The following is a 121896-nucleotide window of genomic DNA, read 5'->3' on the forward strand; positions in this document are numbered from 1 at the left end:
ATGTCCTGCCTCCGAAGAGATAGGACCTGACACCCATGGAAGCAAACCAGAAAGGTAAAAAAAAAATGTATGTAGCCTAACGGTGCGCGCGCGGATGTGCGAGACAGGATGTTCTAAAGTCATACTATTAGTTCGAGTATTTTGATGAGGGAGTACGAGACAGCAGTTGATGTGAAAGTTTGATGATATATGATGAGCACGACAGCAGGTGATAAGCAGTTCAGTTAGTAGTCCATTGATGGATGACGAGCACGACAGCTGTTGAGTTGTGAGTCCGTTGATGTGTGCCGAATATGACACGAAAGAGGCCAGCTTGTATAATTGCAAGCTGTGTGACGTGCAGCCATTGCATGTCGAAAGTGGAGCAAATAGCGGCACTAGTTTGGTTGACGTCGCGGTGTGCTTCTGACGTGGAGAAGGCTTGAAACATCGCGGTGTGCTTCTGACGCAGAGAAGGCTTGAATGATGAACATGGGGTGCTGTGGTGCCATGTTGAAGTGGTCTCACCAGTGAGCTTGTCGTGTCATCATCGTGGTGCTGTATTGAAGTCCCTTGAAGTCGCGCATCAAGTCTCGCAGCAACCGTGTTGATGGGCGCGTCTGAAATAAAATTGATACAAAGTAGCGCCCGCTAGAATGTAACACATAAGCAGTATTAGGACACATTACAAAAAAAAATGGCGATACATGCAGGCACACAAGTTGTTAAATTTACAAGGAATGAGGTGGTCATGGCGGCAAATGCCGGCTGATGATAGGTAGGAAACTAGACATGAAACTATGAGAGTCGTAGTATAGGTACTGAGTAGGCTCAGCACTCATTAAAAAAAAAGCGACAAACACGAGCAGAAAAAGAATTGTTGCAATGACGTAGCATGACATGGTCATGGCGGCAAATGCCGGCTGAGATAGGATACATTAAAAAAAACTAGCGACAAAAGTTGTTGTAATTAAGTAGCATGACAGTGTCATGGCGGCAAACGCCGGCTGATGAAAGGTCACTTTAAAAAAATAGCGACAAATATGAGTACAAAAAGTGGTTGCAACGTCACGTGACTGTAGTTAAACGAGTGACTAAAGAATGGATGAATGGATGCAGTTTTGACGTCTTGCCCAGGACGGTAAATTGCTGTAGAATTCAGTCGTTAGGCATATAGTTGAGTTTGTTGTGGCATAGTAAACACAGAAAGTACATGACGTTGTCATGGCGTAAGCTTAGATAGGCCTAGGGGAAGGTGAGGTAAGTTGAGCCAGTGGGTAAGTTGAGCCACCTCCCGTAACTCGAAAAATAAAAATCGCATCAACTTTCTACTGCCACCTGCCTGACCGTTTATCTTATATAGAGCTGTTCTGTAAAGATTATAGGTCTTTGTCTTGTAGAAAGACAAAAAAACTACTTTTAGTGATTTTGGGAAGTTTTTTGAACTTTTTGAAAAAAAAGATTTTTTGAGTTGTACAAAATGTCTGTGGCATTCACCAGTATTGATATGTCTAACAGTAATCACTAATGTTAGCTTATTCAGAAACTATTAAAGTGAGGTTGCTAGCTCATATATGACTGGAGAAATTCCCGTTTAACTTTTAATGGCGGCCTTGAGGTAAGTTGAGCCAGTGATGTACAGGTAAGTTGAGCCGGTGGCTCAACTTACCTCACTTCAGCTGCCAGTGTTAAGTGATGATATATGTACTCATTAAATGGATAACAAAGTGTATTTTACTCTTTAATAGTCTAAATCGCTGGAAAAATAATTTGTCCATTGGTCTATTGAAGTTTAAATTTATTTGTAGTGTAACCTGCAGCCTACTAGCAACATGCAAGGGAGAACCCGACTTGTGCATTACATTGGTAAAATCAAATGCTTCAATGAAGATGGAGAAATTGAGGCCAACTTTTTAAGAAAAGTACCTTTTTAAGAAAAGCCAGAAAGGAACAGTTGTCCTTTGTCTTTAAAGCAGACGCTGAGTGTGCTTTTCTTAAAGAGGATGTCGTTAAAGCTTCCTCAAGCGACCACTTGGAGAAACTTTCTGCCGTTAGCAGAAATTCCGGTTTCCATGCTCTCTTGATCAGTGGCATATGGAATAAGTTTAGATCTGACAGACAACGGAAATTGATTTAGAAAATTCACATTGGGAGGTTTATTTAATCAGGATTGTGCCGTATTAATTCATCGTTTTATTTTCTGTTCTGCAGCTCAGTTAACACGATCTGCTAGTACTGCATTGATTCAACGTCTGTTGACGTTTAATCAACAAAAAAGTGGCAGATTTGTCGGCAAGGAAGTGCGCAAATTCATAGTCGAACAGTCACAACAAAATAAATTTATCTTTTCACATGTTGTTCTTTCTTCCTGGTAACAGCTATGTATTAACTGCTACCCAACCTGTCTTCTTTCTAACTTTCGACTCCAGTTTCCACATGTGTTGAGTGAAGATTACTGGATCAATTGTGAAGTGGAATAGTCACTGCACACCTGTAGCGTAGCCAGGAATTTTGAAAGGGGGGGGGTATGACGACCCAGCAGCGGGGGGTGTGGGGGGCCTCCCCCAGAAAAATAATTTGGTGCATTCTGAGAGCATTTTCAACAAAAATGTGGCTATGAATATTCCTGTAAAATGGTGCGGTCCGGTGGCATAGCAAAAGGATAAGATCATGTTTTCTTCGGCATTTTTCGGAAATAAAGCTAAGTCTCTATGTTTTCTTGTTGTTAATTCCTGGCTGAGATGTTTGAATGTTTGGTATTGGCAAAACTCGCTCTTTTAATGCAGTTTTGTTTAAAATTAGGCAATTTTTTTCAGACTGAAAGCATCATTCTCAATATCGTGACGTCACAAGCGTGCCAAAGGGGGGGAGTTTAACCCCCAAACTCCCCCCTCCCCTTGGCTACGCCACTGCTGCACACTCTAATACGTCCGTCCGATAGATTTATCACATCGTAAAAGGCCGAACCACGTTTTCGCCAAGCAGCGAAAACACAAGTTAGTGAATAAAGAAAAAATAATGAGAGATTGTCGCTCAAGCATGACAGTGCATTGCAATGATGACGTCACCATTGCGTCACAGTCCATGTTACAATTCGGGACAAATATCTGGGCAATAATTTCGTGAATAACATTTTATATGTAGGCTAGGCTACCATCGCTACAGCTTTTATTATTGAACTTAAACGAGTGGCTCAACTTACCTCACACCCCGGCTCAACTTACCACGTGGGGTAGGTAAGTTGAGCCAAAATGACGCAATATTTAAAACATGCCTTTTTTCAATATTCTAATGAGTTATGAAAAAAAATTTTTTGTTAAATTAAGGCCAAAGCATCAACCATTATGCTGCCACTTTCACTTTTATTGTAAACCAAGCGGTTTTCTTAGTAGAAGCGTTTAAGTAAAAAGTGGCTCAACTTACCTCATCCTCCCCTACTTAGGCAAAATAGAATATAAAACAGCAACACGAGTTGCGGCAAGATGATGGTAAGTATAACACAAGGTGGCAGTAGGCTTAAGTAAAAGAATGTACAAAGTGACGTGAGCACAGAAAGTACATGACGTTGTCATGGCGTAAGCTTAGATAGGCCTGCTTAGGCAAAATAAAATACAAAACAGCAACACGAGTTGCGGCAAGATGACGTTAAGTATAACACAAGGTGGCAGTAGGCTTAAGTAAAAGAGTGTACAAAGTGACGTGAGCGCAGAGAGACATCAAGACGTGTTATAAACGTTGCAGTTGTTAGGAAATCGATGCATAATGAGTATGGCTGGCAATTACCTGTAGGCTACCGTACTAGTTACTTGCGACAAGTTAAAAAAAAATTTTATGCAGTGGATTCTATAGCAACTACAAGGATTAGGTACCATGGAATAGAAGTTATAAATGGTTAAAAATGATTAATATAGGCTGCAGTAGGCTGCTAGATGATTAGAAATATTTTTAAAAAAAATTTTTGTTTGCATGCAGTGGTTTCTGTTGCAACCATGAGGATAAGGTACCTTGAGAATAGAAGTTAGAAACTATGCATTTTGACTACAGTAGGAGATAATTACAGAAAGTTGAAAAATGTAGCATGCAGTGGTTTCTATGGCAACCACAAGGATAAGGTATCGTAGGAATAGAAGTTAGAAACTATGCATGTAGACTACAGTAGGAGATAATTACAGAAAGTTAAAAAAAATTGCAAAAACGTGGTACATTACCAGGTGGCGTTGATGTCTTTATTGCAGGTTGTGAGTTCAGAAAATTTACTCGGAGGCACCATTGTAACATTACTGGGGTGGCTGGTTGAATGCTTCTGACTAAGGGTGGCTGACAACGACACTAGATTGTTGGTATCAGGAAGTACATCTTGTACGGATTCAGAAAGCAATTTTAATATCTATCGTAAATATATTCTCCATCTTTGGACCGTTCTGCTGGGTGTTTCTACCAAATGCCCACCTATTGGTGCACACCCCTGGAAAGGCAACTCAATACTGAATCCGATGCATGTAAAATTTAAGTGGCATATATTGCGGATTATAGTTTTATTTGAGTTTTATTGGAGAGGTGTCAAATATGCAAAAATTGCATTATTCTCTTGATTATCGTCAATATATCCTCCATCTTTGGACCGTTCTGCTGGGAGTTCCTACCAAATGCCCACCTATTGGTGCACACCCCTGGAAAGGTAATTTAATAAAGAATCCGATGCATGTAAAATTTAAGTGGCATATGTTGCGAAATATAGATTTTTTTGAGGTTTATTGGAGAGCTCTCAATTATGCAAAAATTGCATTCTTCTTTTGATTATCGTCAATATATTCTCCATCTTTGGACCGTTCGGCTAAGAGTTCCTAACAATTGCCCACCTATTGATGCACACCCCTGGAAAGGTAATTCAATAGCCTACTGCATCCGATGCATGTAAAATTTAAGTGGCATATGTTGCGGATTATAGTTTTATTTGAAGATGTTTGGAGAAGTGTCAATTATGCAAAAATTGTATTATTTTAATGTCTATCGTAAATATATTCTCCATCTTTGAACCGTTCTGCTGGGAGTTCCTACGAAATGCCCATCTATTGGTGCACACCCCTGGAAAGGTAATTCAATACTGAATCTAATGCATGTACAATTTAAGTGGCATATGTTGCGGATTATAGTTTTATTTGAGGTTTATTAGAGAGGTGTCAATTATGCAAAAATTGCATTATTCTCTTGATTATCGTCAATATATTCTCCATCTTTTGACCGTTCTGCTGGGTGTTCCTACCAAATGCCCACCTATTGATGCACACTGCTGGGAAGGTAATTCAATACTGAATCCGATGCATGTAAAATTTAAGTGGCATATGTTGCGGATTATAGTTTTATTCGAAGATGTTTGGAGAGGTGTCAATTATGCAAAAATCGTATTATTTTAGTGTCTCGCAAATATATTCTCCATCTTTAAACAGTTCTGCTGAGAGTTTCCACCAAATGCCCACCTATTAGTGCACACCCCTGGAAAGGTAATTCAATACTGAATCTGATGCATGTACAATTTAAGTGGCATGTGTTGCGGATTATAATTTTATTTGAGATTTGTCGAAAGTAGCTCGGGTCGCATTGTATACCTCGCACTTATTCACGGATGAATTGTTTAGGCGGAAAGCGGAAAGTTTTTTCTGCTAGAATGAAGGTGGTGCAAATGGCAATGCATTATTGCTTTTATTCCAAGATTGCAAAAAATTCAATGTTGAGGACAGGAATAAGAGTAAAATTGAGGAAATTTATTATGTACCATGCCATTACAACGCTACCTTGTTAATCAAAATTTAATAACCGAGCATTAGTAGGATTCAAAGTTGACAGAATTGAACTTGCAATATGTCTTGCTAGTCTTGCCTAACAATTTTGAAAAAATAAACCAGTGATTAATTATGGTAGTTCTCTTGGCAGAGCAATGTGTTTAGGCTATATATTTACCGGAAGTGGCTATTTTTCCACACTTGATGCCATGATTACAATCAGGTGTTACCAGAGTTAGGATTAAAGATAGGAAGGGTTAGAGTTAGAAATAAGGTTAGGGTTTTGATCTTTGCCCAGGACTAAAAAAAGTTCCAAAATACAAGTTTTTGTTTTCAACAGCTTTAAACTTTTCTCAAATTACGGCAGATTTCCTTATCTGGCAACACTATTGAGGCTATTATTACACTATAGGCTATAGTGTAAATATAGCCACAGCCATATTTACCAACTGGTGTATTTAAATGTAGATGTAAATACTTGTAGTGTTGTTCTATGGTATAAAATTTTAAGCGAGTTAAAATGTTGTGCATATACCGGTAATTACGGTACTATATACATCCTGGAAATGAGACGTAAAGCAGGAAGAAAAAGGCAGTGGCTATTTGACCGGCGCCGGTCTTTGAATCTGAAACACTATTTGACCGGTCATGACGTCACGATATAGGCATTTTTTTCTTTTTCTCTTTCAAAGCAAACGACGACAAGAGTGCCTATATAAGTTCTAAATTCGGCAGTTATGTTCAACTGATTCTGTGGCTCGTAGGATACGAATCGGTCTGGTCCTCCAAAGGGAATGAGTTCGATACTAAGCGGAAGCGTTTTTTTTTTAATTTTTAACTAAATTTTGACCCGAAGTGACTCAATCGTTAGGCCTCTGCATTTTTGTGGTTAATTTTTAATTTGAGTAACCTACAGCCCAATTTTTTATGTCTTTTCAAATATGAGTAATAAAGTTAGAGTTTTTTATGACCTTGTTTGCCGAACGACACAAAAATGTAATGACAAACGGAAAATTATGACGAACGGAAAATTACCCAGAGAAATTCTCAAATTCCAGAAAATTAAAAACTTTAACTTTATTACTTGATTTTATTTTTCAATTTTCTTGAATTTAAGAATTTCTCTGGATAATTTTTCGTTTGTCATAAGAGGATGTGACCGTGTTTGCCGAACGGCGCAAAAATGTAATGCGTTGTTCGGCAAACACGGTCACATGTTCTTATGACGAACGAAAAATTACCCAGAGAAATTCTCAAATTCCAGAAAATTAAAAACTCTTAACTTTAATTACGGTACTCATAGTTGAAAAGACATAAAAAATTGGGCTGTAGGCTACTCAAATTAAAAATTAACCACACAAATGCAACAGCCTAACGATTGGGTCAATTCGGGTCAAAATTTAGTTAAAAATTAAAAATAAAAGAACGCTTCCGCGTAGTATCGAACTTATTCCCTCTGGAGCACCAGCCGGAGACTTATCCTACGCGCCATCGAATCAGTTGAACATAACTGCCGAATTTAGAACTTATATAGGCACTCTTCTCGTCTTTTCCTATGAAAGAGAAAAAGAAAAAAATGCCTATATAGTGACGTCATGACCGGTCAAATAGTGTTTCAGATTCAAAGACCGGCGCCGGTCAAATAGCCACTGCCGAAGAAGAACTGTAACCATATCCCATGAGCTTAGGGTTCCTTCATCACTTGAGCATGAAGCTTGTCCTTTGTTTGGCTCTTCAATATCAAACAGAAGCTAAATTCCTAGCAGCAAATTTTGTTATTTTTTTGTATCATCAAAATTTTAAAAATGCACCTGCCCTGGCCGACTTAGGGGTCAATCTCAATAGAATTCAATCAGGAGTTGGCAGCTTCCATTCCAATATGCACAAGTGGAGTTTGGCTCCCACATCGGTCTAGGAATTCAGCGCAACAGAACAAACTGCTGATCATATCATTCTTGAATGTCCCATTTACAAGGCGCCAAATACAATGCATGACATAGCATAACTGGACAAAGCTATACTCCTTTGGATTTTCATCACCTGCTCTGAAATCTGAGCAATCCTGTTCTACGTAAAAGAATGCCTCAGACATCTAAACTCCTTCATTTTTCTGGCAACCAAGCATGACCTACCAGAGCTTCTTACCGGCAACAAGTTGATCTAGAGTAAATTCCTTTTTTTCAGCAAATCAATGTCCAGGCTATTACAGCTCGAATGATTTGTGAAGATTTTCAAAAAGATAAAATATCCTGTCTATTTTCAGATTTTTGTTTTACTTTATTGTGCAGCTCAAAACTGTCTACAGAATGTTTAACACGCTAGCAAGATCCTTACGCAATCAGATGATGAGGACACATTTTTCCTCTGTGATTACATGTCATAGTTATCAGTATTCCACAATACTAGCAGGTAATGTTGAAGTACAACATGTTGTAATCTTCGATTTAAAACATCAGTGTGCTACTATATTGTCTGATATAATTTTTTCAACAAACCAGACAATAAGCATGGCCCTGTTGGCAATAGCTCTGTAAGTTATCTGTCTGACTTTGTGAATAGAAAAATCAAGTAACGATTAAACTCTTTTGTAGGTGTTTGAGCAACTAATTCAAAGACAGCTCTCTATTCGGTGGCACTTAGTATATATATACTTGAATAATTTACAAGCAACACCACTTTTATAACAAATAAAAACTTTACTCTTTTAATCTCACTGACTGGGTTTGCATCCATAGTTCAATTCCACTACAAGTAGACTAGCCTACCGCCACAACTGCCAGGATTAAGTTTTAAAAGAAGTTCTCTCAGTCTGAAGAAAAAGGTTCTCATGATTTATGTCAAACTGTATGGAAGTGAAAAGTACTTGATATGAAATTCTTATTAATACTACAAAAAGTGCTCAATGCTAAGCTGAGCAAATTACATCAAATATAGTTATTATTTTCTAAAACCTCTACTATAGCCTGTTTCACCCCTTCAACCTGTTGCATATTTATCAGGCTCTTCTGACCCCCCCTTTTGGGGTGAAACAGTTTGTAGAGACTTTAGAAACTAATAAGTATATATATTTGATGAAATTCTCACTTTATATGTTCATGATTGGGTTTTCATGCGCAATCATCAATTTTTGTTATGTTCATAATTGCCAAGTTGCTTTTGAAATGCCTAATTTTACGCAATTTTTTTCCATTTTTATTTACGAATTTATGTCATTCTGGTTTTTTGTTGCTTATCATTGAATTGGTTTCAGATAAATCTTTCAGGCCTGTCAATGTGTCAAATACCTCACATTATATGAATAAGTTTCATATAACTTCAACTAGGAATTATTCGGATAAAGAACTTATAGCCACATCATTTAATGTTCAAACTGAAGATGACTTCAAATCTCGAGTTCTTGGTGCCAAGATACCAATCATAGTGGATTTCCATGCTGAGTATTTTTCTCTTTATATTTATTGTTTATTTTTTTTTGAATATGCAAAACTAAAGTTATTTGAAATTAAACATTTTAGAGTAGACTAGATACTATTGCTCTCAATTAGGATTTAACAAGAAAAACTTTCACAAAAGTATAGCTTTTAAGCTTTGTTTGTAATTGCTGAGAATCCGTTTCAACATAATAACTTTGTTATGATTTGCGAAACAGCATTTGAATTATGCTTATTAATAGCATAGCCGCTTTTATGGTGATGATAGGTCTGCACTTCTCTCGACATATCTCTGTATCACGCTAATACTGTACCTGTATACCATGAATAATTGAATATTAATCCTGTAAATGCATTCGCAGGTGGTGTGGACCGTGTAAGCAATTAGGCCCCAGGTTGGAGAAAGCAGTAGACGCTCATTCCGGGGATGTTATGTTGGCTAAAGTAGACATTGACGATTTTGGGGATCTTGCGATGAAATACAAAGTTAGTTCAATTTCTATTTTAATAATATTAAAATATTTTTCTTACAAAGTTTAATTGCTTTTGTTTTGGGCTGCTTACTCGATGACTGATGTGGCCTTTCGCTGATTCCTGTTTATGGAATCTAGTTTATCATGGTGCTATTTTATTTGCGTTGTTTACAAAGGGTCATAAAAATAATTAACGTTACAAGAGATCCAATTCAAAAACTGGCAAAAAGGCGAATGTGGCCTATGGAACCATGTTCACAGTTCTCATAAAGGATTTAAAGATGAGCCCATTCAAACACATGAAGAAACAGTTGCTAAATGCCAATATATATACCATTGGGAAACGGCTCTCCAGAGACAGAATTATGCTCTCACGCATTGAAGGAGTAGGCACGCTGCCAAACCTTGTGTTCAGCCATAGGCGTAGCCAGGGGGGGCGAACGGGGCCATGGCCCCCCAAATTTTCAAAGTTTGGATTCCGAAGTTGAACCCTTTGTTGAAAATATAATATAATTTGTATAAATTTATATTGTTTTCCAAGACATCTGGCTATTAACACGCCCCAGGACTTGTTTTAGACACACAGAAAGACACCAATAAATTTTGCAAATCGTAAATCGCGCAAAGTTTACGCGATTTAAGCTTCTTTTAACTAATCTGTGGAAGCAATTTCAGAATCGCTTACTCTGTAGGGTTTTTGTGTCACAGCTGAGTTTTTTGTGTTCTCTAATTTTAGCCGCAGTTTTTGCCCGTTTGTGTGTAGATAAGAGCTACTTTTAATACGTTAATAGCTGTTTATCTGCTAATTAGTTTCATACAAATATTACCCTGAAAGTGTTTCCAGAAAGAGTTATAATCCATTATTTAAGTGTAATTTTGCAAAAAATTTTCGGGGGAGCATGCCCCCGGACCCCCCTAGAATACGCGTGCCTTCGGCACGCTCTAACCCCCACCAGCTTTATTGCTTCCCTTGCTTAACCCACCAGGATACGCCACTGCACATCAGGTGGCGATGTCTTAAATCAAACATTTTGTCGTTCTCTTCAATTCATCAAATATTTGGCCCCCCCAAAAAATTTTTTTCTGGCTACGCCACTGTGTTCAGCGATGAGAAAAAACTTGATGTATTGTCCAGCATCTTTTAACCATCAAAATGATCATGTTTGGTCAATAAATGGTGACGTGGAACCACGGGTAGTCACTCGGAGACAAGGGGCGGCATCAGTGATGGTGTGGGCCGCAGTCAACGAATCAGGAAGGAGTCCATTGATTTTTGTGGACCAAGGAGTGAAATTGAACCAAGAAAACTACTGAAATGATATTCTTGAGGGTTCATTGTTGACTTGAGCAAAGAAACACTTCAAAAACGTAATTGGTCATTCCAACAAGATTCTGCCCCTTCACATGGAGCTAAGAGAACGCAAAACTGGCTTTCAGCCAATGTGCCTTTTTTCATTTCCAAGGGAGAATGGTTTCCTTCATCCCCAGACCTGAACCCCCTCCTAGACTTTGGCATCTGGTCTTACCTGGAGAACAAGGTTTCGACTAAACACTACCAAAGTTTGGAAGCTCCGAAGACCAATCTGGAAAAAGAATGGACCTAAATATCTGAGTTATTCATGACTCTTGCAGGTCCTTTTCTCCGACTTGTTATCGACGCAAATGGCGGACACATTGAGTAAAACTTGTTTTTCCTAAATATTTATTTATTTGACAATATTATATGTTTATTACTCAAATATTGTCTACCATTTGTTTAATAACAGTTGTTTGAAGTTGTAACGTTATTTAGGCTTCTGATGACCCTGTACAAGTTTACATCCACTGTACTATTCTCACAACAGACGGAATAAAAGTTTTCTCTCTTCCCGGAACAAATACAGCAAAATAAAATAAAAACTTGTGCATTGTGCAAGATTTGCTGTATGTATCATGAAATAAAGTAGCAGTGTCGTATTTTCACGTCACTGGCTTTCTTGCTCCGAGCGACTGTGCATAAGTTTGTTACGAAATTACCTGAACATCATCATGTGTAACCGATGCACGTGTTTCCTACTTCACAGATCATGGCGGTACCCACTGTGTTATTGTTCAAGAACGGGAAGGCCGTTGATTCCTTCCAAGGCAGTGTTGATGACGATGAACTGAAAGCTTTTGTGGAGAGATCTTTAAATTGAGTTGGTCACTTCAAACAAACGATTGCGTAGCTACCGAGTCCACTCTCGCACGACATACTGTAGTGAAGCCGAGCATGAGATGATCAACTGAACTTGTGGTTTCATTCACCCTCTTTGGGAAAGAATTAAACTCAAAACTCTTCTAGGTGTTCTGTGTGAATACCGTGTTTCTGCTGATTTTTCAGCTCAGTGAAAGTAAATTTATAGTACCGGTAAAGGCAATAATTGGAATTTAAGTTTCAAATCATTTTTGCCAACTGATAAGTTCAAAATACAGTATTCCACCGAGCAAGTCATGCCGGAACGTCGTTTGCACAGTCAGGAATCAGGATCATTCTCTAAAAGGGCCTACATATAATTCATGAGGTTAAAACGAGCGAGGAGCACGTCTTTTAGTACCAGACACGTATAAGCGCATGCCTGTTACGTGTAATGTTACCGTTATAGGTTTGTTAATAAAATTAACCATGCCGTCGCAATCACCACTAACGCAATAAAATTCACTCAATTTGTTAAAAAAAAGTGTGTAACACCAAAGTGAACGCGTGCGTCTAAAAGCTTGAGATGCAGGAGCGTACAAGATTCAAATTATCTATTGAGCAAGTCGTGCTGCGGTGTCTTGATCATTCTCAAAATATTACTCCCTTGTGCGTTGTGAGCTTGAAACGAGTGAGCGCGATGTCTGCTACGTGCAAAGTGACTAAAATACCAACGTGAATGCGTCCAAAAGTCGAAGACCTAGAAGCGTACGAGATCCAACACCCGCTTCAAACCAGCAGTGGAATGATCACGAAATCTTTTTTCTCGTACAAAATATAATTATTAATTATATAATAACGTTCTATACATATCACTATCAGTGATGATACAAACAATACGAACAAACGGCTCAACATGTGATGAAGTAATTTAAACTGTAGTCTTTCAGGGCTGCAGTCATGTGCCACAAGAAAGAAGTTAATTTTGAACCACCGGCTTACGACTGAGCCAAATCGATTAAAAGTAGGTCGGATCAAACGAGATTTTGAGATGCACTTGACTCCATAATCAAATGCATTTCAGATTTGCCATCGGGTGTAGTAGGCTGTAGTATCATAGAATTCCATTGAAGTTCAGCTAAAGCTGTTGACGTGGTAGAATACATACACACGGGGGGTGGCTAACAAGCCTAGTTGACTGTAGTCGATATTGCAGATATCACGAACAAAAAGCGAAAACATTGGTTGGGTTGAAAGCTTTATTGTTTCAGCCAAACGGTTTAAATTTTACCTCAATTAAGGCCAAGATGAAGGGAAACCTATGGAAATAAAGAAGGCAATCTTGGCAGCTCCATTAAACCAAACCAGGGATATCTAGAGAAGGGGATATGAAAGCTCGCAGCGATTGCCTTATTCTCGTGACACTACCAGGGCGGTAGTTTGTAGTGCAGCTGGTACACTCAGCTACAGAAGCAGTTAGCAATTGCTACGTAGAGCATACTTAAAGAATACTTGTTTACAAAGACAGTTGGAAAGTTACCAGTAAGCTGTTTTTTTTTTAACAAAGCTTTTGCAGTAGGCTAAAATGTAAAACAAGTATATGGGTAGTTGAATTAACAAGCAACCATGAGCATGCTGCAAATATCCAGGCCTGATGCTAATAGCGCAATGCAAGTTATCATAACAAGATTTAGTAAACTACTATCGGTGCCAATTGTCATTTTACGAGAAACACAGATTATTTACGAAACATTAAAGCCCTTCTATTGTCAGACGTAATAAAAGCCTTCGTATCACCTTCTTTAGATATCCCTGAACCAAACTTATTTATGTTGAAATTTCAAGCCAACTAATATAGCAATAAGGTGAAATCTTTTTTCTTCAAATATGTACTTTCTTTCATGTGTGATGTTTTCCACTAGTTCAGGCCCTCAGGGGAATCTTTAGGCTAAACGTGTTACACGTTGTTTTTTTTGCAGTTGGTCAACCCAACTTTGATTTTAGTGGGTGCCGCAACTTTTTGGGTCACGTGATCACCCCCAAATCGGGGATTTCCCCAGAAATCACGTTTCAGCTCTTTTACGGCATTTTTGTGCAATTACATATTTGATTTTTGCATATTTTTACTTAAAAAGCACACACAAATAAGTGAGACAAAACAAACACAAAATAATTTGACTGATGTCGTCATTGTGACGTCATCAATGTTGTTTTTGATTTTTTAACCGATTTTTGTCGTTTGCTGTTGGTTTTAGTTGGAGTACCGGTTACTAGAACCATTTCACAATTCCCAAAAGTAGTTTCGTCATGACTGCATCTTTTATGACGTCATCATTACATTATTAAGACTAGACAAATTGAAATTCAGGAACCAAATGTAAGTTTATTCCGAAAAAAGCGATCAACTACTATCATTATAAGTTTTGCAAATGCTCAAAATTTTGAATTTGCAAGCAATAACAATAATACCAGTACAGTATGACGCAATAATGACGTCATCAAGGGTATAACCAGAAAAGCAACTACCAGGGGTGAATTTTCCTTTTAGCCATGCCACTTCAAAATTTAAAATAATATGTAATTATGATCTACAAATCAAATGAATAGGCCTACACATTTACACAACAACAGATTGGGCAATGTCTGAATCTGAACACTGTCAATTCAAGATGAAAAAATTAGCGGTTTTCTTCCTCTTTCGTGATCACTCGAGGAAATCTCAGACATGTCCAATGTTTGATTGCTAAGAGCTGTATCTAACGATGTAACAACAATCGTAGACAAGTTTGGATCGACTGAAGTTATCACAGCTTGTTGAACCAGTTGATATAACGCAATTTTGTTGCTGTCATTTTTCAAAAACTCAGACCAGTTGAGAGGAAGACGAGTAGGCCTATTACTTGTGACAGCCACGTAACATCCAGATTCTCGCCTGCTTTTTGCAGAAGATTTGATGTTATTTTTCAGATATACATCGTAGACTATGTCAACACGATTGTACTTTGCTGCCTTGCCAGTAACGTAAGGGATAACGATTTAAAAAATGTATTCTTCAAATGTTTTCACATTAGGCTACAAAAAAAATCACAAAACAAAGTTATGACGTCATTCATGATGCAATGCTGACGTCAGGCGCGAATCTAAGAGTTTTTTTCGGGGGGGGCCAGAAAATTTGAAAATCAATTAAAAAGAAAGAAAAAGCCTAAACAGATATGAACAATGATACTACGACATATACGATATGCTAGAAAATAGACATTAAAACAACCATTTTCATCAATTGTGATGCCGAGGGACTAATATCAGCTGTTTAGAAGCATATCAAACCATTTGATGCGGAAACATACAATTTTTCACAAAATTTCGGGGGGGGGGGCGGGCCCCCCCCCCATAAATCCGCGCCTGGCTGACGTCATATTTGAAGAGGGAATTATTTTAGCATTGGTAACTTTTTGTAACTAAAAAAGTAACACCAACAACAAACAAGCGATTACAATAAGAAAAAAAATTTAATGTTATGACGTCACAATGACGTCATTAATAACATAATTTTGGGTGATTTTTATCTCGTGTATTTTGTAGTGGCAGTCAGTCCAAATAAAAAAAAATAACGTATCAAATTGCATAGAAATGCCGTGAAAGAGCTCAAAATTGATTTGGGGAAAATCCCCAATTTGGGAGTATCACCGTGGCCCAAAAAGTTGCGGCACCCACTAAAATTGAAGTTAGATTCATCAACTACCAAAAAATGCAAAAAACCAACGTGTAACACGTTTAGCCTAAAGATGCTCATTTTTGCCCCTAAGGGCCTGCACTACACATTAAATCTGCTGATATATTGCATTTGTAGAATGCATGTTCGAGATCTTGTCTTCAAGGAATCTTCACTCTGCTGGAAGTGCTTCTTTAGCGCGTTTTTTCTCCTTTCTCTCACTTTTGTTCTTTTTCTCTTTTGAAGAACTTCCATGACTGGAAGCTTCTCCATCGACGTCATTGTGACGTGATAATGATGGAAGAAGTGGAGGCAGTTTGGATGGAGACGGCATCGAAAGCTTCGGCCTGCGTAACAAAAACTGATATCAGCAAAACGCGAACACTGCAAGTAATCTGGCTTTGACGCAGATTAGTCTACAGTTGTTGTTAGTCGGACCGTCTTCAAAAATACTTGAAGAGTTGATTAGCGGCCACAAAACTTGGTACAGAAATTAGTCTACAGCACTAGCCTACATTAGACTAAAAGTCTACATGTCAGGAACAGAAAAGTTCCATTTAAAGTCTTTCGTACCAATAGGCTAACACTAGAAAGAAAAATAAGAGTTATGTCTGCTACAGCATTTTGGAATGGGTTTTGAAGCAATAGCAACGTTCATTTAAAATCAAAACTTACCCTGATAAGGCGTCGAGTTTATGGGGTGATGGGGATACAGGGTTATCCTTGGCCGTAACCGGATTGACGCTCCCTTGTGGTTGATCTATTACTTCAGACAACGGTGGAGTTGCCTCAGAAACAGAAGGATTCACTGTAAAACATTGACATAACATACAACCTCTACTTACGATGAAATACAACTCTGCACGTGTTTACCACCTTTGAAGCATTGCATGCGGTACTGTGGTAGGCTATGAAACCAAATAACCTGTTAAAAACTGAAAGTACTGGGGTGCTTGTCTTAATTATCAAATATAATTTCTTGCTACTAACAACCTAGCCCAGTTACGATGCTCCAAGCATGAACAGAATAATAAATGCCGATAAATTGGCTAATAAGTAATAAAATCTATGAGAACCAGACCGAAAGAATACCTTATAGTCCAGTCGCTGAATGATTTGACCCGGAGAAAAATAATACCAAGCTGAAATTTTGTCAGGAGGTTCGATTGGTGATGTGGAGTCACCAAAAAAAAAGCCCCATGAATCCCCCTTGGGAATAGTGAGTTTTGGCCATTTTTCCATAATGGCCGCAGCCCCCATAGGCCAAAAATTCGAAATCGTCTAAAATTGATGATTTATACCTCATTCGAAAGATAATTTCATACTGAATCACTTTCACAAAAGAACTATGGTCAAAAAATACACACGTTTGAAGTTATTAGCCATTAAATGCGGACTATAAGGTAGATTCCACCATTAGGCTTTTGCCTGATGGATTTTTGTGAGGAGTGACAAGCAATGAATTACTCCATGGTTAAACCAGAGCTTACGAAAAAGTGTACAATTTCCCATCCGAAGTTACTCCTCAAACTGATTTTGGATAACTCAATATATAAACAACAACATCTAAAACTTCTTGCAGAGCTTAATCCTGGCAGTGTCGCATACTTGTGGAGGCTTTGAACCGCTGACGCAGGCCTGGTCACCGAGATTGACAGAGTGAAGTTTCCGATTGTTGAAGTCTTGTTGCCAGGGAATTATTCCATCCATTAAATGCCGCTGAATGGAGAGCAGTCCTTAACGTACGTTGCTCAAGCGCACACCCGAGAGTCGAACCAGCGCCGCTTGATCTTGAAGCTTCTTCGTTCCAGCCGTTGGATAAGTCTGTTTACGGTCCAATAAATCTCTTTGAACTACATAAAACTCAACAAAAGGTCATAAACGTGGTCAAGCTATAATGAAATGGTGTTATTTGGATGCCGTAGCAATATCTTTATTATTTTATCTGCACATTGAGTTACGAGCGACTCTTGGAACAATTGTAAACCTGTTTTCATACATTGATATTACTACTTTGAATATAAACTAAGGCTTGGAAAAGAAACGTGGTTTAATTTGTGTTTTCAAACATAATAAATGATGGCTCAACTAACCCTTACCGTGGTGTTAGTTGAGCCATTTGACTACTAGTTTTTAAACACCTATGGACCCGGTTGTCGTCGTTCGATAAGGCTTGTAGCCTACTTCCTACAAATATTGTTTAATATACGCAGAAGGTAAAGCACTGTGAATAAAGAAATAAAATCAACTCATATAAAAAAAATTGCAAAAAGTGGCTCAACTAACCCAACCTTCCCCTACAGAATTGACTGACGCCACTTCCGGGCGCCACTTCAACATTTGGACACTTTTTACTAGCAGTTTGTCGAATATGCTCATTTGACTTTGTAGAAGCGTATTTATATCCATCAAAGATAACATTCCATCAAAGATTTCCACCGCTGAGTAGGCTACTGCGCACCGGTCTGGTGTCGTAGTTCTCACACCCACCAGATTGATACCGCCATCAACGACGCATTGCGTACTGTGACTGGATGCCTGCGTCCCACTCCGACGGACTGCCTACCCATCCTAGCAGGCATCCAACCCGCTGAGCTACGCCGTAAAGGAACCACGATTTCTCTCTCTCGCCGCGCTCTGGACCCCGACCATCTCCTCCATGCAACATTCAAGCGACAACCACTTATAAAGTAGCGGCTGAAATTAAGACGCCCCTTTGTGCCTGCCGCAAAACAACTACTTAAGAACGCAGAAGAACTTGGTTTAAGTGCGGCACACTGGACGAACCACATATAGAACACGGAGTGGCAAAATCACACCTCCACGCTCCGTGACTTCATTCCCGACGCCGATTCCCGACGCCGATCCCCGCCTACCAGGGATGTCCCTCGCAAGGTTTGCGTGGACCAGGCTTAACCGCCTGCAAACTGGCGTCGGCCGCTTTCGTTCGGGCATGCACAAGTGGGGCCTAGTTCCTTCATCAGAATGCGAGTGTGGTGCCACGGAACAGACCGCAGACCATGTCATCTACCACTGCCTAACTCACCGCCTCCACATGGTGCGCATGGTCTGAGGGTCTTGGACGACGAGACTGCTGAGTGGCTGATGATTTCCTGCCCTCCAATCTTGCCTGAAAAAATCGCTCATACGCCATCATCATCAAAGATAGCATGAGCAGAACCATAGTGTCTTCTAACATAAGATACATAGAGTTGAGCCAATTCAGCGAATGTTGAGTCTTTCAACCATCTGACTCTGTGAAGTAGGGCACCTCCATCAACAACATAGCCTACAATGAATTTTTATCAATCTGGTCATTACCAACAGCTTCTGTATCATTCATTAGTGTTGTTCTCAAAGCAGCTTTGATTACTAAGTCCATCCTTGAACAGTGAAGGAGGATATGGTGTCATTTCGAATGAAAAGTACTTCTCAACATCGTCTTCACATTCTGCAATAGCGGTCAGTCTTGTAAAAAGAATGATTAGATGACATTTACGTGTTCTTTATCTATCTTTACAACATTTCCAAGTACCTCAAGTGGTTTAATGCAGGTTTTGCGTTGAATAGTTGCAGTTGCTAAATTTTGACCATCCAATGTTTTTTGAATGATTGCTCCTATTTCCTCTGATCTCTCACAATTAACCAAATCTTCTCCAGATATAGAAACCCAGTCGGATGTCAAGGATTGTAGATGCTCATCAGCAAAAGTAAACGGATTGCGTTGTTCAAGCCAATCTCTAAACATTACATAATCATCATAGTCGCGCTTGCGTCTGGGGTCGCCCATATCTCTGTGCTGTTCGCTTGACTTTATATCTAATGCGGAAAGCACCAGGCTAAAGCCTAATGGTGGATTCTGCCTTATAGTCCGCATTTAATGGTTAATAACTTCAAACGTGTGTATTTTTTGACCATAGTTCTTTTGTGAAAGTGATTCAGTATGAAATTATCTTTCGAATGATGTATAAAACATCAATTTTAGACGATTTCGAATTTTTGGCCTATGGGGGCTGCGGCCATTATGGAAAAATGGCCAAAACTCACTATTCCCAAGGGGGATTCATGGGGCTTTTTTTTTGGTGACTCCACATCACCAATAGAACCACCTGGCAAAGTTTCAGCTTGGTATTATTTTTCTCCGGGTTTGACCATTTTTTTAAGTTCAACGACTGGACTATTAAGATCGCAAGTGAATGTGAAGTTTCAGGAAATGTTACAACTTTTGAAGCTCTCTTGAAAAAATCTCTTTATGCCTTTGTTCAACGTTGCTATATATCTTGCAATTCCCTACTTATAGCTTTAATGTCCTCTGACACTTTGTACAAATCGAAATCTTTTAAACAATACAATGACATGCTCCACATCTTTTTGATTTTTTGTTCTTTGTGATTTACTCTTTGCTTTCAGATTCTGTCAAGTTTTACTGAACTGATCGCAGTCCATTGTATTTGACAATGTTTGTACTGAATTGTCTTCAGGCTACTTTTACACCGCTGCTGTTTGTGTTAAACTGTATTGCATTTATTTTTTGTGTATCTTTTTTTGGTTTGTAAATTCAAATATGGACATTCTTGTCAGATGCAAATAAATAATAAAGTGTATCTTTCAGGATTGTTGGGTTGTAGATGTATGAAAAATAATATTGAGTCACAAATTACTGTAGCCTGCAATAGCCTTCTTGCCGACTTTAGTTAACCACAGTCAATTCATAATGGTCACGCCTCAGCGCACAATCTTCCACGTACCTTTATCTTTTGTTGACTTTTTGTTACGCTTGGAAGCCTTTTCACGTTCCACCACCACCTTATGGCCAACGTTGAGGGCAGCTGATAACTTTTTACAAGTTTCGCTGAGCTGAAAAAAATATGTTAAAATGGCTTTTTGCAACATCTCCCTAACCCTAGGCCTTTTTGTTCCGGGCACAATAACGACGAAAAACAAAATATGATTTTCCAAAACTGATTGAATAGGCTAGCCCCTACGAAACGCACCAGAATTTTATAAACACTACGGATTTTAACAGAACCAACCTCTTTGTCGGTTTCTGCTAGTTTCTCTTCAGGATAAATGTTGTAAAAGTTTGTGAGCATACTGGCAGCCCGTTGATAGTGAGAATGATTGCTTAAAAATATCAAAAAGTTCACCACAGTGTAGGGGTCCGATCTGAAAAATACGAAACGATGTTTGAGGTCTAATACGTTTGGTCAGTTCTACTGTCGGCTGTGAAATGAATCCTGGACTACATGCCCGCAGGTAGAAAAGAAGATTAACAGAGCTGAAAATTGGTTCATACGGAGAATGATGGGAATTAACTGGATTGATAAGATCACCAATGACGAAGTGTGAAAACGCTCTGGTTGTACCCCTGGCGTCCTCATTAGAACTGTTAAGGCTAATGACATTCATCGGCACGTCCATCGTAAATGTGGAATTGAGCACTGGTAATGATGGGGCGGCTTCCTGGTCAGAAGCATCGGGTTTGAAAATTTATAAGAATTTTTTAACATGGACAAACCAGGATTTTGTCAATTAAACAAGAATAATGGATGATCAATCGTTGCAGAAAATCACGGTAGCCGACGCCTCATTCAGGCATGGCCGATGATGATGACAGTGCTGTTTTTATCAGGGTTTCTAACAGAAAAATAGTATAAACAATTCCAATGCAAACAAGCAGTCCACACTGTCATGTATAGGGATGGGTAAAAACGGTTTTTAGTCGTCGTTTTGTAATCGTTTTTTTTACATTTTTTTACGATGTCCAATCGTTTCACATATTTTTCGAGTTATTATGACGAGTAAGTGTTCTTTAAAGTCTAATTGGTGAATCTGCTGACAAATGACTTTTAAAATGATGTATGCAATTTCAGTGAAATAGCCTAATCCGATAAAATATCATCAAAAAAGAACATCTGTTAAGGGATACATCTTTTCCTCTGAATTAACGCATTGAAATATTGAAACTGCATTGAAATATTTCTCAGCAACGGAGTATGCTGCAAATATGTCTGCGACTAGTTGGCTATTTGAGGCTAAAATACCTATCTTTAGTTATTTCAGGTAGTTGTGCAATTACATAATATACATGTACAATTCACCCATTGCACGGTGATTAACAATTTCCCACTTACGAGTCGAGTAGCATGGCCTGCTCATAAGCCTTCTCAGCGTTTTCATCTTGGCCAAGATGAGACAATGCAACTGCAATAAAACGCAAGTCTTTTTCAGAATGAAACCCAGGTTAAGCATTGATACATACGGTACTGTAGCAGCAGCACAAGACCATATAGTGCCAGTAGAGGCAACAAACTTTAGATTTTATAAAAACATGTTAAATATTTAGACTATGTGACATGATGCAAAACATGCAAAATGTAACTTCGAGGATACATTTCCTCCAAAAACATAACTACGCTATTATGGAAATTGAAAACATCTTTTTTAACTCTCACCAGCCAGTAGAGCAAACAAAGGTCCATGCTGTGGCTTTAGGCTGATGGCCGTGCTGGCGAACTGGAATGCACTGGCGTACTGCTCAGTGGTGAGATGGAGCAGACTAAGGTTGTACAGAATCTTCCAGTCAAAAGGTGAATGGTAGTGCGCTCGCTTCAGACAACTGATTGCCTGCAAACATTTACTTTTGAGTGGCTTGCTTTTGAAGAAGGATATACGATGCAGCGATTAATATGTCAAAGTGAAAGCGTGAGGTAGAATGCTGTTATAGCACATCCTGCTGAAGGCTATCACAAATGTCAAGCAGAAAAACGTGAACACGAAATTGGTATCAACAACTTGATTTGACTACTCAAAAAAAAATTAGGAAACTTACCGGTACTATTTTCTTCTTTCCATAATAACACATTCCAATGTTATTCCAGACAGATGCACTTTCCGGGACACACTGAGCTGCGACTCGGTATTTGTTCAAGGCAACGTCATAATCCCCATGTTTCTGCATCAGCGAGCTAACAGCAAGGATAGCCTGCGTACCAAGTTGCGTAACGTTATAAAATGATTAAAGATAGAAAGTAGTGAAATATAATAATGATTTTTAGTTAAAACTACGCAATGCACGAAACTCGAATAACCTATACTAAAGAATTACAGTCAATACAACAACGAAAAACCCAATATGGCCTACCGATTTGTTGCAACTAAGGCCTATGGTTGTCGATGACGATACTCTACAGCATAATATAGAATTTGCCAAAAGTGACATCTGAAGGTTCCTTTGGAAAAGTGTCTATAGCGAAATGTCACCACGACCGCATTATACCGCAGTTTGCGTTGACGGTGAAAAAAGATCTAATTCTTACTTACTCTGTAATCTTCTGGTTGAAAACTGAGAACTTGGCCAAGATATTCAAACGCTCTATGAAAATTATTCTTTTGTAGATAGAGAAGCCCCAAGGACGTCAATAGATCCGTGTTTTCTGGAGCAAAATCCACCCCTGTGTTGACACAAGACAGTAGTCATTTGAAAGCAAAGCAAGAAATTTCAAAATTTTGCCACATCTCAGATGATAACATCTGTCATTTTTACATTGATTCAACGCCTGCAGAAGTTGAATCAATGTGAAAATGACGGATTTTTCTGTTTGAAATACTACAAGCACCTTTTTTTAAAATGTCCATAGCTTTGTCGATATCATCCGTCTCTTGGTACAACTTAGACAAGGCCATGTACGTCACAATGTGTTTATTCTTGGCCAGGGCTTCCCTGTAGTTTTCTACAGCCTGAAACAGAAAGTATGTATTTGCAGATGCTGAAAAAGTGTTTGCGATTTTGAAATATGATCACACAAACTTTAAGACACTTGGTCAACCGAAGTAAAAACTGCAGAGCTTTACAATGCAGAAAAGAAAATAATATATATTATATAGGTTTAGTTTTGCATTTTGAACTCATTAGTTTTACATTTTGTTTTTTACCCAGAATTAAAAAGGCTCAGTAGTACAAATTTACAGAGTAAGACGGAGATTTAAGAGCAAATTAAACGTCGGACCACTTTGGGACACATTTTCTGCAGTTTCCATAAACAGAAATGACTGGAAAAGTTGCTGTACAATGGCCCTCATGCCTATGTCAGGTAGGCGTAGTTGGACTTCAAAAATACAATTACCTAGTTAGTGGAAACATTCTTTACCTTATCATACTGCTTCAAGAATTGGTAACATACACCGAGGCAGTGAGAGATATCCCAATCTTTTTCACTGAGATCAGCTGCTTGGTTGTAACACTCTATTGCACTTTTGTGTTTTCCAATCAAAACTCTGCAGAAAAAAACGCGACTAAGAAGTGATATTCAAACGCAAGCAAATATCGCAATGCTACTTTGCAAAACCTATGTGCTGAAGAAACAATGGCATTTTTTTCAACCAGGAAATAATTGTAATTATATTTCTTTTTGCGCAAAATTACTTACAGATTTCGCGCAATCTGTTTCAAATTATCAGGATTTCTGGGATTGAGCAAGTGACAAGCTTGGAACAATTCCAACGATTGCTGAATTTCACCATCACTTCTCAATATCATCGCCTGCAATAAAAGTACATGCTCAATAGTTTGAATGAAGTAAGCTTAAAGCTAAACACTTACAGCAAAGAAAAAATTAGTTGTCATCAAAATAAAACATATATACATGGTAATTTGAAAAGTTGCTTTGTGGTACAGAACTTGAAAACAACGAGGAGAAGGTTTGTTATTGCTCAAAGCTGCAGTTACTGATTTGTGGTGAACTTCAACATAAAGAGAAGAATTTTATAACTATATGGAAATTCGGTCGGACTAAACACTGCAGTAAGACATGCCAACACAGTTCTACCAGTATAATGAGATATAAATGGTATTGACATACCTGAATATAAACTGCATATTCACACTGCCCTTTTGATTCCTTCAGTTGTTCTTTAATGAGATTCTAAAAAGTAAATCACAAAAAGCTAAGTTGCTTTCTCTTCATTACATGCAAACAAAGATGATGGTATCTGCAATGCAAAAACAACACACAAACATCCAACGATATACAAAGCATCCATCATAATTATAAAGTATGTAGAAATTATTAGCATAGTGTTCTGTAGCAAAGAAATCTGTTAATCTCTACATAAACTTTCAATTTATAAAATATACCTCACATGATGAAAGAATCAGCAAAATAAACTAAACTGATTTTTAATTCCAAATTACGTTTAATTGACGTTAAATTACATGTTACAAAAAAAAGTTTTTGTTTCCAACAGCTTTAAACTTTTCTCAAATTAGGGCAGAATTCCTTATCTGGCAACGCTATTGACTATTGAGGCTATTTTTACACTATATAGTGTATTTTTACACTATATTGTGTAAATATAGCCACAGCCAGTGATAAAACAACGTTTTTTATATGGTCCAGCATTTCATTAATGTGACAGGAAATAAAACATTGGCACAAAAAAATTGTTCAATTGTTCAAATGATTTGCTAGCCATCAGACATAGTGTATGAAATCAAGCAAATTTATTGTTTTTTTTTCTGAATTTTCTGGCTATTTTGCAACCGTGGCACTTGTTTTATTCAGTATCAACTATAGATAGCACTTGTTACCTTGCAAGCATCATATTCTTTTCGAATAAAATGTTGATGGATCAACCAGTTTCTTCTTTCAATTGTTGGCAAAGGAGGGGCTGAAAATTTCAATACACATTGAAGTCATTTTCTTTCTAATAATTTTCAAGCACTCATTTGATAATATCTAAATGTTTGGCTTCCCTGCCTTTTTTAAATCACGTTCTAGATTAGAGATTTATCAAATGCCATTATAGAGGTATAGAATAGAGGTTCTGCAAATGCCATCACTTTCCAGCTAGTGCAGAACGGCCCTACAATACAAAGGACCACAAGGCATCCTTGCCTTGTTGCAGAGGAAATGTCTGCCCTGTGGCGAGTGGAAACACCACCAGATGAAACAATTTAATTTGTTTCAAAATTCAAATTAACACGTACTTTAAAGGGTAGACGTTAATATCTTAAAATTGGTTCAAATATTTTTTTCACAGATGAAACAATATCCGAATATTTCACCCCAGAGGAGTTCACCACGGCTCTTTGCCTGATAAAACCATAAGATCTGCCCTGATCTTGTGCTCCATGCTGGCCTAGCCATCAAGCCCTGGCTACGTAGATTCCATTCTTCTGCTTGCACCACCTCACAATCCCAAAAATCTGGAGAAGAGCTTTAGCAGTTGCGATCCCTAAGCCTCACAAGCCACCAGAGGAGCCACAAAACTATCATCCGATACCTTTCTTCTGTGTCCCCTCTAAAATCCTTGAATGGGCTAATCTATGCCCACGCCAATCCAATCATCAACCTGCTCCTCCTATAGGAGCAAAATGGCGTCTCACAGGGATCACTTCTGGCTCCATTTCTCAACATATGACATGATATCTCACATTACGACGAGAGATTTTTCATATATATAACTAAGAAATCATCAGCAAGAAAATCGTGTAGTAAATATTCAACTAGGAAAGGGCTCAAGTTGTCAACGTCCTAGTGGTGAGTTCTGGTAATTGATTCTTGCAATCAAGCAAATGACAACAAATCGAGACAGCAATTGAGCTCTATGCAACTCCATCATGTACAGAGTGATGCCAACTCAGAGCATGTGCCCTGCATGTCAAATAACTGTTCAGAATGGGCAACTTCAGGTGTTGTACAAGAAAGCATCACCTAGCTGCAGCTGAATGTGAACGGCTTGACTAAGTCTTAGATCGGCATCTTACAACAAATAGTGAAGGCCAACCAAGCAACTAAGAAAACTCAAAAGAATAGTACATCAACTACATCATTACATTTGCATAAGGGTATGCAAATTCTATTTTAAGTAAATACCTTTTTTTCCACTTATTTTAATTTTAGGGACATGTGGTATTGCTGTTGGAATTATAGTTGAAGAGGAAGACGGTGTTCCACCACTTCTTGTCTCTGACAGAGTAAGAGCTTCATCCATTTAATAAAATTTAAACTATTCTCTTTTATGTCGAATAGAGTTGAATCAACAATCACCTAACAGAATTTACAACTTAAATAAAGACAGAAACACTCCACAGCACATAAATTTGATGTTAAGAATGTCCTGCAATTGTATACATAGGCGTCGAAATAGGGTGGGCAGGGTGGGCGACGCCCACCCTGCCGTGAAACGAGGGTGGGCAAAATATGTTTCGCCCACCCTGTTTTCATGCCACTTATGAAGTGTTCGTTACAATTATTTCCGTTTTTCTTAAACGCTGGACTATCCAACCAACTGCAGCGCAACTTCTTGTTTTACGGTATGTCTCTCGCTAGGTATCCGACAGAACAAAGCAATTCCGTAACAACGCTGCGTAGAAAAACGGCGGTACGCACTGCATTGTTGTTGCTACGGCAACTGCCACAGCTGGCAATTCTTGGTGAGAGAAAGCCACGTTTGATCTTTTCTCCAAATTTGCGTCGGCAATTTGATCTTTTCTCCGAATGGTCTCACTTTCGTTACGTCACAATCAAACTTCAGTTCCCGGTCAGCGTAAGGGAATGTGCATATGACATCATAATGAACATGACAATAAAATAACCGATACAAACTAAAGACGTACTAAAAACAATCGCTTTTACAAATGCGGCAAATCCGAAGGCGCCACTTTAAAGATAACAGGTCACGAGTCACGCGCTTTTTAGGTCGCAAAGGAAAACATAAAAGAAGTTTGTTTAGTTTAGCAGCGCTCATAAGATCGCAAGATGCAAGAAAGAAAACATCCAACCTATTAAAGCTTAATTGCTGCAGCGACGCTAAACGCAGTCTTTGTGAGAAAGACTAACCACACTTTTCGAAATTAGCGTCGGCAATTGCCGAGGTGATTGTAAGGACAACAAGATTACAAGAAAAAACTAATTTTCTTAGACTACACCAGACTAGAATGTTGCTTCAATCTTACGATTGCTGGATGTTTTATTTGGGTTACTTCCTACTTCGCCGGCGCTTAGACACGTGCCCAGCTGGGAGAATCTTTTATAAAAATATCACCCTATAATTCAGGCCTCGAAACTGAAGGCGGCCATCGCCGCGATTAACCTACAAAAACCGACATTTTGTCCGCCGGGTCTCGCCCTTCCGTCGGCCGCATTTGTCCGCCATGAAGTTCCGAGAAAATTTTACACAAGCGGCCTTGTAAATAAAGTAGTAGTACTTTGCCACTTATAATAACAAAGGACTAGAAAAGAGGTAAAGCACTCGATAAATCACAATACACCCTGTATATGCTTGAATTGTTAACATTATTGAGTGATCAAGCAGCTGATGTCTGACAATAAGCAGGATGCAAGTGACATCACAATACACTTTATTGATGCGATAAATTCAGTCTTTAAAATTAGCGTCGGCAAATGGGGGTCCACGTCTTTTAGGCGCTGACAGTTAGGCGCTGGTCTAATAGGCGCGCACACTGTGGCGTCTGGATATTTAGGTGCGGAGCACTGTGGCGCCCGTTCATTTAGGTGCTATTCCTAGTAAAGTCTGTAGATTGTATCAGCTTGGCAGGTAGGGGCGTAGGGCAATGCTTTTCACACAAAATATTATATTGAACAGGAAAATATATTGTTTTGTTAATGCGTGTGCGTTGTTGGTCATGGCTTCAGTGAGTGAAGTTGCTTAAACTGGCAATGCTTTTTCACACAAAATGTTATATTACACAGAAAAATATATGGGTGAAGCTGCTTGAACCGGAAATGCTTTTCACACAAAATGTTATATTGAACAGAAAAATATGTTATGGCTTCCGTGAGTGAAGCTGCTTAAACCGGCAATGATTTTCACATAAAATGTTATATTGAACAGAAAAATATGTTGTTTTTTTTAATGCGCGTGTTCAGCATTTATTTGTTGTTAGTCCAGGTTTGCGCCGGCGAAAGCTTTATCAATAAATTATTCAAGTTTCCGAAAATGTATGAGATTGAGTTCACTTTTAGTTAAGTCAAATAATAACTAAACATCAGTAAAAAATGTACCGTAGGCTGTATTCAAGCGGGTGGTAGGCTTGAGTGAAGAGTAACTTAGTTTTCCGTCAAAACCCGGACTAGGTTTAATAACGAGCAAAGTCTCACCATTATGCTTGCAACTTGTAGCCAAGGTGTAGCCTATATGCCCTGTAGAAATGTATTCACGTGAACAGTAGTAGAGCGTTTCACGCGTTCTCGTCACATGGCCCATCCATCCCGAACAGAAGTAATTTATATTTAATCTAAATTACCAGACATTTTTCACACAAATCTGTTGTATTTACGCGGTAAAACATGTCATGTGATCAACGTAGACGCACAATCTTGACATCAAATGAAATCATACATCTTCAGCTATCCGAAGATGCAAAGCTTTGCAATAAAATCTAAAACATTCTATGTACAACTAGCAACTTCCCAAAAAGTATTTTTTCTAATTTCTAAAAAAATTAAAAATTGGCAGAAAAGTGTACTTCATTATAATTTTTACTACCCAAGCATGATACAATAATATGAAAATATATGTAGTTTAATCGAATGCCGAAACAATTCTGCACATGAGAAAAATTTTACTTCGTTTCTGCGCGCAATGCTTTAGGAGGTACAGCAGAATGATTATGGAGAAATTTGGAAAATTTTAAGCAAAAAGTTTACGTAATTTAGCCTACAGTCTTTTTGATCGAGAAATCCACTGTGTCCCCATCTTTAAGAAGTCCTCATCTGATAACTGCACCGCCAAAATATTTTTATTAATTAGCCAAAAAAGGACAGGCAAAGACTATGGATCTGCCATCATTTACATTATTTTTTTGCTTGAAATAGGCTACCTTTTAACCTTGGACGTAGGGATACTTCCTTGGTCATCATGGCAAAAATCCCAAGACGTGTGTATAATTCAATATTTTATTGATAAAGCTTTCACCAAAGCAAACCTGGACTAACAACAAATAAAACAATAATAAATCAATAAAACAACAATATATTTTTCTGTTCAATGTAACATTTTGTGTGAAAAGCATTGTCGGTTTTAGCAGCTTCACTCACTGAAGCCATGATATAATTTTCTGGCAAGCTGATACAATCTACAGACTTTACTAGGAATAGCACCTAAATGACCGGGCGCCACAGTGCTCCGCACCTAAATATCCAGACGCCACAGTGTGCGCGCCTATTAGACCAGCGCCTAACTGTCAGCGCCTAAAAGACTTGCTTCCGCAAATGGCGCATTAGCGTCGGCAATAAAAATGCCGAGGCCACACGAGCGCTTGTAACGTTAGGGTTAAACATTCCTCCCAGTCGTTATGGCACAGCATAGATTTGTTCCCTAGTCAACACCCTGATTGATCTTTATGAAAAAGAAAGAGGCCTGTGGAGTGGTATCAAAGCCCGAAAGCCGCAAAACGTGGACACTTCATTGCGAACGGCAAAGACGGTATAGATTTACAGCCAAGCGATGAGCCTCTTGATGTGTCTGATTCCAGTGATGACGCGACAACCTCGTGCTCCGATACAGCATCTGATGATTCCGATTCTGACAGCTAGTTCTTTATCAAACAGACTTTGTGTTGTTCGCAGTATCCCAATTGTGCCGAAATTATGTTAGTGTATACGTAAATCGAGGCAATCTTCTCGCAGGGAGCTATTAATTTGTTACCTGTAGGCTACCTGGTTGAACAATTGACATTATTTTATGATAATTCAACGTTGCTAGATGTCGAATTAATGTAAAACAAACGTAACTTTCTTATTGTAACATTGTTGTTACGCAATATAACCGAGCGGAAAAATTAAATCGATTTGTGCTGACTCGAACGTTGAATCAACCCAAAATTAACTTACTTTTCCCCGTGAGTTATTTAACGTGAATTCCTGCAACAGCGTGCCACGTGCGTATCTTATAGCTCGCTTTATCGCTACTTTTGGCATTATTACATCACAACAAATCAAACAGTGCGGTCGTGATAGACTACTCTAGTATATTTTTCGCTTCTGCCGAAGTAAAAATGTGCTAATTGCGAAGACTGTATGTTGATGCGTGTCGAAGTTCCGATGGCCGCCGAACAGCTTGCTTCAGTCGGACACGTTTGGCCGCCGGAAAAAAAAAAGTTGTTTCAAGGCCTGCTATTTGTATTGATTTAACTCCAGTAGACGTCAAATTATTGTAAGCATCTACTCCTTGTTGCGCCTCGCTTTCCGATATATCGCCCAACTGATAGAGCATCTGATGATACCGATTCTGACTAGTTCATCAAACAGACTTTGTGTTGCTCGCAGTGTCCTAATTGTGCCGAAACTATGTTGGCTTATAAGCTTACGTAAATCGAGGCAATCTTCTCGCAGGGAGCTATTAATATGTTACATGTACCTGGTTGAGTAATTAACGTTATTTTATGATAATTCAACATCGCTAGATGTCAAATTAATCTAAAACAAACGTAAATTTCTTATTGGGCATTGTTGTTACGCAATATAACCCGCCGGAAAAACTAAATCGATTTGTGCTGACTCGAACGTTGAATCAACCCAAAATTAACTTACTTTCCCCTCCCGGTGAGTTTTTCAACGTGAATTACCGTAACAGCGTGCGTATCGCGTTGCTCGCTTTATCACTACTTTTGGTATTATTACATCACAACAAATCAAACAATGCGTTCGTAATAGACTGCTCTAGTATATTTTTCGCTTCTCGTTTTACATGTTTTAGTACAATCTTTTCCTAATAAATATTCACAGTAATTGCCGAGGCAATTTCAAATTTTGCCGTTTGGCCTCGGCAACGTTTTTGCCGAAGTAAAAATATGCTAATTTCGAAGACTGAACCATTGCGAATATGCAAACACACATTCAATGAAATCTGTTTGAAAACTCTCGCCCACCCAGAATTCCTCTCTTCTAAGAAAAAATCGACGCCTATGATTGTATATGTATAAAGAATTCTAATTGTTAATATAAAAATCAGACTATTAATATACAGTATTTTCTCACAGATACATTAAAACTTTGAACAGTAAAAAAAAAACATCATAACCACAAAAAACTCCATTGGTTGACAAATGTGAAATCACTTTTACATTTTAAAGGCTTCCTTTAGAGGTTTGACCTAAACACTTGCCTCTTATGTTATATACGCTTGAGTCAGTATAGTTTATATACAACATAAGATAAACAGTGCATGATTAGCAATTTACCACTTACTAACAAAAAGTATGGAAAGCTAGCTCTTCCAATAATAAAGGGCAAAATATCTACGATCAGAATACGCATAATACAAATATACTGTAACATCACTGATGACACTTAAAATGTTAAACCAGCTGTCTAACAAGTCATTTTGACCAGATCTGACAGTCAATAATGCATGCATTTAAGGTTTTGCCATTTACATGCTGCTTCAATGAAGTCGATTATGGTATGGTAAATGGCCATAAAAGCTCAAAGTTATGGTAAATATCTTTAGATGAATATAAAAGTTGATTCTCATGCCCTATCATTCACTTGAGCTAAATTTTCAACCACCACATAATCCTGGGCAAGTCAAAAGAATAAAGTTGTTTTCAGCACCAAAATATAAACTAAAAAGTTTATAGGTCAAAATAAAGTCAAAATTTACAATAAAGTCAAAATTTGTCAAACTATGGCTTTTGACAAACTTTTTATGTTTCTTGAGAGTAATTTTTGTCAAAATCCTCGTAGGACGTAGAAGCATTGTAAATCAGGAACTGCGACACAATTAAACCATATTAACCTATAAAAGCAGGAAATATGTCTTAATGCCCACTTGGATCAGCAGTAACTTTTATCGCAAATTGTTTATTCATTGTTACGCATTTAATTAATTATTATAATACACTTCCTCTTCACAAATATGGTCTTTTCGAAGATCAACAGTTTGAATTTTATTAATAGCTTACTGACATTCTGTAATACAAAAATGCCTAAGCAAGTTAAATCGTCTTCAGCAAATGTTAGACAGATTTGTCGAAATTTTCTTGATGAATTTAATGCAACTCTCGAGAGTGATTTAAAAAAGGTGCATTTTTTGCAAGTTATAGTGAAGTGCGATAAAAAGTATTTTGTTGAAAGCCACAGGTTAAGTAAATGTCCTCAAGCTGGATTGGAGCGACAATCAAGGCAAACTTTTATTGAACACGTTTGAGTCTAAAATCAACAAAATATTATGTTTGTGCAACTGGTATATATAAAAATTCAAGGAAGAACTGTGGCCTCTACAAATAAGCAAAATAAAGTCAAAATTTGATAAAAATAAAGTAAAAAAAATTTTTTTTAGGTCAAAATAAAAATGGCCCTAGTTATTAAAGATAGCTTAAGTCCACCATGATACCTCAATCACTTAAGTGTAGCTTTACAACCAAGAAACTGCAAGATCCATCAAACTTCAACCTGAGTGATTGGGTTTGCATCTGAAAGTCAATGCCTCTACAAGTCTATTTAAAACCTATGCAAAACTGCAGGGATTGAATTCTCAAAAAAAAATTTTGTTAGTCTAAAACAGCGTTTCTCAAAGTGGGCAAAATCGCCCCCCCTGGAGGCGATTTCGAGCGCCATGGGGGGCGAAAAAATCAAAGGGGGCGATTGGGGGGCAAAAATACTCGAAGGGGGCAAATTTATCAAACCACCAATGACAGTCCAACGCGTAAACCATTCACTGCAAATAGATGAATCCACCTTGATTAACAATGTATCGCTGCTGCTTGGATATGTGCGTTTTGTTCATAATATGAGAACAAGAAGAAATGATTTTTGCGCTCAGACTGTCTACAGATATTCGGGCATCAAGCATATTTAATGCAGTGAAAAATTTCTACAAAGAGAAGGGGATTCCACTGAAGAATATTCTACAATGCGCAACTGATGGTGCTCCGCAATGGTTGGAAAGCATCGAGGGTTCATTGCGCCAAAGAAAAGAGAAGTTCCTTGACTTACTGCAATACATTGTGTAATTCACCGTCAGCATTTGGTTGCCCGTAATCTTAGTCCTGAACTGCATGAGTCACTGAATATTGTGATAAAATGCGTCAACAACATAAAAGCGCATGCTCTTAACGACAGATTATTTCATTCACTTGTTGCCAAAATGATGAAGAATTTGAACGTTTTTTTTATTACATAGGCCTACCGCGCAAAGATGGCTTTCAAAAGGTGCTTGTTTGAGCCGCTTTTATGCCCTTTTTGTTTCAGCTATCGAAATCCTATCAAGCACTGACGCGACATTAGCTGAAGTTGTGATACTCTTAAAGAATGACATCGCATTTTTGGCACACATTTTCAATGCCATAAACAAAGTAAACAAAAAACTTCAGAGAGAAGTGACAACTCTCATCAAGTGCAAAAGCGTGATTACCTCATTCAATGCAAAGCTATCTTTGTTCAAATAAAATTTGGGTAGAAATGTCTCCGCAGTTTCCCAATTTGAGCGAGAATGTTATTACAGAAGAACAACGTCAAAAATACTGCTCACATTTAGACATGCTTCTTAAAGACATGAAACTTCGCTATGCAGATCTCGTGGACCTCCATGTTCCAGACTGGATGGTACAACCATATTCTATCGAACCCACAGACATAAAAGTGGAATTTCAAGAGCAGTTCATTGGTATGCAAACAGATGATGAGTCAAGAGTGAAATTCAGAAATGATCGATGCGATTTGTTTTGGTGCCAGATTGCTGGCAAATATGAGCTTTTCTGGAAAGAAGCTAGAATGTGGATGTTGTCGTTTCCTACCTCATATATGGTTGAAAAGGGGTTTTCGGCTGTGACATTGATGCTTTCAAAGTAAAGAAATCGCTTGCTAGTTCATAAACGGGGTGATCTTCGACTCTATCTTATGAAGATGTCGCCAAACATTTCAAAACTTTGTAAAAGTCGCCCAGCTCATCCATCCCATTGAACATTATCATGTTACTGTCAAGTTCGTTGATTAAATTCCCAAAACTAAATTTGTCTGTCACTCGATTATCAATGTTTATTTTACTTGACAGAATTAGGGGGGCGAAATTTTATTTCAATAACGAAAAAGGGGGCAATGGACTAAAAAAGTTTGAGAAACACTGGTCTAAAAGTTAAGATTTTTGTAACCAAGCAATCAGAAGCCTACATGGGCATTGGCGTAATTTTTTAAAAAAATTTGACGAACTTAGGGGTGCTCTAAGTTATCTTATGAAAATTGTCAATATAGGCTAATCAATTGAAAACCTGACCGATGGAAAATGTTAAAACAAATGACTCAATCTAATAGTAAATTCAACCATGTTTAGCCTACGTCATGAAACGTCGAATCAACATAAAAGAAGATAATTTTGTCGTATGTGTAATCGAATAGACTGCAGCGGTATGTCAAACGATCAGATAGAAATGAAAACAAGTATTAGGCTACATGCGAGGTGAAAGTGATCTTACATTGAATATTGAAATATATTCGACTTTAATTGCTTTAATTTGTTCACGTCTGCCTTATAATGCGGCTTGCTATAAATTAATCACATCCAAATTTGTTTCTGCGGGTCGTTGTCTTGGAAACAAACTCCGTGACAAGTTCTTCCATGTTTAATTTCTCCGCCAATTCGCGATGACTACCTATAACGGCCAAATTGTTCAGTCGTTATTGCGTTTGAGTGCTGCGAAGGTAGGTCTTCAAGCGTCGTAATAACGAAAAGGAACGTTCGGCTTCACAGGAAGAAGTCGGCATAACAATGTAAGTTACCAAAGCTCAGGGTTGATCTCTAAGTGGTCTAAACTAATTTTGACCACTAAGCGGTTTAAACCTGGTTTTAACCGGTGAAAACTAGGTTTAAACCGGTCAAAACCCAGAAAAACATTTTTATTATATGTAGTGAATGGTCGGCTACCTGGGCTATGGGCTATTTAGGAAATATATATATATAAAAGCAGTTGTGAGTTGTGACCATTTTGATATGCAGGCCTCGAAATAGCTGGCGGCCATGGCCGCCTGAACTTTCATTAATGGCTGCCAATACCGACCTGTCAGGCAGCCACAGATGGCTGCCTGTAAAGTTCATACGAAAGATTATATTTATCTTGAATTTTTCTCTTGTTTCAGCGCCGCCAAAAACAAGACATCAAACAGCGCTAAGACTACTACCTTAAATTACATGTCGTGCTACGTCTTATGTGCTACGCAACGGGAGGGCAAATGTTGCGCAAATTTTATGGCAAATGTTTTTCATAAAAAAAAATTTGTTGGAATAAATTCTTGTACTTCAGTTGGCTGTGCAAATGGTTCATCGTTCTACCAAGCATTTTTTGGTTTATCAGAAACTTATCTTTAGAATTTGAATTTTCTCATTAATTAAAATAACCAACTGATTGAAATATCAAAAATAAACGGAGAAATTGAATATTTTTTGTTCCAAATCCAGCATTTAGGTTATTGTTGATCAAAACAAAATATAGTTGAACATCATTACTAAACATGGAGGGTAATATTTGTAATTCAATTGAAAAGCAACTTGATTCATACACTAAAGGGGTTTTGACCAGTAATAGGTGGTCAAAACTGCCCGGTTTAAACCAGGTTTTAACCGGTTTTAACCGGGCGGTTTAAACCGCCCCAATTTAAACCGATTAACCCTGCCAAAGCTGCATATATACTTGGCATTATATCGACCATTGACGGCTGTGCAATGAATTTCTGACGTAGCGTATTCACTGTCACAACATCACCGTCACGTTTGCAACAAGCGAACCACTGTTTGCGTTCACGCAGCAAATCCTTGCGTTCTCAGTCACCATCATAAAATTTGCTTACTTTCGTAACATCGGCTTCTTTCATTATGGGATTCTCTAGCAGCTCTCGTAGCAAGTCTGCCATTCGGTATGATGAAGAGGGGAAACGGCTAACGATTGCATCTGACGCCGTTTGCAGAATGTTTTTTCAGACGTTTGAGTAGAAAACAGCAATTTTCTTCAAGCCAGACAAATTGTTTTCTCTCAAACGGCACTTCTTGACGCAGTGCGCGTGTTTGTGCTTAATTGTTACGCAATAGTACAATCATGTCTACCTTTGATATGTGTGGCGCTGCGTGCCACACACAAATGTAAAACACTGAAAATATTGCGCTTTGGTGAAACGACTTTCAAGAAAGAAAAAAAAAACGTTATTTAGCAATGCAAATTTCCATTTGAATCGGTGTATTTTGTATGCAAACCAGGGCCCAGGGGTGCTCTCTCATTTATGTTGTTACCTCAGATTGTTATTTTGGGGTGCTTAAGCACCCTTTGCACCCCTGAAATGACGCCTATGTACATGGGGCACCATTACAAAGCAGAAACATGGAAAATTCCCTGGGGAAAGTGATGTATTGTCCACAGAAGGGAAGAATCAATGCTGATGTAGAAAAAGCAGAAATACAATGTAGCTATTGTAGAAAAGGCAGAAATCCGGTCTCAACATCTCTATTGTACAAATGTACAACATAGAAATGAAGCCATGTTGAAAAAAACTAAACATTGTTTTATGGCTGCATAGATTCATTCAGGCTACACTTCTCTATAGTTTTGAATCATGGGCATAACCAGGATTTTATGTTTAAGACAACAAAAACCGTACGGTACCTTCCTTCTTCGTATTTTCTGATTGATCTTTTGCCCCAATTAATCATCTTGAATTGCCTGATAGTTACCATACTTAACCCAGCTTCATTGGCATTCATTATACAATATAGCCTAGACACCAAGATTGGATTTCTGCCTTTTCTACATTGGCATTAATTCTTTACTTCTGCGGACAATGTGCCAATTTAGGCTGGGGAAATTTCCACATTTCTGCCTTGTAGTGGTGCCCAAGCATCTGAAAATACTTGACGTTTCATCATCATCATAAGCAGTAAAGTAGCCTATTAATATTAAAAATTAATTACAAGATTTGAATCTTTACGTTGGGACTGACAAAGCGTTGATACAATGATAGATTATTCCTAACCCAAGAGCTGAACCAGAGTCGTGTGATCTTGAGTCGGGTCAATTACCACTGAGGTATGGTAACATTAAAAAAGTAAATTAGCAAACTGCAATTGAGCTTAACTTAACATAGGCTAAATTAATTTTTTGTTTTCAGTAAGGTACGGTAGGTTACCTAAGCTAGGGGTCCGCAAATACTTGTTGGCGCGACCCAAAAAACAATTGTTCTAAAGCTTCACGACCTAGACTATTCGGAAGCATACAATTTTGAACAAAATACTTTGCAATTTAATATCAATTTCAATACGGTTGTCTCCGCATATTAAGCTCACATCTAGACCAGACAATTTTGAGCTTATTAAGCAAGGGACGATTCTCTGCCACTCCTATACTTTCAGCAATTCCGCAATGGACAAAATTGGGCTTAATAAGCGGGTGGACCTATAAACCGCGGGCTTAATAAGCGGGGACTAGGCTACTACTATTGAAAGTTTTTTTTTTGTAGGCTACAAAATTGTATGAAAGTTATCACATTACAGAGTATAGGATTGTCTTTATTTTTGCCAAACAAGTTATATTGATAGCCTAGTAAGTTTAAACTGTTTTGCAACCTTCAGTGGATGGTCTCGCGACCCAAATTTGGGTCGCAACCCACTATTTGCGGACCCCTGACCTAAGCTACCCAGGCTGTAGCAGACAACTGTAAAACAAATAAGTCTTATACTCTTAGCTTTAGTTGCAGGGTACTGTATTGTTTGCACCCAACCTTGTAATACTAGCCTATCGATTTGAAAAAAAACAAGAGCAAAATAAACACAGCAGCCAATCCAGCATTCAAGAAAAGCAATAAAACTATAAGTGAACTTGTGAGTGCTTGAATATAGAGATACAGTGGAGTGGAATAATTCCAACCACTGAAATTAGAACGCTAAAAATTGAAGAAACTGTAATTTCTGTAAATGTTTTTGAGTGCCTGGAGACGCCGCATGTGGTGTATTGTGATATATTTAAAAAGGGTCAATTTTTTTTGCTTTTGCAAAAATAGAAAACATAGCTTTATTACTGTATGATTATACGTATAATTGACATTGTTTTTGATCTAATATCAGTCGATCAATCAATTGTATATTAGTTTCAAATAAAAGCGTTTAATGCAGCAACAAAAATATTAAAGCTTTGGTAGAGAGTTTGCTTTGTTGAACCATAGAGAAATAAAACATAGTAACTTTAGCGGGTTTAGCATACTTTATTTCACACAAAATAGAACATAATTAAATAAAATAAACTCAAACGTTTTCGACACGTACGTGTGTCCTCATCAGGAATTAAATCTGCAATACATAAAATGAAAATCGTAAGATAAATTTGACTATGCACTGTAACTGTAACGACACTCTGGACTGAAAGCACAAACTGAACAAATGATACGACAATGATTGCGAGTAAATTATGCGGTGGGAAACAGATCACGTGAGGTGTAAACTACAGGCATTGGACAAAACAATTAGAACACACACAAAAGGAATGATGAGCCACAGGCGAATAACTGCCGGTTGAGAGATGGATTGTTACGTTTGATTCTTAAGGCTTCCATGATCTTAGTCTGAAAATCAGATCTGCCTCGAGAAATGATTTTAAATTGGTCGATCGAGACATTGTCAGTGCACGTTTTACAAGAGCCGATGTGCTCTTTAATTGCACTTTTAGTTGTTAGGTTTGGGTTTAAGTGCTCCTCGGCCCTTGTCAACAAATGTCTAGTTGACATACCAATGTATGTCTGGTTTGCGTCACGCAAACAACTAAATTTATACACAACATTTGAAGAAAGAGCAAAGGGGGTAGGCGACTTCAATTGAAAATATTGGTGCACTTAAAATGTTTTATACACAGAATGAATGTCACATGAAAATTTCTTTTTTATAAGTTTAGCTAGGTTTTTCGCAAAAATTGTTGAATCTTTTCCTAGGTAGGGTATATTAATGAAATAACTAAAATCTACTTCTTCAGGCGTGTCTTTTGGTTCATCAGCCATGAAGGTGTTTAAGACTTTATTGAAAAAGTGAAAAGGGTATCCATTTAAACCCAAACCTAACAACTAAAAGTGCAATTAAAGAGCACATCGCCTCTTGTAAAACGTGCACTGACAATGTCTCGATCGACCAATTTAAAATCATCTCTCGAGGCAGATCTGATTTTCAGACTAAGATCATGGAAGCCTTAAGAATCAAACGTAACAATCCATCTCTCAACCGGCAGTTATTCGCCTGTGGCTCATCATTCCTTTTGTGTGTGTTCTAATTGTTTTGTCCAATGCCTGTAGTTTACACCTCACGTGATCTGTTTCCCACCGCATAATTTACTCGCAATCATTCTCGTATCATTTGTTCAGTGACAGTTTGTGCTTTCAGTCCAGAGTGTCGTTACAGTTACAGTGCATAGTCAAATTTATCTTACGATTTTCATTTTATGTATTGCAGATTTAATTCCTGATGAGGACACACGTACATGTCGAAAACGTTTGAGTTTATTTTATTTACTTATGTTCTATTTTGTGTGAAATAAAGTATGCTAAATCCGCTAAAGTTACTATGTTTTATTTCTCTATGGTTCAACAAAAATATTAACTGCAAAAACTGGCAAAAAAGCCTAAGGGGATACCCCTGCTTAAATCTTAAAATGTATTGGAATAAAACAATATTCTAGTTGAATACCAAATTTTTAAAGATCCCGTTGCTGGTGGAGCAGACTTTTAAAGTTTTTTAGAGCGATTCAACTACATCTACTTATCAGTTTATTTTGTAGGCCATAAATCACAATTGTAGACTTTGAATATTAGTTTTTACTATACGGTACTCTTTTACAGAAAAAGCCTTACCAGTCTATTTCACCGTTGATGAGATGCACTGAAGGTTCTTATTCTAACGGAACTCAAATAGGTCTAAACTCGATTGACTGACTGGAATCATTGTTGGGGGTTGGAAATGGCATTCAGTATTTGGAGCACAGAATAGAAAGTGTTAAACTATTTTTTGTGGCCAAGCAAGCAAAAATTAAAAAATTAAACTAGACATTAGTAAAACAGACAAGTATTTCAAGTAGGGACGGTATATTACGGGACGCGCAACTCCGTTGTTCCTTCAATATTAGAAGGGTCAATTGCCAATTTGACATTTTTTTACGCTTTGCTGCAGGCTTGATTTCAACTAAAAACCTTAAATTACTTTAAAACCAACTTAACTCTTCTTATATAACCCATAAAAAGTAAAATATTTTGTAAATTAGAAAAAAACGTAACCCTTCTAGTGTTGCGGATAAGCCAAAAGCGGATGAAGTTTCGCATCCCTAATTTCAAGCCATCCCTACTGTTTCAAGTGGATGGTTCACGTGGGTCGATTTAGCCTAGTCAGGAGCCTAGTCATCCAGTTTCTCTTTAAAAAAAAAAACGCCGAAGTCGGCTTATAAAAAACAAAAGTTTCTAAACTTTAAGCTGGCAAAAAATGTAAATTTCGTTATCAACTGCAGTAGCCTAGTTCCGATGTTGCAGCAAGAGCGATAAATTATGACACTGAAAAATTGGTTGTACCGGTACTTTATTTATGCATTAAGGTAGCCTACAACTACAATGATTCTCCATCAGTGCGTCGCTATGCTCTGGTTCGTCATTTAAAATTTCAAAGGGCTTCGTACGAATGTTCAGTTTCCGCACGGATGGCTCAGTTGGTTAGCGCGTGACTTCGTGAACTACGAAACTTCAAGATCAAGCAGCGCTATGGTTCGACTTTCAGGGTGTGCGCTTGAGCAACGCATTCTAAGGACTGCTCTCCATTCAGCGGCACCTAATGGATGGAACAATTCCCCGGCAACAACACTTCAACAATCGAAAAAATTTACTTTGTCAACCTCAGTAAACACTAAACGACCCTGCGTCAAGTATGCGAAACTACCAGAAATAACCTATCAAGGTTTAGTCAGTCCGAGAATAAAGATTCAAAAGCCCAAACCCTTACCCAACCCTAGTTGAAAAAAAATTTGCATAAATTTTCCAACATAACATAAATTATAACTTATATAACATAACTTAGGCAATGTCATCAATCGCCATAAGTGCGTCGCAACTCGCAAGTAGCCTACAGCAATTCTTGTGTGTCCCTTCGAAACTTATGAAATATTTGTTTCCATTCGGAGACGCGATAGAGCTATCAAAACTTCATATAAACTTTTTTAGGAGTCCGCAACCTCTTCGAAGGCACTAAAAAGGGTCCGCTAAAACAAAAAGTTTGAGAACCACTGCACTAATAGCTGTGATACTTCAAATTGTGATGAAAAAAGTTGACGTCAGATTAGGGGAACCAATAGCCTACCAGGACAAAACTGAATTTTCCACTATTCACTGCTGGTCACAGCGGTAAACCATAATTTCTTCGTGGGAAAATTGTAACTTAAAGTTCCCGGATCCTTTCGTCTGCATATAATGACCGAAGAAACACACACTTGAACTTCTTTTCAAAAAGTGTATTTCTGTAAAAATTAGCCCACGGCTACCGAAAACGAGGGGGTGCAACGCGTACACCACTGAAAACTGTCACTACAGAACAGATTACTTGGATAAAAGACGGAACCTTTGTCCAGCTAGCAAGCACTAAGCCAACAGTTAAATGTGCGGCCAACTTTCAAACAATCATTTTACGAATGACCAGAATAGATAGCAATATCTCAAATTCACGTATGCAGTACTGTGACGCAATAATGAAAGACAATTATGAAGTCATTCCAACAGGTGTTTAAAGCTGATGTAATATTTCCTGTTTAAACAGGCCCAAACAGGTCTGACAGGTTTGACACAATTCTTATGAACGCTGGTGCAATTTTGGCACATTTTCTAGCAACTTCCATGACGTAATATTCAGTAGACTTGAACGGTTTTATATGACGTTTGATTTGTACAGAGATTGGCCGTAACAACTGCGAATGCTGTAAAGATTAATATTTTAGCTAGCCTACATAAGAAGCAGGTGCGTATGCTTGGTTTCTTTTCGTTCACTTCATTCTTTTGAAAGTTTTTTCAAAATTTGATTCTTTCCTTTTTTTGCAATCGAATATTTAAAAATGGCAAATTTAAATACAAAGACTAAATTTTTTGTTCACTTAACCATCCTTTAGCCTGAATTTCGTAGAATTCCGAAGACTTAGATTTTTTATTTTGTTAACATATGAAGTTTGGCCAACTAAGGTTATATTTGATCAAATATCTGACCAACAATTAGCCTCCTTACACAACGTCACAAAACAATTATTTCGCATATACCACTTTGTAAGCTTAATTTCATAAAATATTTTACAAATTAAATATTTATTAGTTGGCGAAGAAACGCACAGCTTCAACCGTAATAGCCTACGTTGAAGCATCGTTTCAACATATTGAGATGCAAATTTGATTAAAATAAAATATAGTAAACGTTTCTACCTAGATAAAGTAAATGATAAAGTTGAGTATAATAGCAAATATTCATTTGTCATCACTTACTCTTGTGTACACAGGATTATTCTACGCAACAATGGTAAGATGATTGAGTACAAGCGCGGCATTGAATCAGTCAGTGGTGGGAGTTCTGTCACCTTCGCTTTGCCAACTAGGTTTTGAGGCAAAGAATAATATCTAGCTAGCAAAATAGGTTTTTGTATATCGATTCAACATCTGTATACGTTGAGTCATTGTAGCATCAAACGTGTGGCAACATCACAATTGACCAAGACTCGTGTGAAGAACTTTAGAAAATTGTTGTTATTACAACCGACAACAGCCCGCCTGATGGCACCACAATATAGTTGCCACAGAGACAGTTTTAGACTTCACTCAAATTTGCAAAAGAAGGTTGAATTTATTAAGTAGTTCAAACTACAATAAAAAGGATCAAAGATTAAAAAATGTTAATGATGACGATAATTTTTCTTGCCTTTCTTTTTCAAACGGTTTTCTAGCAAAAGTTCGGACATGTTTTTCATTTTCATTCGATGCTTTTTTATTCCCACTATGACCAATACTTGAAACGCCAGGGAAAGTTCGTGCTTTTGATGGATAAAGGGGGCGACTTGCTTCAAATAGGGAATAATCTCTAGCAGAAAATGTAGCTTGTGGTAAGAGCTGCAGTGATGTGCTTGAAATCAGATGCTAGTGAGGAGGCCATTTTGAACTACAAATAACTATCAGTTTGAATTAGCTTTGCAGTCGGCTAAACACTGAAAGAAGAAAAGATGATGTCTGATTGATTGATGATAAACGGAAGTAAGCGATGGTGTAATCAAGTGCAAAATGGTGTAAGCAAGTGCAATGTAAAGGCAAGCAGATCAGAAAGAAAAATTGCTGTAGCATGAATGTTCATTTGCGCTAACTTAGAAATGTTTTTGGCAGGAGAACTAAAAAAATCACCACGGGCTAAGCAAAGTTCTTTTTCTCAAAGTGACAAAATTTTAAGTTGCTGTACTGCACTAACTTCTATAGCTTGGTGAGGCATTCTTCATGCAACGTAGATCTGTCAAATTCTACGGCGCAAGCTTCGAAAAGAACTTACTCAGTTTACGAGCCAACGCAAGGTTGATTAACTATTATTTTGCTGACTATTCAGCTTGCCTGTAATTGCTTTGTTGAACTGTTGGTGATCCCAGCAACAGTTTCAAAAACTAAAATAAAACCACAGGCATTGATTGGGTTTTATTTTAGAACCTACAACCACTAAGTTTTTGGCCGGAAGATGTCGCTTACAAGGGTTCGTTATTAACGAAACGTTAGTGGTGTCTTGGGCGAGAACATTGCACTGCAATTTTTGAATCCATATGCTATCGCACGCAAAATACACTTTCCAAAATTAGAACTCATGAAATTTTGAAGGGGAATTAACAGGGCCGTTGAGAAATTAATTTGGGCCCGGTACCAATGAGATCCTTGGGCCCCAAATCAAGTGATTTATAAGAAAAACGCAGAGTAGATGTGGTTTCTTCATGCGTGATTTCTTCATGTTCCCAGGCCCCATGAAAAGGCTTAGGACTTCTAAAATTATCCCGGGAGCCGGGACCAGGTCCAAAAGTACCTCTTGGACTCCCCTGTCAACACTACTGGTCAGTAACGTTTCTTTTCTCTTAAACGTGGCATTGATGAATTATTAGAAAGTGTAGATACGTGAAACATGAAATGTAAAATTAACATTCTACATTCAATATCGTTGTCAAAATGTCATACGCTTTGAAAACTAGAAGCCTTTCTGATGCACAAAAGACTACTTTCCCAAAAGTGACGCTCCCACGTTTCAGGTTGCTATTGTAGCTTTTTTGTGTGTAACTTGTATTGTGTCATAATTAAACAAACCTTTTGCATTTTCTGCTTTAACATCAAGCAATCCTTATTACACAATAATGTTTAATAGACAATTCGCTAACGCTAACCGGCCCCCGATCTGGTGCATTGCATATAAAGTTTTTGTATTTAAACCGGTGCCGGTTACAAAACGTGAAATTTCGGTTACAACTTAGAATATTTCGGATTTTATTATTACTCTGTGTGGCTTATAGGCATTTGTCGGCCATTTTATCTTGTGAATAAGTGAATGCTTAAACATTATATTAAAAGCATTATAAATTTGATTATATTCCAGGTATAATCAAAAGTAAGCTATTCAGATCAAGCTACGGTGCAGCGAATGATACAATCAAACTATCGTACATCATTTTTGAGTCTAAGACGAGAGTAAACTTTTTTTAGATTAATTTTGATAATAACTTGCATTTGATTGTTTTTGCAGCAATGAAGATTTTTTAAGCGATCTGCCTATCTCTACGTTCAATCAAACACTTCCAAACGTAAACTCCAAGTTCAGTCTAAATGACCAAATCAAGCAGAGGTCAAAGTCAATTCATGGAATTCCGGAAGCATCTCGAGGTAGCCTTGTCGTTATGGGATAGTCTTCAAAAGATAAAAATAAAAAACAAATGTTAAATCAAAAATTGTTAGGGACAAAATATTTTTGACGTAAAGTTGGTTTCGTTTCGCCTTTCGTTAAAAAAAGCTTAATTTTGACGTTTCAATGAAATTCATAGATTTTACTTCTATTTTGTTTCGAAAAACTTTTCTTGAAAATTGCTTATTTGTCATTTTACGTCGTTTCAATGTCTGACAACGTTATAAACAAAGCAACTCTAGTTGGTTTAAAGTTGAAGGTGCTATTCTATTGACGAATAGCAACATAAAGGCATAAGGAATATGAAAGCGAGCTTTTAATCAACATTGGAGATGTGCTCAAAAGCTGAAATAATAGCTTTGACCTTTAAGTGTTGATAATTTTCAAATCTTTAAAAAATGTTTTAAGTTGTATGGCCACTTATTCTGTGTAAACTATCAGGGATTTAAAACTGAATAGGCTAATTAAGGGATCAAGATCACAACAAACAATTCGGAATCGGAATTTCTCTGTGTCTCAACCCTAAAAACAACTTAATTATTTGTCTATTGACCAACCATTAGATTAATTAGAAACTTTCACTGACTTGTAATATTTTTTCTTAAAAAGGAATAATTTTTTCTGCAAAAGGATCTAGCCTAGTTATTTAATTTAGAGTGATGTCAGACACAGACGGAATTGCGTTTTTGTTAGCATTTTTAGACTAGATTGGAATATTATTTAGACTTGGAGATTTGCAATCCAACCACATGTTTGATGATAGGCTACATATTGTTTTGGTTTTATGTGATCTGTTATGTCGTCAGTTTTTATCTACCAGCATCATATTTTTTGTATCCAAGCATGAGGCGGATTTGAAACTTGTGAATAGTAAGTGGAGCACTTGAGCAGGCAGTGGTTTCAACGACATTTAAAGCATGTGATTAATTAAAAAGTCTTGCTGAGACACGCCCACGTGCTTTCGACGAGAGTCGAACTGGCAATCTTTCAAGTGTGGGCAAGACAGACATTGCAGTCGGCTGCAGCGTGGGTCAAGTGTACGTCCGCTTTCCCGCAATGCAGGATAAAGATAATAAAAAAACAAACAAAAAAAAAACATGTTTTCACCACTCGGCTTGTTGTGAAGACCAGTGTTGTACGTTGACGCTGAGGCTAGCGCCGTCAGTTTATTTTTTAGTTGACGGAAGTGATAGCGCCGTCAACTATTTTCCGATTTTAAGCGTCAAGCGCTATGAGTCATTTTTCGTTTTCATGGAAAATCTCGTTTCACTATGAGAGTTAAATTTTGTTTGACGTTTTGACTTTCAGACTGATAGCAATGAACAATCTTTTTTGTGGCAGCTGTTCGTCTGTCCAATTATGCAGTTTCAAGTTTGTTTATCGTATCCTGGGTTAATCAGAGTCGAAAAAAGACGAAATCGTCTTTCACAGCTCGAAACAGTCTCAAAAACCAAACTCGTTAGAAGTCGAATACTTCCGTTTTGTGAGGCCCTGGCTAAATTAGCGCTAGAAATTAGCGCTGACGCCGTCAATTTCTTTTAGAGCTTACGCAGTACTTTACGCCGTAAAGTTTTTAGGCAGTTCGCGCTGACGCCGTCAATTGATTTCATTGACGCGTACAACACTGGTGAAGACATACCAAAAAAAATATTATTATTTGAAGCAGCAGGCAATGAGCTGTATGGGCATTGACCATGTAACTTTATAAGTTTCTGATCTTTGCATGGTTTGGGAATTGTGTAGCTTGACTCCACACAGCGTTGCTTAGTAGTTAGCACCATATCGATTGACTATAACTGGTGTTTTCTTTATTTTTTGCGGACGGTAAGACTTTGTTTTGATTTCAGCTTCTTTGAACCCACTCCCATGGAACAACGCATTCCGACAGAATCGCTCTCGCAGTTTGGAAAGTCGGCGATCCTTTATTTTCAACTACAAGAAGATACGAAGGTTAAACTCGATTCGACTAGAAAATGATAAACTTCTTGACCTGGTACGGCTGCTATATAGGCTACCAGTTTCTATTGTTGTTTAATTTGTTATTGATTTTCGTTACCACAACTGTGATTTGTTGATACAGTAGTTAAAACTTAAATAGACTAACTTACAATTTTTAAAGCAAAATAAAAAGTACAAGCACCGTTCTACGAGTTTACGTTTTTTTGCTTTTCGACCCTATTTTTTGACAATTGTTTGCATGACGGATTGACGGGGATGTCATTCAATCCCGAATGTAGGTAAAATTCTACATGGAAAATATCCATAGCCGTAGGAGAGTAAAACATTTTGGGGGGGCGAACAAAATTTGCCCAAATTTTTCAAAGTTTGCCCAAATTTTATCTTTGCGTATATATTTCAAAAGCACAAAATTACTCACAATCTCTGAGGTAGTGCATTTAATAACTCTACAGGCATCAACTTGGCCGTGTACGAGAACACAGGCAACATAACATAGGCTACAACAGCAAAACAAGGCTAACTTAACTTTAACGTGCATTCATAGACCTGTCTGTGTCCCAATTAAATAAACGATCAAATTGAAGCACTCTTATGTGGCACAAAAATATATATTAAGCCTAGCTGGATTCAACAACAATTTAAACTGACTTACAGCAATAACCGGGTAACAATTGATGAATATCCTTGTCGTCAGATTATTTGAAAATCTCCAGCCTAACTTCACTAAAACTAAAGGCCAGACAAAAAGTAGCTCAATCTTTTCAATATAAAGATAGTCCAAAGACTCAGTAGTGTATTTGTAAATTTGCATTGAAAAAAATCTAGAATGACAACCTATTTACTTATCAAACCAATAACATTAAGTTACTTAATCCATTCTACTTCAAACACTATAGCCTAAAAAGAATTTGACAGTTTATGATGCTATGCACATCAAACTTGCACCTTTGAACAAAACTACTTTTAATATCACAACATACTCAATGTTCTTACAGAACATCATTAGAATGATATTCTTACTTCATAATGAAGCAGCTACTCAAATTGCAAGCACTGAAGAAAAGCGATTCCCAGGTAGTAACTTCAAGCTTAATCCTTGCCACAAAATATTACAGACCACATTACCAACAGCACTATTTACATTGCCTGATACATCAACTGCATGAATTGGATGACAAAACATGAACAACATAACATGTGTTTTTATATTTGATTGTTGTTGCTCTAATACTGATCATAGATAGTAGGCTAAATAGCTGAGCATATCAATCCCTGGACTAGCAAAGACAAACAGCAGTTTAAACAAAAAACTTCTTTACATATAGAAAACAGTTAAACCGTAGCCCACAAATTACATGAAACTAAATGCTGGAAAATTTACAAATTGTTTTCATTTAATATACTTTTTCACTTTGTGCAGGCCTATGCGGTAGTTCGTTGCCAAGATCAAATGCTCACAAAAGTGGTGTATATGTGGCCTCACAACTGTTGATTTTTAGAGTTTATAACAAATGCTTAACTTGTTTGGCCATATCTAAAAATGATAAGCTATTTTTGTAGTATTTAAGTCAAGTTTTGTGAGCATAGCATAACTCATGATAAGATTAATTTATCCAATAACTAGATAATTTTGCTCAAACATTTTACTAACAACTACATTAGTACAAGAATCCAGTAGGGTTTCAAAATTCTACCAATGAAGAAATGTAAGCTAGTGTGTATACTCATACTGTATAGTGTATATCCTAATAAATATCTGTAATAAGCTTACCTCAGCTCGCCAAATGCATTATTTTACATTTACTTTCTTCAGATAGTGAATCGAAAGTTACATTCTGCCCAAATTTCTATACCATATACAAAAGTTTTCAAAATTGTCAATGCTACATTTACATTCAAAGAAAAATGTTAATGTATTTCATACAAAGTGCAACACAATAAAGTCACTAAACTGGTAAAATGTTGAAAACTCATGGTAAGAATTAACGAAGTGGCTATTTTTACACACTTGTTGCCATGGTTGCTTGTGAAAGGTGTTGCCAGAGTTAGGATTAACTTTTCTCAAATTAGGGCAGAATTCCTTATCTGGCAACGCTATTACGGCTATAATTACACTATTATAGTGTAAATATAACCACAGCAAAGAATTAATTTATTCAAATAACTAGATATTTTTGCCCAAATGATTTTTACAAACAACTACATCACAGTAGTAAGATATTGAGGAAAAAACCCAAAAAACTCTCATAAAGTTACCAGTAGGCTACCCAGCAAGCCTTTAAATCTTATATATCTAATGCAGGTGCAGCCTATGTTTTAGTGAAAATAAGTGATAAAGTTACATTTGTTTGCTAACTGTGCTCTTTTACAGTTACTTTTTGCAGTTTTAGAATCGAAATTTATCATTTAAATGCCCAGATTGCAATACCACATGCAATTGTTTCCAAAATCGATGATAATGCATTTTACATTCATTGAAAAATATCAATGCATCTCATAAATTATAATAATTATATAAAGTCTATAAACTGGTGAGACTTCGAAACATCATGGTAAGATTGATTTGCCCAAATAACTTGACATTTTTGCCCAAATTTGCGACATTTTTTTTTCAACGGGGGAGCGATCGCCCCCCCTGCCCCCCCATCTCCTACGGCTATGAAAATATCCATACGAAAAATATCCGACTGGAAACAGGGGCGTTGACAGGGGGGTCTAGGTGGTACTTTTGGGCCCGGGCCAGGAATATTTAAGGGGCCCGGATTTAAAAGATTCGCCAAGACTTCAAACATTATCAAGATCTTAATATAATCAGATGTAAAGGAATTGCTATCAGAGGTTAAAAAAGCCTCTTCAGCCGTCAGATGGTAAAGTACCGGACCCCCTTCCGGGCCCACTTTAGCTCTCTGGTGCTAAAATAGCCACTTCAGCCACCAAACAGTAAAATATGAATTTAGTTTAGTCTAGTATAGTAGTTTCCCTAACCACGAATATTTAGTGAAATATAAGTATATAACCCGAAACACGAATTTCAAAGTAAACAAGCTAATGTTTGTTTAAACTCGAAAACTAAAATGGCAACAGGTAAGAAGATTGCTATCCCTATTTCTGTATTAAAATTAGACCAAAATTGTTTTTCAGATTGCAGCAATCATCAAATGTTTGACTTAGGCCCAAAAACCTTTCCCAAATCAAATTGAAAACTTTCTGACCGTCTGCACTAACTTTGCTGTAAATTCTCTTCTGGTAAGCCTGGAATGACCAGTGAAACATCAATGGAATCGGGAAGTAATAATCTAGTGCCATGTGACAAATAAAAGTTCAAAAAAGCAATCGCTAAATAAAGGTAGTATATAAGTTTCGCCGTTCGGAAAATTTTAAGATTGCGCAAGATTTGTTAAACAACCATGCTTTAGGCATATCGGGTTTGATCTATTCCTCTTAATTTTCTACTTTGAACGGCATGTGTCATCCCCATTTTAAGAGCAACTTTTATATTCATAACGTTGTCGATGAAAGGAGCCCGAAAATAAATTGGTACCGGGCCCGAGAAATCCTGTCAACGGCCCTGACTGGAAAATATACATATTTTTCGAGAGAGAGGATATTTTCCAAGTGGGTATACTTTCCAGTCGAGATTTTTTGTATGAATATGTTTCACTAAGGGTATTTTCTGTATTTATAGATTTTTTCCACATGGACTTTTCCTGTTTATCATTCAACACAATTACTTTTCTCAATTTCTTGGCCAGGTGTCTATCGAACAAGTTGTTTGGGCGATCTAGTATTATAAGCTAACTGTATTCCTACGTATTTATAAAATACAATCTGTCGCTTGAACTGCTTTGATAACAATGCTTGTTTGTTGTTTTTTTTCATCTTACAAAACTAGTTTCTTTTACAGTACCGCACATTGATTCAACCTGTAGCCCACAGACGTTGAATCAATGCAAAAAAGATCGATTTGCTGTCTGGGTTGTACTTGTCACACTTACTCATCCCCTGCAAAATTTCCAGTATGCTACAGTAGTTCCATGCTTTTCAAGAAGATATCAATCTACACTTGTAACATTCAAAAGGTTTTGATCACAGCTGTACGGTAGTGATTTTTTTTCCTTTCTCTGTTGATCGTAATGGCTTCAGAAGATAGATAAACAAAAGTCTATTCACGATTTGAGAACAAAGGCAATATGAAATGTTAAAACACACATCATCAGCTTTAGTCAAATTTATATCGTTGGACATTATTGTAACAGTAAAAAATCCAAAATCCGCAACTCGTTTACGTGAAAAGAGAGGTTAATCACAAAAGCTAATAAAAACGTACGCAGTCACAAAAATTCATAAGGACTTCACAAATGAAATGGCAAGAAAGATGCAGCAGGAAAACTTCGATTCCACAAAATGGTGGAGAAAATTGTCAAATTTTGTGCACGTAAATGCTCAGTTTCCACTGTATCCTCCAAACGTCAAAGTATAATCTGACCCAACTCCAATAACAAAATCACTAGGCTACAATATAAAAATAAAATATAGACTTAAAACAAAAAAATGATACATCATATTATTATAGAGTGGTAGACCTATTATTTACTTACATTCATTATTTATTTACTTTCAAGCTACAGGAAAATTTTTTTGAATTTAATACTGGAAATCTAATTTAAACCTAAATTAAAACTTATAGTAGTTCCAGTAGTAGTTCACAGTAGTTCCATGCTTTTCAAGAAGATATCAATCTACACTTGTAACATTCAAAAGGTTTTGATCACAGCTGTACGGTCGTGATTTTTTCTCCTTTCTATGTTGATCGTAATGGCTTCAGAAGATAGATAAACAAAAAGTCTATTCACGATTTGAGAACAAAGGCAACATGAAATGTTAAAACACACATCATCAGCTTTAGTCAAATTTATATCGTTGGACGTTATTGTAACAGTAAAAAACCCAAAATCCGCAACTCGTTTACGTGAAAAGAGAGGTTAATCACAAAAGCTAATAAAAACGTACGCAGTCACAAAAATTCATAAGGACTTCACAAATGAAATGGCAAAAAAGATGCAGCATGAAAACTTCGATTCCACAGAATGGTGGAGAAAATTGTCAAATTTTGTGCACGTAAATGCTCTGACTTCAATTTATACGCAGAAAAAATCAGACTCCAGTAGTAACCAAAGCAATGAAGAAACGCTGGCCTCAAATGAAGACTCCGTGAGGTGAGTTGATCATTAACTAACATGTTTGACACGGTGTTACCATGGCAGATTTTTTGCTTTCACGCATGACTAGCTATGTGAACATGGCTTCGTTAAATCAGCTGATCAACGAAAATGGGTGCGAAGAAAATGTGTTAAATAAATAACGCTATCAGAGATCTAAAAAAGAGTTTTAATAAATATCTGTAAAAAAAATACAGGCCTACACGATGCAAAAGTACATTTTGTCGTTTCAAATATATGAATGGTTTAACAGTAGCCTTGTTTATATAGCTTACTTCATACGAAGCAAGTTCAAACTGCATCACACTAGCAAATATACAGTAATAGGCAGCCATTGCAGGCAAGCGAAGGTTTCAACTGGCAACAGCCAGTTAGATTGTCACAAACACTTTCTTTAGTAAGACCTTGAGAGATTATTTAAAATAGGCTAGTAGTTTGAGGAGACAGTCGAAAGATACAACGACATTACATCACGTTATGAAATGTCTGAAAACTTTTACAGTCTGGCATTGAATAAGAACGTACTTCACATCAAAATACACCCCAGCACCAGCAGGTGATTTTAAACTCCATTGTCCTAATTCCTTGTTATAAGATTCAATCTTAAAGGCATTGAAATATACAAAAAGTAAATAAATAAAATTAAATCTACAAAATAAAATCTATTAACTTAATTTACAAAAAGAATTTACCGTTGCTGAGTCTTTGTACGAAAAAGTGCCTTGCTCTTTTAAACACAAAACAAATTCAGAGAACTAATCAGGCAATAGTTGGAGCCGGATCAATAGAAAGTGGCTTGCTGAGAGCACTTGTTAGTTGTTAGGGCGATGCTGAGAGAGGTTTTGTTTGAGATCAACCACCTTCTTTGGTACCGTGCTGATGATCTTTATGAGTTGTTAATAGAAAGGGTTATAGGCGAATTCTTCGTAAACAATTCTTCGTAAAGCAATTCTTCGTAAGCAATTCTTCGTAAAACAATTGTTCGTAAACAGTTGTTGGTGAAATGAAATCCGTAAAAGAATTTTTCGTAAAGCATTTCTTCGTATACATCAAATCTCCATTGCATGCACGAATAAATGCTTTGGGAAGAATTGTTTTACAAAGAATTAACTTTACGAAGAATTGTTTTACGAAAAATTGCTTACGAAGAATTGCTTTACGAAGAACTGTTTACGAAGAAAACGTCGGACACCATAGAAAGTTAGCAGAAGACCGCTTTAGTACTGTTGTAAACCTACAGACAAGCGACAGTCAAGCGTTAATTGCTGTATATCCGCATCTTTGATAAAGCATGAAAGTAATAACATATACAACTAAACATGCAATAGATTATTTCAGATGACAGAAATGATTTTAATATTTATTGAACAAAGAGACAATAGACCTTAAGGTCCTGAGAGAGAAACCGAAATTAAAACTAATTTTTTAATTTTGTATCCGGAACGCATGGTCTTCAATACAACAATTTAGCCACAGAATGCGGTAGCTAGTAATCTCAGTATCGGAGAATGACTAGCCACCTGAAGCGAATAATGTTCCTTCATAAATGAAGTCTTGAGTACCTAAATTTTCAGTGCAAATGACTGAATGGCTTGTTAATAAAGTCAATTTTTGGCTTTAATGTCGGAAAGATTTTCCTAAAACAGAAAGGGAGATGTAGAGTTTTAATCACTTTTTAAATGTTGCAAATATCACATATCAGTCGAACGTTGTCAAGAAGCAGCTCGGTTTGCTTTCAACAAACTTTTTTGCTCTTGTTTTTATCAATGTCGACTGTTAAAGGCTTTGTGGACTCTCTTTCACCAGACTTGGTGAAATTATTTCCAAAAATTTCGGCATGCTTTACGAATTTAAAACTTATTACATTGCTTCATTGTCCGTTGACTTTAAATCAACATTTTCCAAAGTTTAGGAGTTGGCATGTTTGTTCGCTTGACATTTACAACTTTATTGCCTAGCAATCACAAAGATTTTAAATTACGAGAACTCGCTGAAAACAACCTTTGTTATGATCCAAAGAGAGATATAAAGATTTTAAAGCATTTGCGTTGCCTGTTGCTCCTTTTTTTGCACCTGAGTTCGAGACTAAGGCAAACCACACGAAAAATCATTTTGTGTTTTGATACGTTTATGTAAAAGCGCTTAATGCACGTGTTATGGAAGATGTTTATACACCTTTGCTGTAAATCAGGAATACGGTATTCTTCCATTGAATTTCCAATTTCCATTCAATGCTGTGAGAAGGTGTTTGATCAAATATATCAATGATGATGCTCTATTGTGGTGACATGACTAGCCTACAAAAGGATTGAACATGTTGAAGCATCTTTACTAAAATCGTTGCTTTGCAAAGTGTCAGTCAAGTCTAGTGTCAGTCAAGTCTAGTCGCTTTTTCTTCGTTAATGTTTTCAGAGTTGTTTTACTGTTGGCTTTACGTGGGCGATACAATGTAGATTTATTTCGTTTGCAGTTTTAAATTATAATTACCGATAAACAGTTGCCTAAGTTTATAGTAGCCTACTAAACCAAGCGATGCTGTTTTAGCACAATTCTTTTGACGATTTTTTTTCTTCTTTACTCGAGATTGTAGTTTTGCTTCAAAAGTTAACTGTAAAGCTTTTTAGCTCACTATAAAACATAAACCACCAACATAGGCTACATTGAAAACAATAACAAAAGTTAGTAAAAAAGTTCTGTTAGTAATGGATTGGTCAAGCTTTTCTACCATCTCAGGCCGACTCAAATTTCAACATGCTTCCAGTGAAGTTTCCAGCGATTTAAGTTTTAGAAGGTAAGAATATATTTTTACACAATAAGAACACTTTAAGCCAGTGGTTCTTAACCTTTTTTCTATCAAGCCCCCCTTCAATAATGGTCATGTGCCTCGCGCCCTCCTAGATTTTAAATAAGTATTATACCAAAAAAATTGCATTTTCGTCTGTTTATTATACACATCAGTGAGATACTTGACACTGCTTCTTAGCGACTAGATTTTTAATGCGAGTTTTAACTCCAGTGTGAACAACGTAAGTCTCCTTCAACTCTCAGCCTGTTTCTGTACTTGGTCTTGATAGCAACGAGAGCAGAAAATGCAGCTTCACAAAGATACGTGGATTCAAACATTGTTAGAATTCGAAGAGCCCTAGTTGCGATAAGAGGGTAAACAGGAAGGTAATTGGCCCAGAACGTCTCAAGTTCCAGTACTTTGTAGTCTTGTTTAGCTGTGGAGTTGAACTTATCATCTCAAGAAACTCCTCTTGTCCTTCTTCGAAAATATCAACTACTTCGCATTGAAACGGGTTTCTGACGAACTTTCAGGTTTCACGCTTCTCATCCTGATCTGGAAAGTATTTGATGAACTCCGCTTTCAATTCATTAAGGTGGGTTTCTATTTATTTCTTCAACTCAGACTCAAAGATACCATCTTTGAGAGCAGAATCCAAGTTACTGAAGCTCGCTGGATTTCCTTGTTCAATTCGACTCTTCCAGAGGTCGAGTTTGGCTATAAAAGTTCGAATAATGTCATGATGCTTAATGATGTTGATCCCTTGAAGATTAAGGTTGAGAGTATTTAATGCTTCAAAGATGTCCACGAGGTACGCTAGTGCTACTTGAAAGCTTTCGGATTGAAACTTGGCCAAAAGTTCCGCCTTCTGTCGTGATTCCAAAAATATTGCCACTTTTTGTAAAGTTCTGGTCTAACTAATAAAGCAAGAATTACTGAATACAACATAAAATAATATAAAATACAAAATATGACAAACAGCATAGGTCCTAGGACATTAAAGAAATTGAAATTGCTGTAGAGCTCGCGCCCCCCTGAGAGATGCTTCCCCGGTTAAGAACCACTGCTTTAAACTATTTTGTGGTGATCACTGGAATATTTGAAAAAGGAAATATAGCGCAGCGTTAAAACAAACCAAGTAGCACTACTACGTCATTGCGTGATTCATCGCCTGATATAAAAAGCATCAGCTTTGAATGGTCGTATGGCAGTCAACTGGTCAAGCCAACTGGTCTCCTACAGCTGCAGCCGCGGTCAAAAAGGTTGAATATCGATTTCAAACTTGGCAACCCAAAATTCAGGAAAATAAGAAAAAACGTACTTGGCGGCTTCTCCACACGACTATACTCTCTAGGCGTGATGTATATTTGAGATGAGATATAGTGCAAGATACGAACTTCTTGTGACTACATCACGCGTTCGCAAAACCGGATCTTTTGACTTATTCAATCAAAAGACAGACTCCCTCAACACTTTGAGTGGCGAAGAAAGAAAGTTCATACAAAAAACAAGAACGTTTGTATGAAGGAATAAGCTCCGTACGAAAAACCATAGTTTTGTCCAGTCCAGGACTTATGGTGCTCAAGTCTTCAGACAAACTGCCGAGGTCTGACTGTATCAATGTGTATTGAACCCAGCACTTTGCTAAACGGGTTTAGTCGTAGCCATGTGACCTACCCCTCGGCCTCATGCCAACCATCGCTTTCACAGTTTAGTGTGCCAAAATATTGTTTAAAGACTGGTTTATATGTTTCTAAAGCAGCTCGAACAAACAGTTAGGGTTTTACTTTTTACCTGCAGTATTGCAAACTTAACCATAGGCTATATCAAGCAATTTAATATAGCCTAATAACATACAGTATGATGGTGTGGGCCTTAAATAAGCATTTAGCCTATGAAGTTGAGAGTAGCCTATGGTGCGGTCTAAAAATATTGATATTTTTTATCCAATAGTTTATTACCTTAAAGCTGTGAATGACACTGTAGGTCTGTCATAGGTTTGCGTAGGCCTGTAGAGTATCGCTCTTCTTCGTAGTGCCCAGCTTGTTTTCAAAATTCTTTTGAAGTTACCACTCTTCCACTTTGATGTCAACATAAACGGGATTTAGAACCAATAAGCTTTCATACTTGACGTGCTGTTGTCAGTGGATACTACAACATTGTCTGTCAGTGTGTCGTTTAAACGTACGAGAACAATGCAACGATGTTTTAAGACTTGAGCCTTCTACTTTTTATGCTTCTACGCTGGTAAAATTACACGTTATATAGAACAAGACAAAATATATTTGAAAAGTTAGTTTGAAAGCAAGAAGGCTTTTCAGATAGCTACATTTACAGAGGTTAGGTCTCTTCAAACAATCAAAGCTTACAGGGGCGTTAAAGCAGGCTTTTGTTAAGCTTATACAAAATAACTTCATACCAAAAAAAGTAGACTAATTCTAAAACTTGAAAAGTATTCCCGTATCATATTCAGCGAGCAACCATATTTATGCAATGACAAAGAGACAAGACGATTTTATAGCCTATGATCTGGCTGTGCTTTTACGAAATGCATTTCGGTAAATCTCTTGTTAACCTTTTACTAGTCTTGATTAGGCTACCTACGTAGCCTACTAGTTGCAAATTGACTGCAGCCATGGTGCAAACCTAAGGAAAACATAGTTTAGCTTTATATTTTCTTTTTGGTTATCAATAGTTGATATTTGGTTTCAGTGATTTACCCTTGAAAGTAGGTTAACGTATGCAGAGATTTACACCTGGCAAATAGTAGGCTATAGCTCAAACTGGGTCACGGGCTAGATTAGCCTACTGTAGTAAACGTCGTTTTGAAACAAACTAAGTTATAATTAACGTTGAAACTAATTGTAATGTAAGTTTTTGTTTTCAGGGTGGGTGGTTTCTCTCCTACCCACGTTCGCACGACTATGCCTACTCATTTTTTTTTTTTTTTACTTACAGCTCAGACAGCAGCATTCGATTGGAAGAGCACATCAAACTTCATCATTTACAGAAACTTCTTCAGATTTTTAAATCTCACAACCCACAAGAAGACAAAAATGCAACAGAAAACAGCAAACATACTGGTAATTTAACTTGATAAATATTTTTAGCACCACATGAGAGAGTGCCTCCAGGGGTGCCGGAACGGTTTTTGACTGGGGTGGCAGGATTATGAAAAAAGGGCACTTTTATTGCTAAAAGGCAATTTTTTTTTAAGTTTTAAGATAAGATATAGCAATAATGCTCATCCATCAACTCATCATCGAGTAATGATACAAGTGTCCTGTATACAAAGAACAATGGCACGGGAGGGCATCATGCTATGTTATGATGATGTAGGCTAATTATCTACTGTGATACAGAATTTTGTGTCGTGAATATTATTTTGAGGCAGAAATGAAAGATTGTAGTTAAGCTAAAAGCTAATAGCTGAAGTTGTTACGTCGTATTGCAAATGTGCAGCAGCTTAAATGACCTTAAAAGGGCACCATTGCCCCCCTGCCCCCCCCCCCCGCTTCCGGCGCCCCTGAGTGCCTCCCTTGCTAGTTGCCGTCCACTATGTCATGGCTCTTATAAGCTACATTAAGTTAATCAAACAAACCGCTAAAAGCCACATACGTTTTGACGAAATTAAACTCTTAATTTTTTAATTGAAAAATAACAGACATGTATGGTGAAGTGTAAGCTACTCTACAACAACAGCACAGAAAGAATGATAACATTGTTTTCTCACTCATACTTGATTCCTATTGGTCTACGTTGTGTCTAAGCGTTTGGATTCACAGTAAAAAGAAAACAGACACACACATAATCGCTTTAGGCTTATTTTCAAGTTTAATAACTTATTTTTTCTTGTGTTTTGTAGTGTTAGTGTGAGCCTAAATGTAGCTCACGGGTGTAAAACTTTCATAGTTTTATACCCTATTTAAAGTTTTTGTCAGAAAAATAAAGTAGCCTTGACAAACAACCTAATTTCTGATCGTCTTAAATTGTTGTTGCCAGTTCCCAAAACAGAAGAATTGTTGTCCACAAAGCAAGGTCCTGGGATGATGACATTGGAAGAATTCAAAACAACCATTTCGAGAATGTTGGGTACCAACCGTTGGAATGATCAGATGGAAATGCTCTTTCACAAGGTATCTTGCAAATTTTGTGCGCTTTTCTATCGAAAAGTGCAGAGCCCAAAATGTAGAAATTAAACGGATACTTTTTAAAACTTAACTGTTTTCATGATTGTGTAATAGCCTATACCTCGGATAGAAAGGTTATTTTTTTCAATGATAAACAGGCATTGCTCAGCAACAATACGACATTTACTACGACAGTTTCATATTTGGGATATTTCTGGTTAGCTTCATGTAAGTTTTTAGCTTCATTAATTTGTTTAATCAAACTTTCATTTTTTAATTATGTAATTAAAAAGACAAACAAACCTTAGACAGACAGCGTCTTCTGTATCACTTAAAAATTATAAATTTAAACGCAGAACATGCAGCGCAGTTATGGCTACTAAATGCACTGTTGTAATCGCTTAAATTTATGTTTGAAATTGTAGTCAGCACAACAATCTTTGACGTGAAATACAATCGTAGTTGCCAACTTCATTTATGTTTGTTGAATTCTTCTTCGTTTGATTTTTTCTCGCCATTCCAATGGTCGAAGGGCTTCGTCTTTTGCCACTCTTGCGTAGTGGCGGCGACTCGGTCTAGATGTTTGGGCAGGTGTCGAGCAGCCACTGAATTGATTTGTCATTCAGTTTACGCAGACCACGCACACCATTTGGCGCATGGTAAATGGCGCAGTTGCAGGTGGTGTGGTCTGCGGTTTGTTCCTCCTTGCCTTACTCACAGACCGCGGCTTGAGCCATTCCCCATTTGTGCATGTTGGAGCAGAATAGCCCGACACCAGTGCGCAGGCGGTTGAGCCGCACCCAGGCATTCCTTGGCAAAAGCATTCCGGTTGAGTGGGTCCGGTGTGGGAAATGAAACTTTGGCGTCTTAAGGAGTCTTCTCTTCGAGCTCCATTGGTTTGGTGTGAAACCGAGCGACTAAAACGTTTATTTGTTTTTTGTTTGTCGTATCCAGGCTTACACTCGGTGGTTGAAGATTTAGATTAAGTGGACGGGAAGGCAAGGAAGCCAATCTTCGTGTCCACCTTCAGGCATGCCTTCAAGTGTCCTGCCACAGACCATGCACAGACACAGCCGCATGCTCTTGAGTGGTGTCGAACCGGCGCCCTTTCGATTGCCGTTCCAGTGTTCTCACCACTCGGCTATGCAGCCGGCTAACGTTTATTTAATGATAATGTTACGGTTTTTATTTATCGTCGCTCTACAACAGCTAAGGTCTTTTTGCGACAGAGCTCATTTTTGATTTATATCAGGTTTATGATGTCAGCACATGATTATCAGATTTATTCTCACTGCGTTATGCAAGAAAGAGCACAATCGGTATCGTTTTTAAAGTTTTCGGCTTGACCCGACCTGGAATCGATCTCAGATCTATCAGCGCCAGAGCCGAAGGCAATACTCACGATGCCTGCAGATGGACACGAAAATGAGCTTCCATTTCCGTTCTCTAAATTCAAATCTGCATCAATCACTAACTTATCAGACATGAGCCTGAACACAAAGTTTTTGTCCTCAGTTGAAACAATTTCTAAATCAACAAATAGGCTATGTCTTGAAAACGTATAAAAGATTACGAAATGTGAGATCGTTAATTGATTAAGAAATTTTTGAAATTTGTTGTAAGCGCGCAAGTGAAGTTGAACCAATGTTTGTCCTTCGAGGGACCAATTCTTGACGTTTCTGCGTTTTTGCCGTCACCAGGTTGACACCGCCTGTGACAATTTCGTGGACTGGAACGAATTCTGCACTTACATGCTTCTTCAAATGCGAGAGATAGAGAACAAACAAAACGCAAAGCTGATCCCTTTCACTTCAAGTGCCATTGTGAAGCAGATTTTCCACAACAAAGTAAGCTATTTATAAACGTGTCGGTAAAGCGTTATTTCTTTGAGTTTTAGTGATGTGCTTATCATGCCCATTTGTTACTGTGCAGCTTAGGCCTTCCCCTGTTCTATTGTATGCGCGCATAAGCATAGAAGCTATGCGCAGCATAATGACGTTAGTTTTAAACAAGGTTTGACGTTAGCCCTTCTTAGCCTTTCGGAATACAACATTAATTTTCGTAATTTAGTCTCATATTTTTTACCCTGTGCTTGTCTCGATTTTGTCGATTATTGTGAGGTAAACACATGTCAAAATAGATTTTTTGAGATTTCAAATAGTTATAAATACTTCTGTGTAATATTTACAGCAATAGGAATGCAAATTAAACACTTTCTTCTCATAATTACTCCAAATTCACAAACAATCATTGCTCTCCATGTAAAGTTATAGGCTACATCTTTATCATCTCCTTCCTTCTCATCTCATTTGCTTTATCACTAATCACTTTGTCATCATCACACCGTTTTCATTCCCAGCAAGAAACAACAACAAAAACTGTAATTGTGGAGAACCCATCCCGCATCCTCACAGTGAGCAAAATAGGAACCATCGGAGTATGGGATTTTCATCTCCGTCTTCTAAAGGTTGGTTCTTGAGATCATTCGAGCGCTTGAACATAGCAAGGTTAACATACTCTGCTATGTGATAGGATTTATATGCTTGAATGCTTGAGATAGTAAAATATAAAAACTTACGATCAACATACTGTATTGTTCAATAACTTTATCAGCATAACACAATATGAAAATTGCTTGTAGTCTCACTTTGGCCGACATTGATTTATAGTTTTAACCTCAATTTTCGTATCGAACAGACGTACAGTCTCTCGGCTGACGTGGTTGAAGTTCAGCAACAAACTACCAGGAGAAGATTCCATACGTGGGTGACAGATCTTGTCTATATGAGAAATACACAAAACCTTGCTCTAACCTCAAGCAGCAGGGAGATATATTTCTACGACATTTCAACGGCTATTTACACCATTGAATTTTGTCTGTATGGTGAGATTTTTGTCTTTTTACTCTCAGTAGGCTATACTGCCTACTTTTTTGTTGATCAGTGGCACTAGCACATAACAGTAATAGCCTACTAAACAAAAAGTTTCATAACAATGTCAGCCTTGACCTGTCAGATGACATGAAGCGTGTACTCTGTTAAATAGTAGTCTATAGCCTATGATAGGTTGAGAGCCAATGATAGGCTATAGAGTAGACTATAATAGGCTATACTATACCTAAAATGTTAGCAAGGTCTGCCCTGTGACCACGAGCAAGAAACCAAAATACTCTATCAATCTTCTTTCTAACTAGGTTGCTTGTTAGCCTTGACCCTTTGTTATAGAGTGTCTATCATAGACTTGTTTGGCCGTCCAGATTGAACTGCAGCAAGGTGATGCCTTCCCATACGAAAACCGAAGTTGTTCGCCCGAACAGTTATTAAACATGGGGTGCAAACGTTTGGTTAGCTTCACTCTTTGCTGGTTGGAATTGCATAGAAGTTAAACCATTATGGTTTTGCCACCTTTTCCTTTTGTTGGTTTTATTACTGTATTTCTTTTTCACAATATCATTTCTTCTGCATTCTGACAGAGAAAAATAAATTGCATTGAATTAAGTCTGTAAGCTACAACTGCTGTCTCAAGTTATTGTCATTCGCTTAATTTCAAAAATCAATTGTCTTCATAATTAATTGGATATGTTCAGCTTTGCCAAATGTTCCGGTGTGCGCCAACTATTGGTATAAAAAACAAGCAAGAAACAGCCACTCGATGCTGTTTTTTGGTGACGACACAGGAGCCATTCACGTTCTTCATTTTCATTCACCCCAGTCTCGGCTCTTCCAAAAACCTTTCAACCCAAAACAAGGAACTCAAAGGATTTATTTTAATGTAAGTTTAAGTAAAGTTTTTTAAATGTTATTTTTACTTAAGTATAACGTCTTCTAAGAAAAACTTCCAAACATCTATAGTAAAATACTACAGTAGCCTATATATATTCCACAACGGTTTTTATTTGATTAATGTTTTTTCATGATAAACCAGCATAATAAGACATAATTTTGAAAAACAATCAGCATTATTTCATGCAGTAATGTGCCTTCAAAAGGACGTATACGTTTTAGGATTGGCTGGTCTTTCAAATGAAAACACCGTGCTTGATTGTGGAAATCTATCTTCAGACTGGCAGGGCTTCTTTGACAGCTTAATCCTGCCAGTTTCGCATACTTGTAGAGGCTAGAGGCCATTGACGCAAGTCTGGTCACCGAGATTGAGTAAAGCCTCCGTTTGTTGTTGTCTGTTAATTATTCCATCCATTATGTGCCACTGAATGGAGAGCATTTCTAAAAATGCATTGCTCAAGCGCACACCCCGAGAGGTCAACCAAAATTCCTTCACAAAATTGGGAGTTTAACGAACTGAGTTATTAGGGCGCATTCTTCAGATTTTGAAGAAAATGTTTGAAATGTTTCAGTAATTCATTAGACTTGTAAGAGTTAAAAAACACCGCTTACCCCACTTTTTTTTACTCGCGTTTTGTTACTAAAGAAAAGTTTTTCTGATGTAGGAACTACGTGATCATAGACAGTATGTCACTTATGAACACCTCGGAAACATACATGATGACGTGGTGCGTCGTCTGATGTACGTAAAAGAAAGTGACGTCGTGATATCGTCATCGATGTCGTCATCCACGTCAGTCGTGATGATGGATTTTCAGCAAAAAAAGAAGCCATACATCTTCAAAGTGAATAAAGTAAGCGAAGTTTGTAAGAGCAAAAGTCATTTCATCTTCAGAGAACTCAATTTCTATGATGTTGAAGATTCGAAAGAGTTCAATTGATGATATTGATGATTTTGCATATTGGTCTGATTAGTTTTTTGAATCTTTATTCTCTGACTGACAAAGCCTTGATAGGCTATTCCTGGTAGTTTTGCATCCTTGTAGAGACTTTTGACGCAGGGCCGGTTACCGAGATTGGAGAGCAGTCCTTAGAATGCGTTGCTCAAGCGCACACCCCGAGAGTCGAACAAGCGCCGCTTGATCCTGACGATTCTTCATTTACGAAGTCACGCGCTAACCAACTGAGCTATCGGGGCGAATTATATTGGCAATGTTGTACAGATAAGCATATTGTATACACCGGATGACTAATAAATTTTTTGTTTAACTGCCAATAAAACTTCTGCCTAAGGCTTCTGCCAAACACCCAAGCATTGCCTAGTTATCGAGGTTGACTTTTTGAAGTCTATATTGCACTTTTAGCTGCATGTAAACTACTAAATTCACTCTAAGGTTCCGTTGAACTTTTAGCTGTCCTTTAAGTAGGCTCATATTGCTTAACCTCATTGCCATGGATGTTTTAACATCATCTTTGTAAGTTATTTCGTTTCATTTAATTACGTGTTCATCTATTCACTAGAAATTCTCTCTTTGTTTCAGGGAGTTGAATGCTTTGACTATAGCAAGTCTCTAAATATACTCGTCACTGGGAGCCTTGACCATCTTGTCAGAGTTTGGAATCCTTACGTGGTGGCCCGACCAATCATCGTCCTCCAAGGACACAACACAGGGATATGTGACGTAGTAATCAACGAAGGATATTCCCAAATTGTCACCTACTCGAAAGATGTGGTAAATAATTCTTTGCTTACTATGATTTGTATTTGATTTATTAATTAAATTGGTATTGTCCAAAAGTACTTTAGCAAAGTATACCAAGTCTGCGTCAAAATGACGCAGTCGCCCGAGAAAAGATGAGCTAAACTAAAGAAAAAATCTGTAAAGAAAGTATATCGCTTACATGGCATAGTAGCGTGATTTTCCCACCATAAAACATGTTCCTATCAAAGTAATGAAAGAATAAGTAACAAGCTTGAAGCTTTAAATACGTTACTATCAAACCTTTTAAAAACTAAACACACTTCCCATCCACAGGTACTCAAGGTCTGGGACATAACAGAACATTCTTGCCTCCAAACGGTTTCCCCAAAGTTTCCTTCGCTACAGCCAGGAAGAATACCCGAGCATGGTCTGTGTGTTATATTGATTTTGATGTTAATATTATTTCGGACCCTTTATCGTAATATGACTGCAGAAATGCTTGTGTTCTGTTTAGCCAGGTAAACTCGTTTATTTGAGTGAACTTCTGAGCCAAATAATCTGCAGTGATGATTTTTGCTCGAAATATACGAGATAAATCTTAGGTCCAGGAAATAAACAACGTCCATTGCTATTTCACAAGTTTTGTGATGTGCTGAAATATTATCATTCTTTGATAAGATAAAAGTTGATATCTAGTAGGTCAAGGCATGTAGCCTATTTCACTAGCTAGGTTCTTTATTGCAACGTTGTTCCAAGCTTAGTGTTAAATTTTATTGTTATTTGAAATTTATTACTCCCAATTGTAATGCGTACGAAGGAATGACTCTGGTGTGCGACGTGGAATAGCAAATTGTCGAAAACTAAAATTTATCAATATAATAAACTCTGTGTTTGTGTTGATATTTCTCCGTTATAAACTATGATTGCTAAGAAGTGTAATTTACAGGCTACTGAAACTTCGAAGATTGGCTTAAATTAACATTACGTTCCACTTTCCTTAGGTGAATTCCCTGTTAGCTTGTATGGAAGTCCGCATGATGTCATGCTGGTGACGTGTAATGACAGTGTTGCTCTGTTGAAAATGGGTAAACTTGCCCCAAAGGAAGAACTTCCCACCACTCACGACGCTTCACTGTGTGGGGTTTTATACAATCCCCTTTTTCATCAGGTAAAACGCCGATTTTCATAAATGTTTTAAAAAACAGTCGGTTTGTGTGCAAATCAAGATAGTTGGAGCGCCTTTATGGTAATCTTGGGCTGTGTTATAAAGAAGACACTTGATGAAGTTTAGCAGCCATAGACCCTAAAATTAAATTAAACGTGTTCTGGTCTATGGCTTATTTAGTTGTCCAACACACGTAGGCTAATGATTAAACCATAGTAGGGGTGTCCAACTTTTTGACCAAATGGCCACATGCGGTTTACGAATGATTGCTCGGGCCACTTGAGTGTTTACTGCTAATTTGTAATTTTAGAAATGGCTGTCTTATAATTTCTAATTAATACCTTCACTTTCTAATTAATACCTTCACTTCAAGACTTTTCGCGATTTAACAGAATAAAGTTATTTTATATTTCAATCAAGATTCTTGTTCGTTTTGTGAAAATACTGAAAACGCTTTCAGGTTGTGACTGCAAGCGACGCTTCCACAGTCTCGGTTTGGGATGTAGAAACTGGATCGAGATTTCAAACATTCAGCAACGCACACAACCAGGAAGAAATCACCTGTCTGTCGTTCGACCACACCAACAGACGCCTCTTTACTGGTGCTCGGGATGGCTCGATAAAAGTATGTGGAGCATGAACTCGCAATGCTTTCCTAATTTCTGCGAAGGCACAAATTTTCAATATTTGTCTTAATGGTTGGTTTAGTTTTTGAATCTTTATCCTCGGACTGACAAAGCCTTGATAAGCTATTCCTGGTAGTTTCGTATACTTGTAGAGGCTTTTTGACGCAGGGCCGGTTACCGAGCTTGGCAGAGTGAAGTTTTCTGATTGTTGAAGTGTTGTTGCTGGGGAATTATTCCATTCACTAGATGCCGCTGAATGGAGAGCAGTCCTGAAAATGCGTTGCTCAAGCCCACAGCCCGAGAGTCGAACCAGCGCCGCGTGATCTTGAGCCAGGCGCGTAACCACTGTGTTAATGTTTGTGAAGAAGGGAACATTCTACTTGGCTGTCAGCATAAGGCTGAGTTTCTTTCTACAAAGATAAGAGTTAAACAGACTGGTAAAGGCAGTAGTCGATAGTCTGTGGCAGAATTAGTGGTGCGATACTGACGAGCCCAGCCTCATGGGCGACACACCGTGTCTATCGCTGTCAATTCTTGCTACAATCGGCTGCCGAGAAACATTTGTCTTGATGTTTGGTGAAACGATAATAGCCAATTGAAACCCATAGTCAATTATGTGCTCCTGTTCTATGTTTGTAAATTGGAAAAATACTTGTAGAAGCCATTGCTATAATGATGAATTTTACTTCACCCCTACTGCTCTGTTGTAGTCTATCACCTACAAGTTATTTATTTTGCAATGTTCAAAACGTTTAACCAGTTTTGACGTTTTAAGTAAACTTTTTGGGTATGAAGAGCAATGGATTTTTGTTTGCTGATGGATTATCTTAAAGTTTTATTCTCATTTGCAACACACATTTTAACTATTTCAGTTTTTCACTATTTTGTTGTATTTTAATGCTTCGTATACTTTCAAAAGTTAACAACATATATCTGAGTAATATGTAGTTCCATTCTTATTTTTTTGCAGCTAGTAGGCTAAGCAAGTACGGTACATCGAAAGAACAACAAAACTGCAAAACAATAAAACTCTCATTAGGGATTTGTACTAACTTTTACCCCTTTCTCTTTGTCCTTGTGAGATTCGCCCCTGAACTTAACAATAAAAGTTAAAAACGGACTTGGAACCGTGATGAAGTTTGATCTACAAATTTTCTTGTTATTTTCTTCAAATTAATTGTCTTTTACAGATATGGAACTTCCAAAACGGCAACTGCCTTCACGAGCTCCAAGCTGTTGATGACGCCGAGGTCACGGGTGTCCTTCCCTTCCAAGACCGGACTATATTGGCAGTTGGATGGAGCAGACTCATTTCGATTTATGACGATTCTGACCCCGATGTAAATGTTGCCATGGCAAATATTCAATGTTTGAGAATTAACCTAGATGTTTTTTACTATTACTTAAGTTAAAACAAATCTTTACGTAAAATAAAATTTATAAAAGATATGCCACGAGCCGTTTTATATCTGGTCTAATGTATTAAAAATGGTTAAAACCTATTTACCCCAATCGTCTCTAGATTACCAGGCCCTGCATAAACGAAACAGCAAGACCAATAGTAGCACCCAACGGGTAGAATAATTTACACGCTGCAACATTTCAAAAGCAGGAACTTTTTTGTGAACCTTTGGTGACCAGACCTGCATTAGTAGTTCAATGCCTCTACAAGTATGCGATACCATCAAATTCAGAAGTTTTTTCGACTGAATATAAAGGGTTATGGAAATCCATCAAATGATGATAGAAATAGTTAACATGTAACTTTCCTGCTATTAAAGATAAGCCGGCCGAAATACTTATCAAACTAGCTTGATATAAAGTTCACCCTTACCTCTTAGTAACGTGGCTGAATGTTGAACAGATGATGAATGTTTCAGTGAAGACAAGTTGGAAAGGAGGGCAGTTGCACAAGGCAAGTTTCATGAAGACTCACTAAAACAATCTGTTATATCGGTTGCTCTTACCAGTTTCCAACAACTCTAAAATGAATCTACATTTTAAAGGACGACATACTAGCTGTAGCTCATGGTCCTCCAAACCTCCTGGCCACCGGAAGCTACGATGGGTGCATCATTGTTTGGAATGAAGAGACTCAGCAAGTGTACATGAAGCTGCGAGAAGGAAAGAAAAACAAAAAGTAATTGAACAAGACAAATTTAGTTTTTCTGATTTGAGGTTTGGTGATAGTTGTGATTAGAAGTAGACAGTACAAAATTTCTGACACATTAGCAATAACATGTTTCAGTTTTAGAAATAAAATTACTGATTTTTCTGTAATATACTGTATATCATGTAGATTAGACCCTAATGAGTGTAAAATGATGGCATGTATGTTAGTTTTTCAATCTACACACATATTAGATTACTTCTTCCTTCTACTACAGACAGCACTTAGTGATACAAATAGCAGTATTTTGAGACAATAATAATAATTACTTTCAATAAAATGTACAGGTCATTGGATAGCTGCTTATAGTTGAACAAGCTTTTTATTGTTTTTATGGCATAATGTGTTGTTGCGTTTGCAATGTAACATTGTTTCTATTTTGCAGAGAACAAAGACAGCCAATAGATTTTCTTGCGTTTTTACCAGAACGAGCAAGGCACGCAAAGAAGAATCGTGCCACTCTTATCAGCAGTGAAGGAGGAATCTTGTTTTGGTGGTGTCTCTTCGGCAGAAGAACAATGCTGGGTTGGTGTTACGATATAAACCAAACTAGAAACATAACTTGGCTTTAATCAACTTAAATTCGTGCTAAACAAACAAAACAAATATAAGGTTAACTAAATATATCTACGGTAGACATAGTTCTGCACAATTCTATTCTCCTCGTTCTGCCAGTACAACTGCAAGATGAATCAGTGGCAAGGCTAGAGTACAGAACTAGAAAGCGTACAATTACCTAGGGCACACATGATTATGTAAGCGAGAAACAAGGTGAACTACAGGCAAGCAATCATTACAGTTGGTAATGATAAACTTAGTTTTTGTTTCATTGCAATCTAAGGTTTTATCATTGTCCGCATTAGAAATATGCAAACATGACAGAACTGACATGTGTTTTGTCATCTTTTCAACGAAACCTATTCTCCTCTCACTTGCAGTTTGTGTCGGTTCTGTCGAACATTTAAGAAAAGAACCAATGGATTATTTTGCATTAGGATACTTTAATGCTGCGGAGACAAAAGACGGATCAGTTCTAGCGATTTGTTCATCCGCGGATGATCTTTTCCTGGTCACTGGAGACACTTCCGGATACGTCACAGTATGGGACATCGAAAATTATTGCGTTACAGACCAAACTGAGGTGAACAATCTACTGTATGTGTTGAATTGAGGATAAGATATAACTTCTTCAGGCAATTGTTCTGCTAAATTCAGGTTGGAGCTTTAAAGGTCTAATCAAAAGGATGTTGTTAGCAGTGAAAATAAGGAATAGATCTTGTGATGATTTTGTTTCCTTTAAAAAAACACAAAATTGAAACTTGGAGTTAATTATTTAAGACTAACTTGATTGTGACATTTCAGAAAGTCATTAGGGAAGCACCGCCAGTCGCCTACAAATGGAAATCTCACGACCAAGCAATTGTATCAGTGGCATTTATTGACCACGAGATGCATGCAATGGTGGTAACCGCTTCTACTGATAAAACGGCCCGCTTGTGGACGCTAGAGGGTCGCTTGATCGGAACATTTGGTCAGCGCAAAAAATGGAACTTAAAACAACCGTCATCGTATCATTATCCTTTGTACGTATTGTATCAAGAGCATTTTAATCTTCGTTTATTTTTCTTGACCACGGTGTAGCTTAATAACAATCTCGATTTATGGAACCTAACTAAATTTATTTGGAGTGAAATTTGCAGGTCGCGTTTGCGATATAATGTTTACAATCCTTAGATTGACAAATGAACTCGTTCTATGATCTCTTTTTGCATCACATTTGCACAAAAAATCATAATTTAATTTAGTAAATTAGCTAGCTTAATTCGGCGTAATAACGTTTTCTATCTTTTGTGTACCTTTCTTTAATAGTTTTGCAACCTGGTTGCAAAGAGTGTCAAGTTTCTAACATTGCAAATATTGTAGAAATCCTTGGGGAGAAAGAGTGACTATGCCTGAACCAGGCCACGCATACGCCAAGAATAACCTTGCTCTACAAACGCTTCATGAAGGTAGGTTATAACTTGTTGCAATGTAGACTGCTGTAGCTTAAATAAAACTGTAGAGTCAGAAAGATTTTGGCATTTTTTGTTTGTTTTTTTAAAAAGTTGCACATTTAGGTATTTTTGTCCAGTTTCACAGCCTTTGTAAGGACATTTGTGGTATTGTTATGCATGTGCTTGTCTTCATATATAGGCTATACGCATGATTACACCTTTCCTAATTTACAACAGTGGCATATAGTGACCATTTTGTTGGGTGTTTACTTGTTTTAGAAAGTTTTAAACGCAAGCTTGATTTGTAGGCTACAGTGACTCTTTATATCGTACACCACATCAGTTTATTTTGATATGATCTTAAACAGCCATTGAACACACTGAAAACTTAGTGTGTGTTTAATTTCAAAGCTTGCTGAAAAAAGTGAACACCTAAAAAATGTCATCATACGCCACTGATCTAATAATGCAACGCACACAGGAAACAGCTTGAGTTTGTTTGCTGCATAATTTACAAACTAGTCTACTGTATAGCCAATGCTTAGGAGAAGTTGCCTCATTGAAACTCTTAATTTAGAGAAAGACGTGTTCTTTCTCCCGCGTGTAAATGTCCGCAGATTGTGACATTTGATAGGCGTGGTTATTTTTTTCTGTAATCTTGATAGAAAGCGAAAGCAGCTTAAAAGAAAACGAAACTGAAAGCCTCAAAAGCAAAGTTTCCAACGAGACAATAGAAGAAACGAAGGAAGAACTCCTGCATCATCTTGAAGAAAACATCGAAGTTGACTCTCAAACTGCCACAGAAATTGGTAAGTTTCCACATCCAGCAGCTGGCTAATTCATTTCAAACACAATAGCAACAGCTGTAACCAACCCCATTCACCTTGAATAGTTTACAAAATCTAACAATTTTTGTCTTAACCTAACTTATATTGTGTTTTTGAACAGCAAGGTGTATGGACTAATTTAGAGTATTTAGCTATGATATGAAACCTCAGAATTCTTTTAAAATTTAAAGTTTGATGCTTTTCATACATTAAAAACCTGTATAGGTTGATCTCTTGTGAAGACTGATTGCAAGCAGTGTGTAGTGTGTACAGTGTACACGTCATTTGACGTATCTAGTATCGGATCGAGCTGCTCAAAATCTTTTGACAAAATCAAATCTTGATCATAAACTTGACAACAAGGCGTCAGCTAAGCAGATGCTTTATCCTTGTCAAACGTTGATACAATGAACAATAATGAAGTTGACTTGATGACTGGCGCTTTCAACGTACAACAATGGCTGTTTATAAAACTGCTCGAAACGAGTTTTCTCTTGGTAGTAAAACAAGACAACACAACTGGCCAAACTATGTTAGGTCTAACTCTAAATGAAGAGAAATTTTATTTTCTTGTTAAAGGGCACGCACATTCACGTTCACGACGTTTTCTAGGATTAAAGACTTTGATGATTTTCATTATTTCGTTTTGATTTCGACATTGAACGATGCAAAACTGCTTAGATTTGAACCGAAACAATTTTTTCAATAAAACACATATTTCCAAATAAAAATAAATTAAGATCGAGAAACTTTGCATCGACAGGAAACAAAATTTATTTTCTTGTGGAAAAATTTGCAATCTTTTTTCTGAATAACCTATATTTTATGCCTTTCCAGCTAGCAATAATTTAACAACATCTGAATACGTTAAATCAATGTGAAAAGCACGGACTTTTGTAGGTGGCTTTATATGTGGTTTGATTCACGGAGGATTGTGAAAAAAGACTTCTGCACTTTCGGTGCCTGACTGATTTTGAACTGTTGACATTTGTATTGAAGGCGTTTCGAAAAAAGACGTTGTCAAAACATCGGATGAATGCGTTTCTTTTAACACCAAAAAAGAGTCTGCCTTAACAAATGTTGGAGACACTTTAAACAAAGACAACCTGGTTGCCAACGACGACCAACCGAATGCTGACGATCAGGTGACCTCAAACGCTGCTCAAGAAGCTGCAGATGCAAACAAATCCAAAATGTCCGCACTTCCCAGCATACCTTCTATGGCGAAAGAAAGCAAGAAGGTGATTGGTTGAACTATTTCAGTTTTTAGTAAAAATTTTCATGAAAAAGACATCGTGCAATTTGCTTCCATCTTCCATGTCTCTTGAAGTGAGACCATTTGCTATAAAGTTGCGATCAATGTTAAACTACTCAGGGCTCCGTTCTCGGAAAAAGCGTAGAAAAGATCTTCGACCGTCGATCTGCCACCCGCCAAGATAGACGTTGCAGAGTCGGTTTTGTCGATGGAACTCGAATGTCGAGATTTGGAAACTTGTGTTCTGCATTTCAAACTTTAACGATCAAAGTAAGTTATTTCTACGTTATTGTTATATGTCGGTTGTGATACCACACTTTGCAACTTGTAAACAAATAATAACTATCAAACAATAAATGCTATTAATACTACAAACAGTGCTCAATGCCAAGCGAAAAGCCAAGGACTAACTTTTCTATTTGAAGCCGTTTTATTTGAATAAGTTCCTTCTGATGATTCTATTGAAGTGAAACAGGCTGTTAAGGTTTTTAGTGAACTAGTAACTAATTTTGATGTTATAGCTATTACGTGTTACGTGTAGGCCTAGTAGCCTACAAAATATCTATTTTGGCAATGAACGAACTTCACAAATCTGTAAGTTTAACAGCTCTCACCAAGCCCTCTGCCATCCAGGAGCCGAAAAGCTCACTACCCAAAAACTATTTTCCCCAAATTTTGTTTTAGCAGCAAACAGTCAAGCACTTGAAATTGTAGTCGCTGTAGAACTGCATTGCGACCACATTATATCAATTGACTGATTGCCTCAACCATGCTAACGCCAAAACCAATCGTATTGACGAAACGCTAATCCAAAGACTGTTCGATTGCAATTAAACATTGATACAGCAAACAATTGACTATAACAATAGCCTACAAAGGTAAAAGTAATTAATTTAATGAGAAATCGTATGTTTTAGTCCAGCTTTTATGAGTTCAATATTGTTAATACTTTTTCCTATAAGCTTTTGCCAAAACAATCTCTGTCCGGCTGGTACGCTCACCAGGCCAGTCTGCCAAAGCTTAAAAAATTAGCCCTTTACTCAACATTTGCCCACCCCTGGTATAGTTGATTTTTCTGATGCTGGCTTAGACTAAAATTTCACTTGAATGGTTATGTTTTTTTGGGGCTATGACAATCTGCATTTCCCTGCAAGTTGCAAATTCAAAACAAGACAAATCACAGGTTTGTGCGACGTCCATACAATCTTTTTTCATGTTGCAGAATACCGAATCGGTCGAATTCACATCGCAGATGCCAATGACGCAACGTATGCTTGACAAAGGTTAGCGACTTTTTATTTCTAGGCCACTGTGCTTTATTGCTGGGATGTTCAAAGTATTTATTGATACATATTATTATTTTTTTTTTAATCTTTCTCCCCGGACTGACAATGCGTCTGATAGGTTATTTCTTGCAGTTTCTTATACTTGTAGTAGGCTATAGAAGCTTTGAACCACTGACGCAGGACCGGATACAGAGTTTGACAGAGCAAAATTTCCGATAGTTGTTGAAGTGTTGTTGGAGGGAGAATTATTCCATCCACTTGGTGCCGCTGAATAAAGAGCACTTCTTGAAATGCGTTACTCAAGCGCACACTCTGAGAGCAGAACTGGCGCCACTTGATCTTGAGTCGGACTAAGCTGACTACCAGAGAGATTCGAACTAATAGAATAGAGTGTAGACCATTCAGTTATAAATATTTTTTTTTCAAATTGTTTTCTCGGACTTATTTCTAAACTTTTAGTAACCTACACCCAGAGGCGTAGCAACCGCCCTCCGAACCCTTCGATCGGAGGGGGCCCCGCAAGGAATGAGGGCCCTTCCGCCGAAGCTTTTGGAAGACTATCAAAATACAGGATATAGGCTAACCATGTGGCCACAAACGCGCAAGCGAAATAGCAGAGCTTATTGGTATTGAGCAGGTGTTTTCAAAAAACACGGTAGGCTACGGTGTAGGAAGAGAATGTTTGGTTACAAATATGCTGATGATTCGAGTCGTCTTTCTGCTGAAGAAAAATTCAAATCGCAATTTTTTCTTGTTCTCACTGATCAGGCCATGTATTCTGTTTCTTTGCGCTCTGACCAACTCGTGGAGTGGTACAAGTTGTTTGAATATCTGTACAATCCTAGCAGCCTGAAGAAGTGTCTCAGAGAAAATGGTTGGGTTGGTTGGTTTTGAATCTTCATCCTCGGACTGACAAAGCCTTGATTGGTTATTCCTGGTAGGTTCGCATACTTGTAGAGGCTCTTGACGCAGGGCCGATTACCGAGACTGGCAGAGTGAAGTTTTCCTAATTGAAGTGAAATGCCAGGAAATTATTGCATTTACTAGGTGCCACTGAATAGAGAGCAGTCCTGAAATGCGTTGCTCAAGCGCACACCCCGAGAGTCGAACTTGCGCCGCACGTAACCACTGAGCTAATGGGGCAGACAATGGAAGTGGACAGTCACTGCAAAAAAATTAAAAGAAAGATGGGAGACATGGATGTCAACGAACTAATAATGGAATTGAATCGTTTTATTTATGTCATCGAGAAAAAGGGAGGACTTGTCACGGCAAGCATTTTTTTGATGTACAAGAACAGCCTTCAGGATATATATCCGAATCTTTGCATTTGCATCAGAATTCTTCTGACCGACCACACCAGTTACTGTCGCCAGTGCTGAAGGGACCATCAGCAAAATCAAACTGATCAAGAATATCCTGCGCTTAACCGTGTCGGCTGACATACTTTCTGCTCTTGCAATTACCATCGAAAACAAGATTGCCAAATCCCTGGACTAAGCTATCCCATTACAATTTGCGCAGAACAAGGCTCGAAAGAAGCGCTTTGCGTAATTATGGAATATATGTCCAGTGTCCACACTGTCACTGTAGACCTATGTAGGCCTATACACAGTGGTGGGCGCAGCTAATGTAAAAGTTAGCTTTCAACAAAGAAATCAGCGGATTTCCAATAAATTTACTTTCGCTAACGAGTCCGCTAAAATTTCTAAATATTAGCGAAAATGCTAATCCGCTAACCAAAGCGTTAGCTTCGCTAATTACCGGTTTGCGGAACTGTGCCCTCTACTGTGTATACTGTATAGGCTACTACTATACATAATATGAACCCTGCATGTTGTATAAAATAAATACCACATTCCAGTTTCTGCGTTGGAAGGGGCCCCGGACTTATGTTCGGAGGGGACCACGTTCTTCGTTGCTACGGCCCTGCCTACACCCGGCGTATCAATACAATATGAAAATAATGTTTCTTCTTTTTCTATTGCCTTGCCTAAACCACGCATCAACGGTCTCAGATGAATAATTAGACCAAGTAGCCTATTCCTAACTTATAATATGTTCATGTTGTATGAATGATTGTTTCTGCCTTGTCGTTAAGTTGTTGCAGATGATCATGTGTTTATCATGAATGTTTATAAGAATGTTTATCATGTTAAATCATGGAATATATTCAATTCAATTTATTTTTCTTTGTAGGAAAAAAACAGCAATGATAAAGTTACAAATAGTTTACGCAAACAAAATCAATAAAAGGAAAAGGTGGCAGAACCACAGAAGTTTAAAACGTGCACGCGATGCAAATTTAAAGGTTACGTACACGAAAGTAAATTAAGCACAGCCACCAAACCTAACAGTTTAAAGTAGATGAATTAGTTGGAAGAACCAGTTGGCTCCACATACCCAAAGCAACTGGAGCTGTGCCAGTTGATGAAACCATGCAGGGACGACTGAACCTTACAACCAATATAAAAAAAAAATCAACAACACGAGCATTTAAGAATAAACAATGAACATACGGCATACTATTACATATTAAACATATTACATATACAAAATACTATGTACAGTGCATCGTTTTAAGTAAAATGGAGTGTTCGCAGCAACGACAGTGGTGTGATGTTGAATAGGAATTGATAACTGATGGGTACAGGAATTTAGATTAATTAACTTATTATTTGAGCATGATATTATATAAGTAGCCTAATGAAATGGACGCTGATGTCTCTCAACCTATGTTGTGATTCCTCGATGTTATTGAGAATGCAAAGTTATAGCCTACAAGAATCCTTCATTTAGGATGCAACCGAACAATTAAACACAATAAGTGAATAAAATCAGTCAGGTTTGGAATGGGGACATAGGCTCGGAAACTTGATTTATTGATAAAGCTTTCGCCATCGTAAATGCGGATTTTTCAGTATCAGGAAAAGCACAAGCAAATGAAAACACAAAAATAAAACTAATCAACGAAATCTACTATGAAAATCATTCAACAACAACTTCCTTACAGTTGTTAGGTTTAGTGGCCGTCAGGGGCGCCGGAAGCAAGGGGGCAGGGGGGCGGATGCCCCCCTGCCCTCAATTTTTCTGCAGATGGAGGGGCAAGTGGGGCAATGGTGCCCTTTTAAAGTCATGTAAGCTACTGCACATTTTGCAATATAACAATTTCTGCTATTCGCTTTTAGCCTAATTATAATCTTTCATTTTGCCTTAAAATAATATTTACGGCACAGAATTTTGCAACACAGGTAACAGGCCTTAAAACTCGTTTATTTTTTCGGCAGCCATCGTGGCCTACCGGGAGCTCCTTCTCGGCGGCCAAATCTGCGTGCTTGGAGGCTAAAATACAAAATAAAAGTAACGATAACACAAGTAACTAGAATTAAACTTGCAACAATGCTAAAATGATCACTTCGCGTTGTTGAAGTCTGGGCCTGGGCGACGTCCTACAATAGAATCGTTGCACCACGCAATAACTGCTATATCGAGATTGTAATCCAGTACAGCGGGACCATCTAACGACCTCGCACGAGTGTCTCCAATGTGGCTGATTTTAAAGTGCAACTGCACGATGACTTTGACCGCACTTCATCTGAAAGAGCATGTTTCAATCTATAAATACCAACTTCGCCCTTACTTTTTAAGGCTATATTTATCTCAATAAAAATTATCAAAACTATGGTTTTCCACGCGCTTGTATTTTTGGCCACGTTCCTGCAATGGCGGATTGCATTGCGCAACACGCGAATTATGACGTCAGTTGGAGTCAGTCAGACCTAAGCGACAATCGCTTTTGCAAGTCCTTTAGTTGTGTTTGTTCTACTAGAGCAGGAGTGACAAACCTTTTTGCGGTCGCGGGCCACTTTGTCAATTACACATGAGTTATCGGGCCACACAACTTTTTAATCGTAGCCTACTATGAAATCTTTTAGAAGCGACTCAAGATATTATTCATGAAAAGTAACAAACGGCAGATGAAAGTAATAAAACCCACACAGTTGAAATTATCTTACGCAGAATCGAAACACACAACAGTAAAAAATAAAAACAAATCAACTTGAGCAAAAAGGATAGAGCAACAGTACTTGCACTGATAATGAAGATAGTTTAATTTTCGAAGTGTTTGCTTTCATATGAGTATGATTTCTTCTTTTTTTCGTTCTATCCTTTTTGCTCAAGTTGACTAAATGTTTCGACCATTACGCTCCGAAATAACAAATCAGTTAATAAAATTTCTTTGTCACACAACAAACAAAAGCCCATGCGAATCATACAGCTGAAGATATCTAATGCAGCATTGAAGCATTGAATTGAGCGAAGGAAAGGTGTACCGGTGAAGGCATAAAACAGCTTTGAGATGTCTTTTGTCTTTAATGCATGAGCGATTGTCAAATTGTTTTGCGGGCCGCACGAAATTCTTTCACGGGCCGCATGCGGCCGCAGGTTCGTCACCTCTGTACTAGAGGAAGGAGGTTTTTTTTCGCTGCTTTGATCTTGTTGCACGTGCTTTTTGTGTGAAAGCAGGTAGTATAGGCTCTTTGCAATCTCGAGTTTGAAAAAAATAAGCCAGGTCTGTTGACTTATCCATTGAAATTTTTGGTTAACGGACAGACCAAAGCTGTCATAGGCCCACGCGAGGTAGTAGGCTACGGTACGTCTTAACCAATGTTATGTGACATTCGAACCACGGAATCGAGCAGTGTGTGAGGGTGCTTAACGGCATGGCGGAGAGCACCTCTTGCATAACTGTGTTGGACGACTTCCATGCAATGGTCAATCCAGCAGTCCTACAAACCTTCTTCAGGGTTGATAGGAAGAATTGGGAAAAAGATGGCAAGCCCAGAGGACGCGATGGAAAGTTGTCAAATGAGTGAGTTTACTTGAGCTTGTTTACTGTTCAACAGCCTTTCAAGAGCTGGTTGCGTAATTGTTCCATTCATTATTAAACGAAGCTGTTATATCTCCGAGGCAATTCAGGCTGGTCGCTTATAGGCACGTGCTGGAGTGGCTGTTGGATGGAGAAGTTCTGGGCAAGTCGAACAGAGTCGTGCTGCCATCCTGCATTGTCTCTTTCATCCGCAGAAAGTACCCCAGCGACGATGGAGATTATGCTGGGTTCCGAAGACCAGTGTTACCATTTTAGTCTTTTTAAAACCAAATCTGGTTTATTTGCAACCGTATGGTTTATTTTTTTCGATTTGGTGTGCTTTTTTGGTTTGATTTGTTTTCGATTTGTGTGTCGTAATGCGATTTGTCATTAGGATTGCATGTTGGTTTATTTTTTAGTTTATTTCTGCTTCAATTTGGTTTATTCTGGTCTTTTTTTTTAGCTTCATCTAGATTATTTTTAAAAAACCTTTGCCAACACTGCCGAAGACAGTCCCAATGAATGCTAAAGCGTTATCGCATGATAGTCGACTGTACTATGTCCTACAATACAATACAAAATGTTTTCGATATAATCAAGTTTGGCTGTTGTAATCTACGAAACTAGCCTTCGGCGATGGGCTTCGAAAACCACTCCTGGCACACAGGCATGAACAACTAAATTTGTATAATGCTGGCTGAAAGATGCGTGTTCATTATACAGTAGATGCCTTATAAATTTGCGCATTTACTAGCAACCAAGCCTACCTCGGCTAGTTTGGTCTCCACTAAGCTCGACTCCAACTGACGTCATATCACTAGGTGGCGTTGACGAGTTTGCCACTTCCAGGTAGCGTGAGAGAGAAGCGCTAGAGAGCGTGGGAAAAGGGTCGGTTCCTCAATTGTAAGGAAGTGAGTTTTCAACAGGTACCGGATGTCTTGGCAATGGATTCTAGCCAATGTTAATTCGATCGTGCGGTTGCAATTTAAAGAAGTTCGCCACTCCCCTAGAATTCTTTTTAGCAACGAAAAACAACGTTCGACATGATTGTGTTGACGATGACGGCAAGGTAATAAAATAAGTATTTCAATGATGTGAAGGACATTAGTCTACCGGTACTAAAAGAAGCATAGTTTTTGCAAAATCTGATCAAAAAATGTTTTTCCCTCGGAAGTCAACTAACCTAGTTCTCCTTTTTAACAACGATTCAATGTCCGACAACATCGAATCGACATAAAAACGACAATATTGCCAGCCGATGTAAATTAGCACTTCGGATGAACACTTTGTTAAAATAAACGTCGGGAATTACAAACAAGACTTACAGCGCTGGTGATCGCAGATGGATATATTCCTTCAATAAAAAATATTCCCGCACAATGCAACAGTGGCGATTATGACACGCTGACCTAATTTTGCGTCACTCTTTGACACTACATATTTTCGACAGTTAATCCACGATCATTCTATTGCGAAATTAAATAATTGGCTAGAAGAGACCGGCGGTCAAACTTGGCCGATTGAGGAGGTAGCACCGGCGGTCATTCAAGCACTAGCCTACTTAGCGCTTAGCGGCCATGGCCACAGGCTGCTTTAAGGCTTGACAGTAGGTTACATCATTATAACATAGCATGATGCCCTTTTTTGTATACCGGACACTTGTAGGCTATCATTACTCAATACATAGTAAGCTGATAGATTAGCATTATCGTTATATCTTATCTTAAAACTTGAAAAAAAATTGGCCTTTTAGCCTAGTAAACAAAAGTGCCCTTTTTTCGTAATCTTGCCCTCCCCCCCAGTCAAAATCGTTCCGGCGCCCGTGGTGGCCGTGCTTAGTTTACTTTCACCTACGTAACCATTAAATCTGCATCCCATTAACGTTTTAAGCTTCTGTGGTTTTGCCACCTTTTCCTTTTGTTGGTTTTATTCCGCTACACTATTTGTAGCTTTATCATTGCTGTTGTTTTCCGACTAAGAAAAATTAACTGTATTAAATTTCTTGTTTTGTAATTATTTCATTTGTTTTGATAATTTTTGAACGACACTTGGTAAATACGCTATGTAGAGTTGTAAAGCTGCGTAAGATTCATTGCGAAGAATGTCACAGAACTGCTTAGAATAGAGCAGGGGTTCTTAACCGGGGGTAAATTTACCCCCTGGGGGAAAATTTCACCTACCGAGGGGGTAAATTTATTGAATCATAAATTAAAGCAAACTTTATTTGTTCAGTTATTCAAAAACTGGTGGTGTTGCACTCGAAAGTTTAGAGATGTAGCCTATACCAAAGCGGTTAATGTTCTGGAATAAATGGATAATTTCTTTTAACAAAATAAGATATCCTGGAATCATGTGGGTTCACTTTGCACAGGCGTTGCCCCTTCTATGCTCGGTGCTAAGTCTGGCTTTTCAACTCTGGTGAAAAAATGCGTACCGCACATCATTTCTACACACTGTGCCCTTCATCGACATGCACTGGCAAGTGAAACCCCTTCAGAATATTTGAAAGCAGTATTGAAGCATGTGGTTGAAAATGAGAATTTTATCAGGGCACGTGCTCTTAATCATGGTCTTTTCAAAGTGGTGTGTGAACAGATTGGATCAGAACACTTTGTTCTCCTTTATCACATATGATCACATCGAAGTTCGGTGGCTCTATATAGGGTTTTGTTTTGTCTCGAGTTTTTGAACTACATGGTGAAATCGAGATTTTTCTTCGAGAACGCAAATCCCCGTTGAGTAGAAGAGTTTAAAAAGGAATTTACGCAAAATTTCCAACATTTGATGATTGGAAAGTCAGTAGAAGTTGCAACGAGATTTCTGACCTCGAAGTCGAAATTTGCCAGCACCTTGCCGTCTTAAAAAAGAACTTTGACGGTTACTTCGAAGGTGAAAGTTTTAACTGTACTGCTCTTTGGATAACACATCCCTTCGAAGCCAATTTAGAAAGTATTGCTGACGATGATCTTTGCAAAGATGAATTGATTGATCTTCAATGTTCAACAACGCTTTGTTCCAAATGCTTATCGTGTAATGGTGACTAAGTTATTCCAAGTTTTGGTATGGATTATTCGAAGAGTTTTCTACCCTGACTAAGCATGTATTTGAAGCTATTATACCTTTTCCAACTACTTATCTGTGTGAAGCATGGTTGACTGGACACGATGACATCACAAGGGGCCACAAAAACGGTGGGGGTAAATTTTACTTTTTTTATTCGGCAAGGGGTAAACAAGACAAAAAAGGTTAAGAACCCCTGGAATAGAGGCTTCGCTAAATGCTGTCAAAACAATACACAATAAAAAAATAAACAATAATAAAAAAAAAATAGGCTACGTCGCTTCGCCAAAAATTTGATTGAAATAAAAAGCAAATTAAATTCTCGTTACGAGTTCTGCTCAATGTAACAAGTACTGTTCATGCTTTAAAATTTTCACAAAATACAGAAAAAAGACAAAAAAAAGAAAAACTTGGCAGCGGCGGGATTCGAACCCGCGCCATCGAAATGACTGGTGCCTTAAACCAGCGCCTTAGACCGCTCGGCCACGCTACCGTCGTTCCAATCCTTCTCAATTCACTTCTATATTATCATGTGTATCCAAAATGTGCAAGGCCTCGAGGTTGGTGATTTCATTGAATCGGAGAAGTCGTTGGAGATGGGGGACGGACGCTCCTCCACTGAACAAAAACATCACGTATTTGGGCAAAAGATATCCAGTTATTTGGGCAAATCAATCTTATCATGATGTTTCAAGATCTCACCAGTTTACAAACTATGACTAAGCAAAAATAATGGCTGGGTTTAGAAAATGTAAGAAAGTCAAAAATGAGTCCTTTTAACTTACTTTGTCTTCTAAACTTGAGGATTTTACTGGCAGCTGTGATTATCTTCGTAAATGCAAAAAAACAAAACAAACAATGTCTGGCTATACGTAAGCAGTTCAATAAAGTATAATCAAATTAATAATTTAAGTCTAAACTTACAGGAATGTGAAGATCTCTGGGTGGATATTACTTTATCAAACAATAGACAGTGCACAGTTGGTGTAGTATACAGGCATCCCAAAAATAAGTTAATTGAGTTTCAAACCAAATTCTGTGAGTGCATTGATTCGTTAAATAATTTCAAAAAACAATATTACATTTGTGGTGATTTTAATATTGATATGTTAGCAAAGACAAAAATTCTGCTGTAAAAAATTACTGTGATGCGTTTCTCTCTTTAGGGTGCAATCAATTAGTACAATCCCCAACCCGTGTAACTTCCACAAGTTCAACTTTAATCGATCATGTATACAGCAACGACCAATCAAATAAAATTCAATGCCATGTTCTTATTCACGATGTTTCTGACCACTTTCCTATTGTAGTTGTGATAAACTCTGTAAAACCAAAACAAGAAAAATATACACAAAAGGTAAGGAACATGAAAAACTTTGTTGCTGATGAATTCGTTTGTGATCTGGAAAATAGCTTGACCAACCAATACACAGAAAGGAATGATTCAGTTCATAGCAAATTTAATCATTTCATCGACACTTTTAATGACACTTTAAACAAGCATGCACCTTTACGATTGTTGTCTCGAAGAGAAAGAAAACTCAAGACCAAACCATGGCTAACAAAAGGAATTTTGAACTCCATCAAAACTAAAAACAGACTATATCACTTAAAAATAAAAGACCCAACAAACACTTCTGCACAAGCAACATACAAAAAGTACAGAAATGTACTTACTCATACCAAAGAGCAAGCAAAACAAATGCATTACAGTTTTCTTATTACGCAAAGCAAGCACAACACTGGAAAAATATGGAAAACCATAAATGACATCATCAAGCACAAACATAAGCACACAGCTCACATACCAGAAGAAATAATGAGCACTGACAATGAAAAAATATCTGACCCTGCACAAATAAGTAACTGTTTTAATGATTATTTCACAGAAATTGGTCCTTCTATGGCATCTAAAATCCCTCTACCGTCTCCTGGCTCATTATTGAAATTGCAAAGTGTCCCATTCTCCTTTTTCCTAAAACCTGTCAATCAAGAAGAAGTATTAAAACATCTTAATAATCTTTCTGTCTCTAAAAGTACAGGACATGATGGAATACCTATGAGATTTGTCAAACTATCCTCACCAATAATCGCCCCTTTCCTCACCAACTTATTCAATGAGTGTATCGATAAAGGTGTATGTTAATTTTATAATCGACTTGAATAACATGTCAAGTAGCAGCCACTCTATTCTTTGTTGTTTTAAGAAAACCTCTGAAACGTCAATCGCGTCTTCGTGCTGATAGAATTATTACGTTACTTTTACAGACATAAAGCTTGTGTTTACTTAAATCCATATATCTCTTTCCACGGAGTTGGTGATCTATCTACTTGTACGAAAACAATTTACATTTTTAGCAATTCCTTATTCTTCCCGAAAAACAAGTTAAATAATTGCTGTCAGTTTTTAGACGAGAAACTGAAACTTGCAAGGATTGTGACTCATGAAACGGCACCAGAATATCTGTAGTGTGTTGTTTTAAAATGCTATTTTTAACTTCTATTGCTCTAAAAAACAGTTTATGCCATCTTGTGGGCTGAAAATTAATCGTTGTTTTTCATCATCCATTTAAACGTTGGCATAGCACGGCCAACGGTAATTCAACGTCTAAATGCTGTGTGTCTGTAGGCCTATGTGATTATAAATACTGGCTAAACGCGTTATTTCTTCGAAGCTTTTCGCCGCATCTTGAAAGATGTTTTATCAACGTTGGCGAACGATTGTTATCTGCTTGCTTGCTTCAACCAAGGCATATTACTGAAGCTATTTTTTCTTATCGTTGTCTTTATATAGCGCATCTTCTTTGTGTTTTGCAATATCAGCATAAAAGGCTTAGCAAAGCGAACGTTTGAGAGCATAGACCAGAAATTCCGTTGAGTTTTGTATTAGCTGCATTTGGTAAAACGAGATGTTTAAATCTTAACTCTTAAGCATAAATTGAGAAACTTTATGTGAAATATTTCTTGACCATTTACTAATTGTACATTTTGTATTCTATTTGAATAAGATGCACTAGTAGAATCAATTGCTGTATGACTGTTACGACTTATTATTATTTGGATTATTATTTGTACGGATTATCACTTCAAGCCCTGATTGCTGTCTCGGTGAGTCTGAACTAATCACCAGCTCTATCTAGAATTGAAGTAGCCTATATCTGCCCACTAAGTTTGTTAAACGACCTTGCGACCTGCAACCTTGTGGCTGACCTTGAGACCTGCAACCTTGTGGCTGACCTTGCGACCTGCAACCCCGTAGACCTTGCGATCTGCAACCTTGTGACTGAACCTTCGACCTGCAACTTGTGATCTTGTGACCTTGTGATCTTGTGACCTTGTGATCTTCGACCTGCAACTTGTGATCTTGCAACCTATCTGCCACAATAAACTAACAGAACTCAAGACCGCGTTCAGATTCAATCTACTTGGCTTGTTTTTCTGTCTGTTGTAGGCGCATAACCGTATTAACTGAGCGACGCATATAATAATCCAATCCACTGTTTGGCGCCAGTGAGAAAGATATTCTTTAACGTAGAATTCGCGTCAAAATTCTACAGTGTATATCCTGATGTACTAAAGGTCGCTCAAATTACCCCCAATCTTCAAAAGTGGCTCCAGGAAAAATTGTTCCAACTATAGGCCCATATCACTATTGTCCCCCTTCACCAAAATATTCGAAAAATGCCTGTATGAACAAATGTACAATTATCTAACAAAAAAAGACCTGATCACACCACATCAGTATGGATTTAGACCACAATATTCCACTTCGTTAGCTGTGTCAAACGTTTGTGATAACATCTTAACTAACCTAGATAATAAAGATACAACTTGCTCTGTATTTCTTGATTTAGCTAAAGCCTTCGACACAGTTGATCACACTATTCTCATACAGAAACTGCAAACATACGGTTTTCGGGGCCTTCCATTACAATTGTTAAAAAGCTATATCAGCAATCGTCTACAGCACACGGTCGTCAATGGAATCTCTTCAAACTCAAGACAGGTTACCTGCGGTGTGCCCCAAGGATCGACATTGGGACCCCTTCTTTTCTTACTCTATATAAATGACTTACCAAATTCAACAAACATGAATGTTAAACTATTTGCTGACGACACCAATCTTACGATGAGCGACAAATGTGAAATAAATTTGCAGAACAATGTGAATGCCGAAATGCAAAAAGTTTACAACTGGTTGAAGCTTAATAGATTATCATTAAATTTCTCAAAAACTGAATACATGCTAATAACAAATAAAAAACACATAAAAAATTTTAACATTAACATTGGTAACACAAGCATTCAACAAAAAGATCAAATAAAATACCTTGGCGTTTACATAGATAACAAATTAACATGGAAATATCACATAGATAAAATTTGCGGAAAAGTAGCAAAAGGTTCATGGGCGTTGCTTAAACTCAGAAATTATGTCAACACAGACACTTTAAAAGATGTGTATCACGCTTTGATTTACTGTCATTTGCAATATTGTATTTCAAGCTGGGGAAAGGCCTGTGACAGTGCACTGGATCCATTAATAAAATTACAAAAAAAGGTTATAAGAATAATTACGAAACAAAATTACTATGCTCACACTAATTTTTTATTTTTCAAAATGAACATCTTGAAACTAAAAGACATACATAACATTGAAATAAAAAAACATATGTACAAAGTTCATATGAATGAGTATCCGTCTACGTATTGTGATTTATTTACAAATGCTTCATCTATTCATCAGCATAACACAAGATATCAAACAGGCAACAATTATTTTATAAACAGATCAAACACAGAATTTGGCAAGAAGTCCATGCAGGTATTGGGACCAATGCTCTGGTCAGAGGTTCCAAGTAGGCTAAAAAACTTATCATTTCATTGTTTCAAAAAAGAGATCAAAACGTTAATTTTACAAAGCTACAGTGCATCGTAAGTGATATGTTATGGAAACCAACTTGTCAGTTGCTTCGGAAACTTTATTATTCTCTGCTTGCTTCATGGAATTTTGTGTTTTGGCCTACGTTATCATCAATATGTTTTTTTTTTGTGCGTATGCTGTTGTTGAAGCGCGGGAACGTTTCAATTATTATTTTTCTCTTGTAAGCTTATTTTAAATGGCAAAATCGTAATTTCCGTAGGGTGGCAATTGACTAGTAGACCGTATGGTCGTCTCGTTGTCTCCCTGTCGGTATGGGAACTTGTGTAACTTTTGTACTGTGTATATTGCATATTTCAAACATGTACCTATGTTCCTGTTACTGACAAATAAAACATTGATTGATTGATTGATTGAAACTTTACACAATTGTTATTATTTATGTGGAGGGGAAGACTTCGTTCTCGACAGACAGACAGGCCACACCCTCGACATTAGGATTAATTCATGGCCTATATAATCAAAATTGGTTGATGATGATGAGATACGCTAATATTTTCCAAATTGGAAAATATCTCAAATTTGGATTCAGCACCACTTAACAATATGGAAAGTGAAAGAGACGTTGGATTATTATTATCAATTATTATGAACTCAAAACTCGCGGTGCCAAGTCTCGTGAAGTTTCTGATTGTTGTTGAATGTTGAAGTAATCTTGTCTGTGAATTAAAACAGTACCGTAGCCTACAAGTTAGCAAATGTAGCGCCTACCTATCCGTTATCGCTACATTGGGGAAAAAAGTAGGCCTAATGAATGATGCTGCTTTAACAAAAATGTAGGCTACCGCCGCTATCGCTACCAAACGTTAGCACGCTACTGGTAGGCCTATAGCCTACTGCCTTATTGAAATCACCAGAAGTTTCTTATTCAAAGAGACTAGATTAAATGTATGGTATGATATCCAAAAACTCTTGCATATGTCTTAGGCTATAGGCGAGGGTAATATGTGCGTGTTGCATCATGCATTCATGCTACGGTAGTAAATTTGTTGATTTGTCCTCTTCGTTTCATATGGATCGCAAGGACTGAAATAAACGCTTAATAATAAATAAATTATTAAATTAACTCAAGCACCTTTATTTAGGAATGTATTGTTCCAATGAGAGTGACCTGAGCAAGATGCCTCTTCACAATCTTTTTGAATTCAATGAAGGAGATCAGATGAGATGTCATAAAAAGAGGCAGCACCACTCTCCACGACGTTCTACACTTCTTCCTCCCATTATTACGCCATCTTTGTCTTCTGCTGAAACGATATCCTCCACGAAGTAAGAAAACAAACTAAAGGACGAAAATTGCGAAAACTTTAATTGGAAAACAATGGCCTACACGATATGCTCCGCTATCATTGTGGTCTAATGTTACAAAAATTACAAATGACCATCAGTAATAATTTTAGACCGACGCCGCATTACTAGCCTACTAGCCTATATAGCTGTATTTTCATCTTCACTGTGCTGACATTTTATTCGATTTATAGCCAATTTTAAAACGTTGCTCAGAGCTAATTGGATATTGTACTGTAAGCTTTAGGCCTACATGTTGTCAAACAAGCCAATAATTGCACTAGGCTATTGTTTGTATGTGTGATAAGCTAGTAGTCTACTATAAAAACACTGTTTTTCATACATGTAGGGTTTACAACCATTTCGGCGAAAAAGGGAACATAAAATACGTTACATAAACAAAAGCACTTGATTGCTAAAATTTGTAATTTTAATGTATAATTTCGTGTAAAAAGCGCATTTATCTGTAACAAAAAAAATGCGTAGAAACATTGACTTTGCATATAGCAATTCCGTAGCTTCTGTACCGCATGGACGTCCACACACTAAGACAAGCTCTAACGTGTTAATGTGCGTTATTATGCATGCTTTACGTTTCCTTCTTCAACAGCTGCACTTATACTGGAGTTCTACATTTTTTGTACAGTAATATTATTGGTGTGTTTTAGCTTAAAATGTTCCTTAAATTTCCGTGTAAAACGCGTAGCCTACCACATGAATTGCAAACTAAACTATACGTCAAAATGATCGTGTAGGCCTATACTCATGTCATGGTGACGTGTTTATTTAGCCTACTCTAACTTTTGTTGATTAGGCTAATATTGATCAATGTTGAGTGGATTGCAACCCTAACCCTTCGTTTTGGCTTTTATCATGTATTTGCTTGAGATGTTTAATACAATACAAAAATATACATACAGTTTTCTTTTGCTTGAAAGCTCTACTCAAGTGAAGAAAAATTAAAACCAGCATATGGATGCAGTGGCGTATGCAGGATTTTGTAGCTGGGGTGGAGGGCACTCATTTTAATTCAACATTTTTTGACAAAGAGGAACACTATCCTATAGCCTGCGCAAGCTTTAAGATTAACCTAGCCTACCTGTTGGCGCAATATAAACTCTCATTGCCTAATGTTACTGTTTTTACGGTTGACATACTTAAGTTAAAGATATATAAACATAAAAGCATGATAGTAAATGGGAAAGTAAAAAGTAACTTCATTTGATGCAAATAGAGTAGCCTACAAACGTTACATTACAAATGCCTTTTAGAAGGGAAGAAACTTCAAGATTAAGCGGCGCTGGTTCGACTCTCAGGGTGTGCGCTTGAAAACAAACTGAATACTTCACTTAAATTTCTGAAAAAATGAAAATCTTATGTCAATTGAAATTCTTTGCTAAGTTACTGAAATATTTTGGAATGGGGGCATGGCCCAATGGCTTTCCACTGACGAAATATTATTTTCCTTCCTAGTGGGTTATAGGCCTATGACTTAGACTCTTAGAGAATCTTAATGTCCATCAGAACAGTAACCACTGTCATGCAGAGCCTGAAGTGCAGATGTTTCAAAATGTTTGCTTCAGTGACGTAGCTACAAGGAAAATATCAGGGAGGCAAAAACATGTCAAATATTTTAATTTTTGAAATAAATAGTTTGTTTAAAAATACAGCTACTGACTACTGAGTGCAGCCTAACATTTACAAAAATATCATTCAATATGTAATACAATGTCATTAAAACGTTGAAATAGTATTAAAAACATTTTTTGGGGGACAAAATAAAATTTAGGAGGGAGATTGCTCTATCAAGTCCCCCATGGATACGTCCCTGGTGAGTGTTCTGCAATTTGTACGTTTTTTTGCAATTATCACAGCAGCAAAACACACCACACTTGGGCCAGTAGCTGCTTTTGATAACTCTTCATAAATTATGGATGAAGTGACAATTATTCTCTGCTTTTAACAGTGAAGGTTTGTGATTGGCGAAGATCTGCACTGTCAAGATTGATAGTCAAAACAAAGTCCAAAACAATAGAAAAAGGGAAAAGTTTGTTATGATTTACTTCTGCAGAAAACAAAGCAAGGAAAGTTAGCTCTTTGAAGGATGAGAACAGAAACGAAAGAGCTTGATAATGATAGCGGTAGCGGATCCAGAAAACAAATTGATGAGGCACTAAAATTTCAACAGCAGAAATTGCAAGCAAAATATAGATGCATATATTGAGACCTAAGAATGCAAAAGGATGCCAGGGGCCTTATTTTGGTCGTTTATTGTGTGTTTTGTTTGGTCTTAGGCTTGGTTTGTGTCACAATATCTTTTTTGGCTATAGGTTTGGCTACAATATCTGTGGGCTTGTGTCATAGGCCTAATATATTTTTTTTAATCGAAAAAAATTTTGCGGTTTTCTCTCCAAGAAAAATATTAAGTTTTTTATTGGTTTTGAAAAATACAAATGAAAATTGGCTATAAAGCAGTTGGGGTCTCTTTGTTGAAAATAATCTTAATTTTTTCTGGAATAATCTTTGTAAAAGCTGGAAAAAGTGCAACTAAAGTTGGTCTCGCTGGAATAACACAGGTAGAAAGTTTTTTGATTAAATGCAAGTAGCCTATAGTTTTACCTACCTATGGTAGGCCATTAGTCTTTTAAATCGGTCAAGTCATTATTATTAGTATCCTACGATCTACGGTATAGCCTAATGTACATTCTAAAGCATATGTCACATTGAGACTGAATGAAAACAGATGAACTGAGTACGGTGCTCTCTGTGCAAGTGAAGTGTTAGTGTTAACCCGTTGCATATGATGATTACGCGAAACGACTACAAAGCGTTTCGCATTTTTAACCCTAGAACCTATGACCTACCATATAGGTCATTCGACCGGTAATCGAAAAAAATCATAAATATACTTAGAACTACCACACCGGTCAATTGACCGGTAAGTGAAAATATTGGATAAAATTATAGGTACGGCACTTGAACATATCGACTAATCAAACTTATTTGACAAACGCTCTGGCATAGGCTTGGTTTTCCATCACAATCAAATAATTTGTTTCGGAAACATCCACAAATAACGTTATTCTTATTTGCTTATCTACCAATCAATTGATCGGTGTGGTCGTTCTCGGTATATCGAGTTTCCAGTAGTTTTGGAGTTTAGGTTTTTGTTAACTTTTTTTCTGATACTCTTATATCGAATAACCAAACCAATTTTATATCAGCTCTATCATTTGCTTTGTTACCAATTACAAACGGAATAATTTGTCTTAGGAACATTTACAAATAGCGCTATCCTTATCTAGCGGGCAGCGGCTAGCCTACCGGTTAATTTTATCCTTATTGACCGGTGCGGTCGTTCTAGGTGTAACGATTTTCCGGTTGTTCTAGTGTTATTTAAGATGATTAATTTATTAACCAATGCTTATTTTTAGTTTCACCCTTCATCATCTGGACATGAAGCAAGTCATGCAAATCAAGAAAACGGATTTATGAAAAGAAATAATGAAAATAGAACCTTTGAGAGCGCTTTAAAGAAGCTCAAGTACAATCTTTTCAACATGCAAGGTGACAGCTTTGTTGTTCGATAAAAATCAACTCTATAAAATTGCAATTGTAGAGTAACAGTAGGCGTGTTCGGAATGTATTTTTTAAATACTGTAGTGTCAGGTTCGAACGGGTATTTTTGTTTGGCTTTATGTTCAATTGACCGACCTTTTGTTGCTTACATGCTTTGTGATGTCTTTTGTCTTTTTTGTCAAAAATTACTGAAGCAGATGTTGCATTTAAGAAAAATCAACTCTTTCTTTGTTGTTTTCACCAGGTTATGACAAAGCGATCCGCCCTGTAAAGAACAGCACGGATGTAGTTGTGGTTTACGTTGACTTCACATACATGCAGGTTAGTGGCATACAAAATCAGCATGCTGTTGATTAATATTAGTTACTGATTTAGTATTTGCATTTGAAATATTACTGACAAATAAGGTCTTATGATGTCAGGTTCTGGATTTGAACGAAAAGGACCAGACCCTGAAGAGTTTGTTGAGATACCGGCTCTATTGGACTGATCAGTACCTTACTTGGGAGCCGGAAGACTACGATGGAATAACAAACAGTAAAAAATACCTTTTTTGTTTTTAAACAAAGCAGGCGGCTTGGCTAAGATCAAAAAAATTAACAGGTGTACTTGCACATGTTAGTCTACTTTTGTTGTGAAATATGTTTCAGCTGAAACAAGAGCTATGCTTCTTTTCGTTTATGCCACAGCTAGAAATTTTGTTGCTGCAAAAGTCTATTTTCCAAGTCCTCATTTTCTCCAACAACAAAAAAAAAGCGGTTGTCTGTTTAGCGTAAACTGTGTTTAGCGCTACATCAGTGGCCTATTTAAGCTGTACTAAAAATTATTTTTTGATTTCCGAAAGCCTTGTTAATAAATTATGCTTACCACCAGTTGCGTAAGGAGGATTTTCTCAAAGGGGGGGGGGGCATTGAGAGTAGCGTAGCTAGGGATTTTGAAAGGAGGGGTTTTGACCACCGGCGGGCGAAGCCCGTCGGCGTTTTCTCTTAAGACGACCCCCAGCAGCGGGGGTCTGGGGGACCTCCCCCAGAAAAGTTTGAAAACTTACTTTGAATTTGGTGCATTCTTAGAGCATTTTCAACAAAAACGTGGGTATAAATATTCCTGTAAAATGGCGCTGTCAGGTGGCATAGCAAAAGGATAAGATCATGTTTTCTTTGGCATTTTTCGGAAATAAAGCTAAGTCTCTATGTTTTCTTGTTGTTAATTCCTGGCTGAGATGTTGGAATGTTTGGTATTGGCAAAACTCGCTCTTTTAATGCAGTTTTGTTTAAAATTAGGCAAGTTTTTTTTTAGACTGAAAGCATCATTCCCAAGCATAAAGAGACTGAAAGCATCATTCTCAATATCGTAACGTCACACGCGTGCCAAAGTGGAGTTGTAACCCCCCCCCCTCCATGTATTTCGTATTGGCTTAGTCTATAAAACAACATTGTTACAGTAATTGCTTTGACAGAGCAAAGCAAAACATATTAAATGCCTTAATCTACGTCGTTAACTACAAAAAAATTTTAAGGGGGGGGGGGGCATAGCCCAATGCCTCCCCCCCCCTGCGTACGCCACTGCGTTACCACATAGTGCATGTGATTTCTTGCTGCCCTCTGTATTATTTTGACACGTCAAATGTTTTTGATGCGCATTCAGAAGGATTGCTTTGATAAGTGATAACATATTTTTGGTGCACTTTTGCGTCAAAGCTGTAATAACTGTCTGATTTAATGCTTCGTTACGTCGCATGCTTTCTTAGTTAACGGATTGTAGCCTATTGTAAAGGTCCAAGAGCATTTTCTACCTCCCAATGGTCAATTCAGCCTGGAAATTCCAACAACAATAATGGAAAATGAAGCTCCTAGCTTAAGTAGGCTACTCAAATTCAGTAACTATTCAACTTCAGTTTTTTTGTTTGTTTAGTATGGCTCCCGACAAGAGCGCTGTGGTTTCCTGACATTGTGTGCCAAGAGGAAACTGGAAGCAGAGATTTCAATCCTAAGATCCCATTCCTTGTGGTAAACAATAAAGGAAAAGTGCGATATTTGGAGCCAATAGCTTACGAAACTACTTGTCAAGTGAAGATAGCTAATTTCCCTTTTGATAAACAGGTGTGAGAAAAGTTTTAGATAAAGGTCTTGCCAATACAATCTTGCCAATACAATCTTATACAATCAATACAACGTCTATCTTGGGAGTAAAATTGTTGGAACACCTGGTCAATCCAATCAAAAATTATTACAAGCCCAAAACGTAGATGCTAAACTCATGTTCTGTAAACATTTAAAAAACTAAACTGTTTTCATCTTTACTGTTGTTGCAGTTGACACTTATTAAATTATTAAAATTTTAATGGCACTAAGTTTGTTAGGCAAGAAAAACTTGTTTGTGAGGCCTACCACAGCAATGTAACCTCAAATAACCTGGGAGCGTAATTCAATTATAATTTGTTTATTTGGAAACACTGCTTCAATCTTTCACAATGTAATGTAAATAGAGCCGTTGAGTTTGTTGTTATGCAATACATGGTTTACCACCCTTTCCTACAGTATTATGTGCACACTTACTGTTTGTAGTTGCTACGCGATACCACTTGAAAAAAAGCTCAATATTTCAAAGTTTTAATAATTGCAATTTACGATAATTTGCAAGCTACAGTATAGTTCACTTTTGATAAGTTATATTTGTCAAAAAAAATTTCTATCTGTATTTTTAAAATGCTAAAACTTGTCGTAAAATATGTATGAACGCAATTTAAAAATCAATTGGCTCAACCGTTCAATTAACCAATTAGGGGTAACTAGTTGAAAGTAGATTAACAATGTTTAAATTTCACCAAGATCATGCAGGCCTACGTAACTGCTCCTGGCTACATTCGTAAATGTGAATGAATGAAGCCCAATTCTTTTACGAAGCAAGCTTGTACATCGGAAGAAGCGTAGCCTACATTTTGACCAATAAACTACATAACAGTTTGCAACAGCTCAAAAAGTTGCCAAATTTGATTGCAGCTAGTTGTCTTTTATTTAGCAAAAACATTTCTAATTCTTTTTTAAACTCATGTCTTGCGAGATTGAGTAGTTAAATAAATTGAATCGTTCACAGCATTTTGAAAATGTAAAAGTATGATGTCCCAAGATTAAGCTATAGGCTATAGCCTATAAGGTTTAAAAGAGAAAAAAAGTCTGTAGGCAATATAGCCTAGTGACTAGCAGAAGTGTGCAGAGTCACGTTTTCTGAGCTTATGGTCCACTTTGACTTCGAAGCCTGTGACTCCAAAGCCACTTCTTTCTGCTCCAAACATTTTGAAAATATCAACTGCAAACTCCACTTCAACTCCAAACGCAAACCATGAACCACAATCCAGATTTTTTTTATACCTTAGCCTTTAGGATAGGCCTACCTTGCCTATCCCATGTCATGAAAAGAAAAGCTTATTTTGAAATGAGAAAAAAAAACTAACAACTGAATTAAATAGCCTACAGAGGAAATCTTTATACCCTAAAAGTACCAACTGGCAAAAAAGAATCAGCTTCAGGCTCCAATCCGGCTCTTGTTTTTGACAAGAATTTCAGACTCCGGCTCCAGTCTGACTTCGCCAGAAAACAGAGACTCCGATTCCTAAATTCTCCTAAACTCTGGATCCTGTAGGCCAGGGGTGTGCAACGTGCGCCCCGCGGGCCAAATGCGGTTCGCGAAGAAAAATTGTGCGGCCCGCAAATATGTGCCAATTTTGAATTGTGTGCGGCCCGCGAAACGTGTTTATAATTTAGTTTAGTCTGGTACGTGCCAACAATTCATTGTAGAGTAGATTATTGTACATTTCGCACCTTTTGTTAACCATTTTAGAAATCTCCCACCAGCCACCGCTAATCCGATTGTATTTAATTATTTGGAACGTCAGTAGATCAGAGGCACAGAATTGCAGAAAATAGCTCAAACTATGAAATTGTATTCTGACGGTAATTTTGTGAAGCAGTGTTTTATCGATGTCACAAAAGAAATGTGTTCTAAAATGAAGAGTGAGTTCGAGAAAATAAGTCTGTCACGGTGGATGATAGCGAGGCGCATCGATGATCTTGCTTGTGATATTAGTGACACTCTAGGGATAAGGTGAAGAACTTTGTTTCATGGAGTTTTGCAATCGATGAAAGTACGGACCAGAAGGACACAACACAGTTGGCCTTATTTGTAGAAGGAGTGGACAAAAGCTTGAACGAAACGGAAGAGCTTCTGTCACTACATAGTCAATGAAGGGCACGACAACTGGGGCTGACATCTTTACTGAAGTAATTGATGCTTTTGACAAGTTCGAACTGGACTTGTCCAGCTTATGCGGAATTGCAACTTATGGTGCTCGATTCATATTCGGAACTGGCATTGGATTCATAAGTCTCTTGAAGTTTGCCTTGAGGGAGAGAAAAATCGATGATGACATAGCAATTTTTCATTTTATAATTCACCAGCAAAACCTGTGCGCAAAATCCTCAAAGTTCAAACACGTCTTGATCCCGGTTACGATAGGCCTATTAAGGCAATAAATTTCATTCCTAGGGCTCAACCATCGTCAGTTTCAAAAGTTTCTGGATGATCTCAACACGGCGCATAAAGATCTACTGTACTTTTTCCAGGTGCCTTGATTAAGCAAGGGCTGCATGTTGCGACGATATTACAAACTACGGAAAGAAGTCGTGAATTTTTTAAACTTAATAGGCCACTCAATAACTGAAATGGAAGACACAAATTGGATATGCGATCTAGCTTTCTTGGTTGATATAACTACGCACCTGAATGATCTCAGTACAAGATTGCAGCGAAAAAATCAGTATGCGAATAAAATGAATGGTCACATAAAAGGCTTTATGAACAAATTACGACTTTGCAAAACCTACATACAGACAGGAAATCTTTTCCACATTTCAACTTTGAAAGACAATGGAATGCATCTTGAGAAGAAAACTGAATTTGCAGACCAACTTAAAATATTGTTGTATGATTTTTTGGCTCGTTTCAAGGACTTCAAATCTCATGAACATTTGTTTGATATGTTCTCTTCGCCATTCAACATAGACATTGGTAAAGAACTAGCTGATATCCAACTTGAACTAATTGATCTTTAAGAGAAAACGGGTTTGAAAGCAAAGTAGGCTATTTAGCCTAGAAATTAATCTTGGCGATTTTTACCGAAAACATCCTAACCAAGATGACTTTCCACATCTGCAAAATTCATGGCTTCCAAAATGGCTTTTTTTGGCTCAACGTATTTGTGCCAACAATTTTTTTTTAAATGGGGGTCGTAAAATCTCAATATTGATCGGTTCTGACAGACGAACACTTGGAAAATAAGGTTTGAATTGCGAGCACTTCCATTAAAGTAAACTTGGAAAAAGTCGTCGGGAAAAGAAGCCAGCTGTAATTTTCTCACTGAACTCGTTTAACGACGGTGTGATAATAAATTTGAATAGCAGTTTTCTTCAGAAATGCGTTTATGCGTGTTAACTTATTATTTTTGGAAAGAGATAACCCCTAATAATGCCATAAGAATAACATGAACTGCTAGAAATCATATGTTAAATAAACGTGCGGCCCGCAGTTTCACCCAGATATTTAGGCTATATCTGGCCCTCCTGTAATAAAGGTTGCACACCCCTGCTGTAGGCTATACACTTCTGATGACTATACGATTAATACTCACTAAGATTAAGAGCCCCCCGAGAAATTATTCATAACAATCCAGTTCGGAAAACCCCACTTGGTTTTGAGTTTGATCATGTTATTTTCTCCAAGCAATGTTGCTTAAATAAATACAAAAATGGAAGTTAAAATTACATACAATTTAAAAAGATGAATGATAAATTATTTATAAGTCAGGAGATTTAGTTGTGCTCTTAAAATGTCAGGAAAATATTTTGGAATAAGTGAACTCATCTCTCATGTTTAATAGAAGAGATGTGGAATTTTTAAATTACATCTCTTAAAAAAAAATGTTTTTGGCTCAATCAATGATTTCTAATAAATCACTGCAAAGTCGTGATAAAAAAGTGACTTTTAATTGTATTTTTTTGTTTACTTTGAAAAGCCAAAAGTAGTTTTTGGCACACCTGGTTTAGTTTCTTGGCGCGTCCTCCGTATATTGTCTGATGATCTTATCCGCTTTTTTTTTCAAACAAATATGTACTTTAAATTATCAGAAATTATTAAAACTTACAACTATCTGAGTACAAACTGCTGAGTTGAAAATCATGCATGCTTAGTGCACCTCAAAACCAGTGGTTGGAAAATATTAACCAAGGTAAAGAAATGCATTGCAATATTTTACTTCGTCCTAAAATCACAACAAGAAACCCAAAATAAAAATGGAGACCTCACCCCAGAGGGACCTTCAAAAGTTTAAATTATTTTTCTCAAGATATCAAAATCCTTGCAAATTCGCTAAAAATAAAAACCAAAGTAAAATGTTCAACGCCATGCTTACTTTTGTTAAGTAAATCATTGTGCAATTTTTTTAAATTTTCCCACGAAATACACATAGCCTACTGTAGTGTACACCAACTGACTACGTTTTAATTAATCTCTTCTTTTATTGGCTGTAGCTTACCATTTGTTATAAAATAAATATTGAAACTTTACCAGATATGCACCTTCACGTTTACTTCGTGGACGTTTCCTACTACAAAGATGGACGTGCTTGCAAAAAGGACGGGGGCTGATATTAATGAGGACATAAGGATATACTTCTCAAGCGACGGCGAGTGGGACTTGGAAGATATCAATGTATCGAAAACGGTAAAAATCCCGCAATGTTCAAGAATTGGTTGAAGAACATGTCCATTTATACGACAGCCATAACCAACACGCTTTGCAGAAAGCATAGCAAGATCAAGCAATAACATTTCAATTCTCGAGGTGTGCGCTTGAGCAACGTAGGCTACTTCAAGGACAATTCTCCATTCAGTGGTGCATGGCTACCTAAAGATACATCTCCAGGTGGCCATGGCGATGCCTAGTAAATGAATTATTCTAAATTTCATGTGATATATGATTACAAATGTCAAATGATTAGAAATGGTTAATGTGATTAGAAATATCATACTATAGTCTACCTTCAAAATTAGGCTACAAACTTTGCCAAAAAAATGACTGGTCAAAGTTGGATTATTTGGAACATCGCTTGGCAGCAGTTTTATGAACGTCTTTGTTGGGTCGTAAGAATTATTCATTTTTAACTGACAAGTTTTACCACATATTTTAAATTGTATTGTCAGTACCGTAACTACATTTACTTTTCATCTCCAAAAATCCCAAACCTTTTTCACAAAAACAGATGTTTTTATTTTTAATTCATCAACAAAAATTAGTAGTTTGCGATGTGTCATTAGTCTACAAAAATCTTTACATGATTTTTCTTTTATTATATCAGTCACAAAGTTATCTGTCTGTTTTGCCTGAGGAGAGTGGTTATGGAAGTGTATTGCCTGCAGAAGAGAATATTACTACTAAGCAATTTTACGAGTTGGGACCACTTGAACTCGTTATAGAAGCTGTACCAGAAAGGTTTACCGATGCTCATTGGTAAGTACTTGTGAATTTTCCAAAGTAAAACATTAGGTTGTTCCTTTTATCACACCTTTTTTTTTATTAGGCTAATATTTAAAAACAATTAGTAGCTTCCTAAAACATGTTGTTTCAAGAAAGGGTTTGTCTACGGCTACGCACAACATCCCAATTTTGAACCATCTGAATTTTTAGCTGAAAAGAACGAAACTTTGTTTTCAAAAAGAATTCTTACCCATGAAGGAAATTTGTGTGTCACTAAAGAAATTTTTGCTATTTTATTACGTGTAATTCCACAGCACCCGTCCATTCATTAAGTTAGCCTATGTCTTAAATGATTGATGGTTTAGGTTTAGGCATATATCTTCTTCTTCTTTTTCAAAATTGTCGTTTTCACAGTTAACGTTACTTTACAGTTTACAATTACATCATTAAGAGACTGCGAGCAGTGTTAATATTTTTTCCTGTAGCAATGTAGATTAAATTGTCTTTTCTCACAAGTTAATTTGTTGGAAATTTTAGTTTGTCGGCCTATAAGAGCAAAGTAGACCAGCCGTTCTCAACCGGGGGTCTGCTGCGAAGCGTTTTGAAGGGGTCCATGAAAGTTTCCAAATTTGCAGCATGATTTATAAATTATGACATTGAACAACTGGTTGTGCTTTATTTGTGTATTTAACAATTCTCAAACTGTGTGCAACGAGATGGTGCGGTGCTTCAAATTTCAAAGGGCGTGTCGCACAAATGTATGTTCAACTTAATTCTTTTGATACAGTAGGTTGTTGATCAATGCTTAATTTAGAAATGTAAACGTTAGACAGCAGTCTATTAACACTCACAGTTTAGCGTTTATACCATGGCTATAATTACAATCAAACATTGATTACAAATGACAAAAGGGAAACATTCTTTGTTAACCTAAAGATCACAAAACCTTGTTTATTTTCGAAAAAATGATAGAAAAACATTAAATCAGCATATAGATTACTGACTTTGATTCTGATATGCCAGCAATCCCAGCATCCAGCACATAGCCCATCACTTAAATTTGTCAATGTAATCCAATGTCATAAGTGCGTCGCGAGTTTAAAAAAATCGCATGTGTCGCTTTGAAAGTTATGAAAGGTTTGTTTCCGTTGGTAGGCTAAACGGAAAGAAACGAAAGTTTCAAAATGGAATAAAAGGTAAAGTAGGTTCATTGAAGAAAGACTGTGAACGACAGAAATGTTACAGAATTATTTTCTGTTCATTATTCAGGTCTGAAGTGCGGTTCAGGCTTGTGTTTCGACGAAACTTCTCTCTGTACATTCAGGTATGCTTTTCGTCATGATTATTTGCATGTAGCCTATTTCTTCAAAATCAAACTTTCAGTCTATCTGAAGGCAGAGCTATGAGTAATTCAAAAGCGTTATTATATGTTTATTCCTCCTTTCGCACCATTACTTTTCAAACAAATTAGGAATCGTTAAAACTATGATTTCAGAGCATGCTATTCCCTGCGATTTTGCTGACGACAATTTCTCTCCTCGGATTTTATCTTCCACCAGACAGTGGTGAAAGAATTGGGTTGCAAATTACTATCCTCTTGACATTCATGGTGTTCATCCTGACGGTTGGTGACATGTTTCCTGCTTCTACTGGCCCATACTTGGGGGTTTACTTTGTTTTGTGCATGGCTCTGCTTGGAATCAACATTATTATGACAGTTCTGGTGCTGTACTTACATCACGTACCTCACAGTTTGGTGATACAGACAAATACAATAACGGTGAGTACAGAATTTATATAGCTTATTTGTAGAAGTTTTAAATAGCCATAGCCAACGTAGTTAATAAGGACAACCTAAAATCTTAACCAGAACGACTACTTTATGCCGGGTAATTAAAACCTGATTCTGAAGTTGCCTACACACTTAAATTTATGCAAAAGAATCTATTACTTTCACAATTCACTTTTGGTGTCGTTGACAGCTCATGATTCAGTTGGTTAAGCGCGTGACTTTACGACAAAACTGCAAAATCAAGGAGTGTTAGTTGGAATCTCTGGGTGTGCGCTTGAGCAACGCATTCCAAAGACTACTCTCCATTCAGCGGCACCTAGTGGATGGAATAATTCACAATCAGCATTTCAACAGTAATATTGGAAACTTCACTCTATCAATCTAGGTAACCAGGCCTGAGTCAGTGGTTCAAAGCCTCTAGAAGTATGCGAAACTTGTGGGATTAAGCTCTCAAAGAAGCTTTTCCAGTCCGAGGCAAAAGATTCCCACAATCAATTTGTTGGCTTTTGAAGTTTACAAGCGTTTAATTTTAAATTTTTGGATGTCAAATCGTTTTACATACAAGAAAACTAACAGTTAGTAACCAAATCTAAACTTTTTAAAACAATTGCATCCAATACTTTTAAAACTGGATGTCGTAATTCAACATCTCGTGATAATTTTAACTTTAAACGTACGATAACGTAAAAACAAATATACTACCCAAGCAAAAATCTATAAATCGCGAAATGATAGTCCTTTTTGTTTGAACTTTTTACAAACTAACTTATGAATGCAGATTTATTGTTGCCTACTGCTTATTTTTTTAAATTACTCAAGGTTGGCATGCCTTAAAATTTACTTTTCATGGAATGTGTTACAGGGTATAACTCATACGAAATTGAACGCTCTTCCTTTATGGATAAAGCTATCGCTGAAATTTTCAGGACTATACGAAGAAATTTCTAACTTTGTCATTCCAGAACCAGAGTGTCCAAAGCAAAAGGATGATCAGGTAAAGCATGTTCATTGCAAGATAGCTTCATTATTATAACCAGGCATCATCAGTGACGACAAGGGGTTCAGCGGGTATTTTTGGACTCGGGTGCGGCATGATTTTAGGGGATCGAGAAGTAAAAGAAAGCACTGTCTATAATTTGTGGAATCCTATTGCGAACATTACGTTTGCACCACTGTTTGTTATGAAAGACTTCATTTTGGTGGTCTCCTCTTTCCTTAATGAACTTACTAGTAATTTCTTGAGGTAACTTATTTTTAGAGATTTCTTTATTGAGGGCCAAACCTCGCAATGGTGCCTGATCCAAATTTATTTTTCAACGGCTCTGTCTGCCACTTCCAGATTGGCAACAATTGAGGCTTCTGCTCACCCTCTTTCAGATATGATTCGCAAGTCGTGAAGAAGCGTGCAGAGGCTTCCAGCTGCCTTGAAACTGACTTGTCAGAAACCAAACATAGTTTTTATAAATGACTTACAGCTCACAGCCTATTGATAAAGTCTTCAGTTTAGTTTTAATGTAGGCTATGGTTAATGGACGAACTTAAGCTCTTACAATAGGCAATTTTTCTCGTTTTAATAGAGGCAATATTTTATTGTTTAGTTGTTAGCCAATATTTGAAACTGTAAATTATTTTCAGAGTTATCGGTCTAGAATCAGTTCCGCGTGGGCAAAATGGAAAAATGCGATCGCTTGGCGCAAAGAAACAAAAGTAGAAGACCATGAAGCAATCCGAACGATGACACAACACAATAAGTCATTGATTAGTACCAGGAACAAACTTATTTCTACGGCAGTTTCTAATCATATTTTGCATTGCAAAACTCCCACCGATGCTAACGGTACTTTGCGGAGAAGAGATACCTGCAAAACACAATGTGATTCCCAAGATACCTCTTCGTTTGATGACCTTTGCATTACAAATGATAAAAATAAAGTAAATGCTGGAAGCCTTTTATGTGAGTTTTTAAGTTGTTTTTTTTTTTGTCTAATGCGGTTAGCCATTTAGCATTTTTGATTTCGCTTTTTTAGTATTTATTGATCTTTATTTGTTATACGTTTTAGCGGAAAAATTTATCAAGTTTTTGATAATAATATGCAAATAACGATTATGTTTCTTGTCGTAAAAGGCTTATGATAATGCAATAGAATACAACATAATTTTCTATGGAATTAAAGAAAATTTACAAAAGGCGTGCTCAGTTTGTGATAGTTCAGGCCGCATCTCCAGGTGGTCATGACTCGGCGGCGTTCACATTTATAGCGCTTCTGAGATAAAACATTTACTTGTGGAAAGAATACGAACTAGATATCGGAATGACTTTAGTAACTTGTCATGAAAGATTAATCAGACGCCATTGTTTTTACAAATGCTGTAGATAATAATTTTCACAATTACACAAAAAATTATGTGTAATCTATTGCCTTGCAGCCGATGCTACCGTGGAAAATACAACTTCTAAACCGGAAATCAAAAGAGAAATTTTGTATTCGCAAAAGTCAATGCTACGAGATTTGGGCAACATTTCGCAAAATGTTGGGAAAATTTCTTGCTTTGCGTGTTTACACAGCAGTGACATGAAACAAAAACAAATTGAAGACACCATGCAAGAGAAATGGAGATCTATCGCACGAAAAATTGATGTTGTTTGCATGTACACTTACATTGGTTTTTTGGTGATCTTTCACATTGGAATTGCGATTGCTATAGCGTTCGGAATTTGAAGTTTTTGAGGTTAATGTAACTTTGCATTAGAGACATAATATGTTATAACATGCAGTGTATTATTTTAATTATTCATTATAATAGGCCTGTCAAGCTTATAAAGTTTATCAGGTAAATCTAAACTTTTACAGCCACTTCGGTTGTAGCGTTGACAGGAGGGTCCTGGGGATACTTTTGGACAGGGGCCCGGAAGTTCTCTATGAATCTGAGTAGGAGAATAAAAAAAAGAAAGCACCACATATTCTTTGGAGTCATATTGTTTTTTTTTAAAGTATCTTGTTTTGGAGGGCCGGGCTTAGCTATTGGCACCGGGTCCGAATTGTTTTCTTGAGGGCTCTGTTTTTCGGTATTACCTGGTATCAGACACAACTCTTTAAAAATGGATTGTCTTTGAATTTGTTTCACCGTTCTATTTTTAATTTGGATACTTGAAAATCTCGTGAAGTTGACGACTATTAATTGATGAAATTAAAAAATCATTTGCAGCTTGATTGTAACCTACCTAAGAAATAAGACGAAATTATAATCTTATTTTCAAAAGCACAGATTGTGTATTTGTGTAATAGACTAACATTGTTTCAAAATGTTTGTTTCAGAAAAATATCTAGTGGAGTGAGAGATTGCTTTTACTCTCTATACCAGTGCATTAGTTCTTAACCATTTTTGACACGCCTCCCTTGATCGTTTAAAGCCGATGTAGGCCTAAAACCGTGATTTACTTACTTTGGATACTTGATGATAGGCTACTTTAATCTTGCAAAAATAAGTCATCGTATTAATTTGTCAATTATTATCATTCTATATAATACCTCATGAAGGCAAGTTGGCCATGGTGGCTAACGTACCCACCCACGATATGGGCCAACTTTCCTGCATGGCAACCATATTGTAAAAACTAAAATTTATGTCAAACTATCGAGCTTCTAACAACGGTTTCACCGTCAAAGTGAGCCTTAATAACCACTCTAGCGCTGCACTCACTAAATAATAACCTTTCTTATATAGTAAGAAAAAACTCACTCGACATCTAAAAAATTCTAAAATCCAAAAATTTTAAAAATCATAATTTTTCATACAAAAATCGTGCTCACATGTTTATACTGCTTGCTAGAGCCTCCCAACCTGGTGATTAGATAGTTTCAACAGCACTTTCTCAGTATGCGTACGAAACGTAACAATAACTATTGTAGTTAAAAAATAATTTAGAGTGGGCCAACTTGCCTATTGGGCCAACTTACCTGAGTCTCCCCTAGGTTAACTAGCTATTTTAACGTTTTTCAACAGTTACAAGCAGGGCTTTGGAGCAGGCGTAAATGTTAAGTTGCTCCAGCTCCGGAGCTCTCTTCTATCATAAATTAGCTCCTGCTCCGGAAATTATTGATACCACTGCTCCGGCTCCAGCTCAAGGCTCCGAAAAGTGCTTTCATGAAAATAATGACGACATATCGTATTAATTTCCAAAGCTTAAAATTGCCTGCAGTCAACTGTTGCTAAAAATGGCACAACTTTATGAAATTTAATATACATATAGGTACTTTCATGCGGAAACTGCGTTTCAAAACATATTCGTTAATTCGACGTGTGATTACACAAATAATTTTTTCATTTTGTGAAAGGTTGCTGTTAAATTATGTGAATTCAGCCAATAGTAGTAGCATCTTATGAAATACATCGGAGCCGGAGTATTTTTTAAGCAACTGGCTCCAGCTCCACTTGAATTTCACAAAAAGCTCCGGCTCCAGCACTGTTGAAAATGCACGGCTCCGGAGCTCCGGCTCCAAAGCACTGGTTATAAGTTGCAGTTACTTGATTTTCCAAACAAAAATTGATTGTTTGTTTTTCAGTTTATGGCAGTTTTTTCTTAGTGGTCAAATTATTTGTTTGGAAGAGATTATAGGCGTTCGGCGACAGAAGCGAAGTTATGCACAGAAAAGAGCTGTGTAAACTGCGAGACAGGATTTTGCGGGCACCAGCGACGGAAAGGAGGCGGTGTAAACTGTTCAGTAGGATTTCGCAGTGTTCTATAAGCATTGATGTCTGTGACGCCACAATCCTTCGTTTGTTCCCCGACTAAGCTGTCTGTTTTTAGAAATTTTACGTTTTCCTTTTTTGTAAAGCGATTTTTTTTTTGTAGATTGTGGTTATATAGCTTTGAACACAGGTAGACGAGGTAGTCGGTAGTAGTAGCCTACTCAGTAATCATAAAGTCGAAATGGATAAGTTTCTGTGTAAACTCTAAAGTATCTGAGACTGAAACACAACCCCACTGGTAATGGTATCCAGTTTGATTGTGCTGAAACAGGAAGCGGATCATCAGCATTAGGCCTACTAAGTAGAAATGAATATGACGTTGTTAGTGGTTGGTTGGTTTTGAAGCTTTATTCTCGGACTGACAAAGCCTTGATAGGTTATTCCTGGAAGTTTCGCTTACTTGTAGTGGATCTTGACGCAGCGCTGGTTACCGAGATTGGCAGAGTGAAGTTTTCGATTGTTGACGTCTTGTTGTCGGGGAATTATTCCATCCATTAGGTGCCGCTGAATGGAGAACAGTCCTGAAAAAGTGTTGCTTAAGCACCCCGAGAGTCGAAACAGCGCCGCTTGATGTTGAAGCTTCTTCGTTCACGACGTCACGCGCTAACCAACTGAGCTATCGGGACGGACATTAGTTTTATCCTTCTTGTTATACATCAGGAAATCCATGGCCATACCTGCAAGATTATTTTGAATTTGTTGGATCTAAGCCTGATCAAAAAATGTTGAAGTTCTGTGTAAATTGTGCAGGCCGTATTTGAAGAAGCTGTCTGCTGGTATGATTTCTTTAAAAATAACTAAAGAAACATGTTCAGTAGCTGACTAGTAGCCTAACTGTAACTAGTTACTTTTTAAAAAACGGTAACTGTAACTTAAACTGTAGTTACTTTTTAAGCGAAGTAACTGTAACTTAGTTACTTTGAAAGTAATAGTGCCACCACAGCACCACTGCAAGTAAAACACATACAAATTTGTTTATTCAAGAAATATAGAACGCAAAACGAGATACAAAACTCATGTCTAGCCAAAGTTTTGAAAACTAGATTGTTTTCATCTTCAATGCTACTCAAATATATTAAGTGCATGTAGCCTATTCTAATATCTTCAGTGCTATTAGCACTGAAAGATAAAAATAGTGAAATTTTTGAAACGTTTGCTAAAGAGTATAGTGTCAACATGTTGGGCTAGATGTCTGTTCATTAAATTTGTTTATCTCATACAAAATGCAAGTTCAAACTAGCCTACTAATTTGTGAAAAACAGAAGGTTTTTTGAAAAATATCTTCCGTTCGTTTTTCAGTAACCAAGCAATGCAATAACCGAATTAAAAAATAACAAATATATGGCGGTTTGAAGAAGCTTGAAGCAATTCGTGTGAGAATAGGTCAATCCTGCAACGACATTTGCTCTCTCCTGCATGAAAGAGTCGAATCGTACAGTTCCTCCATAAACCAGAGCCCCTGCAAAATAATTCTTGCTTTTGTTTTTTACAGAAAGTAACATTTTTAAAAAACAATGCAAAAGCAAAAAAGTCTGCAGAGTTCACAGCAGAAGTTCACTTCACAATCTGCCTTTGAGAAATTACGAGTTTTGGGTAAGCAATCAATCTAAAATTGCCCAGAACTTTTGAAGTTGTCTTGCAATAGCTAAACGCCGCCTTTGTATTCTTTAAATAATGCGGAAGTCCTTTTGCGATAAAAAGCAGGGTTGATAGTCTACTGCCTGAATGTTGAATACAGCTTCCCATTTATGTTCGAAACCTGACATTTGTTGTTGAGAAAAACATATCACGCTAGTAGGCAGGTAAACCTATACAGGGCGTGTTGACCGCCTACCCTCCTGCCAGGGGGTCCACGGCAGTTTAGGGACCCTTTCATTTCAGTCTGTTTGATGTTTTTTGGCTATTTAAAAAAAAAAACAGCTACAGAAGCTCAATATTTAATACCTTAAAATTAAATCACCCAAGGCCGTATTTATCGCTTTTTATTCGACCGGATAGAGGAGCCACCTCGTCTAAGGACGCAACTATATTTAGTTTGCCCAGCGTTTTTCAGCTATTTGAAATCAAAAGTTTCAAAGTACTACGACCAAAGCTTGACATTCAATAGCTTAACATGCATCAATGAGGTTTTGTATTGTCGGTCATTATCATGGTATGACTATTTTAAATCAATGAAATTATTAAATCTATACTATTTTTATAGAGTTTAAAAAGAAATATTATCCTCTTGCTTTCTTGGAAAACATCTGTCAACAGTTGATATCATAGGACTTGTCCAATACACTCCTGAAAAGTCCACGATTCGTTGAAGTTTACCTGCAATGAACAAAAGGAAAGACACGATCCGTCTTGTGAAGATATCGGCGTCTATGACGTAGAAAACAGAGACACTTCCCGCACACGCCAGTACCGTAGCGAGCGGCACCATAACTTGAACTGGGGCCATTTGAAAACCTAAATCAAGTGGAAAGAAAATTGTGTCATTCTAGGAAGATTTAAAACAGAGGTAAAAAAATAATTTTCAATGGTTAGTGCGATCTGTCACAGCAGAAATGCCCTAACTTATATATGAGCTAAAAATCAAGCATAAAGTTCTTAGTCTTTGGTTGTGCGTTCAATCATTCTCACTTAATAGTTTTTTTATATTCAATTGTTAAATGAGGACAATTGTCGTTCTAGACTTTTGTTGCAGAAATTGTGCTTTTTTTGAAAATTGATAAAAACCTAATTGAAAGATCTAGCGAATTTTGGACAGCAATAACTCTTAGACGCTAAACCAAAAGTTATGATTGACCTATTCTTCAACATTCAAAAACTCAAACGAAAACGTTACATATTGTATCCTACTATTGGCTACTCACCCAGAACATACACACAATCAGATTCTTGTTCTCCAGCCTTCTTAGCTAAACATTTATAATACAATCCATATTCATAACCTTCGGAATCAACACTCCATACAGAAAATGATGCAATGAGACAAGAAATTGCATCGGCCATCCGAAATCCATAATAAAACATGTGTAAAAAGATACGACAGATGCTTGTCAGAAGCTTAATAAAAAGTCCAAAAATTTTTTTACAATGAAGCTTCATCTTTTGTCGTACCACCTTTCCATTGTCCTTGTGGGCTGATTTTGATTTGAGGGTCAGTTTTTTGTTTCCTTTCGCTCGAGCCATCAATGGCGACAGCGTAAGTGGCAAAGCTTCTCAACAAAAAAGAACTTAACAAAAATAATTCAAGACAGAAACTGTTGAAGCAAACTAAAACACTCTGTTTAACTCAAAGTACACAAGTGAGTAAAAATCTATCTTTCAAATCACCAATGCCTGCAACTGATCAAACTTTTTACATTTTTGTTTCAAATCTTGCAAATCACTGATTGCAAAATCATCTTTCCCAAGAAAAGTGCCTCGATGGGCCTTTGGTTGGTTCAGGAAGTAAAAACTTCATAATGTGAAAGGCGGTTGGAAACAAACTTTCTCACGTTTGATGTTGACAAGTATTGAATGAACACACGTTCTAGATTTTGTCGATGGCCGTGCAGAGACTAGCTTCGTTACTCAGTGGCGGGCATGGAGGAACCATTTTAAAAGTATGTGGGCCCAGAGGCGCATCAGCCAAAGTTAATCCAACTTCTGGGGGGCTTCGCCATTCTGCAGCACTATACAGTACGTGCATACGTAATGATATCATTGTTTTAACCATACAGAATAATTATATTGATTGATAGATTGACCCACCTATCACACGCAACCGCACACACACGTGCTGCCCATCAATAAGTGGGCTCAACAGAAAAAGTTTGAAGATTGGATTTCATCATTGAGCTAGCAAAGGTAAAATCAAACTAGTGTGTATCAAATGAGTGAATACCTTTTTTGGAACTCTATCTCTGATTTGCTGTTTTCGCTACCTTTTCAAGGAAATTTGGCTTTCCAATGTGGGTGGGCTTGGCCCACTCAGAAAATAAAGATGGGCCGAGGCCCACGTGGTTCCTCCATGCCTGCTTAGTGCTACTGCACTTGGTATTAGCAAACTTTTATCTGAAACTGATTTGATGCCATGATTACAAAATTAAAACCTGCTCATTGCGATACCGTTGAACCGACAACAAAAAAGAAAAGAAAGCATTGTTGAAAAGCCGCAATGTGTTTCTTTTATTGCAAGGTGTTCCTTGAATTTTCGGAGTCATGATTTATATTCAAGACATCTTTTTTGTCTACAAGCTTACCCCTTTCAGAACCGCTTTGACAGCTTTCAACTTTCAACCTTCCTTTGTACAGCAGGGCCTATGAGAGGGGGGTACGGATGGTGCGGCGTACCCTTGAGGGCTCAGGCCTCTGTTTGTTGGGGGCCCGAAATTGTGGTTTTATAGTTTACGCGCAAAAATGTTTGGTTAAAACGATCCTAAACGATTGATTTCAAGCATAAAAGTTGTTATTCTTTAGTCCTGGCGGCCCGTAATCTAGCAAAAGGGCCCAGAAAAGTAATCGAGTGCTTTGCGAGCAAATTAAGGGCCCAAAGTGGTAATTTAATGCTTTACGTGCAAAACTGTTCAGTTAAAAGCACCCTAAATTAAATCATAAAAGTTAGTTATTCTCCTGTCCTGGGGGAAGGGGCATAGTGTAGCAAAAGCAGGTCTGAGAAGAACCCAGGCAAAAAGCCCGGGTGTTTTTGGGTTTTTTTTGTGTTTTTTAAAAACTATTTGACAAAGGTAGTTTCACGCTTATTTCACTTCAAAATAAATTTCGGAGTTAGAGCAGGAGCCGCAGAATACTTTCGGAGCAGGACCGTAGCCGGAGTAAAAAAAAGTGACTTCTCTCGTTCACCTCTGCTTGTGCTGGGCATGTGGTGAATGCAAAAGTTAATGAAGAAAGGTTAGGATTGGTCAGATGATTAACTTGTTTATGTTTTAACAAGATGTTATGTTTGAGTCTTGGAAGAGAGCTTGGCTTGTACCAGATACATATAACACTCAGTAACGTTAACGGATTTAACATTAAACACACAAAAAAAAAACATGAAAAAACTACTAAATCCAACGTTTTCGACATGACATACCGGTGGTGTCCTCTTCAGAAATAATTATAAGCTACATCTAAGAGAAATAAAAAAATGAATTTAAAAATTTTACATTAAAGATGTACAATAAGCGACACCTCTCAACAGCAGTACAACACCATCAACAACTGACACACGAATTCAATGCAGGATACAGAAATTGGGGGTCAGATCACATGATGTGCACAACACAAAATAATACTTTTATTGCAGCCTGATACTATTATTGCGCACAGATGTCCAATTCTGCAGTAAAATGTTGTGTGGTGTGTAATACACCTAAGCAAACATCACACTTTTTGCCCAAGACAAATGAGGCCCGGAGTGAGAAGGGGGGCCCGGAATGACTCTTCGTACCCCTAGTAAAAATTTCTCACAGAGGCCTTGCTGTACAGCAAAGCATAATGGTTTTGTGGTTCTCTTTCCCGCTGGAATCGCAATAGTCATCGAATTTGGATTGCAATGTAGGCTACTGTATTTCCTCATTGATCCTCACCGTTCCTTCTGTCAACATTTGTTGACAAAGTACTTGCCTGCAGAATTCGCACTAAATAAGAAGCACAGCAGAGTTGAAGATGTGGCTGGCTAGGTTGGTTTTTCTTTGAATTGAATTGACCTCCACATGATTTCGTTTCCGTCATCGAGTCGACAAGCCTGATGCAGCGAAGCAAAAAGCAAACAACTTCATGATGCGATGGTAAAAGTGTTTGTCTACTACAACACAGGACTATCCCAAGAATACGCTAATGTAACTATTGTTCGAAAGTGATGTCGTGCATAAACAAGCTTGGAGCTGTTTTAACTAGTTTCTCGTTTGATCTTAGCTGTTTTCGTGAGCATCAGCACAATGTTTTTTTGTTTTTTTTATAGAGGTAAAGCTTTGGTAGAGAGTTTGCTTTGTTGAACCATAGAGAAATAAAATTTTATTTTTTTATAGAGGTGGAGTGGAAAAAAGAAACCCAACAAGAGGGCCTGACATCTGTAGGCTATGCCGTTTTTCAACTTGTAGGAAATGGTAACAAAGCGACGGTCTGTTACACTCATGGAAAGCACACCTACTTTCATTTTTTATATTTCAAGCTCCGCTACTGATGGACACACTCCTAATATTGTTTGTTACAAGTGATTGAGTAAAATGTAAGCATACCTCTAAAAATTTATTGAACCAATCTTCTTCCAGGCCACCACAATCGTTTTAATAAATTATTATGATGTTTTTATGTTAGAAAGCTACGAAACGTAGCCTACTCTGCGTCTATGAGCGTTAAACATATTCTACAACAGCAAATCGAAGAACACCAAGTATAAGAGTTGCTGATTTGATTCTCATCTATTTTCAACTGCGCCTTTTAAATTCATTTGAAGCTAGATGTATGCAAACAAACGTTTGATTCTTAAAACTTTTTTGGCACCTTAGGACAAGTTTTTTTGTTTTTAGCACTTATACAACTGTAAAAATTATATATTTTGCAAGTAAGACATTTCCGAGACCTTTCTAAACCTATGGTTCCCTAAGAGCGATTTTTGAAGTATTTGTAAAAATTTCACAATTTAAAATGTAGGCTACCGATTCAAATGTCATTGCTCCCAGCACAAATTAGGCATAGGCTACCCGATGCATCTAAACACCAAAGATCTTCAACCCTTTTCTTTGACTATCTACAAATTTGATAAAGCCGCCTCTTGTCTTTTTTACTTAAGTACGAAAAGCATAGTTTTCATCACAATTTCTACATTGCCTTGTGGGCACTTCGGAGTTTTATGGTAAGCACTGCTCTCGGGACAAATCCCCTGCTCCTCGTTGCATAGTTTTCAAGAAGCCTCAACGCTTGGTGTCCGAAGCAAGTCTGGTCTTGATCAGGACTGTGCAGTTGGAGATTTTGGTGTGTCCAGAGTCGGAGTCGGCCAGTTATAAACCGAGGAGTCGTATATTTTTTGTCCGAATCGAGAGCCGTGGTCTTGATACATAGATTAATCCAGGTTTAGTGGATGAGCCGTCTTTATCATTATTGAGTGCGACTAAGACATTATTGAGTGAGTGCCACAGTTCCAACCATTGAAAAATAGAAAAACGAGGTATAGTAATGCATGGGGTGACTGAAGCAAGTCGGCTGTTGCAAAAAATTCGAAACCTTTTATCAATTGGTAATGCGTCGTTGTTCCAGACAATGGTTCACCTAATCAAACGTCATATAAAAACCGTTCAAGTCTACTGAATATTACGTCATGGAAGTTGCTAGAAAATGTGCCAAAATTGCACCATCGTTAATAAGACTTGTGTCAAACCTGTTTGGACCTGTTTGGGCCTGTTTCGGTTTGAAACCTGTTTAAACATGAATACATTGGATTACTAGCTTTGGACACCTGTTTTGAATTGCGTGACAATGTCTTCATTTATTGCGTCACAGTTACTTTCTACGTGAATTTGAGATATTGATATCTATTCTGGTCATTCGTGAAATGGTTGCTTGAGAGTTAGTCGCACATTTAACTGTTGGCTTAGTGCTTGCTAGCTGGACAAAAGTTCCGTCTTTTATCCAATTAATCTGTTCTGTAGTGACAGTTTTTAGCGGTGTACGGCGTTGCACCCCCTCGTTTTCGGTAGCCGCGGGCTAATTTTACAGAAATACACTGTTTGAAAAGAAGTTCAAGTGTGTGTTTCTTCGGTCATTACATGCAGACGAACGGATTTGGGAATCTTATGTTACAATTTTCCCACGAAGAGATTATGGTTTACCGCTGTGACCAGTCGTACAGAACAACTTACATACAAATATACAAGTGTAAAGCTGTCGAGTTGTGTAAAACAAACGCTTTTTCAAAAACACTTTTCGTTTATTTTTCAGTATCTTGGACACAAAAGAACAATCCCGTTTAAAACCCACACGAGTATAGCTATGGGAACAAGATTGAAGTAATTAGTGTAGGTGTACGTCAATCCTCCAGTAGTTCTTATTATTTTCTGCATGCAGATATCGAAGTTTGACATGACTTCATAGGTCAAATACCCTGCAAAACAATTTTTAATTTTACAGTAAAAAAACAACTGTTAGAAACAGTAGAAGGCCTAAGCAAATGAACGCCTAAGACTTCTTTTAAGCATTTTAAACATTGTAAGCGTTTCATTTGTTTCTAATGAAGGCCTGAGCAAATAAAATTGAGATTGTAGACCGTAGAAAAAGTCGACCTTACAATTTGCCTTTTCAAAAACACCTTTGTCCCGGATAAATCCCATCTCATTAACTACAACGTTTAGATCATGTTAATGCCTAAAGACCATATGTTGTTTTTCCATTCCAGAGCAAACGTGTTCGCTTTGACTATCCTAAGAAGCTACCACGGAAAAAGCAATTTTTGTGCTTGTCATTCACGACAGAGACCTTCTTCATCGTTGATGATGTGGTTTAGGATATATTCCTTTATGTTTTATTCAAAAAAGCTTTTTCGGTTACTTATGCGTATAGTTGTGTGATTAGCTCAGTTTGCCATAGTTATGTTTTTCTTGTCAGTGAGGAAGCTCATTTTGACGAACATTGGCCCCAAAGTTGAGCAAGTGATATAATCAAGGTTGCCATCGACATGTACCCAAAAATAAGGACAACCGAAAAATTAGATTAGCATTTTAAAAAACGTTTTTGGACATACTTTGTATTTATACGAGCCGTGTCATATCACATTCCATACTTTTTGCCAGAAATAATATCCTCCAGCAACTCCTTGTTATTAGAAATTGCTTCAAGAATCTCACGGCAGCTCAGGTATCATAGGTTCATCTTTACTTGTAGCTGGGATTTGACTGTCATTTCACTAAGTCTGTTCCTTTCCTTGGTCCACTGCGCCGAAACAAGAGAGAACACTTTTTCCACAAACGCATTGCTGACCGAAAAGGAGAAAATGATGCTAACCAGCATGTAGAGCAGCGGGAAAGAATTGTTTCCGGTAAAGATCTTCATCCACTTGACCTCAGGTTCATCCTTGCTGAACACATTATCTGGAATCTTCTTGAGCAGAGCGTTAACAGCCGAGACATCATCGAACAGCTCATCTTTCATTGCCATTAGTGGATCAACTTGCTTCGCCAACCCCTTGACTTCCTCGTACTCGATTGCTTGATCTTTCAGCAAGGTGTAGGTGTAGAACTCCTGGAAGCTCGCTTTGAGAACCTAGCATGCTTTTCATCGACTGTTCTTAGTCGTTTGTCTGTGGTTGCTCCGAAAAACCCTGTACACTGGCGTTGCAATATTTTGATCTTGAAAAATTCAATTATTTTTGCCAGTTCTGGAAGCAATGCAGATGCAGTTAACTTTTGCAGGAGTAACAGTAGTTTATTGAAGAGCAATAAAGCGCTGTGGATGAATCATAGGATGATCAGTGACTCTTCTGATTTAAAGAAATCCTCCAATATTCTTAGTGAATGTTTCAGCGAAAGAAAATGCGCTTTGACTAGTTCCCAGAGATCGATCATTCGCTCGAGTGCAGCATCAAGTGTGGACCACACTGTGTGGTCTATCGAGTCGGCGTGTGTGTTGGTAGAGTCGAGTAGTTGCTATCAAGCTCCTCACAGAAATGCTTGAGCCTCATCGTTCTATCAGTTTGGCTTTTGAAGTGGCTACCAATCTTCAGCACGATTGTTTCTATGTCAAGTGTGAGGCGCTCTCATCCCTTCTCTGCTGCATTATGCAAAATATAAGCAGGGCAGCCGACTGGGATCAGATGCAATGTTTGCTCTTTGAGACAAGAGAAAACGTTGTTTTTTCCACTATGCTGTGATCCTCCAAAATTCACTGGTGCATTATCGGCACAAAAGGATGACAGCTGTTTTATGTCTAGGCCTTTCTCTTGAATAGCCTAGAGGAGAAAATAAAGTTCGTGATCTGTGCCGAGGTCTCGCCTGGCATCGATCGCAGGTCAAGAAGACGCACTCGCACTCCAACTTTGGCGTTGAAGAATCTGATGACTAGAGGAAACTAATTAGACTAATTTTAAAATATTATGCAACACCGGATACTAGAGGAAAACGATCGAAGTTCTGTAATTGTTAAAAATAAGACAAAATAAGGACGCAAGTCGAAAATAAGGACATTTCTTTGAAATAAGGACATTTAAGTTTTTTAAGACCTGGCCTTTCAAAATAAGGACAAATCTTAGAAATAAGGACGGTATGGCAACCCTGGATATAATGCTATTGTTTTTTCAATGAAGAACAAAGTGGCTTTTTGAGACAAAGTTTAACGCAGAGGCGTGCAACATACGGCCCGCGGGCCAGAGCACGGCCCGCGGTACCCATTTACGTGGCCCGCACATTCTTCATCAAGTAGCCCATTATTTTTAAATACTTTTCACTGTTAGATCGGAGGATGTTGTTATTTGTAACGTCATCATTAGTATTATTGACTTTTAGCATTATTACATCATTAGCATTATTGTTGCGTCATTGGTAAGCGTTGTAGAAAACCGCCTTGTTCTTCTGGCAATGATTCAGTAACATAAATCTTACTTTATGGGTGCGGTGTGGTGAATATATTAATATTTATTCTACAAAAAGCTTAGCATAGTAAAACTGTCTACAAGTAAGAAAAGGAAGGTTGAGTATGAAAGGTGGAAGTTCAACAATCATGAGTGGTGTATAAATTACTTCGTTGTTCAACACAATCAAGATGTTGTTTGCCTGATTTGTCAAAACACTATAGCAGTAATGAAAGAGTACAATATCAAGCGACACTACTATGCAAAACACTCTGCTAATTATGATAGCATTGTGGGTCAATTACGGGTTGACAAAATGCAGCAGTTGAAAAAGTCTTTGAGCAAACAGCAAGAGGTATTTCACGGTTACAAGAAAGACATTGAGCTTGTTACAAAACTGAGCTTCAAGATATCTGAAACTCAATGTGTAACTTGATTGTGTGTACTTTTCCAATAAATTGTTCATATAAATTCATGTGTTATTCGATAGACTGGCCCTCAGCATCATTATAATTGTACGTTGTGGCCCATTGCGATAAACAGTTGCACGCCCCTGGTTTAACGGAAGAAGTCTCCAATAGTGACATGATACGCATGGAAATGATCTGATCATTATCTACAAAGTGAAATTGATTGTAGTCAAGGGGGCAAGAGGGAAATTGCCCTTTAATACTAAAGCAACGCAACACAATAAGTCCCTATCGTTTAGTAAGTGAGCTAACCATACCTGCAGCAAAAAAAGGAAAGCCGACCAATCGTCTCATGTAGATGTCGTTCTTTTTGATTAAAAAAGAAGAAACGCTTCCCACCATCCCAGTTAGCGTGGCAAGTGGCATCACAACTTGAACCGTCATCATTTCAAGATCTGAATCTTAAAAGAATAGAAAAATTATGACGAAGAGACGCTATTATCAAAAACCTAAGAAAACAATGTTCAATATGAACTATCGAATGTAAGAATCATGAACCAATGAAATTTCTTAAATGCAATGTACAAACAATAGCTAACTTGATAGGCATGATTGTTTATTGATTACAGTACAAAACTGCACTTTGTCGATAGGGACCGGCTGATATGCGATGTGGTCAGAGATGTACGTATGCGCCGCAAATTCTACGCCGCAGACTTGCGGCGTAGACTTTTTGTTTGCGCTAACGCTTACGGCCACATTTTTTTGGATAGTTTGCGCTTGAGGCTGCGCCGTAAAGTTTTCGCAGTTTTTTAGCGCATAGCGTCAACGCATACTTTTTAATGTCTTAGTTGTTGTTTGCAATTTTTTTTGTCAAACTGCGAAATGTTGACGCCTTGCAATTGCCCATTGTTCTAGTGCTGTGTCACAGTGTCGTCTATTGTTCAGTCAGCTGGAGTTTGTTTGTATATCGCACTACTGCCTTTGACACTAGAGTCCCACATGGAGACTGAAGTCTTGCAGAAAAAAAGAAAGAAAAAAGAAAAAATTAGTTAAACCAACTTAGGCCTACTGAAAAATTAGTAAATTACGGGTCAGAACAGGAATGTAATGTAAGCAAGCAAGTAGGTAGGTTGGTAATGTCGCTCGATGTAAAATGTAAACAATGACTTGGCTTCGTAGTGTGAAGTATTTTTAGTCAAGCAGTGTTGAAGGCAGGCCCGGATTTAGGGGGGGAAGAGGGGGCAGTTGCCCCGGCCCCCCGACTTTTGAAGGCCCCAAAAGATGTGATTTTGTGTTATTTTTGGCCTTTAAAGTTTCTGCAAAATGCTGTGCAGTACTAAACTGATGCTACTGTAGACGTAGAGATAGTTTTTCGCGCGGTAGGCGCAAAAAATTTTTTTGCACGGGGGCCCCCCGATCTAAAAGTGCCCCGGGCCCCCCATCAGCTAAATCCGGCCCTGGTTGAAGGCGTTTGTAAGAAATTGTGAGCACTTTAATTTATATTAGTTAAGCCTTGCATTTTGGGGCAAATCAGAAACTTCTCAGGCAATGAGCAGTGCAGCCTATGTATCTAAACAAACTCAAATATTTGGTCTCCGACCGTGATTGCTTGCATGATGTTGTACTCTGTATGTTATATGTAGTAGGCTACATTACTTTGCCTTTGCCGGTTATTCTTGTTGTAGGCTATGTAGCGTAGTAATGTGTAGGCCTACATACAGTAGGCTATCAAGCTAAGGTAATTTTTACTTGACAATTTATACATTCTGTTGCGTAAGTATGTAATTATATATGTTTTGTAACTTGATGAGCAGTTTAGCAAAACATGCATCCAGGGGCCAATTGTGAGAGGCTTTTAAGTAGCCTACTGCTAATAACACTAGTAGGCTAATGCTAACTATCCCTGAATGCTAATAACAAAGAGTTGTGCAGTTCAGAATCTAAACTTGCTTGTGTCTGGCAGTTTTGTCTTCTATTAACCCACTTGTTAAAAATCTTATCAAAATAAAGCATAGAGCTTACTGAGAGAATTATGGCATTAAAAGCAACATCAGTCTTATTCAAACGGAATCATTTTAAAAATAGTGTTTTTTATAATAGATTTTTAGGGAGCGACAGTTAGTATATTATTAGGAGCGACAGTTAGTATAATACTAGAATTTTCTTGATATGCACTCGCCACATATCAAAGTTGTTAAAAAACTCTGAGGCTGAGAGCCACTGCAACCAGACGAAGGAAGCCAGCGACAACGAACCCCGTGGGCTACTCCATGCTCTTTATGAGGACACTGGCGAAGACAGCATAGACGAGGTTGTAAATATGCGTACTTGGAAGAGAGGCCACGCAAAGGACCATTAACCGTGGGCGCTTTTCCAACGAAAGATTTCCAAAATACTTTTTTTCGCTACAACACGCCAATACCTTCCAGTGCTGCGGTTGAAAGAATGTTTTCAATGGGCAAAGACATATTGAAACTAAAACGCAGCAAAATGTCAGATGAACACTTTCAGATGCTTGTGTTTCTTCGTGAAAATTCAAAATAAAACTTGTTTGTTTCGAGTGGTTTATACCGTGTGAATGTTTGGCACCTAGCAAACAAAATGAGTTTGCGCTAGTGTATGCGCTGACGCCGCCAACTTTTTTTACAAGTTGCGTTGACGCATGCGGCGTATAGTTTTTCGAACGTTTGCGTTTGCGCTGACGGCGTCAATATTTTTTGTATGCACGTACATCACTGGATGTGGTGAGAGTGTTTGGGCAATGTTTGAATGAAAGGAAGTTTGACCGAGGTTGTGAGCGCGTGTTTGTTGATTTGCAATTTTCTCAGTAATATTGTTATGATTGATTAATTGTCGCTCTACAACTGCTAAACTAAGGTCTTTTAGAGACAGGGCTCATTTTTAATTTTTATTAGATTGATGATGTCACCATATTTTTACCCTCATTGCGTTATGCAAGAACATAATCAGTACCAGTGTCAGATCACTTAAACCGTTTTCAGTTTAATTACATTACGATTACACCATCATTTTTTTTAATTACATTACAATTACAGTGCATTGTTTTGGAATTTTCAATTACAATTACTTTCAAATGTAATAAATCACACGTTTCAATTACAAAAATTAAGTTTTTCAATACTTCTTTTCGTCAATGATTTTTTACAGTTTGATTTGATCTAAAACAAGAAGAATTGTATTCTTTAAGGATTGGGCGATGTGGAAGTCCCTTTTAAACCTCAATTAGCAGCTTAGCAAAAGTACTGATAGGCTATCACGCGTGCAACTTACCAAATGTAATTGTACTTTGGACCAAATTTTTTTGAAATTACAATTATACAACAAACAGTCTTAATTAGGCCTACAATTACGACACATGAAAATGTGTAATTACTTATATTCAATCAAGTACAATTCTGTGGTTTGACATGACCTGGAATCAAACTCAGATCTACCAGCACTACTGTAGAACCTAAAGCGATAACCACTCGGTCACTGAGCTAATATTTTCTTATTGCCATACAAAAAAATAAATAAGAAAAATGTTTTGCCTCTTCGTCTACTTGAGCTAATCAAAATTTTCACCAACCAGAAGCACATCAGCATTGATATGAAAAAATCATCAGGGTGCAGCCACCACAGTAACTAATCAGGTTTCTCGTTCACCAGCTTTTTTTCTATTAATAGGTAGGCTAACTCTGTCATTCCCGATTTTGTGTCAGTTCTGTTGTTTTATGTAAATAAAATAAATGATTTATTTTCAACCAAATTTGAAATGCATGGACCTGTCCACCAGCGTCATTTTTTTGAACTTAATACAAAGGTTTCCAAGTCTTTTAAGTCATTTAATGTCCCAATGTAGCCTACTACACGTTCATTAAGACGTCATATCAACAAATATGACTATCCCATAATCCAGTGCTCTTCGACTTTTTTTCTTCAGTTGTATAATAAAAGCAAGAAATTGTAACTTATTATATTTTTGAGCGTGGCACTGGCACCATAATATTTGAGCATTCTCTAATGCCTTGTGGCAGTAGGGTTCACAGGGGGTCCAAAGAGTAGGTCCACGACTGCTTTGAGGTCACTAAAAGGGGTCCGCGAAGACAATAAGCTTGAGAACCACTGCTAGGCTATACAAATCAAGCAGAAAAGTTAAATCCTACTGCGTTCAGCTACCAACTACTTACCTAAAAACGTCATACATCTTTGTTCTTGCGTTAAAGCCTTCTGAGCGGAACATTTATAATAAACTCTATACTCGTAGCCTTCGGAATCAACAGCCCAGACTGACAATAGCGCAATGACACAGAAGCTTGCACCGGCCAGCCAAAATCCATACTCAAAAAACTTTGCAATGAAATCAAAATATGTTTTCAGAAACCCAGTTGCAAGTTCACAAATCTTTTCGCATCTAAACTTCAATATCAGCCAGTACAGTGCGTCTTTGTACTTGCAAAATCTTGAATCAGGAGTTGGTTTTCTCCCAGCTGTTCTCCGCATAGCCTTCGACCTTTTTTTCACACGAGCCATTAGCAATTTGGTTTCAATAAAATTTGCAAAACTTCTCAACAAAAAAAGATGAAAACAGAAATAAACTGTTGAATCAAACTAAAGCACTCTGTTTAATTTACAATGCAGGCCTACAAGTGGCAACAATACTTGCTGACACATCGTCATTGCCTGCAACTAAACAAACTTTTTGTAGTTTTTCTTCAGTTTCTGCCAATCACTGATTGCAAAATCATCACCAAGAAAAGTGCCTCGATGGGATTTTGTTTAGTTCAGGAAGCAAAGACTTCGTT

General features: G+C 37.5%; 5 protein-coding genes and 1 non-coding gene across 7 annotated transcripts; 3 read left to right on the top strand and 3 right to left on the bottom strand.

The window, feature by feature from the left end:
- The first annotated feature begins 8026 nt into the window (after positions 1–8026).
- Positions 8027–12296, top strand: LOC145770550 (putative thioredoxin-2). The gene is made up of 4 exons (XM_082582229.1): positions 8027–8168; positions 9010–9196; positions 9553–9676; positions 11727–12296. The coding sequence occupies exons 1-4, from the start codon at positions 8066–8068 to the stop codon at positions 11838–11840; spliced, it is 528 nt and encodes a 175-aa protein (XP_082438355.1). The 5' UTR covers positions 8027–8065; the 3' UTR covers positions 11841–12296.
- A 347-nt stretch (positions 12297–12643) lies between these two features.
- On the bottom strand, positions 12644–28451 carry LOC145770221 (BBSome complex member BBS4-like). Its single transcript, XM_082581816.1, has 14 exons — positions 26408–28451; positions 25120–25199; positions 24392–24454; positions 23960–24072; positions 23681–23807; positions 23150–23270; positions 22854–22984; positions 22363–22515; positions 21986–22157; positions 21665–21734; positions 20564–20696; positions 20279–20387; positions 16206–16338; positions 12644–15877 (listed from the first exon to the last, which is right to left on the bottom strand). Exons 1-14 carry the CDS (start codon positions 26523–26525, stop codon positions 15703–15705), a joined length of 1698 nt encoding a protein of 565 aa, XP_082437942.1. The 5' UTR covers positions 26526–28451; the 3' UTR covers positions 12644–15702.
- A 23602-nt stretch (positions 28452–52053) lies between these two features.
- Positions 52054–89393, top strand: LOC145770291 (cilia- and flagella-associated protein 337-like). 2 transcript variants are annotated; one of them, XM_082581889.1, is made up of 24 exons: positions 52054–52612; positions 58359–58483; positions 59403–59536; positions 61231–61377; positions 61890–61997; positions 62228–62414; positions 63117–63301; positions 63978–64166; positions 64854–65045; positions 65349–65442; positions 66017–66183; positions 66641–66805; positions 67997–68146; positions 68671–68721; positions 68813–68946; positions 69362–69501; positions 69972–70117; positions 70339–70559; positions 70900–70985; positions 71636–71779; positions 72797–73038; positions 73173–73322; positions 74275–74335; positions 88296–89393. In XM_082581889.1, exons 1-24 carry the CDS (start codon positions 52443–52445, stop codon positions 88481–88483), a joined length of 3576 nt encoding a protein of 1191 aa, XP_082438015.1. In that variant the 5' UTR covers positions 52054–52442; the 3' UTR covers positions 88484–89393. The 2 variants fall into 2 exon arrangements, with proteins under 2 accessions (XP_082438015.1, XP_082438016.1); XM_082581890.1 differs by lacking the exon at positions 52054–52612 and adding an exon at positions 55254–55406 and having other exon boundaries at positions 69371–69501.
- Positions 82680–82761, bottom strand: Trnal-aag (transfer RNA leucine (anticodon AAG)). The gene has a single exon. It is a non-coding gene; the product is annotated as a tRNA-Leu (tRNA).
- Positions 89394–90313: 920 nt separating the features above from the next.
- LOC145770927 (5-hydroxytryptamine receptor 3A-like) lies at positions 90314–104115 on the top strand. Its single transcript, XM_082582669.1, has 12 exons — positions 90314–90328; positions 91932–92064; positions 92321–92397; positions 92499–92613; positions 93988–94175; positions 98698–98850; positions 99485–99636; positions 100873–100927; positions 101099–101383; positions 102258–102389; positions 103031–103157; positions 103823–104115. The coding sequence occupies exons 1-12, from the start codon at positions 90314–90316 to the stop codon at positions 104113–104115; spliced, it is 1725 nt and encodes a 574-aa protein (XP_082438795.1).
- A 9939-nt stretch (positions 104116–114054) lies between these two features.
- On the bottom strand, positions 114055–121689 carry LOC145770928 (uncharacterized). Its single transcript, XM_082582671.1, has 3 exons — positions 121282–121689; positions 117406–117549; positions 114055–114221 (listed from the first exon to the last, which is right to left on the bottom strand). Exons 1-3 carry the CDS (start codon positions 121622–121624, stop codon positions 114055–114057), a joined length of 654 nt encoding a protein of 217 aa, XP_082438797.1. The 5' UTR covers positions 121625–121689.
- Positions 121690–121896: the final 207 nt, after the last annotated feature.

The sequence above is a fragment of the Aplidium turbinatum genome, chromosome 5 (genome assembly GCF_918807975.1).
Source record: "Aplidium turbinatum chromosome 5, kaAplTurb1.1, whole genome shotgun sequence".
In the NCBI taxonomy this organism is placed as follows: domain Eukaryota; kingdom Metazoa; phylum Chordata; class Ascidiacea; order Aplousobranchia; family Polyclinidae; genus Aplidium; species Aplidium turbinatum.

What these genes read in the sequence shown, in the direction of transcription:
- LOC145770550 (XM_082582229.1), top strand. Translation starts at nt 8,066, where the DNA reads ATGTTTAACACGCTAGCAAGATCCTTACGCAATCAGATGATGAGGACA. An exon ending in GTATTCCACAATACTAGCAG is followed by an intron (nt 8,169 to 9,009) that starts GTAATGTTGAAG and finishes AATTGGTTTCAG; the next exon opens with ATAAATCTTTCAGGCCTGTC. An exon ending in ATCTTGCGATGAAATACAAA is followed by an intron (nt 9,677 to 11,726) that starts GTTAGTTCAATT and finishes CCTACTTCACAG; the next exon opens with ATCATGGCGGTACCCACTGT.
- LOC145770221 (XM_082581816.1), bottom strand. Translation starts at nt 26,525, where the DNA reads ATGGATGAAGCTCTTACTCTGTCAGAGACAAGAAGTGGTGGAACACCG. An exon ending in TTCAACCAGAAGATTACAGA is followed by an intron (nt 22,516 to 22,853) that starts GTAAGTAAGAAT and finishes CTTGGTACGCAG; the next exon opens with GCTATCCTTGCTGTTAGCTC. An exon ending in TAGCAGAAACCGACAAAGAG is followed by an intron (nt 20,388 to 20,563) that starts GTTGGTTCTGTT and finishes TATTTTTTTCAG; the next exon opens with CTCAGCGAAACTTGTAAAAA.
- LOC145770291 (XM_082581889.1), top strand. Translation starts at nt 52,443, where the DNA reads ATGGCAAAAAAGATGCAGCATGAAAACTTCGATTCCACAGAATGGTGG. An exon ending in AGCAGATTTTCCACAACAAA is followed by an intron (nt 61,378 to 61,889) that starts GTAAGCTATTTA and finishes TTTCATTCCCAG; the next exon opens with CAAGAAACAACAACAAAAAC. An exon ending in TTCAAACTTTAACGATCAAA is followed by an intron (nt 73,323 to 74,274) that starts GTAAGTTATTTC and finishes TTCATGTTGCAG; the next exon opens with AATACCGAATCGGTCGAATT.
- LOC145770927 (XM_082582669.1), top strand. An exon ending in AGGTTTACCGATGCTCATTG is followed by an intron (nt 99,637 to 100,872) that starts GTAAGTACTTGT and finishes TTCATTATTCAG; the next exon opens with GTCTGAAGTGCGGTTCAGGC. An exon ending in TACAGACAAATACAATAACG is followed by an intron (nt 101,384 to 102,257) that starts GTGAGTACAGAA and finishes AATGTGTTACAG; the next exon opens with GGTATAACTCATACGAAATT.
- LOC145770928 (XM_082582671.1), bottom strand. Translation starts at nt 121,624, where the DNA reads ATGGCTCGTGTGAAAAAAAGGTCGAAGGCTATGCGGAGAACAGCTGGG. An exon ending in AAGATGTATGACGTTTTTAG is followed by an intron (nt 117,550 to 121,281) that starts GTAAGTAGTTGG and finishes TATTCTTTTAAG; the next exon opens with ATTCAGATCTTGAAATGATG. An exon ending in CTTTCCTTTTTTTGCTGCAG is followed by an intron (nt 114,222 to 117,405) that starts GTATGGTTAGCT and finishes ATTGTTTTGCAG; the next exon opens with GGTATTTGACCTATGAAGTC.